General features: G+C 47.3%; 2 protein-coding genes and 1 pseudogene across 2 annotated transcripts; 1 reads left to right on the forward strand and 2 right to left on the reverse strand.

The window, feature by feature from the left end:
- Nucleotides 1-19,219: 19,219 nt before the first annotated feature.
- On the reverse strand, nt 19,220-33,813 carry LOC146194069 (uncharacterized; annotated as a pseudogene).
- An 11,937-nt stretch (nt 33,814-45,750) lies between these two features.
- On the forward strand, nt 45,751-62,248 carry LOC146194070 (uncharacterized). The gene is made up of 2 exons (XM_084602967.1): nt 45,751-45,913; nt 59,193-62,248. The coding sequence occupies exon 2, from the start codon at nt 59,367-59,369 to the stop codon at nt 60,309-60,311; it is 945 nt and encodes a 314-aa protein (XP_084459093.1). The 5' UTR covers nt 45,751-45,913; nt 59,193-59,366; the 3' UTR covers nt 60,312-62,248.
- Nucleotides 62,249-95,012: 32,764 nt separating this feature from the next.
- Nucleotides 95,013-139,199, reverse strand: LOC146194071 (uncharacterized). The gene is made up of 2 exons (XM_084602968.1): nt 138,804-139,199; nt 95,013-97,285 (listed from the first exon to the last, which is right to left on the reverse strand). The coding sequence occupies exons 1-2, from the start codon at nt 138,810-138,812 to the stop codon at nt 95,822-95,824; spliced, it is 1,473 nt and encodes a 490-aa protein (XP_084459094.1). The 5' UTR covers nt 138,813-139,199; the 3' UTR covers nt 95,013-95,821.
- Between the last annotated feature and the right edge of the window lie 4,980 nt (nt 139,200-144,179).

Here is a 144,179-nt window from a genome sequence, read left to right on the forward strand (position 1 = left end):
ACAATGAAATCCTTTCCGTTTTGTTTTCAAAAGCGTCGCTTGTCGGCTCCACCATGCTTCCGGAGAGCGCTCGGGCCACGCTGCTTGAGGTTGCAAGTCATAATGAGCGCGACTGTACATCCAAGTGTATGCCTTCAAACTGTGGTTTCGGCGATTACGGAGCCTAGATTCCGTGTGAAGCATAGCAATCTACATAGAATGCGCAGACATTCACTGAATGCATTACTAGCAGCCAGAACTTCCATACATGTCGAAAGCTTCACTTGAAAGACTTCATTGGCGAAACTATAATGCTTTGGAAATCATGCACAGAAGCAGTCTTTAGCGTTTCTACTGATCTTTCTTTTTTCTGGTAGCAAATTGTAGCCAACGGTACAGCTTTGACATCCTTAACATGGCGACAGACACTGGTGCTAGCGGGTAGTTTTAATTAGAGAACCATCCCGCGAGGTCTTTGTGCCACGACCGAGTCACCGCTGTCCTCTACGGCAGCTCCCATCCCGAGAAATATTAATCGTCTGTTCTTTAGGCAGTCCCCGTACCGAGAGATGGCGCTGCATCTCAAATACCGAGTAACAGATGGGCAGCTAAGGTATTTAAATACCTGTACCTAAAAAGCGTTGACTCACAATGGAGGAAAAGAACTAGGAAACTAACTAGTAAGTATGCTAGTAACAAGGACGGAGAAATAAAGAGTATTAAGCAACAGGTGAAAAACACAGAAGGTAAAAATTGGATAAATTCGATGAAAAAAAAAAACAGTGTGGAATTATAACGAAAGTGGAAAATGGAGATCAGGAAGGAAGATTTCTTTGATAACTCAAGAGGCAGTGCCCTACTTTTTGAAGCTAGATCAGGGTGCCTTAGAACACGCAGCTACAAAAAGAAGTTTAACAATGGAGATGACGCATGTGCTGTATGTGGAAACTCCAGTGAAACAATTGACCATATTATACTCGAATGCAATGGTATCCATCCGGAAGTTGATGCAGGCGCAATCACTGTTCCTGAAGCTCTGGGGTTTAGAGATAACAGTGGCCGGGTGAATAAACCGGCGGTGGAAACTAGCAAAAAACGGCTGGAAGATTGGTGGCTTAAAAGCAGAGAAGTGACATAATGTTAGTAATGTAGGAGCAAAATTTAATAAATAGAATGATGGTTTAGTTAACCATTCTAAATCAATAATTAAGATATATGGAGAAAAATGAGCATGATAGCTACTGCTACCACCCCGTTTCAAAGGGGACGCTCCTATAATCCATCCATCCATCCATCCATCCATCCATCCATCCATCCATCCATCCATCCATCCATCCATCCATCCATCCATCCATCCATCCATCCATCCATCCATCCATCCATCCATCCATCCATCCATCCATCCATCCATCCATCCATCCATCCATCCATCCATCCATCCATCCATCCATCCATCCATCCATCCATCCATCCATCCATCCATCCATCCATCCATCCATCCATCCATCCATCCATCCATCCATCCATCCATCCATCCATCCATCCATCCATCCATCCATCCATCCATCCATCCATCCATCCATCCATCCATCCATCCATCCATCCATCCATCCATCCATCCATCCATCCATCCATCCATCCATCCATCCATCCATCCATCCATCCATCCATCCATCCATCCATCCATCCATCCATCCATCCATCCATCCATCCATCCATCCATCCATCCATCCATCCATCCATCCATCCATCCATCCATCCATCCATCCATCCATCCATCCATCCATCCATCCATCCATCCATCCATCCATCCATCCATCCATCCATCCATCCATCCATCCATCCATCCATCCATCCATCCATCCATCCATCCATCCATCCATCCATCCATCCGATACACGAAGAGAGAGTTTTATGTTTGAGCAAGCTTTAAAATAATTATGCTTCTTATCCAGTAATCGCAAGTAGATGCAAGCATGAAATGGTTACCGGCGTAGCACACTGGTTGTAGATGTCTTGAAATGTATCTAGTGCACCACAACACGAGCTTTTCTTCTCGCCTTTCTCTTGTCGCGTCGCAGCGATCGCTTGCGGCCTTACGTGAGCAGTGGCGGTTTGTCGCCTTCGTGAACTGCCGCATAAGCATGGCGTTGTACGCAGGGGCTGTGGCGTATAACGTGCAATGCGATCGATTTCTTCAAAACGCTTATCATCAAATCGCTTATCTCTTTTCATCGGCCTACATTGCTCGGCTTAAGCGCTTATCACGGTGGCGGCACTGGAAAGCCGAACGATGCCGGCGCGTCTGGCCTCACAAGACCATAGGAGAAGCAGGGCATTGGAGTGCTCCCCGATCGTGTACACAACCGGCTGCAGAAGAAAGAAACGCCGTGAGCTGACGACACAACGCAGTGACAGACTCGATTCCAAATACCCGCACCTATATCGAGCTGCTGATTTCTCGACCACAGCATTTTTTTAGCGGGCCTTCTACGTGCGAGTGGATGGGCAGGTGGCGATATCCTGAGCGTGAATTATTCTTGTTACACCTCGTTCGGAGCCCGGATGTTGGCGCTTGGTTTTATTTGTACGTTCCCTAAATGTCGCCGAAAACGGGAGCTCAAAGCGTTTCATGCTTAATTACGGCTGTTCTCTGCATGCATAGAGAGAGTGTTCAATGTAGGTCCATGCTGATTTCTTGACAAGGAAACGTGGGAAAATGAGCCACAACCTCAAAAACAATTCTTCTTAACTGCTCTTAAAAAAGAACAGTATTTAAAAGAGTGTCAAGCAAACTGATCTAGTTCGTGGTTTACCAAGTAAATCGCTATTATGACAGTTGAAGTTGGGAAAAATAACGCATTTCATTCTTACTTTTCCGTAATTATTCAGTTACTTTTCTAAAGCCGTAATTGAGCGTCGTAACAAGTTAAATTTCTCTGAGAGTAATTGTGATTGTTTTGTTTACTAACCATGTTCAAGACTGGCTAAATTTATAACGCACCGCTGTGCAAAACCCAAACGCCTTCAGGATCACTGATTCCGGTCCTAACATTCTGAGGTCTTCCCGGACAGGAGACGTCTGCTTCGTCTATATGTTGCGCTGCTTCCTAAACTTGACTTTTACATCTGATGCAAATTTTTTGGTCGCTTAATATATGCAGGCTGCAATACAATAACTACTAGTCTCGTGACTCACCTTCGTACTTCGCGCGTGTCGTATACAGGAACAAAACGCGGACGGAGGCACGAACTGGTTTCAGCGGAAAGTTTGCCTTCAGGAACGGCTTCAAATAACGGCTGTCCTCTCGAAAATAAAATGAGAAGGAATGTCCAAAATATACTCGAAGCAAACGAAGCAGGCTTCTCGGCAACGTCCTTGAATATGTTTTTTTTTACTGTTCTTTTTTAACACGCTACAGCGGATATTTCTGGCACGCTTTCTCCTTCACAGTACAACCCAAGATTCCTTCGGAGCTGAACGCAGAGGCTGACACCGCACTGTAGTCATTACGCACGCTGTCGATCGGCGACCATCCTGGCAGAGAGGGGCGCGGCTAAAAGCGGTTCTATATTTACGCCGTCGGTACTGCTTGCTGTTCAGTGTCGCCCAAAGGTGTGAATCATCCGTCAAAGGGAGCTGCGGGGTGCACGTATACAGGGCGATTGGTGGCTTATGTGGCGCTATAGATGCGTCAAATACAAAAAGGCAGCTGAGATTCTCTCTCGCGCGGTTATTCTGGATGGTTATTCCGAGTTCTACGCACCGCGACCAGGGCAGGTACGCCGCGTGAGACATAGGCTGTGGCAAGGCCGAGGAAAGCGGTCGTGTCGACGTGGATGACGACCGACGCGGCCGCATACAGATTGGGCGACCCTTTGATTGGCATGCGCACGTCTGCTGCCGAGTGCCAGTCGATCCTACCTCCTTGTTCGGCTGTCGTTGAGGGGCCGCGCAGTTTCGTCGCTTTTCCTGCTCAACTTTTATTGGAAGGCCGCTATCGACGTCCGCGCAGGTCCGTACCCAGCGCTGCAGGGGCCACCAAGCTGCTGGGTGTCTCTCGTCGGTCCGCAAGGGGCTGCCGCTGCTACCGATTGGCAGGTGCCCCCTATGATCGGGCCTTTTTTTTTCATTTGTTTTGTTTAAGGAACGTCTTATACAGCAGCATCATGTATGAAGTGGAGGTCGCTTTATAGGCAAGCAAGCGCAAGCAAGCATTGTGCCTTTCAGTTCCTAGTAAGGAACTTTGGACGGAAGAGGCGTCGTCCGTTTGTTCAAGTCCAGGAAGTCGGTTGTTTAGTTCAGCTGAACTCTGTATGGCTGGCTGTGTGTATCTAAGAAAATACATAGTAAGAAAAGACCTGACTCATTTATTTCGATCTATAAGCGGCTTCGCGGTGTCCGTGGTTAATCAACCATTCAGACCACCTGCAGTCGTTCCAGCAACCGCCGATAGAAGGCCCGTGACTTTGATATAACTGTCAGGGCTGAATTGGGCAATAATTAAAATTGTGTTTATGCTTCCTTGCCTCCTATTTCTTGCTCATTACTTGCTTCTGCCTTTCTGGCTAACCTAATTCCACCTTTGTTACTACACAGGTTAACATAATTTTGTTTAACCTTCCTGCCTCTAATGGCAAAAGGTAAACGACTTGCGCAAAAAGTAGATGAAGAAAGAGACGTGACAACAAGACAGAGCGCTCTGTCTTGTTGTCACGCCTCTTTCTTCATCTACTTTTTGCGCAAGTCGTTTACCTTTTGCTAATATGAACCAACTCGCCCAGAAGAAAGTACTTATTGCCTCTAATGGTTGATTTCTTCCCCGAGTTTCACGTATTTATTTCCCATCGTCTGAAAGTACCGCACAGGACAAGGAAATGAACACTCCTTCACGCTACAGTCATTCTTTCGGTTTGATTTCTTCCTCCCTGGCACAATGAGAACTATTTGAGTGAAACGAGACAAGTACAAAACTAACGAAAAGAAAGCATCAGTTCGTTTTTTTTTTTTTTTTTTGCAGGAGATGCTCATGATGAAATCCACTTATCCATGCAACATGCTAGCACTTGCCAAATTCATCAATTTCTGCAAAATTTATGCCGTTCAGTGTCTCCTCCCACATTCTGAACCCTAACGCCTACGCATGCGGTAGCTTTGTCGGCTAAAGGACTGCTGTCAGTAGGCAGGAAGAGGATCGCCCTGATGTGCTACTCGAACAGTATATATTACATTCGAACACTGTTATTTGGCCTTAATTGCGACGCTTGTAGCACAATATTCCGCACTAAATTCCTATAAAAGTCGCTTGGTCACAAGACGGCACCGGATCATGTTTCTAATGCAGGCTTTTTCCGAAACAATAACTTCTAGTAGAAATCTGACTTAGAAACCATTTTTGCCGGCAATAATATTTTTTCGCCTTTTTTCGGATTTGTGTAAAGGAGCAGAACCTCAGGTATAACTGTCAGGCGTATTGCGTTAGCAGCACCAGATCACACACCATGGCATGCGGCTAACTTTACGCAGAAAAAAATACTTTCGCTGAGAGTAAGTTGTCGACGGCACGCTTTCCATACCGAAAGAGAACAAGAAACTTTTGATTAGAGGAAGGATGAGTAACTAGCGGTATAAAACGGGAAATAGATTAGCTTCCGCTAGGGAGGATGAGTCTCCCTGTGGCCTAACCCTTCACCTAATTGAAGCTTTCTTTTCTATATACCTTCACGTATAAAAAGCAGAGATATGGAGATGGCAATTACTAGAGACGCTGACAATGAGCTGCGCACGTGACCGCACTCAACACAGCCTTCCTCCTTGATATACACCGTGTTCAGGGCGTAATAAACTAGCGCACATTGTAAAACGTTCTCACATTTTTCACAGAATAGCAAGGCCGGTCTCGCCAGTGAATCTATCACCGCCTCCTCTACATACGGGTTTCGTCGATTTCCGCCCAGCAAGGTCTCGGACAAAGTCTGCGCGAAGCTGTCGATATCCAATGGCGTCGCTGGTGTGACAGTGACCTGTCAATGTCGCAAGGCTGACAGAGCGGGAGGTCAGGGGCGTTCCGCGAGGACGCTGCAGCGCTCTTGCGAATCAGGCGTTGCCAGCCGGCATTGCTTGTCTTCCGCCTCGGAGGAAGGGAAGTGGGACGTGCATCTGCCGGCTTCCTCCCGTCGCCTCTGCTCCAAGATAGGCCTCACGCCGACGGGCCCTCACGAGCGCTAGAAATGACGATCGCCCACGTACGAGCCACGCAGCTCGTGCCTACTAAGGCTCACGACTTTCTTCTTCTCTCTCTTCCTTTATCTATTTTTTGTCTCGTCTCCTTTCTGCAGCGTGAAACATGCTGCGAATGGGGAAGCGTGAAGAGAAGTGCCCGAATAGAAGGCATCGCGGAGCGTTGCGCTGAACGCAGATCGCAGTCGTGTCGTTTGTTCGTTCCCCTCTTGGAATTATGCTCCAAGTTTCCACTCCGTTGCTTGTTTGCCTGTACGCATGGTGGGCTTGCGCGGCGAGTAATCTGCATAGTCAATAAAAAGGAGACGCCAAGAGTGGAGTATGCGGCGTCCTCGAAATCTCTCTGTTGTCATCCACCGCGCAGTAGGAGCTCCGCTTGTATATGCGCTCGTGTCCCAGAAATATCAGCACACCAGCCTCACTTTTTTCCTTCTTTTTCTCGCGTGTATGGTTGAAACTCACTGTGTGTTTCAGACGATAGGGGTTCAGTGACGCAGCAGCGATATTTCTTGTTGGGGTCATGAGAGCCGCACATGCGTGCGCCTCTTGGAAAGCCTATGCGCTGTGGAACGAAAGTTGATATGGTCAAAAAGAGAGCGCAAGCCGAGACAACTCAAGTGACCACAAGTCCTAACTGAAAGAAAACCAAAACGACGAGAGCCAAGCAGACGAACAAGTGCATGCACCAATCTAAAGAGAAACGGAAAGAGAACGAAGAAGTTGTTTGTAGGTAAATTTGTTTTAACGCGACAGCATTAAAGGTTCATCGGCGAAAAATATGGCATCGGCGATGTATCAGGAAAATCTGGATTTCATTTCATTTATTTTACATTAAAAAGGGTAGGGGTCAATACAGTACAAAATATCAGAAATAACTCGCAAGAATGAACGATGCAAATGAAAAAAGAATGTAAAATATTGAACTACAAGTGATATTGATAAGCACGAAAAACCAAAGGACAAAGTGCACGATGGTAAGTTTACACATGTAATGAATAAGGAGTTCAACCGTTTTTATTATTATTATTTTTTGATCAAGAGTTGTGACCCGTGGAGCTGCAGCATTGCGACTGATTACAACATTCCATAAACTGCAATAATTACGTTGTAACGTGTCTTAGACGTCAATTCCGCGTGACGATGCATAAATTATTTTTATTTATCCTTCAAGGTAAGTAGGACGCTCTGATGGGCTGATTGGTTCATTTGAAGCGAACGAGTAAAACTGCTCGCAAGACGGGACTAAAAGAACAACCAGGCCTGTGTGTGTTCCTTCAGCCCCGTCTGTCGCCCAGTTTTACTCCTTCGCTTTAAGATAAATTTGGCCATCAAGTGGCGGAATCGAACCCCAACACTTGCATCAGGAGTCATCTACCGCTAGGCCGCCAAGGAGCATTAGTTGGCGCTTTGCAAATGGAGGCCTCGTGTTACTGTGTCAAAATATGTGGTCCGTTATGCATAGCGACCTGATAATTGCCAGTTTGCTAATGCCTTCCCCCAATTGTCTCGATGACTTTTAAAGGTCCACTAAGGGTCCCCTAAAAGGTTTTAGGGCGTCTTTGACGCTATCGCATTATGCTCCTTAACTTGCATGCCCCCAGGTATCTCCTTGCATACCAAATCAAACTTGTGGCGATGCGGGTGACATAGAGTGTCGTTGGTTCGCTTGAATTTACGTGTAGTAATAGCAATAGCAATAGTAATAGTAATAATGTTCGAGCTCATAATTTCTTTTTTTTTTCTTGCTCAGTTAAAAAAATGTTTTAAGGATGTCTCCGTAGTACGCCCGTGCAGAGGGCCTATGCATGGCAACTGCATTTCATTTTCAGCTCTTTATTAGGCATATAAGAGCTCCGTTTTTATTTGTAACTGAGCTATCCTCTTTATAATTAGAAAATTGTGATCTGTCAATCTGGATCCAGTTCACTATACTCTCAGCGTTCTTTTCACGCGCCGCGCAAGCATCAGCTTCATTTAAGTAATTGAAAGAGAAGAAATAACTAGGAAGGGTAACGAGGAAACATCGGCAACTGCATAGGGAGTAACACTGCGATGAGAGGAAGGAACGCTCCATTGACGTGTGCTACTTCCTCTGGACTCTTCACAGGGCCATTCGATCGTGACAGTTCGTGTATGATAAATCACATACAACGCAGCAGCGTCCGAAGGTTCGAGGAAAAGAGCAAGTGCCCCTTCCCCCATCATATTTTTATTTCTCCTCCCTGAGATATAGCGCACATTACACATCCCCGAACAATGCCCTGGGAACGCACGCGTGTCCGGCGAAACCCGGGTAACGGCGGAACAGGATACCGCAGACCAAGGGGAAATTTTATTCTCATGCGCGGAGGGTCGGTGCTGGCGGTGTGGAGAATAGCAGAAGAGGCGTACGCAAAGGAGAGAGGGAGACGCGTACATCTTGAAATCTCCAGCTTACACGGTGACTGACTCGTGTATACAGGAGAAACTGCTCTTAGAGTTGGAAATTTACTAAAACGCCTACCGTGGTTGTGTAGCATGACGATAACTATGATGACTCAATGTTGTTAATGTTATAAGCAACGTAATCGTAATAAAAGAATGGAACCATTTTAGCTAAACTGACCGAAAGCAAGCAAGCACGTTAGAGATCTAAAAGCACTATATTGCCAACGTTATGGTGGAATGAAATACTATGGAATATTTAGGCTTTTCAAATCAAAATCAAATCAATTCATTTTGTTTTGTTTCACATAACAGGTGAAAAGGGAGGATGGAGAAAAAGCTGTCTAATACAGCTTGATGACGCTCCAGCCCCCCCCCTTCCCTAAACCTTCAAACGACAACAGTACCAGCTCGCATGCTCTAGGCCTCAATGCGTAAATGTTCTCTGACACAAAAAAGTGAACTGATCGTCGCTCCTAGATATCAAGAAAACATAGACTACATTATCTACCATACCAAAACTAACTCCAAGAGATTTTTGAACACCGTACGAGGGAATACTAATAAGTCCGTAATATCACAACTCACAAGCTCAGGGGAAGCAGTGGCTGTCCATTTGTGTGCCACTATGCCTAACAATGCATTCACTCAATCATTCTCATCACCTAAGATCCCTGATCAGATGCCTACAATAACTTCCACCAACTATCATCTCATAAATCCCATCATATTCGATATAACCGGCATCAAGGCTATAATAAACAAACTAAAACATAAAACATTATGTGGTGCAGATGCAATAAATAATATTTTCTTACAGAATACTGTGGAATACTGTTCAGTTATGCTACAATGTATCTTTTCACAATCATATAACTAGGCTATTATACCACACGACTGGAAAACTGGCAAAGTAATACCAATTCACAAAACTGGACCAACACACAATCCCCATAACTACAGGCCCATTTCTCTCACATCATTACCATACAAAATTATGGAACATATAATATTCACAGACCTAGTTAATTTTTCTGAAAATAAGTTTTTACAGATGCGCAGCATGGATTTCGGAAACATTTGTCGTGTGACACCCAGCACATCTCATTTACTGATGGCTTGCATGCCAATTTGCACTCTGGTTTTCTAAGTGACTGCATATTGTTCGATTTTTCAAAAGCATTGGACAGGGTCAACCACGCACGCCTTCTTCGTAAACTGAGCGTTCTAAACATAGACAATGCCTTAAATTATTGGATCCGCGCTTTTCTAACGTCACGTGATCAGTTTGTTGCTAACTCACCTTCTGCCCCAGCTGACTCCGATGTTCCGCAAGGTTCAGTACTTGGTCCCTTACTATTCCTAATTAATATTAACGACTTACCCACTCATGTTTCGTCTGTTTGCTGACGACTGTGTAATATATCGTAAAATACATAATCACTCAGATATTACGGCCATTCAGGATGACCTTAATAACATTAACGAGTGGTGTCGCACATGGCGCAGGAAATTAAACATTAAAAAATGTAAGTGTAAGCGGATATCTCACTCCAACATGATGTGTCCATCATCATCATCATCATCATCATCATCATCATCATCATCATCATCATCATCATCATCATCATCATCATAATCATAATCAGCCTGACTATACCCATTGCAGGGCGAAGGCCTCTCCCACATTTCTCCAATTAACCCGGTTCTGTGCTAGCTGCATCCACTTGACCCCTGCGAACTTCTTAATCTCATCCGCCCACCTAACTTTCTGCCGTCCCCTGCTACGCTTTCCTTACCTTGGAATCCAGTTTGTTACCCTAAGCGACCATCGGTTATCCTCTCTTCGCACTACATGTCCTGCCCATGCCCATTTCTTCTCCTTAATTTCCACTAGAATGTCGGTAACTTGAGTTATTTCTCTGACCCACTCTGCACGCTTCCTATCTCTTAATGTTGCCCCTACCATTTTTCGTTCCATAGCAAGATAAATTCGACCGTATACAGGGACATGCGTCCCTGGTGTGGACAGAAACCAACAATTTATCACATCACATCCAGAGAATAGATGCAGTGGCGATAATTCACAACGCCACGCCGGAGCAGTGGGAGGCTGCGCTGTCCAGTTCGGTGTCGAAAGACCAGCTTTGGCTGATTGAATGGGCTAGCAGGGCAGCAAAGGCCGCGGGAGTCCTGGACTGAGGACCCAACCACGGGAGCTCTAGATTTTTTTTTTTTGCATTATATGAAGTTTTTTCTCTCTCTCTCTTTTCATAGCCCTCTGCGTTGTCATCAGCTTAAGAACATACTTGCTTAATAACAATCCATATTCATATTACTACTAATCTATCCTGGAAAACACATTTTGACCATATGACGTCTAATGCTAGTCGAACATTGGGATATATTCCTCGAAATTTAACACTGGCTCCGTCATCACTAAAACTATTATTATAAACAACCTACATTGGACCACAACTTGAATATGCGTCATCCGTTTGGGACCCCGGACATGCCAACCTCATAAGATCTCTAGAGGCAATTCAAAATCGCTCAGCCCGATTCATCCTAAACAATTACCAAAGGACTTCCAGCGTTATTAATATGAAATCATTCATACACCTCTTGTCGTTATTGATATGCAGAAAAAATATCGCGCCTATATCTTTTTCATAAAATATAATATAACAATTCATACTTAAGTCTTCTTTGAGTTCAACCACCACCATATATTTCATCTCGCCTAAATCACCGCCAAAAAGTGAATATTCCTCATAGTAACACCGTAAGCTATTCATATTCGTTTCCTCCGCAAACTAGCAAAGATTGGAGCAACTTACCTGCGTCACGCACAAGCATTACCAGCACTGATAACTTTAAAACTGCCGTCCAAGGTTTTATTTTGTAAACTAATGTAGCAAATGATTTAATTCGTGTAGTAACATTGTTTGCTTACTTATTTTGTATTCTGTACTGTTTTGCTCGTGCTACCCTGCGAAACTCGGGACAATAACAATATTTTCCTGTAAGCATTGATTTTTCTGTTTGCATTTTTTGTCTTTTGTATATTTATATTTTTGTTCTAGTTTTGTGTAATTGTCTCGTTTTTTGCCCCTCCCTTTATAATGTACAATGCACCTTGAGGGTATAATAAATAAATACATAGACTACATGCGGAAGAACGCACACACACTCCGACAATGCGTATTCGTCACAATTCGTCAAAACACAAACCTTCATCTGCAAACAGAAACAATAAAATAAACGCACAATTTCCATTTTCTTAATTTTACAACGCTTAATTAGGGATCAGGAATAGCTCCAAAATTCGGCAGTTTTTCAGTGTTTCTATATACATGTGTTCCGAGCGAAAACGATTTTGAGTGTCGGGTAATGTCACTATTGACCATAGTATGTGCTGTCACCTGATGGCGATGAGGGATGGCATAGTGCTCGCTCACTAAATTGGCGCGGTTTAAAAATAATGTATCTAGTTCTCACTGGATTTTTAATACTTTGTTTTGTTATAAAAGTTCTACAATGTGAGTCAGGTACGAAACATTTTCGATTGCTCGTATTGCTTTCTTTTTTATTTTTTATTTTGCGACAAGAATAAACTATCTAGGTTGTTTGAGGCCGTACTTTCACATCTGGATGAGCAATAATCAAGCTGCGAATGCATTATAAGAGCTGTAGTATTTTTTTTTTTTGACAGCAGATGGAAACGGATGGATTCAGCAGATGGATTCAAAATCCTACAACTTCTTGTAGATTTGGGCAAAAGCTCTTGACATAGCAACAAATAGAGAAGGTTTTGGTGGCCTCCGCTCGACTCGTACACCATGATTTTCGCACTTGTCACGTGATGTTCCGCACCTTTACATTGTACCGTTATCGGAAATTTCGTTGCGAAGTAACGCCTTATAAACTTATTATTGAGCGTTGGCCAATCCCGCTTTTTATTCGTCATTATTTAGAGATGCTAACAAAGTGCAAACAAAAAACACAATTTATATGGCAAAGCGTTAAATTTTCTCTGTGTAAGGCTATTTGTTATCCTTTCCGTTGGTTGCGTAACGATGAACACTATGTGAACACAAACGTATAATCCCCAGAGTTCTACTATCATGCTTTTCTGAACATGCCACTCGACTTTAGACGACGAACGAAAAGATGAACTGACTGTCGCCTGCGCTCGCCTGCAACAACGATTCAATTGTCCGTGAACGAAAAAAAAAAAAAAGAAGAAAACGAGCCACGAAATTCAAACCGAGCTATAAATAGAGCCCGGTCGCGCTTTCCCTTCCAAGGCGTGAGAGATTGTCCATAATTGTCCACCGCCTGCCGCGTCCCCTCGCGTGTCGCTCATGACGCAGCGTCGTCCGCCTGCAGCTCAGCCAGCGCAGGTTCAGTGATTTTGTGTGCGTTTTTGCTGCCTACGGAGAGGGAAGCATAGAATAATACGAGCGGGTAACTTTAGGTCGCTGAGCGCGCAAGTGCCCCTTATCATTGAACTCCGCTGCCCATACAAATGCGCGGGAATCCGAGAAGACGATGATTGAAGGGGAGCGGCTTCGCAGAGAAAAGACAAACTGGCGAAATGGATGGATGCGGAACGTCGCGCGAGTCATACTCAGAAGTGCTAAAATAAGGCGGGTTGAAAGAGGAGCGCCGGAGGGAAGCGACGAACACAGTTTTGTTTCGGAGCCGCTCTGCATGCACCGCTGCGCGAACAGCTGAGGCGTAGCCGAATCGCTATTAATAATTAGTTCACAAGAAAGAAAAAGCGCCGTATCTGTCACACTTGTTCTGTGAACACCTGACCCATGCCGTAGTGAAGAAGAAGAAATGGACATGGGCAGGACATGTAGTGCGAAGAGAGGATAACCGATGGTCGCTTAGGGCACGGCCGCTCAATGGAGGCGCACTTGGGTGCGGCCCGTCGCGTCGCCCAGAAGAGCCGTATTGCGCCTAGTTCTCATCGCCACCGCTGCGGCGCCAACACTCCGGGACGAATCCGGGCGGAGAGCTGCGCGCAGCGGCCGTGGCTGTGCTTTCGTTTCGGCGTCCGCGTGGTCGGCGCTTGCTCAAATTAGGATTATGAGCGGCGTTTCACACAGTATGTGATGCTATGCGCAAGTTTGCTATTGATAAGGTGATAGCGGCAAGTCATCATCACTAGGCTTTTCCAAGTCATTCGTGGTCTTCCGTTTACAACGAGGCAGTTGTGTGCTTCGCTGAGTGCGCACCCATTTAGTTGCGTTTCAACCACTGTAATAACGTATCAGATATTGCAATCTTGAAATCGGGACATGGCTTAGGGCCATTATTCTGCGTGCACTTTTCTGGAAACTTACAATTCAGGACGTAGCGTTCAACATTATTGTTCAGCCTGTTCCTCCATTTTCACTGGAAATAATATTCAAGTGGGTACCACCGCCAAAACATACTAGCGAACAAACTGTTGCAAAAGAAACAACACAAGGCAGCCAGTTCAACGACACGCCCGAAGGCTTAGGCAATTTTTTTCTCGTTTGATTATGAAGCCGCGTGATGCACAAAACACACGCAAGCTTATTTTACATGCGAAGAACTTTTCTCGAAAAAGGTTATGTGCAAGCGTGATTTTTTCCACTGTCTGATTGATGTTGCCTGTCCAGTTGGTCAGCAGTGGTCGCATTAGTTTGGTTAGGTCCTTAGTGTGACTGCGGTCTTCTCTCTTGCAAATCAACTCCGGAAATTGCACAAAATAGGGAAGACGGGAAAAAATTAACATGTTGCATAGCTTGCTGCTTCTTATGACCTGCGGGCACTTCATCACCTTGCTAACAAATGTGCATGGTGATTTTGAGATACCTTAGGCGTCCATCATAATCCATTTTTATAAGTCCAGGGTTTTGCAGGAATCACAAGGAACAAAGTTAATAAATGGATGGGGACTAATAAAATAAAATTATTGACACTCTAAAGTAAGCACTAGAAGTTATTTAAACTTTGGTAATACATAAATAATGAAAACACGGGCAGGCACTGAAAACAGAATAAATAAAAATGTTTCATGAGATTCTGTAAAACTATTCATACTTTCTCTTCAAATGGACGTGCAAGGTAACCAGCCAAGAATGCAATCAGTGCTAACTCTATCTCAGCTGCTGGTTCACACCACACATGAATGAATCCAAGCTGACTCGAAAACTCTCTCGCAGCAGACGTGATATGGCAGTTGGCAAGGTACGACTTTCATAATCACGAATGCCAAGTTTTATCGCTGCCTATTGTTGATAGGTGCATTTGCAGACTGATGCTTGCAAGTTGCTAACCTGCACAAAGCATGGCAAAATGTGTATAATCTCAGTCGATATATATTTTTTTTCGCTAGTGGTACCTTCAGTATTTTCTCCGAGGTGAAAACGGCAGCCCTTGCGTCAACTTTGTCGTTCCCGCCTTTGAATTGCTTAAGGCTGTTAAAAAGCGATACAATAGACCCGCTTTCAGAGCCTGCTTTAGGGCGTATCGGAAGCTGAAAATAAGATTCGGTTAAATGCAATGCACTAGTAAGGCACACAGAAGACATTGTTGTAAGATACTTGATGCGATCAAGAAGGTACTTAATTTGCGCCACTGTGGATCTGGTTGTCATGATTGTTGCTTCGTACGTTTGTTTGGTTAGCCTTTGCTTCGACGTGCCTCCTTGGACCTGAATGTCTTCGATATGGCAAAGTCCAACTCTAACCAAGAGAATCGCTCATCTGACAAATAGAGTGGTTCCTCTTGGTGTCTCCATGGCTTCACTTATGCGATGTTGGGCAAGGCATACCATTTTGATATCATCGTCATAAAAGTGATCGTGGCGCAGCTATCTTGAAACACACATGCTTCAGGATGACACGGGGGGTTGTCCAAGAGGAAATTAAGTGTAGCTATATCAAGTGGGGAAAATAAAGCTATTGACCTGCACACATTAATTTTTTCAAGGTTGTTTGGCTCAACATAAGCCCGCGTGAGTAACTTAACTTGTAATGTGGGCAGTTCGGGAACACGGAGGGGACGGCTGAAGGAAGCAGGATCTTCAGTTTTATGTTCTTCCTGTAATCGTCACCTGTGAAGTGCAGTGGAGTATACCAGCGACTTGTCACTCGGCTCCCATCGGCTTCCTTTTCCGTCCTAGTCCTCCCGAGATATGTTTTCAGCGCACGGGAACTCATGGTAACCGATCTTTTCTTGCTTTCGTGGTGCATAGCGGCACACAGCAGTTGCCTGGCATGGTGCTGCATACGCTTAGGACGCTGTTGACGCAGGCACCGATGACACGCATGCAGAACTATCAGAACCACGTGGTTATGCTGAGTAGTGAAAACGATAACACACGCCAACCCAGCCAGCGCGCTCCTTCCGCGTCATCTGCTTGTCCGTGCCGGCGGCGCCTTGTCCTGGAGTGGTGGCGCCACCGCGGAGAATGACGGCGGAAACTGTAACTTCTCCCAATACGCGCTTCCCCAGCCATTGAGGCGCGACGCGACGGGCCGCACCAAGTGCCCCTCCATTGAGCGGCCGTGCTTAGGGTAACAAACTGAATTCCAAGGGAAGGAAAACGTAGCAGGGGGCGGCAGAAAGTTAGGTGGGCGGATGAGGCTAAGTTCGCAGGGGTCAAGTGGATGCAGTATAGCACAGAACCGGGTTAATTGGAGGAATATGGGAGAGGCCCTCGCTCTGGTCAGGCTGATTATGATGATGAACCCTGCCGTAAGGGAAGGGAGGAACGTGGGAGAGAAAGCGGGAAGAGAGTAAGGGGTGAAGTAAGAGAGGGCTCCGCAATTTCGACCCCATGGGGATCTTAACTTGCACTGACATCGCACAGCACACGGACGCCACTTCGTTTCGCCTGCTTCGAAACGCAGCCGCCAGCGGTCGGGATTAAACCCGGGGGCTACGGCACAGTAGTCGAATCGCTATTGGATATAGAACTAGGAAGCGCAGCGAACATAACCGGAAACGTGTGTGGGTTATGTTAGCCTGCTGTGAGATCCATTAACAGAGCTGAAACCTGTATTATTTGTAGCGCGCTTGTTAACTGCACGTCGCTTCTTTATTTCTCTTCGTTCAATATGCAGTTTAGTGAGTGTTAAGATAACACTATAAGAGTGATCGGGGGTAGTAGGGTAGGATGGCATTGACGTCATCTGTAAAAGTGAAAATCTATTTTTTTTAGGAAATGGACAGTAGAGAGAGTGAAAAAAAAACTTTATTTACCGGCGTTAGATGGTTTTTGCCTTGAGTAGCATTCAGCTGCTCCAGGTGGCTGGCAGTTTAAGTCTGTCAGCGACCTCTTGCGCTCTTGCCGAGGCGCGGTACTGGACGTCTGATTCCCGGTAGGCGAGAACAGCTTCCCAGTGTTCCAGCGAGGGAGATGGTACAAGATCTGCCGGAGGCAGATCCTTTGCGCAGTCTCAGGTTATATGGTCTAAGGTGGCAGGCTCGCCGCACAGTTGGCAGTACGGATTTAGTATGTCGGGAAAGTAACTGTCTCACTTTTGGGGTACACTCGAAGCGTGCAGTGAAGTAAGGGAAAGACGATGAAGGAAGAAAGAGGCTGGTTGCTCCTGGTCCTACGAGGTTGGGACTGGTAGGTCCCCGCCTCTTGAGGCAGGGGCTAGCCTGCCACAGGTGGTTGCATCTGCTGAAGGCCGTCATTGCACTCGTCACCGCTTCGGTGGCGGATGACGGCTGTTGCGACGCGCGTCTTTCTCTCTCCCTCGTTTTCTTTCTTTCTCCTGTTCGCACGAGGTAGCGGAGGTGGCTCAGCTACAGAGCAGGCCTGTGCAGTTTCTTTCATTTCTTTCCACATTTGTAAGAACAACAATAGGATGAAAAGCAACGAAAGCATACTCAACAGGTGAAACGCTGCGAAAGCTACGCATTCGAAGGCAGCGCATACGGCATACCGACTGGCATGCCTTTCGTTCTCTCCTCTGCCTCCTTCACGTCCTATGAGGAGTGGACTAATGCCATTCTCCGAGCAACGTCGTCTTCTATTCGCACGGAGAGCGCTGCATATCCCACTTCTGACGCCGACCCTCATCTCATCAGGCTATGGAAGCATCGCAGAAAGCTTCTCCGAACAGCCAGACTGGAGACCCGCAATCTCCAATTGCATCCCTTTCAAAATTGCGAGAATATATCGTGGCATATTGTGCTACGCTTCAGGATTCTCGATGGAATACCCTATGTAACAATCTTTACACGGCGCTTCATAAAAACTTTATCCTAGAGCCTTTTTCGAACCCTCCTTCGTACCACCCCTGCAAAGCCCTGGCCACAGTCTCCTGAAAAGGTTTTCACAACCCTTGTAGACCTTCATCTCTCACCCGCTCTGTCCCCTTTTTACCCTGATTATGCAGGCTGTGCGAGTAATGACCCCGATGCCCCTTTTATACTTCGCGAGCTTGAAACTGCACTTCTTGCTAACGCCACTCTGTCGGCTCCCGGTGAAGATGAAATCACTCCGTTTTTCGCATCTTCCCGATAACGCAAAAGAGCACCTTCTCAACCTCTATAACACCGCCTGGAAAGAAGGTTCTCTGCCATCTTGCTGGACCTCCTCACTTGTTTCTCTCATTTCTAAACCTGGCAAGCCTCCAGCCCTTTCAATCTCAGGCCCAGTTTTTTGACCTGCATCGGCAAGACGATGGAAAAAATAGCGCTCACTAAGCTACAGCCGGCATTTGGAGGCTTCGAATTCGCTCCCTCATACCCTCATTGGTTTTCGCCCTCGCGTGTCGGCATAGGACCTTTTCCTCATCTCATACTTCAGCATACTTTCTTCACCTGTCGTATAGCTCTCAGCTTCACACCCTGCTCACAGTCAATGTCAGCAAGGCATTCGATTGTGTCGCCCATGACCATATTCTGACCGGCCTTTCCAGTACCGACTGCGGGTCCTGCATGTATAACTAAGTTCGAGCTTTTCTTTCTAATCGCGAGGCTCGTTTTCGATCATTGGACGTTACTTCTACAGCCCGCCGTCTCACCTGCGGTACTCCACAGGGTGCCGTTCTTTCACCTACCCTTTTTAATATCGCCATGGCTCCTCTCGCTGTTCTGTTATCGTCTATTGCTGTTCTTAAGCACTTTTTTTATACCGACGACATCACACTGTGGTGCTCGCGAGGATCTCCTGGCCATGTTCAAGGCCCCATTCAGCAGATATTGGATACCATTTCTTCGTTTCTTGACTATGCCGGCCTTTCTCACGCGCCCGGGAAGTCAGCACTCCTGATTTTAACTCACACCGCATATCAACGAGCTCGCAACTCACTGATCTCCCCAACCTTGGGCGGCTCCTCAATCCTTAAAGTTTCTCCATGTCGCGTTCCTGGCAAACCTTTGCATGCCACCAAGAATGCCTAGGCTCTCCATGTGGCTGTTTCTACTTGTCAGTCTATCACCCATTTACTTCGCCGAGTTGTGAAACGGTCCTCCGGCCGGAGGGAAGCTCACGCTTGTCGACTGGCTCTCACGCTGGCTCTTAAATAATTCCTTTACTTCACACCATATCCTTCATTCACCCAGAGCCAGCTAGACACGCTTGCAACGGCTTTTCACAGTCTTTATAAAGATGCTCTCCGTTTTTCCATAACCACTTCCACTGATGCCACCGGGCTCTTTCATCCTTTTCGCAGTCTCCTTTCCCTTCGCCGGGACAGACAGGTAGCTCGCCTCTTCGACACAGTCCATGGATGCTGGCTTCTTGACCAGGCTAATTTGGCAAGTGGCTGGAGGGTGAAATTCCGAGAATTTAATTACAATATGTCCGAAATCAGCTTTAGGTGCCCCACACAGGGTGCACTGTGGTGAGAACAGCACTGGAAGGTAAAAAGCTAAGAAAGGAGGGGATGGGAATGTGCGGGACTGAAGCTGGCGCCACGTTACCTGTTGTAGCTTAGTCAGAGATTTATGAGGAGGAGGTTAGATGGTTTGTTGATCACGGTAATGCAGAGAGATTTCGTGATCGATACCATGCGTCCGCGAGCATTTCTCCAGCGGTGACAGTCCCTGCTTGGCTGACGTATCCTCGAGCATAAGAGCGAGCACCCATATTAATTGAATAGAATGGTCGGGTGGGGGGAAAGAGGCGAGGAACCGGAAGGCTGGTCTAGAGATTCGACTACGGGCGAAGTTCCTCACGGCGGATTTAGAGTCGGTAAAAATAGTGGTAGCACGGGTAGTAGGTATGGCGAGGGCAATCGCAGCCTCCTCCGTCTCCAGGGAAGGGGAATGAAGACTAGTTCCGGCCGAGACCAGTTGCAGAGAGTTGGAGACAGCGTTGAGAGCGAACGCAGGGCGGAAGGGGTATGAGGCAGCGTCTGCGTAAAAGGTCTCTGGTTGGAAGCCATAGTGTTTGTGGAGAGCTTTTGCGCGTGCCTTGCGGCGAGCGACATGGTGCTCTGGATGCTTAGGTATAGGAGGGGAGGTGGTGAAGGGTGACAGTTCCTGGCTCTACAGGGCTGGGACGGTAGACCAACGCCGCTTGCGGCGGGGGCTAGCCAGCCACCAAATGTCTATTTGTTTTAGGCTGTCATTGCACCCGCCACTGCTTAGGTGGTGGACGACAGCTGTTGCTGCGGCGCGCATCTTTCTCTCCCTCTTCTTTTTCTTTCTTCTCTATAGTAGTGCAAGTAGTATTGCTTTCGCAATAAAATAGAGAAGAAAGAAAAAGAAGAGGGAGAGAAAGACGCGCGCCGCAGCAACAGCTGTCGTCCACCACCTAAGCAGTGGCGGGTGCAATGACAGCCTAAAACAAATAAACATTTGGTGGCTGGCTAGCCCCCGCCGCAAGCGGCGTTGGTCTACCGTCCCAGCCCTGTAGAGCCAGGCACTGTCACCCTTCACCACCTCCCCTCCTATTGCGAAAGCAATACTTCTTGCACTACTAGACGCAGCGGTTATACAGGCTCTGCCCTGATGGGGCTGGTGCAGATGGGTCACCGCTGCTTGCGGCGGGGGCTGGCCTGGCACCGAATTTTTATCTGTTGTAGGCCGTCATTGCACACGCCACCGCTGGTGGTGGACGACGGCTGTTGTTGCGGCGCGCGTCTTTCTTTCCCTCTTGCTTTTCTTTCTTCTCTATATTCTCTTCTATCTGCACGAGGCAGTGGAGGTGGCTCAGCTACAGAGCCAGTAGCAGGCCCGTGCATTTTCTTTTCCTTCGTCCTAAAGCCACAACTTGCCCTACTACTTGCACTTTCAAGTTACCGCGCCTTTCCCTTCCTATAAAGCAATCAGTTTTACTTGCACTTTCAAGCCTTCAGCGTAGCGAGGCGGTGCATACGCTTGACCTTTAGCTTCACCCCTGGTGTGACGTCATGCCATCTGCCGCAAAAACTGGGGGCCCAACGCGCGCCGTCTCGCATGCGAGGCGGTGCACACCAACGTGGCCTAACTCCCCCTCCTTCCGCGAGGAGCGCTACAGATGGAGTGACATCATGCCATCTGCCGCAAAAACCGGGGGCCCAACTCGCGCCGTCAGCCATGCGAGGTGGTGCACACCAACGGCGGCCTAACTCCCGCTCCTTCCGCAAGGAGCGCTACAGATAAAGTGACGTCATACAGTTGGATAAATCGGGCCCTGGCTCACGCCGTCAGCCTCACTAGTCAGAACCACCCTGCTAAGTCTCTGGCATTCACGTTACCCCTATAGGCCACTATGGTGCGTTTATACGGCTCGGTTAAAGCGGGGTTTTATATGTGGGCTGAGGAAGAAGAAAAGAGAAGAATGTTCGGTCCCCCGCAGCTGATGCTTTCGCTCGATATTTGGTTCAGCAGCGTTGAACTCTTGTAATTTTTCTCTTCTGTCCGCACGAGGCAGCGGAAGGTTCGCGCCGCCGGGGTGGTGCAGTGGTAAGACGCCCGACTACTGTGCCGGAGTACCCGGGTTCGAACCCGACCTCGGCGGCTGCGTTTCGATGGAGGCGAAACGAAGAGGCGTCCGTGTGCTGTGCGATGTCAGCGCACGTTAAAGATCCCCGGGTGGTCGAAATTACTCAGTAGCACTCCACTACGGCTCCTCTTTCTCTCTTTCCACTTTCACTCCCATCTTCCTCCCTTCCCTTACGGCGCGGTTGCGGTGTCCACAGAAAACAAGTGAGACAGTTACCGCTCCTTTCCCTTCCTATAAATCAATCAATCTCAGGGGGAAGTGTATGCTGTGTAGAGCAGTGACCGGAGGTTGAGATGGATGCGAGCAAAGACGTTGCCGCAAGAGAGGGTAGATGATGGATACCCATGTGAAGAAGGCATTCATTGGAGGTGTAACGGGGTTAGCAGAAGGCGGCCTTGTACGCCTTTCGGATGAGGGCGGTAACATTGCCTAGAGGCACGAAACTCTTGGTAATCGGTTATGGGGCCGTGCTCTAAGCAAGAGCAGCGCAGCGCGCCAGCAGATTTCAAGGGCGCGCGCTTCCCGGCATTCCCTGTAGACCTCCCCACTGTCCCTCTCCTCTCCCGTCGACGGGGAAGCCAGTCCCCGCTCGGACCCCATAAAACGAGGAGGGCCGGCGCTCGCTTCCTCTTCTCTCTTCTTCGCTTTCCGATTTCTTGCTGCCCGCTGCCTAGCTGCTCTCCCGACGACGACCCCCTGACCCCCGCATCTGCATGGACGGACCTGCCATCAGTCCTACCTCAGTGAGATGAAGATGTTTGTTTCACGGCTCGCTGCGTGTGTGTCTTGCGTTTTCTGCCATAAAGTCACAAAACAAAACTCCCTCGACAGTGACCCCCAATATACCCTCTCCTTCCTCCCCAAAGGATCAATCACTGAATGACGCTCCACTACCGAAACATAAAGCAGGGATGACCCTTAGTACGACGCCTTCCGTCTCGGAAATAGCAACGCTAAAAACCGCGTTCGCAAAACTCGGGCAACAAACGCAACTTCAGATACAACAAATACACCAGGAAGCGCAACAACGAACCCAACAAATCGTACAGCCCATTTTGTAGCAAATCCAGCAGCTATGCTCGCGGTACAGTGTTCTGCACGCGGCTAGATCGCCTCGAAAATAAGGTAACTGACCTCGAGCAACGATGATGATGATGATGAGAACGTTTATTGAAAGCCAAGGGAAGGCTGATCCGGTCCCTAGTCCGAGACACTGTTAGTAAAAGCCACTGCCCGTGCTTTCGACGAGGATTTGTTATTCCTTGAGGTCTGGGCTGGACAGGGCCGCCTCCCAGCCTTCCCACGTTGGCTGATTTATTATATCAATATTTTGTTGACAAGCCCATACTACATAAGTTTGCCTTCTGGCCACAAAATTTGCACTGCGCCGAAAAGGATTCGGACTCAATAGTGTGAAGTGTTGCTGGATTATTAAATGACATAGTTTGTAACCTTCGAAGGTGGCACTCTTCTGATTTACTAAAACCCTTAGCGGCCTTCGGGAATGAATGAATGAATGAATGAATGAATGAATGAATGAATGAAAAACTTTATTTACACAAAGGGAATTCTCCCGGCGTGGGTGGGGCCCTCAGTCCAGGGCCCCAGTGGCCTGTGCCGTCTTGCGCGCTCTGTCAATCAGCTTGAGCTGGTCGTCAGGCGTCGAGCAGGACAGCGCAGCCTCCCACTGCTCCGGTGTTGGTGTGGTGTTTATTGGTGCTACCTGTGTTTCTTGACAGGCCCATGTAACATGGTAGAGTCTAGGGGGTTCTCCGCATAGTGGGAATTTATTTTCATATGTAGTGGGGTGGATTTTACTGAGTAGACTCAGATTGGGGTATGTGTTAGTCTGTAGCTGTCTCCAGGCAACCGACTGCTCTCTATTGATGTATTCGTGGGGAGGTGGATAGATGATCTTTGATGTTCAAGGATGGCTCCATAGCGTCTAGTGACTGCGTCCTGTTCCCCGTCGTTGTGCGCCCCCCGGTTGGCGTATGCTCGGGCATTGGCGTCGGCACGTTGGTTACCTTTGACAGTCTCATGGCCTGGTGTCCACGTTATGAAGCATCTCGAAAAGCTGATTTTTCTTGCCTTGAGTATGCGGATGGCCACAGTGGATATGCGTCCGCTGCTATACCTTCTGCATGCTTCTTGCGAGTCCGTAATTATTTTTGTGGTAGCCTCCTCACCCTGGTGGGTGATAGCGAGAGCGATTGCCGCTTCCTCCGCCTCGAGAATGTTGTTGCTCTTGATCGAGGCGCAGTTGACTTTTTTAAGCTGGTGATCAACCACACTGGCTACCGCTCCGCGTTGTTCTTTGTATGTGGTCGCGTCGACGTACAATATGTTTTTTTCCCTGCGAGGCTTCTTTCGTGTGCCTCGGATCTTGCCTCTCTTCTGGCCTTGTATATTTTCGGATGCATGTTTTTCGGAATCGGGTTGACCTTAATGATCTCTCTTATCTCCTTCGGTATGCTCCCCGTGGTATTTATTTATGTGCAAGCATCTCTCATGCCCAGTATATTTAGCGTGTTCTTTCCCGTTTGCGTCTGCATGAGTCTTATTTTCTGCGCGAGAAGGTGGGCCTCGATGTGCTCTTGCACTGTGTTGTTTATGCCCAGTTTATTGAATTTTTCGGTCGAGGTGTTGACCGGTAGTCCGAGAGCGCATTTGTAGGATTTCCTCAGGATTGCCTCCAGTTGTTCTTTTTCCTGTTCGAGCGGAATTTGGTAGGGGACGCCATATACAATTCGGCTTACAACGAGGGCCTGTACTAGCCTACATGTGTCCTCCTCGGACATGCCTCGTCTTCTGTTGGAGATTCTTGCTATCATTCGCGTGATCTGCGTGGTGGTACTTGCTAGCTGCCTGATTGTTTGATCTAAACGGCAGTTGCTTTGTATCCGCATGCCTAGGATTTTTATTTGCGACACTTCCGGGATCTTCTTTTCCCTTATGTGGATGTCTATGGAGTTGTGCAGATCGTACCCTCTTCTGTGGACTCTGAGCACCTCAGATTTCTCCGGAGAACATTCAAGGCCGCAATGTCGAGCGTATGCGTTGACAGCGTCTGCTGCTCTCTGCAGACAGTCTTGCTTTTCTCCTAAGGATCCCCTGGTCACCCAGATCGTGATGTCATCAGCATAGATAGCATGTCTGGCTCCTTCAATTTCTTCGAGTTTTTTTGCTAAGCCGATCATAACAATGTTAAAGAGCATAGGGATATCACTGAGCCTTGCGGTGTTCCCTTTTTGGGGGTCGGGAAGGTGTCTGTTCTGATGCCGCCTATTCCAATGGTGGCGGTTCTGTTACTAAAATTGGTTCACAGGAAGGGAAAAGCGCAGTAACTGTCACACTTGCTCTGTGGACACCCGAACCGCGCCGTAAGGGAAGGGAGGAAGGTGGGAATGAAAGTGGACAGAGAGAAAGAGGAGCCGTAGTGGAGGGCTACGGAGTAATTTCGACCACCTGGGGATCTTTAACGTGCGCTGACATCGCACAGCACACGACGCCTCTTCGTTTCGCCTCCATCGAAACGCAGCCGCCGCGGTCGGGTTCGAACCCGGGAACTCCGGCACAGTAGTCGGGCGTCTTACCACTGCACCACCCCGGCGGGGCCGGTTCTGTTACTCAAGAAGGCTTTCACGTAGCTGTGTATTCTCTACCCGCAATCTAAGTTGCAGAGCCCGTCTAGCACTGCCCTGTGACTGACATTGTCGAATGCCGCTTTGAGGTCGAGCGCGAGCAAGATGTTTGCGTCGTGTGCTGTGCGATGTCAGCGCATGTTAAAGATCCCCAGGTGGTCGAAATTACTCCGTAGCCCTCCACTACGGCTCCTCTTTCTCTCTTTCCACTTTCATTCCCACCTTCCTCCCTTCCCTTACGGCGCGGTTCGGGTGTCCACAGAGCAAGTGTGACAGTTACTGCGCCTTTCCCTTCCTGTGAACCAATTTATCTTATCTTATCTTATTTCGGGACCGTGTTAAGCACCTCCTCCTTGATCTGCAGGAGGATGTTCTGTGTTGATAGATGTTTTCAGAATCCGAACATAGTGTGCGGCATGAGGTCATTGTCCTCCAGGTGGGTCTGCAACCTCTGAAGCACAATTCTTTCGTATACCTTTCCCAAACATGACGCCAATGAAATGGGTCGTAGATTTTCCAGGCTGGGAGTTTTTCCGGATTTAGGAATCATTACTATTTCTGCATGAGACCAGTCCTTCGGGATGGTCCCCTGCTCCCAGTGTGTGTTGATGAATTCAGTAAATCTGTGGATTGAATTCTCTTCCAAGTTCCTAATCATGGCGTTGGTAATGCCATCCTTGCCTGGGGTGGTGTTTTTTGTGGCAGACATAACAGCGTGTCTTTCTTCTATAGTAATGGGTTCGTCAAGAGTGGGATTTGCTTCTCCCGTGTATGGCGAGCTGTAGTCGGCGCCCGTTTCGTCACCGATGTATCGCTGCTTGATGTTCTCTAGCAGTTCCCGGTCTGTACCTTGGAATTGGTGCGCGATCCTTTGGATTGTCTTATGGCTTTCACATTTGGTCTTAGTTGGGTCTATGAGAGCCCTTAACAATGCCCACGTCTTGGCCAAACCTAGAGTCCCCTGTAGATCGTTGCATTTCTGGTCCCAGTCCCGTTTTTAGAGCTCCATCGCATATTCTTCGGCTTGTTTTGTGACCTCGGCGATCTTTAGTTTGAGCTTTCTGTTGTGCTTCTGCCTTTTCCATTTCTTTAGCAACCCCCGTCTAGCATCCCAGAGGTGTAAGAGATGTTTATCCACGTTGGGCGTTTTGTTGGTGAGAGTGACCTTCTTAGTGACTTTTTCCCAGTCGGATTTGATACCCTCTGCCCAATCCTTAATGTCCTTGATCTCTGTATCCTCGGACTCCGGCCTGGTCTTTCTATAGGCTTCCCACTGTGTGAGTCTAGCTTGGCCATAATTTTTCCATAATAATGATTTTGAAGTCTGCTTTCGGCAGTGGAGGTAGTTTGCCTTTGCGAATAAGATTTTCCTTTTGTTTGGGCTGGCTCGGTGGTGGTTTGCCTGCCGCTTCGATCCCGGTCTCCGGAACGGCAGTCAGCCTCGATTTGTGGTATTTTGCGACGAACCATCCTCCGCTGTCGAGTGTCTTCTGTGAGTCGTTGGTAGCGTTCTCTTCGTATTTTGTCTCTTAAGTCGGTGTCGTGGCTCCGGTCGATGCCGCTGCGTTGTCAGCAGCCATCCTTGGAGGCTCCCGCGTGAGCTTGAGCAGCGTTTCGTCGGGCCGATGGCCCGAAGCTGCCAGGCTTAGCGCGGCGTTCTCCGCTTCGGATCTGCGAACGGCCAGAAGATGGTGAAATCTGGACTTACAGATGAAACTCTGTTATCAGCAGATTCAGCTTGATTAGTGGAAGCCGATGGAATGTCTGCCTTTCAAGGCGCAAATGCTGTAATATCTCTGAATATGTTGTTACCAGAGAGGGGGACCCTAAATTAGCAAAGTGAGAACGTAGAAGGATTCCAGGGAACAAAAGCTTGGGCCAAAGCTTGTGCGTGCTCATTTCCTTCAACCTCCTGGTGACCTGGTACCCATATTAGCTCCTTCCGTGCTGCTGAAGTCCCACATTGACTCAGAATTTTGCTGGCTAGCGGCGTGATTCTGCCACGCATATAGAATCTGTAACTATGTATTTCGATGCGGAGTGTGTTGCGGCTAGGGCTATCGCAACTTCCTCCATAGTCTGCGTATCCCCGTTACGAACTGAAAGCCCGTCCACGACCTGCATTTGGTGCATCACTGATATTGTTTATATCCCCGCTGCAGGCCCCTCAGCGTCCACGAAGAAGGCTCCTTCTTCTCTTGAATAGGATTCGTCCATCTTGCGTCTCGCCACTCGTCTAGCATGATGATGTTCCGGGTGCATGTTTTTGGGGAGCGTAAGCGTAAGGAATTTGCTCTTCCCCTCTTGAGGTATATCTTGTCTCCCAGCCACTTGTCGTGGAGAGCAAATGTTCATATTTTCTACGACCCTGCGACCAGTCTTAGTTGTGGCCAGTCGCATTACCTGGCTTGTAAGATGGGCGCTAATCAGTTCATCAGCCGTATTCTATAACCCCCAGTTGTAACAGACGCTGCGTAGATGCTTTCATGGGTAGCCCGAGTGCCTTCTTATAAGCAGTTCGAATGACAACGTCCAGGGGGTTTAGACCGGAGGTATCTTCTTCTTGCATACTGTTCTTGGTTGTGATCTGTGGATGACCTATTCGCACACCGTTCGAAGCTTGGTGATCGCTGCGGCGTTCACACTCTTGTTGATAATAAGCAGCCCTAAAACCCGCATTGCCTCCAGGGCAGGTTCAGCGCACGCTCCCGTGATGGAAAATAGAACGAAGCCATACGACCGCCCGCCGGCCTCAGCTCCAGCGAAACCCCTCCTCATCCCCGCTAAATTACACTATGGCTCCCCGCCAAACCTATACGATCTGGCAATGGAACTGCAGGGGATACCGCCGGAAACGGGGGAATCTCCAACAGTTCATTCAAGAATCCTCCGCTCCTCCAGATATACTCGCCCTACAGGAGACGCATGGTGCCACAGAACTTCCAGGGTACCTGGCGCCGCAAATTTCAACACCACCCTCCTAATTCAACGCAATCTTACAGCGATCCAACATACAATCGAAAGTGTTTGCATAGACCACGTTCTCATAGAGCTTTTGCCACAAACAAGGACCATCCAAGCATTTTATCTTAAATTTATATAGCTCTCCACGAGAACGACGACACAAATTTGGGTCTCTCTTCTCGCACAGCACCACGGGTAATTATCGTAGGAGATTTTAAGGCACCCCACACAGCTTGGGCTATCGCAAGGACAGCGCCAAGGGCAAACATTTATGGCTACTTTTATAATAGCTGGGCTTCACGCTCGTTACTCACATACTCCGACCCAGTTGGGTAACAGTGTCTCAGTAGATACAACCCCCGACCTTACTTTCTGCCGAAATATACATGTAGAATAGCGGAACAATAAAGGGAAAAACCTCGGTAATGATTACTTCCTTATATCTACTACTGTTACCTCTGAATCTTACCGAAGAAAACGGCAATAACTCTCCTCACTGACTGGGACAGATTCGGCACCTTCCATGACCAAACAGCACCATCCACAATCGAGAACCTGGGCGAGTGGGTTGACGCCCTTCGAGAGGATATTACCCACCACACTTAGGTGACCCCAGAAGAAATAAACTAAACAACACCAAACACCTCCTGTACCTGTGGCAGGCCCGAAATTCAATCCAATCACGCTGGAAGTCTCAGAGGCACAACCGCGCTCTGAAATTGAAAATTGCGCAGCTTGACCAACGCTTTGAGGAGTACACCTTAAAGCTAGCCCACCAACAATGGGGACAGGTATGTGATAATGTAAGGGCTGTTAGGCCTTGCTCGCACTTGGAACTTACTGCGGTACCTTCCTGACCCAGCCAACTCCAAATCTACCCAATTAGGCAGCCTGGCAACCCTAATGCACAAATACCTGAGAACCGACGGAGATCTCCGAGACCTGCAAACCATACACATAAGCTCCCATCCCTCGGTCACCCTTCCAACGTATGCGAAGCCCGCAAATCCAGAACTTGACGCCACCATCACTGAGGCCGAAGTACGCTTCTTCAAACACAGCTTCGCGTAAACTCTGCCCCCGGTGCGGACGGTGTTACCAATCAATATCTACGAAACTTGGACGATGTGCCAATTACACAGCACTTACAAATTACACAGTGAATTCTAGATGGAAGGCCGAATTCCTGCAGCATGGAAGCATGCGAAGGTAATATTCATACCTAAACCGGGCAAACTGCTATCCCTTGAAAATCTCATGTCCATCGCTTTAAAATTATGTATAGGAAAACTATTAGAGCATGTTATCCTCAATCGCCTCCACACCTATGTCGAGGATCACCATCTCCTGCCACTCACAATGTTGGGCTCCCGTTCTCGACTCTCAGCACTAAATGTCATGTTGCAACTTTCCCATCACATAATAGAACTGTCCATTGGCTATCCTAGGTCTAGACGTAGCCAAGGCATTCGATAATGTAGCACATGCAGCTATACTTAACAACCTCCACTTAATAAATCCCGATCCGAGGACCTTCAACTGCGAAACAGAGTTTCTCCCTTAATCTAAGCCAATGTGGCTTTCAATACATGTTTTCATCATCATCCTCACAGGTCGAACAGCCGAAATAAATTTTGTAACCCTCCCCTAGGGAAAAATAGCTATGAGTCACAATAACCTCATACAGAGTTCTCATACTAAACTCGTACAAATTTCATATCATCTCGTACAAATATTCAACGTATGAGAAATATATGAGGTTTATGATATTTGTATGAGTTTAGTATGAGAAATCTCTATGAGGTTATTGTGACTCCTACAGTTTTTTCGCTAGGGTCAAATCTGACACTATATCACTTGGCAACCGCGGAACCCCACAGAGGTCCGTGTTGTCCCCATTCCTCTTTAACTTGTCCCTCTTATCACTCCCGGACGAAATGAACCGTATACCCAATCTGTCCCATACGTTATACGCCGACGACATAACGTTGTAGGTCACATCAGGAAATGACGCAGAAGTAGAAGAAACCCTACAACTAGCAGTGGACATCGTTACCGAATGCGTAGAGAAGGCGGGTCTGTCCTGCTCCCCAACAGAATCAGAACTTCTGCTCATGCGTGGTAAACCAGGCACAGGGGGCCATGCCCAAATCCGGGTACACGTTAAGGGACAACTTATACCGGAGGTGTCCATAATACGGGTTCCTGGAGTTTACATTCAGAACAACGGCCGAAACACGGAGCCCCTCTATCGCCTCAAGGCTAGCGTCTCTGAGACAGTGCACCTCATACGTCGAATCGCTAACCGGTATTCGCGTATGAAGGAAACTGTTCTCGTCCGCCTGGTCCAGGCATTTGTCACTAGTAGAATTACCTACACGCTACCCACGGCCGCTCAATGGGGAGGCGCACTTGGGTGCGGCCCGTCGCGTCTCCCGAAAGAGCCGTATTGCGCCTAGTTCTCATCGCCACCGCCGCGGCGCCACCGCTCCGGGACAAGTCCAGGCGGAGAGCTGCGCGCAGCGGCCGTGCCTGTGCTTTCGTTTAGGCGTCCGAGCGAGCGGCGCTGGATCATTTTAAGATTTATGAGCTGCGTTTCACACATTATGGTGATGCCACGTGCAAATTTGTTATTGATAAGGTGATAGCGGCATGTCACCATGAAAGCGCTTTTCCAAGTTAGACGTGGACCCGTTTACAACGAGAATCGAAGAAGCAGTGCGCCTCGCCGAGTGGGCACCCATTTAGTTACGGGCGTTTAAACCGCTGTAATAAAATATAACATATTGCAATCTTGAACTCATGACAAAGTTTGGGGCCATTTATTCAGCGTGCACTTTGTGGAAACTCGCAATTCAGGACGTAGCGTTCAGCATTATTGTTCAGCGTGTTCCTCCATTTTCGCTGGAAATAATATTGAAGTGAGAAGCACCACCTGAATATACTAGCTAACACAAACTTACAAAAGAAACAACACGAGACAACCAGTTCAACCAGACGCCCGAAGGTTAGGCAATTTTTTTTTTCTTTTTATTTTGAAGCCACATGACGCACAGAGGACACCCAAGCCTATTACAAACGAAGAACTTTCCTAGAAAGAGGTTTGTGTGCAATTATTATTTTTTCCACTGTCAGGTTTATATTTCCTGCCCAGTTGGTCAGCAGGGGTCGCATCAGTTTCGTTAAAAACGTTTTGCAGAGGTCCTTGGTGTGACTGCGGTCTCCTCTCTCGCAAATCAACTCCGGACATTGCACAAAATAGAGGAGAAGGGATAAAACCAACATGTTGCATAACTTGCTGCTTCTTCTGACCTCTGGGCACTTCATCACTTTGCTAACAAAGGTGCATGTAAGCTTGCACAAGGCAACTACCTCCATTTTTGGATACCTTAGGTGTCCATCGTCAAGATTCTTGATAATTCCATAAATTGCTTCAGTTGGCTTTGCTACCTGCAGCAGGGTTTTGCAGGAATCACAAGGCACCTGAAAACGAGCACAAACCTTTATCAAAGGATTGGGACAAATAAAAAAATAATGACACTCTAAAGTAAGCACTCGAATACTTTTAAACTTTTGTTAAATATAAATAATAAAGACCCCCCTCACCCCAGGGCAAGCACTGAAAACAACAACCAAATTAAAAAAAGAATGTTTCATGCAATTTTGTAAAAATGGTTTGGTTTGGTTTGGGGGGGTTTAACGTCCCAAAGCAACTCAGGCTATGAGAGACGCCGTAGTGGAGGACTCCGGAAATTTCGACCACCTGGGGTTCTTTAACGTGCACTGACATCGCACAGCACACGGGCGCCTTGCTTTTCGCCTCCATCGAAAAGCTGCCGCCGAGGCCGGGATTCGATCCCGCGTCCTTGGGAGCAGTAGTCGAGCGCCGTAACCACTGCGCCACCCCGGCGGGATTTTGTAAAAGTGTTCGTACCTTCTCTTCACATGCACGTGCAAGGTAACCAGCCAAGTATGCGATCGGTGCTGACTCTATGTCTGCTGCTGGTTCACACCACACATGAATGTATCCAAGCTCTCTCGAAAACTCTCTCGCAGCAGAGGTGATGGCAGCGGGCAAGGTACGACTTTCGTAATCTTTAATGCCAAATTTTATAGCTGCCTTCGCCTCAGAGTTAATAGGTGCATTTGCGGACTTTGATGCTTGCAAGATGCCAACCTGCACAAAGCATGGCAAAATTTGTATTATCTCCGTTGATTTTCGTTTGTCGCTAATGGTACCTTCAGTATTTTCTCCGAGGTGAAAACTGCAGCCCTTGCGTCAACTCTGTCGTTCCCGCCATTGAATTCCCTTAGGCTGCTAAAAAGCGATTCTACAGGATCGCTGTTCAGGGCCTGCGTTAGGACGTATCGGAAGCTGAAAATAGGAGATTCGGTCAGATGCAATGCACTAGTAAGGCGCACAGAAGACATTATTGTAAAGATACTTACTTGACGTGATCAAGCAGGTACTCAATTAGCGCCACTGTTGATCTAGTTGTCATGATTGTTGCTTCGTACGTTTCCTTGGTTAGTCTTTGCTTCGACGTGCCTCCTTGGACCTGAATGTCTTCGATATAGCAAACAAAGTCCAACTCTAACCAAGAGAGCCGCTCGTCATCTGACAGATAGAATGGCTCCTCTTGGTGCTTCCATGCCTTCACTGATGCAATGTTGTGCAAGGCATACCATTTCGATATCATTTGCATAAACGTGATTGTGGCGGAACTATCTTGAAACTCACACGCTTCAGGGACGGACTGAGGGTTGCTCTGGAGGAACTGAAGTGTGGCTATCACAGGTGGGGAAAATATATCTACTGCCCTGCGCACCTTCATTTTTTCAAGGTTGCTTGGCTCAACATGAGCCCGCGTGAGGAACTTTACAGGTTTAACTAGAAGTTGGGATTGTATGTCAAAAATCTTCTTCAAGTAATATCTACCTCGAATGGCCTGCCCCTCATCCATCATTTCTCTTTCCAGAAAGTTCATGCGGAGATTTTTTATCAAGTGGTTTGGGTCAAACGCCAAAAAAAAGGGGGTCACTTCTGAAAGGGTGAGGCACCGCATGTACAAGTGCACCTTCCTCTGAAAGGCTCTTGAAAAAGGCAACGTTAGTTTGATGGTTGTCCGCAACAATTCTTGCGATGCGAAAGCCAACCTCTTCGACTGACTGCATGACTTCCATGGCCATTGAATGAAGCTTATCATTCTTAAGGCAGCGGGTGAAAAAATAACCCACTGGTATGATGTAAGATGTTGATAAGCCTCTCAAAACAAAACACAACAGACGGTTTGCCACCTGAGGGATTGTTGTTGAGAGCTCTGCAGAGCCGATGTCTACGAGGCCGAACACTTTGTCGACTTGCCGGTCATATATGACCTTTTGAGCTATAGACATCTCATCAACAATTAATGAACAGTAGGCCTCTTGCGGCACACTCAAGTTTTCGTATTCCACACGAAGGCGTTCTTTGATGAGAGATGTCACACCAACTTCTCCTGTTGACTGACCAACATATTTCTGCAGAGTGGTACGGCACGGCAGCTTAAAAAGACCTCTTGATCGGACGTGCTCGTAGCCTTTGCTTGAGCATGCTTTCCAAAGTATGCACTCTCTCAGAACATGCTCACTGTAAACAGGTTTTTTCATGCAACAGTTGGTCACTTGATTTCTGATGAAGAGAGCTGTTTTTTCACCTGCTTCGGCTGATTTTAGTAACTTCATGAAGTCCTGAACCGCCTTGTTTTCTTCATAACCTTGCAAGCGCTCTTTCAATTTGTCGTGCTCGGCTTGCAGTTTTTGCAGCGCTTTTGCTTGGCGAGCGATTTTTGATTTCAGCCTGTTCTCGGCCTTCTTTGCACCGTCCAACACGCTCGCGAGATCGAATGCAGTCTGATAAGCCTCATCAACCAGCAGAGCATTTTTGCTACAGATTTCCAACGCAGACTGGCATGCATCCTCCACCAACACGTTACTTTTGATGTTCACTTGCGTGCTTACTTCAGGAGCAACATTGTGGTAGCAATCAGAAAGACGAGACCCACTCACATTTGGATCCTCTCTGGAACCATCACGCTCAGCTGGAGTTCTCCGAACTGTGCCATCAGCAGACCGGTCAACTCGAGGTCTCTTTGTTCTTTGCGAACTTGTTGGTTGCATGTAATGTGGGTAGTTCGCGAATACGGAGGGGACGGCTGATGGAAGCAGGATCTTCAGTTTTGTGTTCTTCCTGTAGTCGTCGTCTGTGAAGTGCAGTGAGCATACCAGTGACCTGTCATTCGGCTCCCACTGGCTTTCTTTTCCGGCCGAGCCCTCCCGAGATATGTTTTTCAGCCATGCTGCTCGACGTTGTAAATCGCACGGGAACTCGTGGTAACCGATCTTCGGATCTTTCCTTGAGTTCGTGGTGCATAGCGGCACACAGCAGTTGCGTGGCATAGTGACGCATGCGTTTAGGACGCTGTTGACACGGGCACCGATGACATGCACGCAGAACTAGCAGAACCACGCAGGCATGCTGAGCAGCAACAACTAAAACACGCGCCAAAACAGCGAGCGAAGTCCTTTCCGCGTCGTCTGGCCGTCCGTGCCGGCGGTAGCCGGCGGCGCCTCGTCCCGGAGTGGTGGCGCCCCCGCGGAGAATGACGGCGGAAACTGTAACTTCTCCCAATACGCGCTTCCCCAGCCATTGCGGCGCGACGCGACGGGCCGCACCAAGTGCGCCTCCATTGAGCGGCCGTGCGCTACCCTACCTCAAACATAACGTAGCAGAAACACAACGTGTTGATTGCCTTATAAGACGGGCGTTCAAGTCCGCACTTGGTCTCCCAATAAGCACGTCCACGGAGCGCTTCAATGCCCTCGGAGTCCACAACACTCTTAGCAAGCTGGTAGACGCCCACCTCCACGGCTATCCCACACACCGACCGGACGGTTTTTCCTTGATGCTCTCTCAATCGGTTGCCCCGCAACAAGACCTGACAAAGTGTCACTGCCAATAAGCCTGCAAACTCGCTTGAAATTCCTACCTCTCCCGAAGAATATGCACCCTGAATTTCATTCAGACAGGTGCGTAGAAAGAGCGAAAGCCCTACACAAGCAATACCAGTCCAATCAAGACGTCGTCTATGTCGATGCAGCCGAACACGCGGACCGTAATTCATTCAATTTCGCCCTCCTCATGACACAGAAATGGTACCTCCCGTCCTCGTGCACAGCGAGCCTGACAGCTGACTCTGGGACATCGAGCTCCTTTGCAATCATAAAATGTGCCGAACGTATGAATGACATCAAGAGACCAGCTGGTCTGGTCGACTTGGAAGGAGCTGCCAATGTGGACAGCTGCATGCTTATACATGGAATGGTGAAATGTAAAAAAAATTGGTTCACAGGAAAAAAAAAGGCGCACTATCTGTCACACGTTTTTCGTAGACACGTGTAAATTATCAGGGTCAACAACTCACGGCTGGTTCGGTCATTACCAACGACCCGGAGGAAGCGGAGGAGGCTGCGATCGCCCTTGCGATAAGCTCAACCTCAGCCCTTCATAAGGTCGGCGAGGTTTCCTATCCTATGGTTTCCTATCAAGAAATTGGACTACACTTACGTCAAACGCGTACCCTATACCCTCCCGGACACAAATCTCTTACAAAGGCACAGGAGGTCACCTGGAGAAAATTGCAGACGCATTCCTTCCCAAATCCCATGAATACCCTGCATTATACACACCGTACTGTAACTTATGCCACCTATCATGATATAACACTTCACTACCGAGAACAACGACTCTTACATGCTCCACCACATACTTCTCTTTCAAAACCCCATCAAATAATCTGGCGACAGCTACAAGCCAAAACTTTTCCCTCCCAAGTTTGGTTGGCGTTGGCACACCCGGGTCAGTACGACTCCACATGCTCTCTATGTGGCGCACCTAGAGCCACCTTCAATCACATAATGTTTTATGCGAAGATTTCAAGCCACCGCCCCTATGGGGCCTCACGGACCAAGAGGGTTGGGAGATCGCGGTCTCCAGCTCGGACCCAACAGCGCAAAAAATGCTGGTTGACTGGTCTGAAGCGGTCGCTGCCAGGCACGGTCTGACAGACACCAGCCGGGATCAGGAACCACCTCAATCCTTGTAATGTACCCTGGCTCCCTCAATAAATGTTTTGCAAGCACCACCTCAAATAATAAATGTTTATCCTCCTCTTCCTCCTTACGTCTCCCTCGGGTAGAGGAATCACCCACACGGTGGACACCTAGAATGGAGGTGGGAGTGATTGTGTACAGAGAGAAACGGGAACCGTAGTGGAGGGCTACGAAGTACTTTTGACCACCTGGGGATCTTTAACGTGCGACTCCCCTGATGGAGCTCGGGCAGGTAGGTCACCACCACTAGCGGCAGGGGCTAGCCTACTACCGAATTTTTATCTGTTGTAGGCCGTCATTACACCCGCCACCGCTTCGGTGGTGGACGACGGCTGTTGTTGCGGCGCGCGCGTGTTTCTTTCCCCTCTTCCTTTTCTTTCTTCTCTGTTTTCTCTTCTGTCTGCACGAGGCAGCGGAGGTGGCTCAGCTACAGAGCCAGTAGCAGGCCCGTGCATTTTCTTTTCCTTTTTCCTACAGCCACAACAACAACAACTGCACTAACATCGGACAGGACAGGGACGCCTGTCCGTTTTGCCTTTATCGAAACGCAGCCGCCGGCGGTCGGGATCCAACCCGGGAACTCCGGCACAGTAATCGTGCGTCTTGCCACTGTACCACCGCGGCGAGGAAACCGCAAACGTGCCTTCTGAGGAGACAGGTGCGGAAGAGGAAATGAGACGCGAGCGCGGTACGCCTTTCCTTCTATACATTATTTGCTTGCAGGAAGTAAAGAAAAAATTTAGTACTTGCATCAACTCTAGACGACGAGATTGACTGTGGTAACTAAAAAGACAACACCAAAATATATATTTTTACAAGTTAACACAGCGCAAAGAAACCGGACGAGAAGAAAACAGCACACGACAGGGCGAGCGCTGTGTTGTTTTCTTCTCGTTGTCCTTTTTTTTCTTGCGCCGTGTTAACTCGTAAAAAAAAATCTATGAACCAACTAGCTCAGACCAAGATCCCCATTGAACCAAAATATAATTTTGCAAATATCGATAGTTACGGCAAAATATTGGCGTTTTTTATCAAGCCGGTGGCAAACGAATTGTTTAATCGCGAAGGAAAACTATTAGCTATTTCTTGCTCACCTCTACAAACACGCTGTTTTGGTCGCGGGATCAGTCTATGGAAACGAGTATTGACGCGTTGCCCCTTACGTGGAATAGTGTTGAGCTCTGGTATTTTTTTTATCAAAATATAATTTTGCAAATATCGATAGTTACGGCAAAATATGAGCGTTTTTATTGCAAAAGCAATACTGCTAGCACTTCGAGCCTTTGGCGGGTCGTCGCGCTTCCATACATGACCTTTCACCTGACCGTGTGACGTCACGCCAGACCGAGAGACGGAGCCCCAGCTCGCGCCATGAGATGGTGGCGGCGAGTCCATACACGGCGCTGTGTCGCAGCCGAGAGAGGGCGCTCGCTGTTTGGGACGTCACGCTAGGAGAATAAATGGGGATGTGGCTCGGCTCCTCGCAGTAGTCGGGGCGCAGCTTTACGGTATGTCTGATGATGCGTATAAGGCGTATAAGGCCCATTTAAATGGGCAAACAAACAAGAAATGGATTAAGCTACTAGAAGCAACCAACAGCAGCATCCGTGCTTTCGCATTACTCCAATGTAGATTCTCCAGGGCTCTAATTATTTATCAAGCTGATGACAAACGAATAGTTTGATCGCGAAGGAAAACTATTAGCTATTTCTTACTCACCACTACAAACACACTGTTTTGGTCGCGGGATCAGCCTACGGAAACGAGTATTGGCGCGTTGCACCTTACGTGGAATAGTGTTGAGCTCTGGGATTTTTTTTTACCATTTGGGCATCTTTTACTTGTGCTGACTCCGCAATGATACACAATCCTCAAAAGACTTCAAGACTTCATCCGGACACTGCGACAGACGAAGTGAGTGGATTATTTTAAGCTGTGGTCGATACAAGGGTGTTTCACAAAACGCAAGAGCAAATTTACTATTTCCGCTTCTTTTTGTGTTCAAGCTGATGCTGCTAGATATGATGAAATCAAACACCCCGAAATATGGCCTGAAGGGTGCTTTTTCCGCCCCCTTTTGTAGTACTTACGAGATAGTATGCGGCTGGCATCGCCCGGTGAAAACAAATATAATGAAAATGAATGTCACAATACATTCAACCTCTACTGCCAAAACATCCGGGGTTTAAGGGGCAAAGCAAAAATGTCGGAAAATATCACGGTTTGCGATTGCGACGTTTACTGATTCGTCGCATAGCTATGCGCTCTGGTGGCGCGCGTGCTCACACGGCCCGCCAGCTTGTTCGCTCTGTCCTCCAGCCGCGGATAATCTACTAGGCACATTTTCAACGTCTCACCTGCATACAGTGGGACTCGCTTGAGGCTATCAATCGGGAGGCTGTGCGTGCCATAGCATGTCTCCCCCTTCTAACACCCATACCAGCACTTCAGGAGTACGCCCAACTAAATACGCTCAGTGGACTCATTCATCAGCGGTTGGAAAACAGAGCTCGCAAACAGTCTTTACAATTCCATAGTTTAAAGACACTACCTCCATGGTCGTACTGCCAGCTCACGGACAATCGCCCCATTTCTTCCCCGTCGGTACCACCCGCACATCTGCCTGAAGGGCGCATATTGTATACCGATGCCTGCAGAGCGAGGAGTTACTTCTGTGTATAGTCCCTCTCATCCGCATCTCAACACTCACGTGACATATGCCGCGGATACGTGCACCCCTCTGGCACTGGAACTTCAAAGCCATTTACAATGCCATTTATTCCCTTTCGCCCGTTCCTCATTCAATGCAGTTCATCTTTACACAGACTCTCTCACTGCCCTTAAACAGCTTAAGGCCGTTCGACACACATTCCAAATAACACAGTCCATTCATCTGCTCTGTTCAAAGTGTCCTGTGCGCATACACTGGATTTCGAGGCCATGCTCGCGATCCACATAATATTCAAGCGGATGCTATGACGCACAATTACACATCAGGCGACCCATCACCTTCCCCTCTTCCCCCAGATCCGTTCCTGTCCCACGTTTCCGATTCTCAAGTTTTGCGCCAACGAACACGCGCTCTCATTCCTCCGTGTTCGCACCCTCTCCCCCGTAGTCTTACTCGGCAGGAGGAGGTATCAGTGCGCCGGATTCGGGCAGGGGCGGCTAGGACCCCATCTGTACGTCATCGGTGGCGTGAAAAAGATCTGCTAGTGACTGACAAGTGCCCTCACTGTCTGTGAGATCTGTGATGTGCGTCACTTGTTGTGGACGCGCCCAGCAACGGCTGCAGTCTACTCATGAAGGTGGGCCTGCGGTGGAACCGCGATTGTGACTACGAGAAGTGGACAATGGAGAACCACTACACCGCCAATCTCTGCGACTACCTTAGTGAAACTAGACTTCACTCCTTGTTTTAACTTTATATCTCCTACATTCCATTCCCCCGTTCTGAACGTATGCCTTGCGACAAACTTTTCAAAAAAAAAAAAAAAAAAAAAACAACGAAAAAAAAACAGGCGTGGCTGAAGGCTGACATGCAAAGCGAGGAATATTTTATGTCTGGATTTGATGTTCATTGCAAAGACAGGCCTGATCCCAGCCCTGATCCCAGACTTGATCAGATCTACAGGGGCGGCGTTTTTGACGCCGTCCGTCGATCAATTCGGTCAGTCAGGAGGGCTGACCTCGGATACCAAGCCGAATGTGTCTGCATGGGCCGAAATTTTTGTTCACGGCGGATGTTTCTCATATGCATATCTTGTTAAAACTGGTGTACCGAAGGCGTCTAATCTATCGCATTTACTTTTCAATCTGTTTATTATTGGCGTTGTGGACTGCGTCATATATTCTGACATAGCACAGTTTGCTTATCACCTGAAGATTTTCGCTCTCCGGACGTAACGATAGACTGCAACGAGTTACAGGAAGATGACAGCTCAATATGCGACTGGTCCACACGAAAAGCTTCTACGTTCAACTGCAACAAAACGGTAGCTACTTCCTGCAGTAGAGGGAAGAAGTCAATATTGTATAACTACAGTGTAGATGGCAGTCTTGTACGTCATGCTGATGTTATCCGGGACTTGGGTGTATACCTGTACTCCCAGCTGACATTTAACGCCCAGGGTAACAAAGTAACATGCTCGGGTTTCCGGTCTTTAGGCATCATTACACGTGCTAAAAGAAATTTCAGGTCGAAAGACTGCTTCCTGCTCCTGTACAAATCGCTTGTACAGGACTGAATTTTCGCAGTGTAGTCTGTGTCACAAGCTGCCTCAGCTATACAGGGAAAGTTGCGGGATCTTCTGCCTCAGATATAGAGCGAAACTCACGGGATCTCGCTGCTCCTCTGAGCAGGCTTCGACATGACGGCGGGGCAGCGACCGCGCGTCCTTGACTCGGGCACTGCGTATAGCCATCCGAGAGTATAAAATGACAACGCAGTACACCCGCGGCTGTGCGCTCTGGGAAGATTCAGTCTTCCGGGCCTCTCTCGTCTTGTTTCAGCGAGCCCGCGATCAACGCATCGTTCTCATCACCTGTACGACCGCCGATCAACACAGCCTTCGACGCCTCAACTAACAAGAAAGCCGTGAGAATTCCTTTTTGTTGCAGACTTGTTTAATCGAACATTGTTTTCGCCTTTGTTAACCTTGATCTGTTTTCTATCTTGCTCATACCTATTATATCTGGAATACTTGCTTTGCTATACTTATATTCTTTTTATCGCAGTGGTTTGTTCTTTGTCGGGTTTTCCTTATTGTCATCTACCGAGTTGTTTTATCACATTCGTGTTGTGGCGTTTTATTTTTTTACTCGATTATTATGTGGGGTAATTTGGACTACTATCCATACATATTGTCACATAGCCGTTTAGGCCCGTAACCAGAAGGTTAGGTTTTAACAGGGGCTGACCTAGCAGGCACAGGAGAGCAGGTCTAGAGCACCGAGTGACAGCAGCCGACTCCAGCTTCTTCTAAAACGCCACGGGGCCGAGTCCGCGTACGAGACTCTCGATGAGCAGCCGCCTGGCGGCTGCTGTTGAACACGCTACAATATTCATTTGTTTGTAAAAGAAAGTGACCTTCTTGAACTTATTCCTCAATCACACACCGACACACATGCTTCACGGGTGGACCGGCCTATTTTTTATATTGTTCTCAAACCTCATAGAGAGACGACGGGTAAAGGGGATCCTGCGCCTCTGTTGACCGTAAAGGCGGGGGTTTGTAGCAGTCTGGAAATGGAAATCACGCACCGTGCTGCACTTGAAAGCGTACAAAAGCGCTTCATTCGGATTCTTTATGGCCGGCACTTAGATCGGCGATATTACTTTGACTACAACCGCCTGCTGTCGTCTCTGAAGTCTGTTCCACTCTCTACACGACGCGAGTTACGTGACGCTGTCTTCTTGTAGAAATGTTTGCATGGTGTATTTGACTGTCCCATGCTGACAACCGTGCTTTATTTGAATGTGCCCAGACTAAACGCCCGAAGCAGTCGGCCATTCTACATAGCCGGTGCAAACAATATATGCCCAATGATGCGCATTCAGCACGTGTTTAATAAGTCTGCCATGTGTGGACAAACCGCTGTAGACATTTTTATGAAAAATAGTTTTACACTGCGCAAGCTAGCCTCTATATTGTGATAGCCTTTTTTAGCCAATTTTTTTAGTTCTGTCCTGGCTGGGCGGTGAAACAAGCACATCTTCGCATGTCCCCATGTACCTTCTAACTTGACATGTGTGCAGAATGTGTAAGCTGACATACACGTGACATATGTGTCAAGTATCATAGTGCACCACTGTTCGGGAGAACTGATGGTTGTCGGAACTTGAAGTATTGAATAAAAAAAAATAAAATAAATGGACGGAGAGAGGAGTTGCTTGGGTAGTAATTAAGACTACTTGGCTGAGCATTAATAACGATAAGGTGAATAACAGAATGGCTGTACGTCCAAGCTCTTGTACTGAACATTGCGAAACTCATTATCGATAGATCCGTGGAAAAATATGCGCACAAACTTTTCACTTGTCTTATAGGTACAAAATGAAAACATCACATATTTATGCTCAGAAATGGAAGATACACAAGTTATCATGCTGGTCTAGATTCGTGACTAGTTTTTCGGATCATCTAAACCATGCCGCGCTCTCTTTATTGAACTAATTAAACCACACGCGAATATTGCGATGCTTAGACGAAAACTATATCATTCGAATGTAGTAAGGTTGACAAAACGGAGGCAGACTTTAGTTTAGCATCGCCACCACATTATTCTGCTAAGTAATTCCACTTCCTAATCAGCCCCCGAGTTATCTGCTCGAGCAGGTGAAAAAAAAAAAGGAAATTATTTCTTGTCTCACTTGCCTGCCGTTCCATATCGGACCGGAATGTACATTAGTGCTCTATATAGTCTCCAACGAAGTGGCGGTGATAGCCTCCTTCGTTTGGCTTCACAGCGGTGTAATGCGCTGTGATATGTGTAACGAACCAGGCTGCAATTCAAGTGCATTCTACTGAAGCACAATCAAGCGGCCACTGCACTTTTGAGTCACATCTAGGTCGCCATCTTATTGCCAGTGAATTGTACAAATTGTATCGACATGCAAGCAAGCACAAATTTCATCAACGCTAACTCTGATTGAAAAACATATACGTTTTCTTTTTGTTCAGTCTTTCTCTATATTTGAGTTTTAAGTGGGATATAAGTTTTCCTTTTTATACCTCGCACACATGTACATCATTTTCGGTTAAAATCGCTTATAACTCAGGAAGCGCAATGCCACATGCGTTCAGGCTTGGCGTAGGCGAGTTAATGGACAACTCGAAGGGTGAACGACAGCACCGCGGCCTCATCGGGCGTTGTCCCCTATAGCAGGGTCCGAATATCCCCAAAACTGCCGCGAAAGAGAACTGAACGGCAGATCGCGCGCACTTGTGCCGCTGCTTTCAGCGGCCATCGCGCGTGGCATCTGGCGGGAAAACAGTCGCGCTAACGTTGACACGCACGAGTGCCCGTCTTCACATGGCTGCCCATCACTCGAAGATAAGTCTGCAGTGGCATGTTCTTCTCACGGTCACGAGCCGAGCAATCGGGGGCCATCACCCTTTCGTGGTGCCGGGCCCGAACTGCGCAGCGCAATATGCAAGGCTGGCCGTTCTCCGTCGCGTGTGCCCACAGAACTTGTGCTACTCCAGGACACCCGCTTCGTCACCCCGCCAGGCATCATGTCACAAAGGAGGAGTTTTCTTCATGTTTCTCACATCAAGCTGGATTGCACAACGAAGATCAAAACTTCATGAACCTCGTGCTTAAATGAGCAGGATTTTCGTTTACGGCAGCTGCACAGTCGTTTAAGATTCCGGTCCGATAGGACAATCACGGGGCACTACTTTTGGTAGACAACTCAACAAAAATCTCTTACAAGGTGCAACAAGGGTAAAATGCTTCCATATTTAAGGGCATAGACACAATTTCGCAGGTTAAAAGCGTGCTTATACTCATCATATGAGCGGCGGTCACGTTTTAGGCGAATAGATTTAAAACATGAATTCAGGGATGATGTCTCGGGTCTTTCCCACTTACGAATCGTCTGTTTTAGTAGGAGAATATTGCGCCTTACTGTAACCGAGACATTAATTCTCAAGGATCTGAGGAAGTCTCATCCATGTTGGAGCGCTGTGGCAGACCGGCACGAATAAAATTATGAATGGATGCCACAAGAATTGAGGCACTTAAGCTGACCGAAGCTTCTCACGCATTATATGAGGAGGGTTGCTTTCAAGCGAAGGGGAAAGGGTCTTTCCAGTAGCAAAAAACAAAAACAAAAACAAAATAATGGAATCAAATATTGTCTGATTAAGACAGTAAAACTAAGAACAACGAAGTATATCGTGTTTAATAGTGCCCAGAACATAGAGTAACTCCTAAGATTATTGACGTCCTGGACTGCGCGACTATACTGTACCATCACTGAACAGGACCTCCTCTAATCTTTGATTTGATATGATTTATTTCCACAGACAAGGAAGTACAACAGCAGCAGGACAGAAATAAAAGTTGCCAAACAATCAATCAAACAAACCAATAAAATATACAAACGTAAAATACAAAATTCAGATAATTTTAAAATATTCATGCAAAAATGCATTAAGAAGAGTTAATGAAGGAAGTAAAATACAAAGTACAACCTGATGCAATCATAAGCACAAAAAAACTTCAAATTTCTTGCGGAGCAAGTTAGCACATCAATATTACAACTGGAAAGAGCATTTAGCAAACTGTGCATATGGTGGCACAACGTTTGCTGGCCATAATTAGTGAGCGTGTGAGGAGCACACCAAGTCTGCGGAGCTTGAGTTGCGTAAGGGACGGTGCGCTTTGTGAGGTTGGCAAGCGAGCTGAGAAGTCCAGTGATTTTTCCATCTCTTCTGTAAAATTACAACAAGCGACGTTTCACTAAGGCAGAAAGTTTTAGGGTGGTGAGCGCACTAAAAATAGGAGCGAGATGAAAGTCGTGAGGCTTATTGCATATGACACGAAGAAATATCTTTTGATTAACAAAATGCTTTTGAATGCTAGCATTCATGGTTTTCCCCCAAACGAGGCAGCAGTAATAAATGTGGCGTAGAAAGAGTATATTATAAATTATCAGTGTTTTGCTTCAAAAATGGACGAAGCGCTAACAAGACATTCACAAGAAAGGGGACACGGACAAGCGCTCACTGACAGCTGATCCTTTATTTAAGGGAAACACACAATATATAGGCGCAGCTTGGCGGCGCTTATCAGAGGCAGCAAACGCCACAAGGCACTAAGTGTAAATGCATGCCTCGCTCTAAAGAAACTACTTTACTGGATAGAAGTCGAGACAATGTAGCTCGTGAGTTAAAAAAAAGCCGTCTTCCTAAAAACATATAAAGGAAAAGTCTAGATTGTGTTAGCGAATCGTCCAAAGTGCTACATCAGAGTGAGCTCTCTTTTTCAAAAGGGCGCAGTTGAATTTTGTGCATGAATTTAGAACCGCAAAAAGTTGCGCATGTCTCATGAGTTGAAAACCACTATCTCTCTTTTGCTAAGGTGCTTGAAGTATTTTTCTTTTTAGTGGTTTGTCTGATAAGTTTTTGTGATTGTCAGTTTTTTTTTATCAATTTTTCGCGATCGTCTTCATGTTCATCTGGCCCTATACACCACGTGCCATATATCAGTTTATTTTCCGAACCATCGTTTTTAGCCTGTTCATTCGATCGTAAATGTTTTTTATCTGTTTTATGCCTGTTTTCTTTTATCGATTTTACGGCCTTTTCGCCTTGTGGCGTTTGCTGCCTCTGATTAGTGCCGCCACGGTGTGCCTATATATTGTATGTTTCCCTTCAATAAAGGATCAGTTGTCAGTGAGCGCTTGTCCGTGTCCCCTTTCTTGTGAATGTCTTGTTAGCGCTTCGTCCATTTTTGAAATGTTGCACCAACTAGCCCAGCAAAACGTTCTTCTTGAGCAGTGTTATGAATTGGGGCAGGTACCTGGGGAAATAGACAACACGTAACATCTTTGGCAGCTTACCGGTGAGTAAATGTATATGCCAGTGCCGGGAAATATCATCAACGATGTGGGCGCCCAAACATTTGATTGATCGTACCATTTCGATAGTAAAGTTCTTCAGCAGTATATCTCTAGGTAATACGACAATCACAGTTTTAGATGAAACAGCAAGGCTTTGCTTTTTTCAGTATTAATTATTAGATAATTTTGTAGACCCAATGATGTAATTCATAAAGCACGCTGCTAGCATGTAAGGACAGGTCATCTGGCGATCTGGGTGAAAGGAAAAGCGTGGTATCATCGGTATAAATCCTATGCGGGGCGTCCGAATCAATATTAAAAAGATCATTGACGAAAATCTTAAACAAAAGGGGACCCAAGATGCTTACCTGAGAGCTTCCTGCATAACTGGAAGGAGATTAGAGGGCAAGCCGTTAACATCCACAAATTGCATTCTCTGACTTAAGTATGGTTCAAGAAAGTTTTCGAAGCAAATGTTTATGATCAATGGAACTGATATCTTTAGACAAGTGGACAAAACACCTAAGATTAACAAACACGACCGAGGTTTGTTTTTTTGCGATTAGTTTTTTCTGCCGAAGGAGCGTAGGTTCAGTAGACATGCATTTGCGGAAGGCAGGCCGGTGGGTTGTTAATAACTTATTCTTGTTAAGAAAGCGGTATATACTGCAAAAAATTATGTTCAAGTCCTTCAGAAAAAATGGGGAGTATGGAAATGGGTCCGTATTTCGAAATTTATGTTTCGTCGCGTTTTTTGAAAGAGTAAACATTTTCACCATCTACATAATTTTCGGAAACTGGTCACACTTTAGGAACATTTTCGAAAGAGTGAATTAAGATCGTTGTGTATATCGTAATCTAACAGCGCTGCCAGATGAAGCGAGCTTTGTAAATCTAGTGATTCTGACTAAATCTGCTGTAATAACAAAAAAATACATATAAAAGTATTCGGATGCACCAAGGGAACTTAAGTGCTCCGTCTTCTCTCTCCATTTCTCTTGCTGAGTAGATCAATAATTTGAGGACTTGTTATTAAATTCGGTTATTCAAGTATTTGCACACCCCTGCCTAGAAGCCTTGTTGGCATATGTTATTGTATTTAATGAGTGGAGCTTTCATTTTTTCATTCAGACGCTTTTTTTGTGTGTGTGGATTTGACATTATATCACTATGGTGAAAGTCCGAGCGCATTCTGCGTGCCTGATGAGTCGGGTATTGGCCACTGGATATAAGAGAGCGACTCTACCAACCTCTTTGGTTTGGAGAAACAGTCGGAAAAAGCTTTGCCCTACCTACAGAGGAGTGTCCTTTAGTGCTTTCCAGCGCCATTTGCAGGGGGCCGGGGTGGCTGCTCGCCATTTACTGACGGCCCCAGCGATCTACGGAAAGGGGGGCGTGCCTTCGCGAGGGCGTTCCACCACAACAGTCTGCGCCATAAAGAGAAGCACGGGACCAAGATGGGAAAAAATCAAAACGACGAGAACGCGAGGGGAGCATCGAGGGAGGCTCTTTTACAAGGGTTCTGAGATACTTAACTGGGATGTTTTCTGCGGCGTCGCACATAACGAATCGAAGGGCTTGAAACAGCGCTCCCGTCATCAAGTGGACACACCGCGCCCGCACTCTGTTATTTTAAATTGAGACATTTGTTCAGTGAAACGGGCACGAGAGGTGGTTCGAAGCGAGAGTGGTCGCTCGTTTCGCGTGCCGGCAGGCACACTTGGGTATCGTCGGCCGTGCGTGTGTGACGATCGCAGGAGCGCGCGCGGATGGTCCCGGCGAGGGTCCGGCCGAACTGGGACGGACAATCGACGGCGGGGAAGGGTAGGCAGGCCCCTGACCCAGATGAGCCGGCGGCCGCTCCCGGCTGACGCGTATAAAGAGCTCCGTACGCGCCCGGCCAGCCCCCAAAAGCGCGCCAAGACGAGCGCAGGCCGGGCTGCGTATTGTGCGCTCTCTCGTCTTCTCGTGGACACCTCGCGCAGCGACAGCATGGGCCACGTGAGTATGAACGCACTGCACCAATGCGCTCGATCGCGCTGGATTTTCGATCGCGTTTTGAAGGATAGCCCCAAAAAGGCACGTGTTCTCGCTACTCCTTGAAGCGCAGAGGAAGGCATGAGCTAGAGAAGACGCTTTCCTGATGGAAGGGTCGTGAGTATGCGACACGCTCATGGAATATTCTTCGCCTCGCGATCCTACTACGTCCACTCCACATGTCGGGGTAGAGACATGTCAAGTCGTCCACAAAATGCGTTCCGCCATTGCTCTGATTACGCGTAAGCAGACTTCCTCGTCAACTTCCAGCCACAGTTAAACGGGCTTTTGATGCGCTTCATTATGAGGGAAGTTCGCACGATGCGCTCTATCGAGAGCGCATGAATTTGCTGTCGACCGAACAAAAAAAGTGAAAATGAAAATACGCTTGAGCTTCGTTTTAGCACAACAGCGCCACTTACACCACATTTTCATACCAAGAAATGTTCGCTCTAAGAGAGTGGCACATACAGGATGGTTAAGCGTGTTTAGTCAATTGTAAATCGCTCTATAAGAAAGGAAAGGCGCCGTATCTGTCGCAGTTCGGTGCGCGCCTAAAACTCCCAATGAACAGCATGCAACCGCAGTCGTCGGTTCGGATCCCTACCGTAAATTAGCAGCAGATGAAATCTGAAGCTAAATGGTATGACACCACAAAGAATTGCTGTGTCACAAATTTGATACGAAATCACGTGCTTATGTTTTTACGACACGTTTTTCTCAGTTTTGAGTTTTAGGAGACGGCGACGTCTTTTCGATCGAACGAGCTGCATACGCTATCGCCTAAAATAACGGGGAAGAATGCCGAGAAAAGAAAACCAATCCAGTGCCAGCAACTTCATAAGACTTCGTGAATAGTGGATGATTTCGAAGACCTGAAGGTCCATCGCAGTCTGGGGATCAGTGACTTCACATTCCACCTTCATGGCGACACCCTATCCTCAGGACGCACAAGTCGAACTGGCGACTTTGCGCTCAAAAGTAGAACCTTCAGAGCGCTTTGCTGCTATTTTATAATAAGCTGTTTTCGGAGAGTCTGTCATGCTTCAAGTGGATGCTTCTTTCTCTATGCCGCCTTCTTGCCGTGAATGCTCGGCGCTTGCCCAGAAGGCACGTGAACGGTCAGTGGAGGGAGCTTTTGATTGAAGGAGATGGCTCTTCGACAGGCCGCAGATAAGAAGGCCAATCATTGTTGTTAGCTGAACGTGCACTATACGAGACGATAGCTGGCTCACCAAGCGTGTACGGCGTAGACGGATCTCTCAACGCGAAGCTCCGATGAAGCACGGCCGGCGCTTCGTCCACCCGCCACGGGTGAACGCGTCCGACGCTCTCGTTTTCAGCGGCAAGTGGACCTGTTTAATCCGCTTTGGCCGAAATGGGAATGATGCCAGCGCCTTCATTTTTCTATTTCATAATCTTTCTGTTTCCGTTTTATTCGCTGGATTCTCTATGTACGTTTACTGCTATTCTCTCGTCGTATAATTCTCTAGCATGTTTACTATAAAGGGCAAGGGGCGAAAAACAAAACTTGGAAGTTGTCAAAAACAGAAATCTCCTGAAATGCGAATATGCCGATGCGTCCAGTATGCTGGCCACAATGAAAACACAACTCTATGCAAACAACCAGCTACATAAAATAATCACATATATGAGAAAGCTGAACGTCAGTAGGCTTAATATTAAGAGTGCACGTCGCTCCAACCTCTAAACGTACGGGGAACCGACTCCTAAGCCCCCATCAAGAGACAACGCAGTCAGTCGCGATCGCCTGCGCACGGGTCACGGCATAGCAAGGATATTTTACAGCTCAGCACAAGATGATGCCGTAAATTCTCCTTCGCAGTTTGAATGAAGCGAACGATATATGACCAAAGAAGAAAAAAAAAAACATCTTGCGTACTTGGTATTTCATTGCACGTTGAAGAACAACAGGCAATCATTCCGCAATGTTCCGCAGATACTTGCCTCGCGACTTTATTGAGCCTTTTACTGATTGATAATAGTTTGGCCTTCCTTTTTAAAATTTTGCCCCACCGCAATGGTTAAGACCTTGCTGAGTCCGAGCACCCGGCTCCAAATCACCCGTGGCGGCTGCGTTTTGAGGTGAAACGCTTGGTGCTGCATGTACTCTAAGACTCAGTGCACGATAGAGAACCCCAGGTGGTCCACTACGACGTATCCCTTAACCCGTGGTCACTTTGGGACGTCAAACCCGGGTTGACTGTGAATCATAACAAAGGCCAACTAAAAAGACCGACAGGGAAAGCAACTGTCGGTATAGTAGCCATGGCGGTAACCCTAAAAAAGAAAGGACCCACTCTGCGATGGTCGGGTGATAAGCAATCCGTTCAATGCTTCGGCAAGCCCTCGTTCTCGCTGGCGTCAGTCATGCGCGCACGGCGTCCTCGCTCTCACCAGCAGCTGATTATTCTGGATGGACGGCCTCTCCTGTCGGCTCCCCGTCTCGAAAAGGAAAATCAGCCGACGACGCTACTGTATAGCAAGGCGAGACGAGGGACTTGTGGTGCACGCGCGCACCGCGCGTGACGCTTTCGCCTTCTCTTTTCGTGCGCTCTCGCTTTCCGCGCCTTGCCTATCGGGTGCCCGGCTACGCGCGGCGTCCAGCTCGTCTTCCGTGCTGCCTATGGACGACCGCGCTGCGCATCCTTACTGAATTCCCGTCGTTAGCATTTGACGTGCGCACTGCACGCCCACACTCTTTAGTCATCCGGACTAGGCGTCTTTTCAGGATGTCCCCGCGTCCTCACTGGAGGTCTCCTCTTGATGTTCTGAAGGAGATATATTCACTGAGGAATCCCCTTGTGTGGTCTTCACGAGGCATTATCATTGGGCCTTTTCACTTGTCCACGAGGAGTCAACACTCTAGACTGGTGGAGCGCAATTAACTGCGACGATGCTTTTTTTCAAGCCAGCCATTTTCCTGAGCTTTGTGAGACAAACACACAGAAATATCCACAGGGGGAAAGCGGCGCCTGCTGAGTTATTGCTATGATTGTTGTATTTTTTACTTTTATTCATCTCAGTGAAGAGTATTGTTACAGGTGACGTCTTGCAAGCAGTGTCAGACCTGCAGTTGGTGCAACGCAAGAAGGAAATAGGCTGAATAATCATTACTCACTACAAATCATGGGAGCACACATACCTATAAACTGAACGATTCCCAGGTTTAAAACGTCTTGGTGTAATTCAGAATTCCTACCAAGTGAGCTTGGTATGAACCGTGGAAAGTTATGGTAGTTACTTCTGCAAATCGTCGTTAAGACGATCTTGTGAAGAGTCAGAATCTGGGTCTATCTAAAGACGTGAATGGTTGTGTAAGGGACAATGTTCTACACGTATACGTTGCCCAGCTCGCCAGAAAATCCGTCGTTGGTGTTGTGAGCGAACAATCACGAGCATGGCGCTGGAAAAAAGCTGACATGGCTGTGCACAGATTGGACATGACTGCCTGAAGTCACGTTTTGACAACTCGGGCCTCTCGTTCCATATGGTCGGCCGATATCGGAATCAGGCTGCTATGGCCATTGAATTCTGAGCTAGACACGTTACCCCTATGCCACTAAGGCTAAAGCGGGGCTTTATATGTGGGCTGGTCGCCTACTCGCTATCGTGTCATGCGTACCCTTACAGGCGGAGCTTAAGTGTCCCCCATATCTATTATTATTCGCGCTTATTTATTTTGCGCTTGCTTTAACGTAAAACACAGAGTGTATTTTGGCACTAAACCACAAAGTAGCAGCCGAAGTAACTCATGTCGAAATTCGGAAGTGGCCTCCCTTTTGAGTCTTGCATCTCCAGGCCAAGTATAGAGTCTACAAATCCCGGAATACTGAGGCAGATATTTACTATCTACTGCAAGTTTGCCCTCCGGTGAAGCCGACCAGTGTCCAGTACCTATCTCTCGTCGTATATTGCTTGGACACAAAGTTGGCATCATCATCGCTTACTCCTCGGCTTCATTGCTTCGACTAAGCATTTTCTTATTTATTCGAACCTTCTTTTATTTCATGCATAATTTGTGCATTTTTTATGCCATGAGGGAATGACATCGCATTAGACTGATGCGGATATCCACCTAATTAGCGGGCGAAGTTACAAAATCTTTTCTCACTGTAAGCACGACGCTCAACGACAATAGGCTGTAGTAGAACAGGCAAAGCATCAACAAAATGCAAACTGCGCGCGAGAAGATTTAGTGGCTAATTCTGCCACTGGTCATAGGTCTATATACATTGGCAGCAAAAAGCGCGGTGGTCTTCTGAGCTCTTGTTAGTATAGATGTTTCGAAGCGGACTAAGCGGAATATTTAGTGCGACGCGCAGGCAGTTTCGGCGCGGTATGAAATGAACCTCAAATCGACCTTGGTATCTCTATGGCTAGCCCCCCCCCCCCCCCCCCCCCTCCCTCCCTTCGTTTTTCCCCTAGGCTATTTTCCTGGCGGATATGCTTGACCGCCACGTGCTGCTTTTATACCCCTTCTACAACTACTTCAACCGAGGTCTGTTCGGCTTCGAGGAAAACTTCACCGCAGAAACGTTACGAGCGCTGTAAGCAGCTTTTACGCGACTGCACTGCGAAGCTGCCACGCCTACGTGGGTGGTGCCGCTCTCACCGAGCGTCTCGTGATCGGGGCTATAAGGAAGTGTATAGCAGCGGGCTGCTGACCCGTCGGGTGAACGGGGTTCGCGGACCGGTCTCGACGTGAACCAAATGGGGTTGCATGCACGTTTACTTCAAGAAAACATTCGCGTTTTGAGTGATAGTGGAGAAAAAACAATCAATCAAATCACAGTGTCGTTCTGGCATGATTCCGTTCCCTCAGCGGTAGTGTTCTCCTGATCATCGTTACGAATAGGGGAAATACTTTTGAAACGAGTGAGGGCGGATTTAAATCTCGGTATTGCCGTCGCATCTGAGGCGCAATAGAATAACGCTATAGTATATAACAACGCCGGGACATCTTTTCGAGTACACTTCTTAAGACTTTCTTTCTGAAATCTTTGTCTTTTACAATTCACAACATGCGTATAAGTTACCAACATATTCTCTGGGGTGGGTTACCCTTTCCAATACATTATGTAATGTTATTAATTTCTTATTGACTCCAAGTAGCCGTGAAACCAAACGCAAACAGAGCCGGAAGTCGACATCGAACGACAGGGTATGGCAACGCTTACACTAAATGTTTCACCGGAATCGCTTCCTGCCTTCAGTGAGTGTGTCCTACCTTTAAGTTGCGTGCAAAGACAGCAGCAATCACCGTTAAACTCGCTGGCAGACAACGACTGAGGAGAAGCAAGAAATTGCGAGACCCTACCGTTGAGAGATAGGAATTACGCGTCCTTATGACATTTGCTACTGCAGTCTAAACGGTACTGCTCTGCCCTGCAGAAAAGACTGAACGTATGCTGTGCTTTTGCGAGAATTATATCATTTTCTCTGATTTATTGTATTCAGCCGAAAGCCTTTATTGGCTCATAATGTCGGCGTTCGTCCGGTCCCACTATAGCTGTCTATCAAATGACGTCATGATGAAGTCATAATAAAAATAAGATTCCTGTCTCCACCGAGAATCGAACCGCCATCCCTCGGATCCCCAACCGAATGCTTCAAACAACTACGCCACGGCCGGGATTTATTTTTCAGACATATTTATTACACGCGGTTAGGTACAGAATGCGCTATGTAAACAGACCATTTACAAAGCATTCCGTTGCTGAGCTGTACAACAGAAAACCCAACTAAAAAGCAGGCAAAGATAAACACCACGCCCGGGATCGTGAAAACCATATCATACTTCTGCTTGTCTGCCTTGAGGATGATAGTAGTGATGACATTGGCGCTGTAATTGGTGATAATGACAATGATGACAGTAGCGATGATAATGACGGTGCATTTAGTTGATAATGATAATAAGAACAAAAATAGGGACTTAAGCTGAATAAATATTCAATCGTTAGGTAATTAAAAAGGTAATCATTAGGTAGGTAAATATTAGTAAATTATTACGCAATAATGAATTACTTAATTAGTAATCAACTCATAAAATTTGATTACTTAATTAAAAATTGATCATTGATTCACATAGGGCCAATAAGGCCTTCAGTAGAGTTAGTTGTTGGGCTAGTTGGTATTCTAGATTTAAGGACATAGTTTTCAGCGCAAGGCACGCGGCCAAAGGAAAGAAGAAGAAGGAAGATCATAGGGACGAACACACAAATAAACAGTTGTGAGTCAGCGCTATGTTCGTCCCTATAGTCTTCCTTCTTCTTCTTTCCTTTGGCCGCGTGCCTTTGCGCTGAAAACTATGTCCTTAAATATAAGGCCTGCATTCGTGCATACTGCGGTGGTGCTCTGTGATTGGTCGAGACATCTATGACGTCATCTCGCTTCGGCCAATCGGAGCCGCGCAAAAGCGGGACACGTTTTGTCCACAGCAGCATGAGCCATTAAAGGCTTTCGCCCTAAAACTGATGCACTCAGTGCAGCAGCAACGCTCAAGCTTTCGCATTTCTGCAGTGTAGATTCAAAAGTGCTCTCGGAATTTTTACTGGTACCAGACAAAGAATGAAGACGAGCACTATTTATATGCGAAAACATGGGAGAATGTTTCAGTCCAGACAGTATTTCTATTTTGTTTTCTTTGTTTTTTTTTTAAGGGAGGGGGGGGGGATTTAAGGTTGATTTTAACCGTTCCGATTGGGACTTCTATTGTTTTCAGCGTGGACTATATACCAAACCGGAACTTCGGTTTGATCGCCAAGTTGGGAAAGCGGCCCGACTTGAGCTTCGAAATTCCCCGTTTTCGTGATGGTTAGTTTGGTTTGTGAAGTTTAACGTCCCAAAGCGACTCAGGCTATGAGAGACGTCGTAGCGGAGGGCTCCGCAAATTTCGACCACCTAAGGTTTTTTAACGTGCGTTGACATCGCACAGCACACGGGCGCCTAGCTTTTCGGCTCCATCGAAAAGCGGCCACTACACTACCACGGCGGATTTTCGTGATGGTATGGGGCGTCACCACGGAGAACCCTTAAATATGATCCTAAACAGTGACTGGCCCGGTAGGACAGCCAATTTTTTCAGGAGTGCCAAGGGGCCTTTTCGAATTTAGTGCTGGTTCCTGATTGATCCCCACAATTTGGCTTCACCAATCTGAAGGTTCGATAGTAGAGTACCGTTTCCGAAAACCTGCTTGCAGTCTAGGTTGTCCTGATTCTATTAGCAATTACCTTAGTAAATATCTTATACGTAACAGACAGTAAGCTGATTGGTCTGTAATTTTTAAGGTCCTTAGAGTCCCCTTTCTTATGAATGAGGATAATGTTGACATTCTTCCATGGTTCCGGTACCGTCGATGACGCCAGGCACTGCGTATACAGGGTGGCCAGCTTTTCTAGCACGATATGCCCCCCCCCCCCCCCCCCCCCCTCCTTCAACAAATCTGTAGTTATCTGATCCTCTCCAGCTGATTTCCCCTTTTTCATAGTTTCTAATGCTTTCTTGACCTCGTCCTTCGTCACTGGTGGAACGTAATGTTCCACCAGGTAATGTTGAAGAGCCTCGGGAAGGAACAGCAGTTTACATTAGGTAGCGAAGTACTGGAAGTATTGGCGAATATGTCTACTTAGGACAGGTAGTAACCGCAGATCCGGAGCATGAAAAGGAAATAACAAGAATAATAAGATTGGGATGGAGCGTATTTGGCAAGCACTCGCAGATTATGACTAGCAGCTTACCGGTATCGCTCAAGAGGAAAGTATACAACAGTTGCATCTTGCCTGTACTCACCTATGGGGCTGAAACGTGGAGGCTAACCAAGAGAGTTCTACTTAAGTTGAGGACAACCCAGAGGGCTATGGAACGAAAAATGGTAGGGGTAACATTAAGAGATAGGAAGCGTGCAGAGTGGGTCAGAGAAATAACTCAGTTACCGACATTCTAGCGGAAATGAAGAAGAAGAAATTGGCATGGGCAGGACATGTAGTGCGAAGAGAGGATAACCGATGGTCGCTTAGGGTAACAAACTGGATTCCAAGGGAAGGAAAGCGTAGCAGGGGGCGGCAGAAAGTTAGGTGGGGGGATGAAGTTAAGAAGTTCGCAGGGGTCAACTGGATGCAGCTAGCACGAACCGGATTAATTGGAGAAATATGGGAGAGGCCTTCGCCCTGCAGTGAGTATAGTCAGGCTGATGATGATGATGAATCTGAAGGTTTTGGTGCCACTTTTTTTTTATGATGGGCACTGCCGAATCATTTTCTTGACGATGTGACACAATTTCTTAGCATCCTAATAGTAACAAAAACATCAAAAGGTAGGCGTTACAGAAGTTATACTAACGCATACAAAATTAACTCTTTCCGTAATACCATCACTGATTATTGTTAGCCAGATTACCATAGATATGAAGGTCTTTCGCGCCATTCTCAAACGTTCTTGGCCTGCCTGATCTGAGTGATTTAATCAGCTTTCACTCTTTATAGTTCATCCTCGGTAAATATTTTTTTTTCTCTTGCGGCACTGATTTTTGATCCACTTATCAAAATACCGAAATCTAAAAATTTATGAAAGTTGTGAAAAAGTTGTGTTGGTCTTTGAAAGCGTGGCACGCCTATTAACTGAAACGCGGGAAATCTCGTGATTTAGCCTCGCGGACGCTTGATTTCTGCAACCATCTAGGTAATACTTACATCATCCCCTTCAGAGTCACCACGATAGCGACTCTGAAGATGATGCTTCATAAACCGCCGCATTTAGATAAGATTGCAAATGAGACCAGAGGAACCAGCTCAGAAAAACGGTGGCCGTGCCTCGGTTATTTATGCATTCGGTCCCGCTTTGCTTCGCTCGGCGGCCGTTTAAAACCCGTATTGCGCCGAGATCTGTGTCATCTGCCTCATTTGTGCGGTTTACGAATAATTTAGATTGGCTTTGATAGCGCCAGCAATGTGGAGGGTTGGCTTACTTCTTCTGATAATGGCGTGCCCTATACTGAGTGTTTTATTGAGAAGGTCCAACATTTTAAGAAAATACAGCAGGTTTTAGATTTATTTCAGTCCTGGGACCGTATCGGTGGCTACGGCGAGCACCATGTAAGAGGCAGACTGCTTCAATTAATGCGCTAATTAACTACAGACGTCGAGTAATTTTTTTTTTACATTTTAGGGGGTATGTTTTATTTACAGAATTGAAGTTCTTGTCCTCTGTGTGTAGCCGAAAAAAATATTTGTCTTAAAAATTGTAGCGCGCGTTACAAGGCCACAGATCTCTGCCTGATAGACGGCTTCACGCATAAACATAGCGTCTAATAAGGGGATGATTACTTATTGGCATCCACTCGAGCGCAGCCATACGGTTACAAAGGAAAGCTACGCAACCTCTTCAGAAACTTCGTAGTTAAAAAAAGAATTCATCCTGGTCCGGGGATCGAACCCGGGACCACGGCCTCTACGGTGCAGTCGCTCTATTAGCTGAGCTATTTTTTTTTCGTTATTGCCAAATTTATAATCAAATTTTACACATAAAGAACATACTCCACAAACACACAAAATGGGTTAAAAACCACGCGATTTCGGGCTGCATGATCCATTAAAAATCAGGCATCTGCAGTAACACTACCATTCTCGGAACCATCTCAGGCACTTGGTCTTGTGTCTTGAAAACATCAGTAACACTCGAAACGGCTTCTCGAAAATATTCAGGGGGAGCAAAAATTTTCTGTTTCAAACTCCATAACATTACACTAGAAGCTAAACCCTATTTAGAAATTACGGGTTTTTTTCGTTCCTTGGGGAATTCCCTGCTTCATATCCCGCAAGCCAGAAACTATCGAACACGTTTTCTCAGTTCATACTTAACCAGCCTTAACCAACCTTGTTGAATTACGTTTTCTCAGACTGTTGGGAAGCCTTTTTATTCTGGGACATTTTACAACGAACGATTAAAAAAGTCCTACCCGTGGATGCATTCGGAATTCGATTCTTACCAATTGAAGATGATGATGGGCTACCGCTGGACACGGGCCTGCACAGCATCTGGCGTACCAGCTGAGCTAACCAGAGCTGTCAGCAGATGAGATGGCGAGATCGAATTGATCAAAAACTCAAAGTGTGAATGGTGTTGTGACTCCCCCATAGGTTTCGTTACTATGCCGGCAACACCTGACGTTCGCGCGACGATTCATTGTCGCTTCGCTGATAGCGTCGATTTCGATGCGTACAGTCGTTTCGCTGGCCTCAAAGCGCGCATCGGCGGTTACCTAGGCCGGTCGCGCTCGTCAAGTAGCATATGTGGGTCTTGTAATGTCTGCTAATATTTTTAAACAAGTTTTTCTTGCCTATATTATGTGGAGCACGAGCTCCAATTCTGCAATGACATCAGATCTCTTAAAATAAAAAGAGAGTTACTAACGACTTCATCTCATTAATGATCTGATTGAGGTATCTGCCTTTTACCTGGTGTCGACCGTAGCCCCAGAACTAAAATAATTTTAAAGGCAGATACCTTTTTAAAACAAAATCTGCCTTCAAAAACAACATCCGGTATACTACAGCTCCTAAAACGAGTGCTTAAATTACATTTCTTGCATTTCTTTCCGCAAGTATGCTTAGTTTTCAATGTGTCGATGCTTCCTTACTAGAAGTTGGCTACTGTCTTCCTGACCACTGCTTTGTCCAAGCAAACTAAACATTTTCTAGCGACAGACAAGGAAATAAGCTTCCCGCTGCTCCGAACATACTCGACCTATTATAATTTCGCTAATGACTTCAGTGCCTACCCTTTTCGTGTGGATTACTGGAGCTCTGCATGCATTTCAGTTTGAGTAGACATATGTTCGGGAGTTCTGTATGCTGGCGCCCCTGATAATACAGATTAATACGGCGAACTATTAGAAAATGAATTTCTCTGGAATTAGACGTCTTTTTTTTTCTTCGACGACTCATTTTAAGGCATGTTATGTTTTAATCGGTCGGTAATCATGTCATCAGTGTTCTTAGTTATTTTACAAAAGTTTTTACAACAAAGGTTAAGCATACATTTCTTAATCACCTTTATTTAGTCTGCCACTACAATGAACGTAAATTATAAGTACTGCCTGCTTTCCCATCAGCCGCAAACAGCATTCAGCGCACAGCCGTCATTTGTGTTGTCTTTGCTCCCGTACTGTCTGCACTGCTGACTTTCTGTCTTTGTTGCCTTTTCATTTTGCATGCACCTAACAGAAGAACATCTCTCTTCTTGGGCTCATCTGCGCATGCTGCCTGGTCAGAGCGAACGACTTCACCTGGGTGACCCACGAACCTTTCGCCACGGAAAACTTGGTGTCCATCGCCCCGTCGGGCCCGCAGCAGATCACTGCCGTAACCCCGTGGTCTCAACAGTGGCACCAGCCCCCCATGCCACAGCAAGTGCAGCAACAGCAGCAGCACTTTCAGCCGGGGCGGATGATGTTTCATTCATCCGTACCATGGAATAACAATGGTGGGGGAGGAGGAGGAGGTGCGAACGACCTCGCTACTGTTCACCTCCAAGGCCGGGGTCCCGGTACCTGGCAAGGGGGTGGTGCCCCATGGCAGACAAACAGCGTCGCCCTGCCTTGGCAGATGCAGCAGCAGCAGCAGCAACACCATCAACAACAACAGCACCACCAGAACCACCACCAAAACCAGGGACCTCCAGCAGACATCTCGGTTCCCTGGTCAACCCAGCAGCCGGGCCACATCGCCACGTTTACGTCCCTACCAAGTCCTCCCGTCAACAATCCGCCCAACCCATGGCACAACATGGGGCCGACAGGCGGCGGTGCGCCTTGGCAGTACCACCAGCACCAGAACCAAAACAACAACCAGAACAATCATAATGCTTTGCAGCAGCAACACCAGCAGCATCCACACCAACACCAGCAGAATACGAACCAGCAGCAGCAACATCCGCACCTGCAGCAGCAACCACCGCCGTCCGAGCCACAGTTGCCTAGAACACAAGTGAAGCTCATCTATGTTCCAATACCGATCGTGAGGTCTGTCACCCAGCAGGCATTGCCTCAGGGACAATGGCAACAGCAGGGAGGAGGGAATGCCGGCGGTGCCTCAGTACAGGTTTTATGGCCGCAGCAACAGCAGCAGCAACAGCAGAGCAGCTCGCAAGGCGGCTGGCAGCCGGGAGTCAAGGCCCGAGCTTTCTCGGTGCCGGCCAAGACGATGGGCAGCGCGGGCGCTGTCATACCCATCGTTATATCGCTCCAGACGACAGGGTCACGTGGCTCGTCTGCTGCCAAGACCGAATTCTCGCCCAGGGCGGCTACATCTCGTGTGGATACTCCCAGTAGAACTTGGTGGTGAACTCTGCCCCCTTTTTCACGGTGTGGTGCAAGTCCAGTTGATGGTTTTTGAGAAGCCTTGAACCGAAGACAGCGGATAGATGGTGGTCGACTTACTGAATGCCGGTGTTTGTACCTTGAAACGTGCCAAAGGGTGGAATCCTTTGGCAGTGAAGTACCTGTGGGTCGCATTGCGGTGCTGAATGTTTAGGAAGCACTGTGCACTGAAGTTGCAAACGTACATGGCTTTGTAGATATACTAGAAGATTTCTAAGCAAACTATGATGCAAACACCTGTGACATTAAAGTCCTAATAAGCAATAATAATAACAAATGATAGCCACCATGAAGGTCAGAATAGCAACTATGTTTTGTTTGTTTTGCAAGCTGAGTTAATCCTGTACATAGTGCACCTTGCTGGAACTAAGCCCTCCGAAGTTGTTGGGAAAGATTATTCTTCAGTTGGATTTCTTCCCTGAGCCTATATAATTCACGGCGTGCCAGGAGTGAAATAATGTAACCGGAGTGAGTCTTTAAATTTCCAATGGAGAATGCAGAACTAGCTTTATCGCACCATCGCAGTATGGCAGAAATATATAGTCTCCTGCTTCAAAGGCAGCCGCTACTCTTACAACTTAAGAAATTCTCGCCTTCAATTAGTATCAGAATATGAGCAGTCAGTACTAGTCAACGCTGGAATTTCGGGGTAAGCCTTCAGCAGAGCGTAACCAGATTTCAGTTTCATGGTAGCCATCGAATAAACTTGAGCATCACTGCTACTGATATATTCCTTTCGATGCTATTGGGGTGTCTTGAAATGTCGCCAAAGGTTACGTCGAGTTAGGACCTACAATTCCTTTGGGGACTCGATGTTCGCGACTGCTAAGGCCACCTACTTGAGTCTGGCTCTGAGTTTCTGACAGAGTTTCAATGGCGGATCAAATAGCATTCCCACTGTGGCCAGTCGATTTAAGTTACACTTATCGAGCACGTGCCGGTGTGATTCATACATGCAAAGGCCACATCGTCCACATCTTTTATTTTCCAGCGACATTCGCCTCGGCCAGGCACACTTGCGTCATACGCAGTAGTTGACACTCTTCTTTTAAAAGCAAATTTTTCTTTGAACTTGGTGCACGCGGACAATGAGTCTAAACTATGTCAAGCTCATCGTTTGTGGTAAAAACATTATGCCATTTTTTAGACCATCTGAGCATCGCATTATATTAGAAAAAATATTTTTGCTTGCATCATTGCTTCATTATATAATCTTGACCACATTAATACGAAACACGTCTCGGCAATAAAAGTTTTTGTCACACGTAACCTAGCGAATATGAGGATAGCTACGTTAGCGCATGCCGTTAGGGCGCTCGCGTATGAACCCAAGTAACCATTATGCATTCTTCACGGGACGCGTGAGAAATTTTCAAAAACGAGAAGCATGCTTCGTGATATTTTAGTCGTACGTCTACTCTTCATGTTGTCGTGTACATTACATCATAATATTATTTCTCACAATTCGTAACTAGAGTTTTATTTCAACATGACGTTATTGTCGAAGCTCGATATCGCCTTTTGTTAAGTCAAACAAACAAAAAATGCACGTTGATGCTACTCCTTAATTTGTATGAAAACAGGGCGAGAGTTTTGCATATACTAGATTGTGCTTTCAAAAAGTTGCCAATAATAAAAAAGTTACTTATTCTATGTCCACCAGGGAACATGAATTTACGGCATGTCTTCATACAACCTAGCTGCCCCTCATATTACGTTAGCTAATTTTCAAGCCAACGAATGAGTCGAAGCGCTAGCTTTGTCGATTTGAGGAAAAAAATCAATTGACGAAGTTATCTGCAGTTTTACAAAGAAGCTTTTGACGTCAAGATCTTGTATAAATAAGTTGTGAGTATGTAAAGCGAAACTTATTAAGCAATAAAGCTAGCAGTTTTTTCAAGCACTTCCACCTGAATGCACATTTCTTTCTTGTCGCAGATATGAGTACCTGCATGCCACACACAAAGGTACGTGCAGCAGCTTACCACATCAGGAAGAGGAGCCCTATGAAACGTACCGCTTACTTGAAATGCATTTACGATAAGGAAAGTTTTGTCCCAGATATGATTTTGGAAAAGTGCAGGCAAAAACCTCATTTCACTGACCTTTTCTTTATGTTAACCTTGTTTTGTTTTCTTTTGCGCATGCGTCTCATCAATTTCGGTACTTCCAATCTCTGTCAGCCCAAGTTCAGAAAAAACAAGGATAGATGCTCACAAGTAGCAAACATTGTTCTTAGCTCTTCTAACGTAAGCGCCTTTGTAAAGTCGTCGTTAATGGTGTAGATCTCAGTTGTTGCTTATATATTGTTTTACACTATACTGTTAACGGGGTAGCTCAGCCGCACGTATTCAAAGCTAGCTGCTAATCAAAATTTCGGTTGGGTTTGTGGAGTTTAACGTCCCAAAGCGACTGAGGCTATTAGAGACGCCATAATGGAGGACTGAAAATTTCTACCACCTGGGGTTCTTTAACGTGCACTGACATTGCCCAGAACACGGGCGCCTTACTTTTCGTCTCCACTAAAACGCCGCGGCCGGGATTTGGTCCCGCATCCTTGGGCACAGTAGTCGAGCGCCTTTACCACTGCGCCACCACGGCGGGGCTGCTCGTCGACAATTGAGCACACACAGTCCAGTTTTGAAATGCTGTGATAATGGCCATTGTTCGTTTTTTTGACAGAAGTCATGCACCGCCAGGATGACTCGCTACACCATATTTTTGTCAAAAAGTTACTGATACATCACTTAGTTCGCCTATAGCCTGCGTGCGCAGAATCAAATCGCATTCACGGCGGCAGCGTTTCCACGGAGGCGATAGGCGTGTTTCTGCATTGCTCTATCAGTATACGATAAGGAACCACAGGTGTTTGAATTTTGTCCTCTGTGCCTCACGCAAAGTGGGTAGAGATCGTCAGAATGACGTGCCTTTCAACGTTGCCAGACTGCTCAATTTGCTGTAAAATACTGCGGTACGAAACTGAGAAATGCATAAGCCAACGATAATTCCCTGGATAGGGTCACGACTGTATGGTGGTTTAGTTTGGTTTGGTTTATGGTGCTTATCGTCCCAAAGCTACTAAGGCTATGAAGGACGCCGTAGTGGAGCACTCCGGAAATTACGACCGCTTGGGGTTTTTTAACGTGCGCTTACATCGCACAGCACACGGGCGCCTCTCTTTTCGCTTACATCGAAAAGCGGTCGCCGTGATTCTATCCTTCATCCTTACGTTCAGCAGCTGAGCGCCCTAATAACACAACTCTATGAAAAAAAATATTGATATTTCCCAACTTCGGCGTCTCTGAGGAGCAGCGCAGAATTGAGGTAACAAACAGCAATAAATACTCAGATCTTTTTTCTCTTAGTCTTGAAGACGGGTTGCACGAAGGGAGCAGCATGAAAATAATTAATGTCAAGACAAAAGAACAACAGAGAAAGCAAACGGGTAAGTGCGGGGTTTACGATTACCTAAGTTCGGTTAAGGTGACGCTTTCTTAGCATTTTGCACAAATGTGGCTTAGATGTGATGTTTCACTTGCTTCATAGGTGAGTGCACAACTGCATAATACTCAGTTTGCATTACTTTGTCACCATAGGTGAAGGAATGTTAGTAACCACAGTAAGTAGCGGCATATAGTAGGTCCAATATGCACGTGAAATGCAGGTTATGGAATATATGTAGGCTTTTTTTCTTGTGGTGTATGAATACAGCATTACTGTTGTTATTGTTATTATTATTGTCGTTGTTAGTTTTAGGGTTTTATATTTTGTTTAAGTTAGGGTGGGGGAGGGGGAGGTAAAAATCAGGATGTATTTTTCAACTTGATTGTAAGGGCTAAATTGGGTTTTCCGAAATTCAGGTTCTCTCGTGTTTAATTTAAACGCTTTTAGAATTTATCCGCGATATTTTAATCGGAGGGCACCAATAAGGGCTATGTTTCAGGCTTCAGGCTGGGAAGCGGGGAAACCTTGGAGTTCTTAAGAAATTATTTCAAAATTTCTTTGGTAAATCTGTAATAATTTCTTCTGGTATAATTTTGAGTTTCTTTAGTATTTCTCCGTCTATCGGCAGTCTATAGTCTTCGTCCAGATAGGGAAGAGTGTATAGCTCCGTGGGCACAGGTTTTCCAGAAATTGGGAGAAAATGCAATTTTGCCCGCCTTCTTTTAGAAACATGTAAAGATCGCATAAATTTTGATTTTTATAATATTTCTGGAAAAACGGAGCCCACAGAACTACACATGCCCCAGTTTGTGCGCGGGCGAGAGGCGGCCGACTGACGGAGAATTACAAATTATCTTATGTCTTGTGGGATTCGGGCTTGCTACGGCTGCCCTTTGGGCGGCCGCCGCCCGCTCCCCAGTTGTTCTCGTTCCCTTTCTCCCGCCTGAGGCGGCTGAGAGAGGCTCGGACGACTTGTCACTGTCGTTCGGGCAACAGCTCCGCCCTGGCGTCACAGTGGCTGTTCCCATTGGCGCCTTTTGGCGGGAACATGGCACCTCTTCGACGGCCGCGCTCGCGCGACCCTCCGAGCGGGGCCCAAGGAGAGACCCCTCCGAGACATCGTAAGGTGCGTACGCAACTGTTCTTGTCTGCCGGCCTTTGTCCGCGCAGACCAGTGTGTACTCGAGTTCGCCTGCTCCGGGTCGTACCTGAGAGCGCAGCTCGAGCCTGTCGATCGTGATCCAACGATCCGCGACAGGCGTACCTTGCGGTGGTTGCCCACTCTCTCTCAAATGAACCCTTTGGTCACTGCGAGAGAGAGAGATCACAGCACGCCCTTCCGTGCTTGCGGCGCGCACTCCATGTCACTTCGTGCGCGCAGGGGAGCCTTGCTCCTCGCGCGCTCCCGGGACATGGTGACTGAGTATGTGTGTGTATGTGCGTTTGTATATATGTGTATGTGCGCGCGCGCGCGCGCGCGCGTGTGTGTGTGTGTGTGTGTCGCTGGAGGATGGCGTTTCAATAAACGTCTCCTTTGTGAACTTGGAGGTTTGTGTCCTTGCAGCGAAGTGCTCTCCTCCCGGTGGAGGTTGAGTGCGCGCTGCGGTGTTTCAGTGTGCGCGTGGTGACGGCTGATCGGGGCTTCGGCTCGCGCGACGCTCGAACCCGCGGTGGTTGGTGGCCTATGTCCACGTAGAAACCACAGTCTCTGAAATTTGTTTGGGTGCTAAGATCGAATAAAATCAAGTTTACCCGAAAGCGATAAACCCTAAATATACGAAAGGGCGGCCCACGCCATAAGAAGGACTTCCAGAGCTGCTTGGCCTTAACATATCCTGCGCTGTTTCGGTATTCTGAGACCTTAAGTCCACTCCCACCCAGCGACGGTCACTTCCGTCACTGCTGTTGTGCATTGCTTGTTCAACAAACGCCTTTATGACTGCAGACGCGTTCTCAACGAAGATCAGTAATGGTGCGCAGCGTACGTTCGGGTCAACAGTCGGAAGCGGCGTAACACTTCTTTTTTTCCGAGCAAACAACACACGCTTGAGGAAACATAAATAATAAATAAAAATACTAGCGCAAATAACACAGACAGGAAGACAGGACGAGAGCTAAACATCAGCTGAGGATTTACTTGCAATAAAGGGATCATAAAAGCACTTGGTGGCACATGCGCACTCTAGTCAAAACCAACGATCAAAAACTAATCAAAAGGGGGCAAACTGTTCCTTAGGTACACTTTTTCTTTTTCTGAAAGGATGATTGAAGGCGCACTGACACACTTATCACCTTCCCTGCTAATGTGATATGTTTCACATATCTCACGCCCTAACCTTGTGCCTCCCTACCAAGCACACATGTGGCATCAAACGCCGGCACGCACCCGCAACGCTTACAATGATTAGTCAAATGTCCGCCCCCCGCCAATGAATCCACCAGCGAACAGTGCTCTGGTAATCGATCATTAAGGCAGCGACCAGACTGCCCCACGTAGCATCTACCGCAGGAGAGAGGTATGCGGTAAACGACGCCGGCAATGCAGGATACAAACTTGCGCTCGTGTTTTTTGATGCAGACTGGCTTCCTGTCCTCATTAACGGCTTTGCACATGCGCACCAGCTTTTCGGGGGCGGTGAACAAAACGTCCACACCGCACTTCTCTCCAACCGTTTTCAGCCAGTGCGATAACTGATGCACGTAAGGAATGGCTGCATGCCTCAGCGTTTTGAGCCTTTTGTTGCCTGCCATGACAAGACGACCACCTGCCCTGACTTCTTTCAGGAGGCATTCCGCCACAGCCGTCACTGCATCCTCAGAAAAACCGGCCTTCTGCAACCGGTACACTTGCGTCTGTAAACTGCCCTCAATTCTATGCTCACATGACCTTTTAAGAGCACCACGCAGAAACTTTTTGCAATACTCTGTTTAACCAATTTGGAATGTGCAGAATTATAGGCCCAAATTTTCTTTTTTGTGCGTGGGTGGTACGACCAGCAGATATGCCCCGTGTCAAAGTAGAAACAGTTCGAGGAACTGGAGGCACCCATTCATAGGAATTTCATTTGTGAACCTAAGTTTGTCTGAACATCGACTGAAAATATCTAATACCCGTTTTACAACTTGTGGTTTTTCGCACTCATTACCAATGTTCACAAACATAATAAAATCATCAGCATACCTAAAACACCTGACAACACATTTTTTTTTCCAAGAACGCTGCGACACGCTTGTCAAATTGACCTAAAACAATTTCACTAAGCATGGGAGCTGTGCACGAGCCTATACAAATACCATCCTTCTGCACGAACAACTCATCGTTAAAACAAATGCAGGTGGATGCAAGGTAAGATTTAACTAAGACTACAAAGTCATTTATTGAAACACCGCTACTATTTGGAAATTTGACAGCATCCCCACTTTCAATCGGCTCTTTTACTGCGTCTAACAGCTTTGCTTGATGAATAGAATAAAATAGCTCCTCAACATCGACTGAGAAGGCAAAGTTAGCTCCTAAGGCACCATCCTGCTCCTCCAAAAACTCGATCACATGCTTCGAATTGCTCACGCGAAACGGGTCCTCCACGTCTAGTTGGCTTATATGCCTTTTTAAATGCCTGGTATCTAAATGTTTAAAAATGCATTTAAGCCAACGGATTGGCAAAAGGAGAGATAATTGAGCAGAACAGTGCGTCTGAGACCTCGTGTGTAGCAGGGCCACTTAGTGCGGCTATCCCGTGGCAACCATTCTCTAAGCAGCAGGATACAAGGCGTCAAGGGAAGGTCGAAGGGAGAAATGGTGCAAGAAGGCAAAGATGGCAAAGATTTCAACAACCTTGTACGCAAATTAGCGGAACACTGAAAAGAAAATTACAACCATAATAAAAATGCAATATTAGAGGAATGTCATGATCATTACTTTCCGAACACGAAAATCAGGAAAACAAAAATACCAACAAGAACTTCGCGAATATATGAATGAAAACAGTGTACAAACGCCAAATTCGAAAGAGATTTGTTTGTAATTCGTTTGTTACGAACATTCCATCAGAATTATGTGTCTAATAGATTTAGACAAAAACGGTTCACAAATGAATACATGAGAATGAAAGAATTTTTTGGCTTGTTATTGTATTTTATTCAGCGTTGAAGGTAGGGCATATGATAGCCTTTGGAAGCTGTAGTTAGTCCGTGGACGTGCAACGCCAACGCTCTTGATGGCGGGTCGTAAATTGCACTGTATTAGTTAATAATTTGGCAGTGTCGGAAAGAAAAGAGCTGTTAGCATGATTCTGTCACTTATAAGGTTAGAATTCGGTACTCATATATGTTGATACTTTTTATTGTTATGTGAAAAATAGGTTTGTCGACGGCGATCTTCTAAGGACAGCTTTCAATACTCGTTTCTGCAGTGCGAAAAACCTGTTTTCATTGGTCCCCCAAAATAGGCGACAGTAGTTAGGTACCGAAGAAACCAAACCCTTGTAGATCAGAAGCTTGGTTCTAGTTGGTAATAAACATTAAAATGTTTTAAGAATGCCTAGCACCCAAGAAAACTTTTCTTCTGCATAACTAGGTGGTGATCCCAGAAGATAAATTAATTAAAATCTACTTTTTTCCCCTTATGGTTAAGCTCAGATCGAGGCTATATTTCATATTTTCTTGCTCTAAATAGAACATAGTAGGTTTTCAGAGCTGACCAATAAAGCATTTCTCCGAGACCATGCATATATGCATATATGCATGCATGCCTGTACAGCACATCGTTTCCTTTCCTAATCATAGAGTTAGCCTATGTTCCTGAAAGAAATGAAGCAATGTCATCTGCATATATAGTATATTCGACTTCCTTCTATATTTTGATTAAGTCGCTGATATAAATATTTAATAAAATGGGCCCAAGTACCCTACCCTGCGGCACCTCATGTTTGATTGATGGGTATTCGAACTGATAGCTCCCTATATGAACAAATTGTGCATGGTCACTTAGGTAACTTGTCATGAGCTTAAGTGATGCGTCACGGACACCATATAGTGATAATTTGTGTGTCAGGGTCAGATTATTTATCCTCCCAAACGCTTTAAAGAAGTCTATAACAAAGCTTTAGTTTTTTCTCTTCGGTACTGTTAATTATTTCCTTTTGCTTGAGTAATACCAACTCTGCTGAGGATTTTTGGCGAAAATAATATTGTTTATCAGTGACGATATTTTATGACTATCAAAAAAAAAAGGTATAGTATCTTTTATACAGAACTTTTTCTAAACCCTTAGAGGAAACTGGGAGAACAGACACTGACCTGCAATTGGCGAGAATATTCCTGGGACCGCTTCTGTGAATCACGACCAGTTTAGCTTACTTCATTGCCGTCGGAAAATTTCCAGAACTTACCGAGAAATTTAATACGTAGGTTAGAACGTCGAGAACGGTAAGAACAGAATTTAGTTTGAGACCAAATGCATCTTCACTCTTTCTTAACGACCCAGAAAATAGCAGTACTACTTTTCCATCACAAAGAGTCAGGAAAATGCTAGTAACAGTAGAACTTGACATGCTTTCAGTTGCAGTCAGGTCATGCGCATTGTCTACATGCGTTACAAAGTACTCATTGCACTTGCTAATCATTACAGACCATATACTGCTATAAATCCTCGCACGCGGAGCAGTTTTCGCAGTTAAACTTTCTTGGTGAGTACTGCCTCCAGTTCGACGTGATAATGATCATAGAAACGTGGTATCGTTTGGACAGTGACGTGCTGTCTATTTACGGGTAGTCATTAATTTGTAAACAGGAGCGAAATAGAGACGTTGCGATGCACGTCAAGCGCGACATATCCTGCGACATTTTGAAACCATTTACGCGGATCACCGGGGGTTATGAATCGTTGTGCAGACGAATTACTGTGGTATATCAGCCGCCAAATGGCCGCCATAACATCTTATTTGAGTTCGTTGAAGAAATAGTATAATATGCTGCAGATAAATATTATCGCGAAGTTGCTACTGGGCGGTGACTCCAATGTAAACATGGGCAGTGATAACGCTCATCCTTTCCACCTAAATAATATAGAGACTTCATGCGGTTTCAAAAATGTGATTTCGGCGCCAACTCAAGTTTCGCTGACCGGGCAACCATTGCTTGATCATTGTAACGGCAGGCACACCTGTGGAAACTGCGGGCACTGTAAGCTATGGCCTAAGTGATCAAAATTCCATCTTTGTACCGTATTCAAGCAATCTCCCCCAAAATAAAATGCTTGGGCCAGCCGTAACCGATCGTATCGTGTACTGACAACAAACAGGGATTCTTTACGCGCGTGTGTTTCATGTAGTACCTGGTCTCTTGTACCGTCTGTTGCAGAAGTTTGCAGCCCAACGCGCCGGGCGGAGGAGCAGTATCGCTCCCGAGAGGCGGAGCTGCACCCGCCGGCGCTGCCTGGTGACGCAGCTATAAAGAGAGAGGAGGCTTGTCTCTTCCCCTCATCCTGCGGCTGAGAGCAAAGATGTGCGATATCAACCGCTGGATGAGGGGAAGAGAACAAGCATCCTCACTCTTTAAAGCTACGTCACCAGGCAGCGCCGGCGGGTGCAGCGCCGCCTCTCGGGAGCGATACTGCTCCTCCGCCCGGCGCGTTGGGCTGCAAACTTCTGCAACAGACGGTACATGAAAAAACAGATGCGAACGATGCCTGTAATGCATTCCTGTTTATTTTTCGCCGTTACTTCGACACCTGCTTTCCATATAGAAGTGTGAAATTAAAGATCAGTGCATGAAAGTGCTCGGTTGTGCCTGAACGCTTGAAAATAATAAAGAAGAACAAACGTTTTCAAAAGATTCCTAAACACCAGAAAGACATCTGCTTTTTATCATTCAAGAAATAGAGGAGCTAAGAAAAGCAAGGGAATTGTATCACAATAACCTTTCTACAGGTACGTTAAAACGTCGCCCTCTTAAAGCATGGAATGCTATAAACATGGTGCTGAAGGGTCGAAATTCAAGGCTTTTAGCGCCAATATTACCTCTCAGGTGTTTTCTTAGCGGAGCACTTTAACACTCATTTTGTCAACATGGCAAATACGCAAGATAGTCTGGAAGAAGATTTCACCTTTCCATCTCGCTGCACTGACACAATGTTTCTTCGGCCAACGGATGAGGCAGAAATTTGTTCCACATTTTTTAACGTAAATAACAGTAACGCGGAAGACGCTGACGACTTGCAGATAAAGCCCTTTAAATACGTAGTCGACATCACCGTGGCCTGTTTATCGTGTTTATTTAACTTAGTACTTGAATCAGGCTGTTTTCCGACTGCTATGAAGGAGGTCTCATTCGTACATAAAGGAGGCGAAAAGAATGATGCTAACAATTATCGACCGATGTCTATACTTACTGTGTTTTCTAAAGGAATGATATTCTTGAAGCATAGCTTACTAACCGAGTGCCAGCATGGCTTCGGCAGAGGCAAGTCTACTGAAACAGCTTTATTCACAATGAAAGAACTCATAGTAACCAGGAGAACAACAACCTTAAATATGCCAATATTTATAGACTACAGCAAGGCGAGATCGCTCAAATCATACGATAATATTACACAAACTGTTTGTATACGGCTTATATGCCATTCGTTGCTTCAATCTTACCCATATGTGACCGTCAGCAGTGCGTTTGTGTTATATTCAATTAAATTAAATTTATTTCGCCAAATTGTTGACAATGTATGCTCTTTCCAAACAGCTACCTCTGGCTTACCACAAGGTAGCGTTATTGAACTGGTTTTCTTTGATGTTTATATTAATCACGCTGCTGGATATAGAAATACAGCATCACTCGTGCTTTATGCTGATGATATGGGCATGTTTGTTTCTTGCAAAAATATCAGTGGGTTAAGCCGGAACTCAATCTGAATTGCTGAGAATTCGGGTTTGGTCTAATATTAATGGAGTAAAAATTATACGACTAAAAATAAAGGCGTACTGTTCAAAGCCAAAACCAAACATTCAGACATACACCACCCCCCTCTTGTACTGGAGGGATATAAATAGTTGATAAACTTAAAATATTGGATGTGATCTACTCAGCTATGACATATGGATCGGTCATATTGAATCATTATAAAAGCACCTATCAGCAGCAGCAGCAGGTGCAATATCACGATGCCGGCAGCTCCTACCAGTAAGTAATGCCGAAAGTTGGGCGAGTTGGTTAACATTCATGATGGAAAATAGCTCGAAAGTACGCGAAGGACGGAAGGTAGTAATACACGGACAAGCGCTACCAGTAAACGCCAAACTACAAATTTACCACGCTCGTTTTGCATCTCGAATTAGTTACTGTACACTTGTGTGGGTTACAACTATTGTTAAGAATCTGCACACTATTCATCGTATGCAAAATAAAGCGTTGCTTTAGATTAGTAATTTACCACGGCTGACGCAACTTGCCAGTTATTTACATATTCTGGCATTATCAATGTGATGAATGTCTTTGAATTCCGCTTAGTGTACTCATATTCTTTTCAAATGAAAATTTTAAAATATTTTTAATCACGTTTTGTTGCTTAACTAGTCAGAGAAGTGATTCTCGAACCCGTGCTTCAAAAAGGTGGTTCTTACCGCATCGTAGTACGGGATACTCACTGCAGTGCTTACACACCAGGTTCCCTTTGTGCTGAATAAACATGAAAATCCGTGTGCTGATTTTGCTGCATTTACTCGGAGGCAACGTCGCGAGTATTTTGCGAAATTTTGAAACTTTCCGTTTTGCTGTTTTGATGGCATCTCTGCGGTAATACCGTGAACTTGCGTAGTCATTCGGCAAAACCATTTTTCTTTCGTGCTGCTCATCTCTGTAATGCCTGCGATGTTTATGCCTGTGTTTATGACTATAATGTGTTTCATGTAAAGTAGCTTCCTGCTGAAGTGTCGCCTGCTGATGTATGCTGAGGTCCTGGAACTCTCAAGCAGTGTGCGACTGCTTTTTCGCAGTCCCCACTGCTTGAATTGTAAGCGAATGTCACAAATGGCAGCGTTATGTCCCAGTCGCGGTGGTCATCAGAAACGTACATAGACAGCATGTCAATTAATGTCCGGTTAAGGCGTTCGGTAAGCACGTTCGTCTGTGGGTGGTAGGCAGTCGTGAACAGAGGTGGGCAAATGCCCTCATTTTGGTCTTTCCTCCCTCGCCCTCAATTTACAATCGGCAGCCCTCCCTCACCCTCACCCTCACTTAAAAAAATTATTCGCCCTCCCTCGCCCTCACCCTCACTTAAAAAAATATTGCTGGTCCTCACTCACCCTCACCCTCACCTCATTTGCCCTCCCTCACCCTCAACCTCATGCTCAGCAGTTTGAATATTTTAGTTATTTTACATTATTTTCGATCTATGACAACGTTACAGCGAGTCAAAGTAGGCGCAAACTATTCTTATCTGCGTCTGTTTTCGGCAGTGTCAAGCCGCGTTGATCATTTACCAATCCGAATTTTTCGAAGCTAACAATGCACCTAAATAAATGACGGGGCTGCGTTCATGCTGTACCGTATCACTGGCAAGAGCCATCTGGTAGTTGTTCCGACAGTTGCTGAGATTAAGATATGCACTGCACATGGAAACCAGAGGCTGTGAAAAGTGCAAAGAACAATTCTTGCAGTGCCCTAAGCATGCCAATGAAAGGCGAAACTTCGAGGAGGAAGGAAAATAACCACTGCCATAGTTTACCGGGCAAACCTGCCCATCGGTTCACACGCCATGTGTTTGAAGGAGATAGAGTGATCAAATACATTTACACAGCGCATGAGGAAGGAGGAGGTTCTCACTTCTAACCAGCCGCAGACGGAAGGCATGAGGCATATACGGCATATTAGACAACAGAACTATGTAATCTAATTCAAGTAACAGAAAAACGCTATCACACAGAAGCGTAAATTTCGAGGGGGTCAGGGGGTCATGACCCTCGATCGCTTCGCAGAGGGGTTTGGGATGGGGGGACATAGCATGCGAGCCCGGGGCCGTGCGCGATAATTCCAGACATGTACATGTAGTGTCATTTGGGAAACGCCGCGTAAAAATGCGGTTTTTAGGACACGGCGCCGTATCGCATCCCGCTTTCGTCCAAGAACAAACCGAAAACGCAAAGTGAAACACGTACCTCTGTTGCGCTTCTGGTTTTCACGAACGCCACCTCAGTATTGCGTAAAATCTTTTTTTTTTTCAATTTATATTAAAGCTATGCGAGAATAGGACCAGACAGCGCCTAACTAGAACAGTACGATGTGCAAAGTGAACAGGCAAGAATTTCATGCATAAGGTTTGATTATGCTTCCTGAATAGTGTGCTTAAATCGAGGATCACTTATGAAAAAAGCAGTGCTTATAGAACGGGAACGGAAGAGCAACACATATGCGCCAACTAGCCGAAATCAGCACTCTGCATTAATTCGCCTAAGTTCACATCTCCATAGCTGATCTGCTTCATTCCGGACAAACCCGCATATGCAAAAGCCGGGAAATGGATTGTCTGCACTGTGAAGGCAAGAGCGGCAAAAAAAATAAAACTCACCCGGAACCTGCATGACGTCCTACACACCTTTCACTTGGACCGCGCATTTCCCAATAATATCCGAGGACACTGTCACGATGGAAACTTATTGGCGCACATAGTACACAGACGTCCTTGAGCACATAGAATTTGCAACAGCGCACCAAAGTGTTGTTTCAACAAGCGTCAATAACTTGAGTGATCCGATCGAAAGGACACAGCAACACAAACTGAAGGGCTTCCCCAGCCATTCCTGCAGTTCGCTGTTTCTTTTCTTTTTTTTATCTTTTTTTTGGGGGGGGGGGGGGGACTCAGCTCAAGGAAGACCCTTTCTTTGGACAGAGAGCGGGAAAGGACCGCGCGGTGGTGGACGCATGTGTATCCTTCCGAGAGAAATGCTGCCACGTCCATCCATGTCTCCACCCAGTGCTCAGGGAGATCTGATAAGACCAGCCACAGCCGCCTTTTGAGCCCAGCCGTGGACCAGCGTGCATGGTCTGCCCACCGCTCTGATATTTTTTTTCTTTTTTTAACAGCTTTCCTAATGACAGCTGCCCTCGCTATGGCAGGGGGGGGGGGGGAGTCAAGCGCCTGTCGTCGGCGCATTGCCACAAGGTGCAAAGCTAGGCTCACACTGATTGTTTTGTGCGTTATCTGTCGGCCTCCCAAGAGGTCTTCAAACGAAGCGCCGCTAACCAAACCTCTCGGGCATGCAGGCTGAGGTGCACCCCAGCTAACAACGTTCCGGCTTACAGCCTTGTAGAACACTGTAGCCCGCCGAATGGAACATCTTCCCGCGGCCTAGTACGAGCAGTGGCGTTCGTTGCTTCGTTCACACTTCATACTGCTTCGAACCCATTCTCGAACCCGTTCACTGCTTCACACGAGAAGCAATCAACCGCTTGCACAACAACATGGGAAATCCGCGGAAGAGAGGAGGCCTCTTTTCTTCCACAGAAATGGCTAAGCACAATCAGGTGCACAAAAATCAGGGCTGCCATAGTTTCAACCTGCCAGATGGAGATCCTAGGACATACCACGACTACGTGGAATTGGGCTTACTTTTATCTCAGCTGTCTGGTTTATTAATATTGAGTCCGTCTTAGAGTGAATGTGGGGCGCTGAAGATGAGAGGTAGTGTTGAGCGTTCGAGAGCAGGTATCACGCAAACCCTCGAAGCCTTCTTCCCTAAAGTCTTCCTCTTCTTCCGACCTGGGAGACGTTTTAACAGTATGCGAGACAGGTGCTCTCTGGTGCGACTTTAGCCTTAGCGGCATGTATCTCAGCTGGTCATCTTTTTGTTAAGAAAATGTAGGGACACTTATTAAAACGTTCTCATAAAGTCCGAAGCTTTGGCTTTGAGGCAGTGGGTCTTACTCGAGGTCTAAGCGTCCTGGAGGGCTGGAATTCGACGTCACCCTCTCATCGCATAGGTCAAAAGCACTCAGTGCGGACCTCTATAACCAAATGTGAATTGATGTTTAGTAGCTTTCCTGAAATCTAAAACCCTGCTTTACGTCAGTTAAAAATTCCAGTTCAGCGGTTGCCCTATTCTGAAGCATTGAGCCTACATCACTTTTTAGCTTTATATCGTGACGTACCAAGCACAGCAAATCATGCTTTGGATAAGAAGGTGCTGAAAGCCGACATAAACGTGGTCCACCCCTAGAGTGAAGCTGATCTTGGCAAATTAAGTAATGGCAAAATAAGAACACTGGCACGTCGCCGTACGTGCGACTCCTTAAGTTATCGGATAAGGCGACGGAGGCTTCAATTGCTAACACAAGTGGTGAATTCCATCTTAATGTATAGTATGCTTCGTATACTTTTCTGTCTGTTTCGAACGCGAACTTCTTCAAGATTGTCGTTTCGCAGAATGGAGGTGCACGTTTTTGGAACAGAACCACGACACTGACGACATAGACGGCCAGTTCCCCACCACCCCGCCAGTGCGTCTAATCCTGCGTGGAGCCCAGAAGTGCGACGTTTCTGCAACATCCAATTTGTTCTGTGTAGCTTCTGACGCGGGAGATTGGTATATGGTAAATGACGGCACTCTCCCTCGGCACGAACCTGCCTAAGTGTTTGATACTGCATCCTTAGCTGCTTGTGCTTTCCTTGCACTATATTGCACAAGCTAGCCAGTTTTTCGTGTACAGTGATGACTACCAATACGTCACCTTTCTGAGACATGTTTTTTAAGCGGTGGGAAATTTGATAGTTATATGGAATGACAACGGATCTTGTACCTTGCGCTTCTTCAGCGCAGCGGTGCTGCTCTACATCCCTAGCATCCCTGGCAAGGTCCTCTAAAACAAAGGTGACCACCTCAGAGGCAAATCTTGCACTGAGCAGTGTTTGCAGCCAGACATCCACGCTTATATGTGCCATTCCCCGTAGGCAGGATTTGTCAAGAGCGGCATACAGGTAGTTTTTAGCAATGCTCTTCTTAGGAACCTTTGAATGAGCTAACTGCTGGCTTAAAATACCTTCCTCTTTTTATAGCGAGGCTGATACCTCAAGCATGGTTTGATTTTGCGAACAGCAACACATGTATCTAAGAACTGCAAGCACCCTTGCGCACCCAACCCGAAAGCGCATTCGGCAAAGAATTAAACCTGGTACAGTATTGTCATATCCCCGTCATGCGTGAGTCTATGACAGCATTCAGACTTACGATCGTCGGGCATTCCGATGCATTAAACTTATTCTGAATACAGAACAGATGCTAAAATCAAAGAATATTAAAGAACCTTCTCCGGTGCAGGACTTCAACAGGTTAGCACGAAATGAGAACACTCTATAGACTTTGGATACTGGAAATGAAACAACTCTTTCGCAAAATTGTGCTCCATGCTCACACGCTGTAGTTATTACTTTCAAATCGATGCTATGTTAACACCCATTTCAAGAAAACTGTCTTAAGAAAATAGAAAAAGTAAAACTTAATGCTATTGAAACTGCGGAAAAAAACAATGCGCTGTAATTACGAGCCACACATATTAATGAACGATTTGGCAATTTTGATAATTCACAACAAGGAGAAAATCGATAAAATAAATAAGAAAATAGTTCTTGTTCCTGCAAACACATGACAAAGATTGCAACGGATATGGAACTGCGGTTTATTTTATTGCAGCTATTATCAGCACAAATTCAATGCTGTTTGTTTATTTCCGTTGGTTTTGTTGCGAATTGTAATTTACACAACTTATGAATTTTTTATGTAAAACCTTGCTAACCAAACAGTCAAGTAACACTGTCAAGAAACATTTCGCATGCGTCGGCTACTCATGCAAGCTATCTGGACGAGAAAAAAAACATGTGGCAGGGTCCCAGCAGATAAGATCACCCCACCTCGGTCTTTTGTGTTCAACGTTTCTCTGCGCGTCCCCTCTATTTTAGACGCGTTTTTTTTTCTGGGTGTGTTTTTTCCTAAATGGCAAAGAAACGTGAGCAGTTAGAAACGGGGGTCCTGTGTATTTTGCCGGTCCTGTCGTGTTCTGTGAGGCTGGAAAAGGCGACATCGTTCTCGGTGACTTCCTGGAGCTTCCTAGGGTCGTTTTTAGACTTTTCTTCACCACGAGCGCCGGGGCAATTTTGTGGTTTTCGTTCCGGCATCTTCTATAGCTGCAGCGCCTGTGCCCCGTTCCATTACATCTGTTTTCTATACAACACATGCTCAGTGGAGGAGAAAGTGCGTTGTCCCTCATGTCTTTCGGGTTGCCGCGTGTTATTTCTTACTGCAGAAACTACGCCTTTCGTGGAGCATTTGCCCTCGCCCCTCAAACTCTTTATCTTTCCCTCCCTCACCCTCCCCTAACCGCCTCTGCCCTCCCTCACCCTCGTCCTCACGAATTTTTCAGCGCCGATCCTCCCTCGCCCTCACCTCACCGAGTCAGATCCTCACGAGGTGAGGGTGAGGACGACCTCATGAGGGTTCACCCTCGTGAGGATGCCCATGTCTGGTCGTGAAAGAATGACGAACGTTGCACAATCGTAGGATCTCGTCGACTATACGGACAAGAAAGCAAAGGCCACGGTCGGTGAGCAGTTGGCGGGGAACTCCATGGACGAGTATAACGTCGTTGAGGAGGAAAGCAGCGACATCAGTTGCACAACTGGTTGGTATTGCTCGTGTGACCGTGTAGCGTGTGGCCGCCGCAATCAGTGGCCGCCGCAATCCATTTGTTCCCCGATGCGTACAGTGGAAAAGGCCCTAGACGATCCAGACACATTCGAGGAAATGGGTCTATGGGGATGTGGATCGGCTTCAGAAGTCCAGCTGTTAAAACTGATGGGTTTTTCCGGCGTTGACAGCTGTCACAAGCAGCCACGTAGCGGCGGACTGCGCGATATGGGCCTGGACAAAAGAACCGACGGCGCACATTGTCGTATGTGCGAGAGACGCCTAGATGACCCGCTGTGGGAACGTCGTGAAGGTGTTCAAGGACGGCTGTGCGTAGGTGCTGAGGGATTACTAGTAAGAGGTCGGGGCCATCAGGTCGCATATGTGCCGGCATAAGGTGCCGTCGTTGAGCACAAACGATGGGAAGGGTCATGGCGATCGGCGCTGAGGCGATTGACAATTTCGCGAAACTGAGGGTCCTGGCGTTGCTCACGGCGAATGTTGGAAAAGTCCAAAATAGAGAGCACGCAAGCGTCATTTTCACATTCAGATTGGCTTGGCGGCTCGACTGGATGACGGGACAGGCAATCGGCGTCTTGATGTAACTGGCCAGACTTACAAACTACTGAAAAATCGTACTCCTGAAGGCGCAAGGCCCAGCGTCCAAGGTGGCCAGTCGGGTCTTTGAGTGTGGAAAGTCAGCACAATGCGTGATGGTCAGTGACTACTGTGAATGGCCTCCCATACAAGTAAGGGCGGAACCTCGTAATGGCCCAAACTAGGGCTAAGTACTCACGTTCAGTGAGGGAATAATTCTGTTCGGCCGCAGAGCGGAGTCGGCTGGCATAGGTGATGACGCGAGGGGAACCGAGCTGACGTTGTGCGAGAACGGCACCAATTTCATAACCACTTGCGTCGGTGCGTACTTCTGTGGGCGCTGACGGATTGAAGTGAGCCAACACTGGCGGACCGGTGAGGTGGGCAATAAGAGCGACGAAGCGGTTGATTGTTCGTATCCCCAGGAAAAGGAGACCGCTTTTTTCAGAAGCTGCGTGAGTGGACGGGCGAGTTTCGCGAAGTTTGGTACAAATCGCCGGAAATATAAGTAAAGTCCGAGGAAGCAACGCTCGTCGCTGCTAGATTTTGGTATGGGAAAATCACTTACAGCGCGAAATTTGTCGGGGTGCGGCCGCATGTCATGGGTGTTGACCAAGTGTCTTAGGACCTTGAGTTCCCGGCGACCAAAGCTACACTGCTTGGATTTCAACTGAAGGCTAGCTCGTCGGAAGATGCCAAGAATAGCCGAAACATGATGGAGGTGGCCCTCAAAGGTGGATGAAAATATGATGACGTCATCGACGTAGCACAGACATGTGGTCCATCATTTGAACCCGCGTAGTAAGCAGTCCATCATGCGCTCAAAGGTCGCATGGGACATTACATAAGCCGAAAGGAATCACCTTGAATTGGTAGAGGCCATCCGGGGTGACAAAAGCCGTCTTTTCACGATCACTTTCGTCAACAGAGATCTTCCAATATCCAGAACGGAGATCGATGGAGGAGAAATAGTTGGCACCATGCAGGCAGTCGAGGGCATCATCGATCCTTGGAAATGGGTACACGTCTTTCTTTTTTATCTTGTTTAGGTGTCGATAATCTACGCAAAACCTCCAGCTGTTGTCTTTCTTTTTGACAAGTACTATCGGAGACGCCCAGGGGCTGTTCGACGGCTCAATAATGTTGCTGGCCAACATTTTCTCCACCTCTTCCTGAACGATCCGGCGTTCGGTAAGAACCCAGTAAGGCCGTCGGTGAATAGGGCGGGCAGCTCCAGTATAGATGCGATGTATGACGACGGACGTTTGGCCAAGGATCCGTGACCGAAATCAAGAATGTCGCTGTATGACCGCAAAAGGCCGGCAAGGGCGCTGGCATATTCGGGACGCAGGTCATAGGCCACCATGGCTGAGATGCGGTCCTCCGGACTATATGACGGGACAGGTTGTGCAGGTACCTCGGCGTGATGGTCGGACAGCACTGCAGGAATAGTAAAGCTTGACAAAGGTGACAGCTCGGCAAGGAAAATGCCCTCCAGGAGAACTTGCGAAGACATGCTGAAGTTAAGTACGAGAATGTAGGTGAGGTTATTCTCGACGTGTAGAATGTTATGAGATAAGACGATGTTTCGCGGTAGAGTGTCGTCGGTGATGGGGTTGACAACGTAGTCGCCGTCAGGAAGGGAGGAGAAAGGTGACCTGGGCACGTATAATGCCGCCTCGGCAGGTAGGCGAGTAAATGTAGCGGAGCGGAGGCGAGGCTGGGAGTGGTCAGCACTAAGGTCATGAACACAATGGTGCAGGGCTAGGCGCAAAAGTCCGGAGGAACAGTCAATGAGAGCGGAATGGGCTGTTAAAACGTCTAGGCCAAAAATCACGTCTTGAGGACAAGTAGTTAGGACGGCGAAGAGCACAGGGTCGTAGTGGCAGGCGATGCTGACGCACGCAGTGCACATTCCGATGATGGTAGCAGTGTTTCCATCAGCAACACGAATTGTAGATGTGTTAGGGGGCGTAAGAACTTTTTTGGGCGCTGGCGGAACGACAAACTAAGGACTGAGATATGGGCTCCAGTGTCAATAAGGGCAGAAACGGAGACTCCGTCCACAAGATTGCCAATGAGGTTACGTCTGGGTTTGGGGCCAGTTTCGAGTTGACAGTCCGGGTCGGTAATGCAGCGTCACTCTCGGGCGCTGCACTCGCTAGTTTCCCGAGTAGGTGCCGGCGTATGATGGGGAGGAGCTGCGACTAGGTACCGGTGAACGGGACCGACGAGCCCGGGGAGATGGAGATTGGCTAGAGCGGCGGGCATGGGGACGTTTTCGTTGCGAGGCTGATCTGTTTGAGGAAGATAACGTCCAGGTCCGTCATAGGCGGGGCGGGGCTCCTCTAGTTGGGCAGGGAAGCGTCGAGGTCCATTGTAGTATCGACGGTCGGTGTTGTAATAAGAGTGAAGGGCGAAGAAGGTACGCTTACGGCCATAACCCGATGTGTGACCTGCGCGACAGCCAATGAAGCAAATTGGCCTGTCATCTGAGGTGCGCCACTCCACAGGATTGCGGCTAAGGTAGCGACGTGGGGGAGCCTGGCTGACGGTAGTAGCAGCCACTACAAGAACAGGGGGCATTGGTGACGGTGGCGGCACGGGGCTGTAGGAGAGGCCGACGTTGGCAAGTTCCTGGCGAACAACGGCCTGTATCATGGCCATGGTGTCGGGCAGCGGATATGTCAGTGGTGCAGGAGCCAAGGCCTCGAGTTCTCTCCGGATGATCCAAGTGACGTTCTCTAGATGAGAAGGCTGTCGCAAAGGCGCCATGTCAGCGCAGGATGATGTAGCCTTCGTGTTCGGAAGGCGCTCAAAGCGATGTACGAGACGTCGTTGTTTAGCCTGTTCGAATTTTCGACAGACTTGAAGTACCGAGTCGACGGTAGAGCAATCCGAGCAAAAGAGGATGTTGAACGCATCCTCCGCTATACCCTTGAGGATATGCCCTATCTTGTCACTTTCTGGCATGGAGCTGTTCACCTTGCGGCACAACGAAAGCACGTCTTGAATATAGGCAAGCCCGCGGACTCCGGGGGGATTGGGTGCGAGTAGAAAGTTCTGTTTTTGCAGCGAGAGCCCGCCCAATCGGCTTCGACTTCCCAGGTCACTAGCTCTTGCTCGCGATTTTGGAACCACGTCCGAGCTGTTCCCGCCAAATAGAAAATTATGTTCGCCAGCCTAATGGTCGCGTCCCAGTGGTTGTTTCTGTTGCAGCGCTCGTACTCATCTAGTCAGTCGTCAGCGTCCGGCTTGTCTTCGCCATTAAAGATGGGAGGGTGGCAGATCTTCGTGAGTACCACTGGCTGAGCCTATGTTGCTGCCATGGTAGGGGCTCCCTCGAATGTCATAGTGGCCGTTGCTGATGTCGTTGTGAGCCCAGGTAGGTAGCGGCCACTGCGTAAATCCACCTTTTTCTGTGATATTTTGCTTTTCTATTCTATTCTGTGCGCACGGGGATCTTTAGTCACCTCCATAAAGATGATACGTGGCAAGGTAAGGCCAAGAGATTAGTCCAAGATGACACAGCACAAAGCACACAGAAGCCCAGCAGCGTCAACCGGGCACCAACCGACACTGATCGAACGTCGTCTTCTCCAGAGCTCATGAGATTCTTCTTCCTTCCTTGTGCGCATATCAGTGCATGCACCGCCTAATGTAACAATATTAATGCAATAACTATTTCTGGTGTTTCTAAGGATATAATTTTCTTTATTAAACTTACATTTGAAAGCAACATGAACGTCTAGGCAACGTGTTTTTAGCAATTTTTCGTACAGTCTGTATTTTTCAGAACTCATGTTGAAGATAGCTGGTGTGATAAAAGGTTTTTCGAGCCTTCTTGGATGGTTTGACAACCTTATATGGAAAATTGCTTTTGTAAATGGGCGTAATTATGCATAAAAACAATTAAATGGTTCGTCCCCACTACTACATGCAAACGCTTGCTCCCAGTTTTCAGACATGATTTGTGTTCGAAATGAATTTAGTCTCATTGGAGGAATACACTGAATAGAGCGTTTTTTATGTTTTTTTTATGAGTAGACGTAAAGTCCAGATTGCAAGTTACATAAACCTCAAGCTGGTCACTTAGTTGCATACTCGGCCCTCCCACAGATAAATATTGAGAAGAAACAATAGTTATAATTCGTTCGAGGGCTGAATGCGAAGCGGAAGTAACACGAGTGGGCTCAATAACTACATTGACGTTTCATATATGATTCGAGAAGGACCACAAGGCTATTTTTAACGGGAGAATTTTGTTGCATGTCTATATTAAAGTCACCACCTAAAAGAAACGCAATTCTTTTTGTATTTGCAAACTGCAAAAGATTTTTTTATATTACCAAAAAATTGTTGAAAGCATCCATTTGGTGGATGATATAGAATAGCAAAAATAAAGGTATCATTACATACAGCACTTCGTAGTGATCAGTAATAACACTTAGCTCATCTGTATATTAGCAAAAACATTTATCGCTCACACAAAGACACATACCACCACCTTGTTTTTTCTTTGCGGTTCAAGAAGAAAGGTATATAGTTTTGCGATAAACACAGTCACAAACATTATTTACGCATTTATCAGAAAGCATAATTACAGTAAACTCTAATGTAAAGTTCTGCAGAAGAGAGAACAAGATATCCTGTGCATCAATGACATACAGCTGGGCGAGTTTTGTATGAAGATATTTACTTCATCTGAAGTTTTGTAATGGAAAGCCATTTCAGATAGTGGTAGCAAGACTAAAATATGAACACTCCATTCATTTACTCAGCTTCAACTTACTAATGTGTCACATGTCAATCATCCAGAGGGCGTCATAAAAAAAAAAAACGATGTCTCCTTCGGGAATCGAATCTGTATCCCTTATTAGGTTTGTGGCACGCGTGCTCATCCCACCGCTGCCACCAGTTATTAGGTTTGGGTCTCGCGCCGGGTATCGTACCGCTGCCACCAGTTATTAGAAAGTTTTAGCTTACCGTGATCCGCGATCCGCTACTGGGATCCGCCACCGCGCGTTCCACTGCGCATGCCCAGACCCCCCTTGACGCCGACAGATGGCGCCACATACTGGATGTCGGAACACAGACCTGCCGTGTCGGGACCAATCAGCTTGACCGCCCCGCCCACGCGCGGTAGAGAGCCATGGTGGCGGATCGCGGATCACGGTAAGCTAAATCTCTCTATTAGAAATATTTAGCTTACCGTGATCCTCGATCTGCTACTGGGATCCGCCACCGCGCGTTCCGCTGCGCATGCCCAGATCCCCCTTGACGCCGACAGATGGCGCCACATACTGGATGTCGGAACACAGTCCTGCAGTGTCGGGACCAATCAGCTTGATCGCCCCTCCCACGCGCGGTAGAGAGCCACGGTGGCGGATCGCGGATCACGGTAAACTAAATCTCTCTATTACGTGCGGCGCGCGGCCCCTCGGTAGCATTTGCCTGGCGGCTCCGTGGACGGCGGACGGCATCAACGGTCCCAGCAAAGACGAGGTGTCTTCTAACGAAACAACATTTACTACAACATCATGAAGGAACGGGCAGAGAAGCTGACCTGGAGAGAATACAGACACTCTCACACAGCTGGTGTCTAGCTTCGTGTCAACGGCGCGTCAAAGTAGTCTGTCGCAGCGGAGTCTGCCGCTGCTTTTTATAGGCTTGCCAGTTCACAGGGAAAGGGAAAGCCCTCACAGGAAAGGGAGAGCCAAACACGTTTGGACACGACGGGATGACTCAACCGCAGGTGGTCCGACCGCATCTCCTCCACCTCCTGCAGACGGGCGAGGGCGACGCACTCTCCCTCGAGCTCCAGGCTTGGCCAGCTTTTGCACACACACGCACGCACACACATTTGGCGCGTGGCAGGATCACGTCGAGACTTGCCAGCGGGAGGAAGCGTTGGGCGGCCGATGAACGGCGCCGAAATATCCGATCCGCTAGCGGTTTTGCCTGTTGCTATGCGGTGGCCGCGTCAGCTGTCGCATTTGTCGGGGGAGAAACGTAGCAGACTGCCCCGCCGGGGAAGGGAGGTCCCGAAGGGAAGTGGACTGCATCCGCTGTTCGGAGGGATCGGGATGTTGCTGCTAGCCGGGGTCGTCCGAATCTGTTTCTCTTGAGCCAGACAGCCTGAAGAAGTCCTTGGCAAGTCCGGGTTTCCAAGGCACTCTGCAACTTGTCTTCAGGAGAGATTTCTGACAACCCACAACGTCACAAACCAAGCTAAAGACTCAACCGTTCGGCTAGCAAGCACGGCACAAACTTCACTAAGTTATGCCAGACTATTTCCCTCTTATGCCCCCTTCTATATTAAAGGGCAGCTCAGCAGCACTTGGAACGCGTCCACAAGTTTGAAAAAAAAAAAAACGCATTTTCAAAACATCACTTCAAACAAAGATAATACAATGCAACATGTTCAAAATCCTATGTCAGGAAAAAAACCACCAAGAAGTGAAAACTGAGGCTTCTTCTCACGTCATGGGCTTCGAATTAGGCCATCGGCGTTACCGTTGAGATCACCCTTTTCAATAAAGCTTCGGATGATCGTTTCACGGAACAACCTTACATTCCTGTTTCTATGCAAAGAAACACATGAGCATGAATCACTCACTTTTCTGAACAACCTATCCCTCTCCTTACATGTGGCGCACCAATCACGCATTTTATTTGCACGGGCGCATTTGGGATAGTCGCTTTCTTTTTCGCGATATCTTCAACTTGCTCCATTCTTTCTCGTGCCTGCCTTTCCTCTTTTTTCTGCGGCAGCACTGGAACACATTCTTCATCTTTCTTTTCGCAACCGTATGAGTTTGCTCTCCTTACGATGGCAGCATTCTTTCCCGCGCCTGCCCTTTCGCGTCTTTCGTCGGCAGCACTGGAATACTAGCCTTCTGCTTTCTTTCTGGGCCATATCTGACAAGCTAGCGGTAAATGCTCTAGCGGTAACCGGAGCTAGTAGGGCAGCGGTGTCGTCAAAGTGGTCAAAGTGCGGCGCCGCGTCTGCATCCCATGACTTACTTTCAGTCAAATCCGAACAGCAACGGCTTACGTCAGTTGCGTCAGTCCCCCTTCTAGGCATTTGCTCTGGCGGCTCGCCACTCAGTGCGTCACCTCGCTCAGAGCTAGCCGGAGCACTATCAAGCTCCTTCGACAGCTGGGGCACTTCGGATTGTGTGAGAGCCATGTGTGCCACGTCCGCGTTCGCACGGGGGTTGCTTTCGCGAATACAACCTAGCGTGGTATCGGGGCACGATCGATTCTGACTCTGCTCTGGTCGCTCGCTGTCGCCTTCGCAAGTCTCGCTCTTTACAGCGTACGCGCACTCCTCGTCGGTCTGCCCTGGCTGATCACAACTCGCGGGCTGCGCAGTTTCCCTGATCGGCACTTCGTTTTTCTGCGTGCCTTGCTCTACGACACAGCTGATTTCGGAAACTGAAAGTTTCTCCACTCCCAGCTCATTTCCATCTCCGTCACGCTCTACACAAGCTTCTGCATTTAACTCGAGAGGCGGTTCAGTTACTACCAGTTCCCCACACTCATTTGATGGAACTGTATCTCCTACAGCTACTAGGGCCGGCATGCAATTCACCTCGCTTAACGGCGTCACTTCGGACTTCTCGCCGATTAAGCCTGTGCTAACCATCTCAGCTAGTGGCTCGACCAAGGTAACACGATGCTCTTCTGTTCGAGGCTCGGTCGGCTCGCTACTGCGGTCACATTTCTCGGCCGCTTCCCCAAGCTGTTTCTCACACTCCGGTGCAAGTTCGATTTGCTCCGAAACTTCCGCACTGTCTAGCCATTCGCTTACAGCGGCTTTCAACTGATACGCCAAATCAAAGTAAGACTCGGCACAATGTTTCTCGCTCTCATACCTCTTCCGAAGATCATGAGGCGTTATCTGATATCGTATCAGCAATGACTCTTTTAGTTCGTAATTTTTCAAGCGGTCGCCAACCAAGCGCTTGATTTCTTCCGACGCTTCAGCGGAGAGAAGAGCTACCAACTTCTGCGCCCAACTATCTCGCTCGAAGCGTTTACTTCTACAGACATTCTGAAAGTCTGCCAAATGCTCGGCCACATTCTCGGCGATGAGGAACGTTGACGGACCGTCTCGCGGTATTGAACCGTTACACTGAATGGCATTGAAAGCTTTAATCCTTTCCGCGCTCATTCTATGTGCTGAAATCTCCAGCTGCATCAGTTTCATTACACGGGAGTCCTCTTTCTCGTGACGTTGCCTGCGTTCACGCATCTCTTTTTCGTGCCGTTCTCTACCGTCACGATCCTCTTTCTCGTGACGTTCTCTACGTTCACGTTCTTCCTTCTCGTGACGTTCTCTACGTGGTGGTGGTGGTTGATTTATTTTTTTTATAATAATCAAAAAGAAGGAAAAGAGTATTGCCGGCCGCGGCAACTGCTATCTAAAAAACTGAAGCACTTGAGCTGCGGCCGGCGGGCACGAAAAAGGGGATAGGGAGAGGATAGCGAGGGGACGTAGAAAGGGGAGCGATAGGAAGAAAGGACAGGGGGAGCTTTGTACATTATTTACAAAGTGTTCCTCTTTCTCGTGACGTTCTCTACGTTCACGTTCCTGTTGACGTTCGTCAATGATCTCAAGGCATTCCGAAAGCTCGTCATCTTCAGCTTCCAACGCAAGAATAGCCTTTAACACTTCTGGTTTTCTGAGTTTGTCTGACAAATCCAGACTCAACGCCTTCGCAAGCTCCAGCAATTTCGGTTTGCGCAACGGCTTCAAATCCAAATCCATGGCTGTTCCGAGTGCTGCCTTCTCTACTGCCCACTATTGCCTTGCTGCAATTAACCCAGCAACAACGACACCACAATTACCAGCTCTGTTCTATACTTAACAAAAGCCTGGCAAAACTCGGTAGAAGAAAGTCCCGCACTCACCAAACCTCGCAGCTAAGAATCCAAAGCAGTCGTTCCGCTGCAGGCAACCATGTTATCACACAGGGCTCGTTGCACTGCTCCCGGCTTTCCGCTGAGCTGCTTGTTTCACGGGTCACGCCTGAGACATCTCCGCTCTTCCCACCAGATGTTGCACCTCGATCAAGTCTGGCTCGCTTCACCAACCACGGTCACTGCTTGGTCGTCCTCGTCCTTCCGCTGTTCACCAGTTGTTGGACGATGGTATTGCCTACCTCATCTGACTCGTCCCTCCGCCTACGGTTACGGCTTGGTCGTCGTCGTCCCACCGCTGCCTACCAGTTATTACATTTGGGTCGCGTGCGCCTGGGTATCGCACCGCTGCCACCAGTTGTTACATGCGACACGCGGCCCCTCGGTAGCGTTGGCCTGGCGGCTCCGTGGACGGCGGACGGCATCAACGGTCCCAGCAAAGACGAGGCGTCTTCTAACGAAACAACCTTTACTGCAACATCATGAAGAAACGGGCAGAGAAGCTGACCAGGAGAGAATACAGACACTCTCACACAGCTGGTGTCTAGCGTCGTGTCAACGGCGCGTCAAAGTAGTCTGTCGCAGCGGAGTCTGCCGCTGCTTTTTATAGGCTTTCCAGTTCACAGGGAAAGGGAAAGCCCTCACAGGAAATTGAGAGCCAAACACGTTTGGACACTACGGGATGACTCAATCGCAGGTGGTCCGACCGCATCTCCTCCACCTCCTGCAGACGGGCGAGGGCGACGCACTCTCCCTCGAGCTCCAGGCTTGGCCAGCTTTTGCACACACACGCACGCACACACATTTGGCGCGTGACAGGATCACGTCGAGACTTGCCCGCGGGAGAAAGCGTTAGGCGGCCGATGAACGGCGCCGAAACGGCCGATCCGCTCGCGGTTCTGCCTGTTGCTATGCGGTGGCCGCGTCAGCTGTCACACTTGTCGGGGGAGAAACGTAACACCCCCGTATTCCTAGCCGAGCGCTTTAGCAAACTCGACACGCCCAGGATCATAATTCTTCTAGCCTAGCGTGAGGTTGACAGTAGCAATAGCAATCACGCTGCAATTAGTGACAATGCCCCGCCGGGGTGGCGCAGTGGTTACGGCGCTCGACTACTGTTCCCAAGGACGCGGGATCGAATCCCGGCCTCGGCGGCAGCTTTTCGATGGAGGCGAAAAGCAAGGCGCCCGTGTGCTGTGCGATTTCAGTGCACGTTAAAGAACCCCAGGTGGTCGAAATTTCCGGAGTCCTCCACTACGGCGTCTCTCATAGCCTGAGTTGCTTTGGGACGTTAAACCCCACAAACCAACCAACCAACCATTAGTGACAATGATAATGAAGACTAATAATGACGTGCATTTATTTCATAGTTAGAGGGAGCATGACGCACCGTGTGCAGCAGCAACCACTCTGGCTTTCGCAATTCTGTAGATTCCACAGTGCTCTCTTAATTTTTTTAAATTCATTTTTTTACGGGGGGGGGGCATGAATGCACTCGGTAAATTTCCCTGATAAACAAACAATGTTAAGTAACTCATTATAGTCTGTATCTGTTCTTAGGTGCGGCGAGGATTTAAAATAATGTGTCATCATATTCAACAACGCCGTATCTCGGCTTGGGGTCGGCGGCTTTCATCAGCCTCCTCCATCCTGGACGATTCAGATAATTCGGTGTTGTGACCGCTAGTCCGATGGCGGCCAGGTCGCGTTTCACAGCATCCAGCCAGCGTATCTTCTGGCGGCCAATCAGGCGTTTGCCGTCTGCCTTAAGGCCGGAATACATAGAGCGTTTTTGCCGCGTCAAACCGGCGTTTTTCGCCCGACGACGCGCAGATATTTGACGCGCGGGCGTCGCTGCGTCCTCTCGAACCGGAAGCTACTGCCGACGCGAGCCAATAGGAGCGCGAAAAGCTGGCATTTCCGGTTTGAGCGGCCGCTGCCAACATGGCCGCCATAGCTGACGAGGTATGCGGCAGCATAGCAGTTGGGCCGCAGAAATGTGATTATCGTAAAAATAAGCGCTTAATCAAACACGGAATGTCGCTTTTTTGTGAGTATACGGCCTACTCTCGGATCGTAATGTATTTGTTTTCTTTCTGAAGCCAAATTTTTTAAAGAAAAAGAAAAAAGAACCGTGCCGCTGGTATCCGAGCGGGCATTCCGAGGTATCTTCGTTCATTCGAGCGAGCCAAATCCTTGCGCCCCTATGTACGCTTTCTACATTTAGCACAGTAGCATTAGAATGAGCACTTTCGGGATTTTACCACAAGGGACAGCGTCGCTTCTCTCACGTACGTCGCTCTGCGGTTATATCTGCTCGCTGATGCATTTGCTTTCGCATCGAGGGGTCAGCGGTGGCGCTCGCGCCGCTTCGTCGTTCTATGTATCTCGAGCTGGGCGTCGCGTCGGCGCGGCAGTTTTCGACGCGCGAAAATCGTGGAAAAAAACGCTGCATGTATTCCGTCCTTTAAAGTTGAAGCCAGTTACTGCCATGGATTCATCGCTCGCGCGGCGGACGTGTCCGTACCAGCGCAGACGACGTTCCCGAATTTTATCAGCGATCGGCGCAATACCCCATCGACGTCGAATGTCCTCGTTGCGTTGCCGATCCATCAGGGTGGAGCCATCCATCTAGCGGAGAATTTTCACCTCCGCAGTCCGCAGCTTGTTCTCGACGGCCACGGTGGATGGCCAGCATTCCGTGGAGTATAAAGCTACTGGACGTACAACTATTTTGAAAATCTTCGATCGTAGTAGTCGAAGAAAGCTACGATCATAACACAGCCACGCTCCGCTGATACGCATTCTGCGTCGCAGTCCGCGGATTCATCGATATGCTAGTGGGATCCAAGGTATCAGAAGTAAGAAATCTTTGGCAGTGAGCAACTATTGAAGTAGATGGTGCCTGTGTGTGTGTGAAAAACTTTATTGTAAGGAGGAAGCTTGAGGTAACCTGGGCAAACTTTTGCAATCACTAGGTGCCTGGCTTCGGGCTCCTTTCCAGGTGCACAGTCTTCTTGAGATTTAATCTCTGCCCATATATAGTCGGTCACACCAAGCTTGCGTCCACTCCAGCAGGTCTTGCCGCGTACATGACGTGAGCATCACGTCGTCCGCTTATAGCAATGTCCATGGTATGTCCCTCTGTAGGTCACAAGTCATGGTGTCCACCAGGGAAAATAGCAGAGGGGATAGCGGAGAGCTCATGTGGACGCCAACAGTGATCGGGAAGCTGTATGAGAGTCCAGCTGGGCATCTCTCGTGACCACCAGTGGTATCCTACATTACCATAACAAGGCGCACGAGTGACTCTGGGACACCATAAAGGCGCAGTGCTAGTCGAATCAGCCTGTGGGGAACGCTTTTTCAAGAAGGAAGGATATGTGAAGGGGCTTGCGTTTCAATTCCAGGTGTCGTTCCATCAGCTGAATATGATGCTGTTTATTAAAGAAATCTGCTCTGCTGAATAGAACACGAAAAAAAAAAAAACTAATATTTGACTATGCATATTTAGTCATTCACAGGAAAGTACAGTACAGCTTTTGAAAATAATTGTATCTGTCTAACATTCTCGACTATAATAATCTTCGTATAATATTTTAGGAGCCTCGATGGGAATCTTAAATTAAAAGCGTTTTTTCTAGGGCAGTGAACTTACTACTCTTTCTTAGAACTCACCTGAATCTCACGCCACCTACAACCAAACTACTCACTCATGTTCAAAAGATCATTGGCTGGTTGGTTGGTTGGTTGGTTGGTTGGTTGGTTGGTAGGTTTGTGAGGTTTAACGTCCCGAAGCGACTCAGGCTATGAGCGACGCCTAGTGGAGGACTCCGGAAATTTCGACCACGTGGTGTTTTTTAACGTGCACTGACATCTCACAGCACACAGGCACCTTGCTTTTCGCCTCCATCGAAAAGTGGCCGCTGAGGCCGGGATGCGATCCCGCTCCTTGGACACAGCAGTCGAGCGCTGTAACCACTGCGCTACCCAGGCGGGGTAAAAGATCATTGGCATACAGTACCCTAAAATTTGTTTTTGTTCCATCACTGTAAACACTTATGAGCAGGCAGAATGGATACAGCGTTGTTATATACACGCCTTGACGCAAACATGAAAGAATGAAAACTACAAAACTGAGTTAAACTAGCGCTATTGAAATATCGGCTTTGAAAGTTAGCGGTCTGTAATCTCTCCATTTTCCTCTTATTTTTCGCCAACCACTTATTTTCCGCTAGCATGGATGAAGTGGAATAAGCAGTTATTTGTTGACCAATTTCACAGCGCCGATAATTGGTAACAATATTGGTTTACAAGGAAGGATGATGTAGTGTCTTCGAACAACCACGGATGGTTACGCTGAACAACCTTCAACTTCAAAATAAAGATAAAAATTGCTGTTTTGGGCTAATTTCAAAGAAATATAGTCGAAGTCACGAGGGAAACACCTTTAAGATGCCGCCCGAAATTCAGGTTTCTTGAAAACCACTTCAGCATCCTACTATAGTCTGGTATCTTAACCACTGCATTCACAGTGGTTAAGATGCCCGACTACTGTATCGGAGTACCCAATTTCGAACGCGACCGCCGGCGGCTGCGTTTCGACGGAGGCGAAATGGAGAGGCGTCCGTGTGCTGTGCGATGTCAGTGTTGCTGTTGGTGTTGCGACTGTAGGAAGAATGAAAAGAAATATTGACCGTGGCTTAGCTCAGCTAGGCCAGGATATACGTAGCGAAAGCATGTGTGCCTGGCACTGGGCTGCCTACCCCTCTCCGATTCAATCTAATCTCACCCAATTTAGTGTAATCCAATCTTGTCTAATCAAATCCAGTCCAATCAAGTACAGTTCATTCCAGTGAAATACAATCCAACCAAAACTGTTCAATTCAGTCCAAATCCGTCCAATCCAAACCAGTCCAATCGAGTCCAATCCAATCCAGTCCAATCTAATCTGCTGTCCAGCCCACTGATCCCCTAGTGGAGATCAGTGGTCCAGCCTTGTCCTGTCCTCCTCTTTGTTGTGCCTCCTCTTTTGGCTGGTTAAGTATGAACCCATACCAAGGTGCCCAGTCGTCAACTTTGTTAATCTACTGCAATTCATTCCTGTCCAATGCTGAGTAGACGCTCGCCCTAAGTGCGCCGCTCATTAGCCTATCATCATCAATACTATCATCATCACGCTAGAGAAGGAAAATTAAGACGAGACATTTCTTCTGGTTGCTTCTTGATTGCCAGATGGCGCGGGGAACGCTCGGCGTCCGCCAGCTGATGCGGTTGCTAGGCAACGGCTATGTGCCCCCCGCCACTCGAAACTCCTCGTTTGCGGCTAATGTAGCTTTCGCTGCAAAATGCACGGGCCTGGTGCCTACCATTCCCAGCCCCGCAAGGCCAGGAGTAGCCACCCTCCCCCACCGAGCCATGCCATAGTTCCCCCAAGTGCTCGAAATTGCTTCGCTGCCCTCCATTGCGGCCAACGGCACCTCTTCCCCTCTTCCTACTTTTACTTCCACCTTCTTCCCTTCCTTTCTGTGTCCACAGAAAACTGCGCCTGTGCAGTGGTAAGACGCCCGACTACTGTGCCGGAGTTCCCGGGTTCGAACCCGACCGCGGCGGCTGCGTTTCGATGGAGGCGAAACGAAGTGGCGTCCGTGTGCTGTGCGATGTCAGCGCACGTTAAGATCCCCAAATTACTCCGTAGCCCTCCACTACGGCTCCTCTTTCTCTCTATCCACTTTCACTCCCACCTTCCTCCCGTCCCTTACGGCGCGGTTCAGGTGTCCACAGAGCAAGTGTGACAGATACTGCGCCTTTCCCTTCCTGTGAACCATTCAACAACAACAACAACATTTCTTGTGTTTGTTTGGCCCGCCGTGGCGGTGCAGTGGTAAGACACCCGACTACTGTGCCGGTGTACCCGGATTTGATCCCGACCGCCGGCGGCTGCGTTTCGATGGAGGCGAAATGAAGAGAGACGTCCATGTGCTGTGCCAACACCACCTGGTGGTGCTAGCTGCGCGATGTCAGCGCACGTTAAAGGTCCCCGGGTGATCGAAATTACTCCTTAGTCGAGCCCTCCACTACGGCTCCTCTATCCACTTTCACTCCCACCTTCCTCCCTTTCCTTACGGCGCGGTTCAAGAGTTTACAGAAACAAGTTTGACAGACATGGCGCCTTTTCCTTCTTGTGAACAAATTGTAGCGAAAGCTACATTGCGCTACGTTTTTCAAGCCGTCGGCTTGGCACCATGGCACTGTGTGCTGTATGCCCTGTTGCCTAGCAACTGTCACGTGGTATAGACCGAGAGCTGGGCCAGGAGTTGGAGGAGGAGAGAAAAAGAGCGAAAAGAAGAAGAGAAAGAAAAAGAAGCAAAAGAAGAAGACAGAGAACTCGTTAGTTGGCAGCGGCGAACGACAACGGCGAGTTGCTAGGACAGAAGGTTCGTTCGAACGTTGTTACGGCGGCACATTAAATCCAGGTGTCCGCAGACACATTCGCCGTAACACTGACAGCTTTCGCTGACTGACGAAAAGACCGTATTAAAGGCGATATCGCAGTGTCCCCTCATTCGAAACACCAATCCGTGCACAACTTTCCTAGGGCACTCAAAACCTTGCTTAACAGAGCTTTCGCTTAAAACATCCCCATATTTTTTCAGTGCTTTTATTATTTCTGAACGATATGTCCCTGTTGCCAGCATCCGGAACTTAACTTCATGGCCGTCATTTATGTCCGGGCATTCTACTTAGCATAACAGCTTCTCCAGAAACACAAGCGTCACGCAGAGAAAAAGGTCACAGAGGTTTAAACCTGCTGTCTCTGAAGAGCTCCATGAAAGGTTTTTCTATGTTAGCTTTATCTTTGTCGCGTGCTGGTTTGCGCTAGTTGAATAAGTATCAGCGTAAACGTGATGACAATATTTACCTTTTTCTATGTAGCATCATCCAGCCAAATGTCTGGATTAAAGCTGGTAAACAGCCAACTCATGGTTTCTTTCTTTCCTTTAAATTGAGGAAATGAAATGCCACAGAGAGAAACATGTTGAAAACTTTATTTGTCGAGGGTTTCTTCGCTACAGAAGGGGTGCATATGGCGTCGCTATTTAATATTTTGGTATTTCTTCACATGCACATCAGGAGATATCCACATTTTTGCTCCTGTTAGAAACTTCGTGTACCTGAGATTCCGATGCCCACTAATGAGTAAATGAACACCCAAAATTTGCTCGTTTCGGGTAGATATACGAGAAAACGAATGATGTGGACGTCGTAATTTTTGTTGTTCAATTTTCTGAGGATATCCTTTCACAAATTTGACACCACGAACTAAGTTCTCACGTTGCTCGATTTATTAAATAAAATAACCGTAGAATGCCTCAAGAACACGTGTGCGGTGCGTAATACAAGTGCAAAAACCAAAAGCTATGGATTATATTTCATTAGGTCTATAGAGTTCATGAGTGGTCCTGCGAGCCAAGAACAAATGTTTGATAAAGATTAGTTGCTATGGTATCTCAAATGCATTTTCTAGCCATATTTGCCTTCTACGCAACAGTAATGTGTCCTATGCAGGAGCGGCAGATAAGTTAAACAAGCGATGTGTATCCGACACATGCTTTCTATGCGACCAGTGTTCGGCCCTCCAAGTTGAGTATCAGTATATATATCCATTTCTCGCTGCCTCCATTCCTTTGTGCCCCACCCTCTCCCCTCTTGGCAATTTCAGTCATTTCTTCGTGCGCACAAAAACAATTGCCAACACGAGGCATTTACGTATTAAATGATTCACATAGTTGGCTTCGTGGTGTGGGACAATAAGCGTGCTGGCGTGGCTGGGAGTGGCCTCCTATCTCCACGGGCTCCATGCCGTGGGTCCCCGCACCGGAGGCGGCGCTGCGGGAACACTGTAGCTTCCCGACTGATGCTGATGGTGTGAGTGCTGCTGACGACCCGTCGTCTGCTGTAGCGTCTTCTGAATTATGATGACTGGGATGACGGCACCGGTTCCTCCGTGCGCACTGCGGTGTGGCGTATCATGGTTATGGTCGGGCCCACGCTGGCCAACCACCGGTTGCTGATGCTGCAGGTTCTGGTGCTGTTGCTGTTGTTGTTGTTGCTGCTGAGCAACTTGCTGGTGGTGCTGCTGCTGATGAATATGCTGGTCCTGGAGGTTCTGGTTCTGCTGGTTCCGCTGCTGTTGGCGCTGATGGTGATCTTGATGAGCCCGTGGCTGATGGTGCTGCGTCTGTGTTGGTCCCCTACTGCCGAGATCGTAAGTCTGCTTTGAGAAGTCTCCTGCTGCTGCCGAGCTTCCCTGCTGGCTCTGGGGCCCCTGCGGCGTCGGTGCTGGGAAAGAGGCTGGCTGCCCGCTCCTCACGCCGGAGTGGTGCTCCTTCTGAATGATGATTATGGGTATCGTAGCATGACCACCACTCGTGTGGCTATGAACTTTACCCGTTCCCGTTGGCTTTGCTCCATAAGATCCAATGCTGGTACCGTAAGACGAGGGTTTAGACACTTCTTGCTGAGATGGTCCCGATTGTCCGCTGCCCGTAAAGTAGGAGTTGGTGCTGTCCTTCCCGTGCGGATGCTCTCCGGTAAGCTTACTTAGACTGGACGCTTTGATGCTTGTAGAAACTACTGGGACGTACACTACCTTCACGCTTGCCGGCTGAATGGATACTTGTGGCGTGTCGGGAGCACGCGGGGACAAGGAAGGGGAGAACTGGTTGCGAAAGCCCACTGGTCCTCCAGGGCCTTCCTGGAAACCTCGCTGAGAGGCAGGAAAACTTCCCTGTCCGCCGAATCCACTTTGGCCCTGAAGGTTACCGTTTTGGCCGTGGAAATTGGATTGCCCTTGGAATCCAGTGGGCCCCTGAAAGTGTCCGTGGTTTTGGAAATTCCCCGACCCTTGGAAGTTTCCTGACCCCTGGAAGCCTCTTGGTGCTTGGAAGTTTTCAGTGTGCCTGGCGAAGTTTCCATTACCTTGAAAACCTCCCGATCCACCGAAGTTACCATTATTTCCATCTTGGTTGCTTCCAGAACCATGGAATCCTCCTTGACTTCCCTGGAAGGGCACCGGTCCAGGAAAGGGTCCAGAGGGCATCGGGAAGGGCGCGGAGACTTGATAAGGGCCGGACACCCGGAATCCCCCGCCTTCTTGCAGTGCTTCCATCAGACTATGCGGAGGCGAGTTCTGGCCGCCGAGCTGGTTACCATTGTTTCCACGGTCTGCGCCTCCGCTCAGGAACCCTTGCTGGCTTTGGGGGACCAGGGCTCCGAGTAAGATTACCATATTCACCCGTAAAAACTGCAGAAAGAGCACAAAGTATGCGTCAGAGGTTTTGCGTTTAGCTCCTTACACGTGCTGTTAGTTGAATTACATGTTTATTTTGTTTGATTACAGCCTCGATACATCAGATTTTCTGTGGCAGAGGTCGAGAAAGAACAAAACGAAAATTAGTGCAAAACGTGGCAGATGAAAATAAATACTGAAAAACCCGTATCAACGATCGACACATGCACGCAAAAGGGAACCCTTCACTTTCCACATTCCTGAACGGAAACGTTTTGGAATACGTCGACTCTTACCAATATTTGGGTGTTAACTTCCGACGTCAGGTGGAATGAGCAAACGGAGTACGTTGAAAAGAAGGCCACGTAAAAACTTAGTTATTTGAGTCAGTCCAATCAGTCTATAAAGCTTTTAGCTTACAAAACTTGTACAACAATAATTCTTATAAATGAAATGTATATGCTAAGAAAAATATTGACAAACTCGGAAGCACCCAGAAAAAAATCAGCTATATTTGTAAATAGCTCATACAGCTGCATAACCTCAGCAAAAATACTTGTGCAATAGGCTACGTTAGATATTCAACAGTAGCGATGCTATCATGAAAGACTCAGTGCTTGCATCTTTTTTATCACAGTACGCTTCGCATTAACAAAAATCTTTATATCGAACCCATTGATCGGCGGACCACGAGCAGAAACCATTAAAAAACTGAAAAATACAGCCACAATGGCCCACCGCGCTAGTGCAGTGGTTAAGATGCCCGACCACTGTGCCGGGTTACCCGGCTTCGAACCCGACCGCTGGCGTCTGGCGAGGCGTCCGTGTGCTGCGCAATGTTAAAGATGCCCAAATGGTCGAAATTACTCCGTGCCCTCCACTACGGCACCTCTTTATTTCTCTCCACTTTCACTCCCATCTTCCTCCCTTCCCTTACGGCGCGGTGCAGGTGTCCACAGAACAAGCGTGACAGATACTGTGCTTTTCCTTTCCTGGGAGGAGGAGGAGGAAGAACATTTATTTCCGCCGAATATGGTGCAGCAGCCACCTACGAGTCCGCACGCAGGCGTCCGGGGAGGCAGTCTGTCACACCGCGGCCAGAGGACACCCGGCCTCGTCTAGGAGAAGAGGTCTTCAGCCTCGGCCGCCAGGCGGACGGCGAATCGCTGTGTTTTTTCGTCGGAGCTTCTTAGCGTGGTCTCCCATTCATCGCTAGTTTTAATCGCGTTGCGCCCTGGGGCACGAACGCATCTCCATATTATATGATCTAATGTTGCCACGTGACCGCAAAATTTACAAATTTCGGTTACGACGCTCGACTACTGTTCCCAAGGACGCGGGATCGAATCCCGGCCTCGGCGGCAGCTTTTCGGTGGAGGCGAAAAGCAAGGCGTCCGTGTGCTGTGCGATGTCAGTGCACGTTAAAGAACCCCAGGTGGTCGAAATTTCCGGAGTCCTCCACTACGGCGTCTCTCATAGCCTGAGTTGCTTTGGGACGTTAAACCCCACAAACCAACCAACCAACCGTGCCCTCCACTACGGCACCTCTTTATTTCTCTCCACTTTCACTCCCATCTTCCTCCCTTCCCTTACGGCGCGGTGCAGGTGTCCACAGAACAAGCGTGACAGATACTGTGCTTTTCCTTTCCTGGGAGGAGGAGGAGGAAGAACATTTATTTCCGCCGAATATGGTGCAGCAGCCACCTACGAGTCCGCACGCAGGCGTCCGGGGAGGCAGTCTGTCACACCGCGGCCAGAGGACACCCGGCCTCGTCTAGGAGAAGAGGTCTTCAGCCTCGGCCGCCAGGCGGACGGCGAATCGCTGTGTTTTTTCGTCGGAGCTTCTTAGCGTGGTCTCCCATTCATCGCTAGTTTTAATCGCGTTGCGCCCTGGGGCACGAACGCATCTCCATATTATATGATCTAATGTTGCCACGTGGCCGCAAAATTTACAAATTTCGGTTTCTGCACCGTCCCTCTTCAGCCCTCTGGCGCCCGTCCAACTCCTCCACAGGGGCGAAAAGAAATTTCGAGCTTGGAGTCTTCTCCAGTCATACGATTCCTTTTTGCTCAGGGATCTAACCGGTGGCGGATATATCCTCCGGTCTTTCTTCAAGTTGTCCGTTACATCCCTAAAGGTACCTATACATTCTTTGGTTTTAGATGTTGTGGAGGCGTCCGCAGCACCCCGAGGTAGCGAGGAGCGGGCGAGCATGTGGGCAGCCTCGTTGCCGGCGAGACCGGCGTGTGCTGGGGTCCAGATTATGGTCACGCTTTCGGCGAGAGACGACTCGTTCAGAAGTTTTGCAGCACGATTGCTGACTCTACCCTTGCTAAAATTTCTAACCGCCGCTTTGCTATCGCTGATGACGTGTTTCACGCCTGGTCGTGCAATGGCAATGGCTATTGCAATCTCCTCCGCCTCTACCGGCGGTAGATCTCGATTTCTTTCTATTCCTATGGCGATCCCAGTGTCCAATAGGGCGACCGAGGTTACGTCGCCTTCTTTCCCGATCGCTGCATCGGTGTAGGCGACCGATCCCGGCGGGAGTTTGTCCAATTTGTTAGCGAGGTGCTTAGCTCTGCTTTTCCTCCTCCCCTCGTCGTGTACGGGGTGCATGTTCTTCGGTATGGGCGAGACGTATAGATGCTTTCTGATTTCTCGATCTATGCTTTCTCTGACACTTTCGCCTTCCCCGGGCGCTAGTAGGTTTACCCAATCGAGGATTTGCCTACCCGCCGCCGTTCCTGCGAGTCGCTCTCTCTGGGACAGCCTGACCGCCGCAGCCAGCTCTTTCCACTCATTATGCAACCCCATTTTCTCTAGAATGTCGTTAGAAGTAGTTATGGGGAGTCCTAGAGCGCACTTCGTGCATCTCCTAATTATGGTGTTTAATTTGTGTTCTTCGGTCTTGTTGATATTTAGGAATGGAGTCGCGTAGCACATTCTGCTCGTGACAAAAGCTTGTACGAGTCTGAGTCTACTAGCCTCCGTGAGACCACTCCTTCTGTTGGACGTCTTCTTAAATACTCTGACTACGAGCTCCGCCTGATCTTTTAATTTCTTCATCAGGCTTTTGTTACTACCCCTGCGGTTGATAATCATACCTAATATTCTAATTTCATCTACTTTCCGGACTTCGTTTCCGTTGACTTTAATTTTGATATCTGGAGTTATCTTCCCACTACTGCTGGTCATTACCAGAAGCTCCGATTTTTCTGGCGAACAGCATAGACCTACGTCTTCTGCGTGATAGCTGATTATATTTGCTGCCTCTTGGAGCCTGGATGTGATGTACGAGTCGTTCCCTTCGCACATCCAGACGGTCACATCGTCCGCGTAGATGCTTAGTTTTAAGTCATCGAGATGGCCAAGCTTACTGGGGAGCTTCCTCATTACGATGTTAAAAAGGAAAGGTGAGAGCACAGCCCCCTGCGGAGTGCCTCTGTTACCCAGCGGGAACTCCTCCGAACATAAGCCCTGAAAGCTGATGATCGCCGTCCTGTCTCGCAGGAATGATCTAATATAGTTGTAGGTTCTTTCGCCTACTCTAAGCTCAGCGAGCCCGTCGAGAATGGCGTCGTGACTGACGTTGTCAAAAGCTTTCTTAAGGTCTAAGCCTCGAATAGCTTTCGTATTTTTTTTCCTGAAGTCTCTGACAACATCGTTATGTAGTCTGAGCATGGTATCTTGCGTACAAAGGCCGGGCCTGAATCCGACCAATTCAGCCGGCCACGCATCATTCTCTTCGGTGTATTTGGTTAGCCTCCTCTGAATAACTTTCTCAAGTAGTTTGCCTACGCAGGATGTTAGCGATATTGGGCGGAGATTCTCCAAGCCCGGTGGTTTTCCCTGCTTGTGGATTAGGGTGATCTTAGCCCTCTTCCACTCTTGGGGTACTTGACCACTCTCCCACACCTGATTTAAATATTTGGTTAGGGCATTGATCGATTCGTCGTCCAGATTTGCGAGCATCTTGTTATTAACGAGGTCCGGCCCGGGGGCCGAGCGTCTTTTTAGGCCGTGCAGCTCCGCTCTGACTTCTGCCACTGTTATGGACGCGTCAAGCTCGCTGTTCGCCGGTCCGTTGTAATCTCTGTAATGCGCTGTGGCGGGGGGAGCTACGTACATGGACTTGAGCTTGTCAATGAGCTGTTTGTCCGTACCCTTAAAGTTATACCTCGCCTTGACCTGTTCTATATTGGCGACCGTTTTGGACTTAGTCGGGTCTATCAGGAACCTGAGCAGTTGCCACAATTAATTATATACAGCTGCAAAGCTGTTACCTTTAAAAACTCCTTTTCCTCCCAGGACAGTTAGCGAGGGTTGAAAACACTTGCTGCCGAAACTGCGAATGCCCGACTACGAGACCTTTGTAAGCAACTCGAAATAAGATTCGTCACTGGCGCGAGATACTACTCGTTGATCCTGTAGAGTGATTTGAGTATGGGTGTTTCACATATCTGCTTTTCTTCTCTTTTTTTTTTATTGTTTCACAGGAAGGGAAAGGCGCAGTATCTGCCACACTTGCGCCTGTGGACACCTGAACCGCGCCGTAAGGGAAGGAAGGAAGGTGGGAGTGAAAGTGGAAAGAGAGAAAGAGGAGCCGTAGTGGAGTGCTACGGAGTAATTTCGACCACCTGGGGATCTTTAACGTGCGCTGACATCGCACAGCACACGGACGCCTCTTCGTTTCACCTCCATTGAAACGCAGCCGCCGAGGTCGGGTTCGAACCCGGGATTTCCGGCAGTAGTCGGTCGTCTTACCACTGTACGACGCCCGACTAGTGTCCGGAATTCCCGGGTTCGAACCCGACCTCGGCGGCTGCGTTTCTCTGACAGTGCGCGCGCATTCAGCCTAGTATTTGGCTGTATGCTGTATGTACATGCGGTATGTCGTATTGCATGTATGATTCGCGTCTTGTGACACGTTTTTCCGCTGTGTCTGTTTTTCTTTTATACTATATGTCTCACTCCTGCCTAAGGCCGTCTTGAAAGATGGCCGTAACTGAAATAAATAAATAAACAAAAAATAAACAAATAAAAGCGATTATCAAGTATTTGTCCCCGTTAAAACCGTGCACGTGCCTGAATGTGAGGGCCTAGCCCGGCCCGAGCCTTTAATGTAAAACTCTCAAGGTATAACAAATAAATAAATGTAAGCCGGAGCATGATACCCATAGCCCCAGCCCGGCTCAGGGCAGTACCGTAAAGCTTGGGCCCGCTAATTATTGCTCTATACTGAGCCCGGCCCGGCCCGCAATGACCAGGCTGAAGCCCTGCCCGAGCCCGTTCTTACCGTAAGGCTTTACCGTAAGGTAAACTGTTCGGTTCGCTTTGAGGAAGTTTACTCCTACCACCCTAAGAAAAATGTGGCCCACAAGGAAGATCAAATTACAGTCATGCCAAAAGAATCATTTTTGACACAAAAGGAAGTGATGATAAGGAGTATTCTATTGGTGGACTTTCTGAACGGAGGTTTCGTGAATTTTCAGAGATAGCATGAGATGAGCTCGAAGTTCCAAGGGTAAAATGAAAAGGGTTGCACGCTCACGTAATTAACTGCTTCCAATTCCCTCAAGACGTAGTCCAGCATGTCTCACGGTCTACGATGTCTCCCTACGGGGCTGGGACTGGTATACGTCAACGCCACCTCCGGCAGGGGCTAGCCTTTCATCAAATTTCTCTCTGTGGTAGGCTGTCATTGCACCCGCCCCCGCTTACGTGGTGGACGACGGCTGTTGCGGCGCGCGTCTTTCTCTCCCTCTTCATTTTCTTTCTTTAAATATTAAAGCGTCATCGCAGCCCCTGGAGTGACATTCCTTTTATTAAAATGAACAAGTCTTCACGGGTTGGATTCATGGCCGGACTGTTCGCCTTTCAATAGACACGAAAAGCAAAGCGCACGTCCCTAGGGGACTCATGGTATGAGGTACGCCATAGCGAAGGAGTTCGAGCAATTTCGACCACCTGGATTCTTTCACGTGCACTGACATCGCTCAGCACACGTGTTATGCTCTGCTTCAATTGAAACGCGGTCACTGTGGCCAGAATCAAACACGGTTATGCCGACTTAAAAGTCGAGTGCCTGCAGCAGTGAGCCATCGGAATGGTATAATAAATAAATAAGCCAACAAAGCTTAACTTTTCATGGCGTGCAACATTTATATCATTCATGTCGATTCATGCATTCATTGGAGCATCCATGCCCCAAGTGTAGTTCGCTCTATATTAGTCAATCAAAAACTCGAATTTTTTGTATGGTCGCATAACACGGGTTCGTCCCGCAACATTTAAGTCTGAGCATGGTCCGGGCCTTAAACTTCAAGCCCAGGGTCAAGCTTCGCCCTAGCTTTGGTATCGGCCTGAGGCAGTGCAGTTATCTAGTCCCCATACCTGTTCACGAGATTGAACGCGCCATTTGGTCCAGCTGAATGTACTGAACTATTGGATTATAGGCCGAGGTTCCTGCAGCTTATTTATTAATCGCGACTTTGCTGGGGTGCCTCACGGTAATCGCTTTTCAACAAGAAAAATAGCAAGTGTATCCATGTTTTCTGCCAAGGTGAATCCAACTCTGCGTAATGTGGGGAAGGCGATTCCACATTTCATTCGATCGAGCTGTATCATTCACGTTTAGGCATCGGACCTGCCATCGCACAAGCAGTAATCAAGAAATTCGAAGTGAATTTCCAGTTACTTCACATTTACATTTCTCAGTGCGCACAAAAATCTATATTTTTGTATTTATTGCCAGGCTTTAACAGACATCAAAATATATTGCGGAAAAAACTAATTAAAACCCGCCAACTCCTACGAGTACGACTTTATGACTTTGAGGCAGTGAAGTTATCTAAACGCTACCAAGGGCTCTAACGTTAATGTGCGATATCTTGAGTACTTCAATTTCACTAAATCTCGGTGGCCGGACGCAAGAATAATTGGGAATATGGCGTTCAGCAATACAATCAATCATTGCGGTAGTCCGGCTCTTTTGGTGTCAGTCGCGGAAGATAGGAAACTCACTTCCCGTACGGGCTTTGCGCACACAACGGCTTTGAATCTAAGCTGGAACAATTTTACCGCAGCAAAAGCGTATGGCATAAAACCATTAAAGCCAAACTTGAAGGTTCTTCTTTTTCTTAGCCATCAAAGAAGTGAGCATTGTTTTTTTTTTTCGGATTTAAAAGTTAAAAAGGAGGGCTGATGCAGTTCATTCCTCTGGCTTGGTTAATTGCTCTCCCGTAAGCAAGGTTCGCGAGAACTGCGCGATGATTTCAACATTATCTGAGAGCTTTTCATAGTCTTTCCGCCTTTCTACCAAGAGCAGCACGGAAAAGTTGCTTTTGGGTTTGCACACAGTGACTTACTTTTCGAATATTTAATTGCGTCACATTAATCCAAAGCAGCTTTTTCAGCTTCTGCCTAAATATATAGGCACTGCAAACATTCCACGCTGGTGGGTGCAAGCGTGGCAGCGTGCTCCCTTCGAGGCTTTCTGAAAGCCGGGACTCGTAAATATCTCGAGTTATTTTCGATCGAGACGGACGACGCGTCGGCTGTTCGCTCTACCTTCTCGAAAAGCGCGGGACCTCGAAGGCTGCAGAAGGGTCTTGCTCTGGCACGCATTTCTTCCTGGGCCAACAGCGCGTAGCTGACCGCGTGGATGATCGGAGCACTCCGGGTTGCCTCGCTTTTTCATTCTAAATAAAGACGAGGCGGCCATTTCCTCCGTTCCTTCCTCCAGCCTCTGCTGCGCACCTCATTCCGGCAACAACGCTGCAGTTTTCCTGCCTTATACTTTCGTTTTCTCTGACGATGTATTTGTCAGCACCTCGGATGCGGCACTCAATATCTGCGCAGGGAAAGTTTGTGTGTACACAGAGTCGCCGGCATTCCTCGTGAATACCACTAAGCGTTTCACTGAAGCTTGGCGCGAGGGGCCGAGAATAGGAGGCGGATGTAGTGTATTTAATAGATCGAGGAGCGCAGAGGAACGTGTTTTATTGTACGTGCTTTTCTGGGAAGAGAGAAGAACGAAAATTCATTATCGATTATTCGCTACACACAGAGCCCATATATGCGCAGCTGAAGCCAGATCGGGCCGATGAAATTAAAATACCACGAGCCAATTTCATGCCAGGGAGAAATACGGCCCTGAAAAGCACTGTCACCAGAAAATACCGTCCAACTGCTATTAAGGAATTGTTAGCCCATGGGGCCCTCAAAAGAGCATACGTGACACAGCCGTCTAGGCTCCTCGCCTGCACACATGGCATATGCCTCCATCGTTATTGTAGCGAAAGGTACATTGGCCACGAACGGGGAGTTTCGCGTGGCGGGAGGCACAGAGGCGTTGCCTAGCAACCGCCGCAGCTGGCGGACACCGCGTGCTCGCCGCACCATCTGGCAATGGAGATGTAACCAGAAGAACATGATCTCTTGTCTTTAAAACAACAAAATAGCTAAACATAGACAAGCAGTAGAAAATATTCAGGCCGTAGAGCCGAACACATCTTTTAGCTCAAATGGCGACGTTGCCAAGCTGACAACTGAAATCAGAACGCTCACGGAAAAGTGCGAAGATGCGGAAAGTCGTCTGCGTCGATCAAATTTGCTGTTCTTTGGAATTAAAAATTCCAACACGGAAACATGGGCTCAATTTGAAACACATATCGTTACTCTTTTATCACAGAAACTAAATATCGCCATAAAAGCCGAACAAATTGAAAGAGCACACAGGTTGGGCCGCTTTCAGGCATCCAAGAATCGTTCCATTATCGTAAAAGTTCTGCGTTTCAAAGATAAATCTAAAATCCTTGCCGCATCATCAAAACTGAAGGACGCGCCTTTCTCTATTAGAGGTGACTTATCAGCACGAGTGCGTCTAGCTAGGAAAAAACTTTACTTATGTGTATCCCAATATGAATCCAAGTTTAAGATCCGGTATGATAAACTAGTCATGGATAATAAACAGTTCATCTACAAAGCCGAGTCCGATTCAGTCGTCGAACTATCATAGCCATGAAAATGCGAACGTGCTACATTGGTTTCACATGCACCTCATCTCAGCCTTTACCCTCCAAAAGCACCAACTGTTAACACAGTGTCTATCATGCTCTCAAACGTTCGCAGTTACATGTGCAAGAAGGAAGCCCTGGAAACCTTTCTCGCAGATAACGATACTGACATCGCTATAATAACTGAATCATGTCTTAGCCTGGAAATTCAGGACCACGAACTTCTCAGTAATATCGTCACCTACATCATTCATAGGCATGACCGCATAGGGCGTCGAGGAGGTATTTATGAATCCCAGACTCATTTCAGTGCATAGCAATTAACTGTCATCATGAAATTCTTTGCCTCCACGTTTCATCCCCGGCGAACAAGCTAATAATTATTTCTTGCTACCGCGCACCTGACAGCGATAATTATTTGTCGATCAAATTCACTATAATTTTAAACTTGCTCTCCCGCTTCCCTCGTGCCACCTTCTTACTGCCCGGTGACTTCAATTTCCCTGATATAGACTGGAATAATTTCACTGCTAAATCCACCCTATCAAATACCTTTGTCGACCTTGCTCTCACGTTCAGTTTCACTCAGATGGTCACTATGCCAACCCGTGGTCCCAACATTCTGGATTTGGTCCTCGTCTCTAATCCTGAGTTAAGTCTGTTCAAAGCATAAACGGAGTAAGCGATCACAACATTCTCTTATTCGACCTCTCCTTTACGTTACAAAATCGTCAACCTCAAACAAAGTACAATCAAGGACTACAACAAAGCTAATTTTGACAAGATAAATAGAGAACTTGATAACTTTCTGCAACATTTTAGTCCTGTCGCTCATTATAGAACAGTTGAACAAAATTGGTCTTCTCGATGAGAAAAAGTATTTTGTGTTTGTATAAAACACAAAATACTTTTTCTCATCGAGAGGTACGTCCCCCTAGTGCGCATTCGGGGGGATGTCAGCAAGCCTTGGTTCTCTAATTCATTGCGCGAACTAGCCAGAAGAAAAAAACGTAATTTTCGATAATCTAAGAAAGCAAATTTCCTCCGGAAGTGGTCTTCCTACTTCAAAACACTACATGAATACACGGGCCAATTGAAGCGCTCCAAACGAAAGTTTTTTCACCAAGACCTTCTAACTATTCTTCGCGATAAACCGCAAAACGTTTAGAGCTTATTAACCCCGAAACGCTGCCCGCAACACATGACATTGACCAATCCTGAAGGCTCGCGTGTGCGGGGTAACCAGTGCGCTGAGTTCATGAACGCGTATTTCGCTTCTGTGTTCACTCATCAACTCCCTTCCGACATTCCCTTCCAACCATGTTTTAATTTCTCTGAAGTGCAGCCAGTCACAATCACATCCGAAGGCATAGCGAAACTAATAGACAACCTTAAGGTCTGTACAGTCCAGGGCCAGACAATATTTCGCCTAAAATTCAAAAGGCACCAAACTGATTTCCCGTTCGATTTTACAGATAATTTTCAGTCTATCGCCACATCATCAATTCCAAGTGACTGGAAAAATAGCACCGTAATCCCTGTACACAATTGGTGCATAGCGCTAAAAAGACAAGGACACAGCGAGACACACAGGACGGGCGCTAACTTACAACTGAATTTTTATTGCAAGACCAGGCAATATAAGCACTTTCTTGACAAAGAAGAGGGGGAGACATAAAAGCGTTAAAATATAGGAAGTAATCAAACAGCGTTATCGTCAAACACGTTCACAGATTAGCAGACAGGTATTGCATTTCTTTGTCAGATAAAAACACTGAGGCAGCACTGATGCACATATCTTTTTGCAATGAAATATTGAACGCCTCTATGATTTCCCTTGTAAGCTGATCTTTGTGGCAATCAATGACGTCCGACCTTTTAAATTCGGGATAACAACTGGGACATTTCTTGGTTTTTCCATCTATTTCTTTTTCATTAATGTGGCAAGCAAGATGCCCTTTGACACCATTCCTGACATCATTGTTATGTTCGCGTAACCTGCCATTAAGGCATCTGCCGGTCTGCCCTATATATTTCCGGCCGCATTTCAGTGGTATAGAATAAATTACATTATTTTTACAGGAGACATATTGGTTCTTATGATTCTTTCCACATTTTTTGGCTTTATTAGCACGAGGGTTCACGCGGTTACATAGGTTTGATAATTTGTCAGGAGCGGAGAACACCACCCGCACTTTGGCTCGGCTCATTGTCCTCTTTAGATTGTGGGAAAGGGTGTGGCAATATGGGATAACTGTGACTTTGGAAAGAATGTGAAAGAATCATAAGAACCAATATGTCTCCTGTAAAAATAATGTAATTTATTCTATACCACTGAAATGCGGCCGGAAATATATAGGGCAGACCGGCAGATGCCTTAATGACAGGTTACGCGAACATAACAGTGATGCCAGGAATGGTGCCAAAGGGCATCTTGCTTGCCACATTAATGAAAAAGAAATAGATGGAAAAACCAAGAAATGTCCCAGTTGTTATCCCGAATTTAAAAGGTCGGACGTCATTGATTGCCACAAAGATCAGCTTACAAGGGAAATCATAGAGGCGTTCAATATTTCATTGCAAAAAGATATGTGCATCAGTGCTGCCTCAGTGTTTTTATCTGACAAAGAAATGCAATACCTGTCTGCTAATCTGTGAACGTGTTTGACGATAACGCTGTTTGATTACTTCCTATATTTTAACGCTTTTATGTCTCCCCCTCTTCTTTGTCAAGAAAGTGCTTATATTGCCTGGTCTTGCAATAAAAATTCAGTTGTAAGTTAGCGCCCGTCCTGTGTGTCTCGCTGTGTCCTTGTCTTTTTAGCGCTATGCACCAATCGAACCATCACCAACTCGCCCACGCTTCCACCCCTGTACACAAGTCTGGCAGTCGGTCTGACCCCTTGAATTACCGCCCTGTCTCTTTGACGTGCATCTCCTGCAAACTGCTAGAGCATATGCTGTACTCAGCCATTGCATCATACCTTGATGTCAATTCTTTTTACTTTCCGAAACAGCATGGTTTTCGTCGAGGCCTTTCATACGAAACACAGCTATTCGAATTCACAACAGACCTTCACCTTAATCTTGACTCTGGCTTTCAAACTGACGTCATTTATCTGGACTTTTCCAAAGCATTTGACTGCGTACCCCATCATCGCCTCCGTCTTGACCCCATGGTTTTATCGTGGATCCACTGTTTCCTTTCTAACCGTTCGCAACGCACTTTAATAGACAACCACCATTCCTCAGTAACAAACGTCATTTCGGGTGTTCCTCAAGGCTCTGTGCTCGGTCCTCTTCTTTATTTGGTATTCATTAACGACCTTCCCTGCAACATCTCACCATCAATTCGCCTTTTTGCAAACGACTGCGTTCTGTATCGATGCGTATCATCGAACAGCGACCAACACCTCCTTCAAAATGACCTCAACGAAATAATTGGTGCACCCAGTGGCTGATGACACTAAACGTTTCAAAATGCAAGTTCATGACAGTATCACGTAAACGCAATAGCTTAAATTATCAGTATTCTTTAAGGTCAATTCCCCTAACACAAGTCGAGTCCTACCGGTGCTTAGTAGTAACAATCACTAGCAAACATTCATGGTCCGAGCACATCTTAAACGTAGTAGCTGAAAGTTCGAAATCGCTAAACCGACTGCGAAGGTTGCTAGCCGCGTCCCCTCCATTTATCCGCAAACTTGCTTACGAAACTTTCATTCGCACTAAACTTGAATATGCCTCACCCATTTGGAATCCACACCAGACATAACTGACGCATAAGAATCAGTACAGAGTCGCGTAGCCCGATTTATTACTTCATGTTACGACCGTAGGAGCAGTGTTTCTGGCATAAAATCATCGCTTGACATACCGCCACTGTCTTCTCGCCGTACAATTGCCACACTCTGCCTTTTCCACAAGTTATATTACTGTTTTCCTCACTCGCACTGCGCACTCCTACACTCAATAGAACATCGTGTCGCCTTTTTAACAGTCTGATCCTACAACGTCTACATGGTTCCACCAATGCATTTCACAAATCCTTCTTGCCATCTGCCATCTGCCATTGAACAGTGGAATGGTCTACATGTGGCGATTGTAAATGAGAGTGACCCAAATAAATTCAAAACCCTGCTTTTATCTTATCTTTTTCCTTAGTCGCACTTTTGAGTACCGCCTCTGCACGTGTTGTATTTTTTTTAAATATTGTTGAAACTTTGTATGCAAAAGAGTGTTTACATTTTCCTCTTCTTCATATAGCGCGATGGCCTGAATGCATCTATGATTGTTCACTCTTCCGTTTTATAATGCTCTTTAACAATTATGTTTGCCTTCGTCACTGCTATATTCCTAATGTTCCTTTTGTTTGTGATTTCGTTTATTTTTGCTCCCCCCCTTATATAATGCTCTGCCTAGGAATCCTTAAGGGAAAATAAATTATGATGATGATGGTGAGTAGCGCACCTTGATTCTCCTTCTCTAGCATGAGGATGATAGTAGAGGTGATGATAGGGTAGTCAGCGGCGCATTTCGGGCGAGCGTGTTCTCAGCATTGGACAAGATTGCATTGGACTCGATTGGACTGGCTTAGATTGGACAAGTTTGGATTGAATTGGACAGGATTGGTTGGATTGTATTCATTAGGCGACTGGGTTGATATGGAGGATTAGATTAGACTGGATTGGATTAGATAAAATTGGAGAGGAGTAGGCAGCCCAGCGCCAGGCACACATGTTTTCCATACGTATATACTGGCCTAGCTGAGCTAAGACAAGGCCAAGTTTTAATTTCAATATTTTAAAGAAATGCTTTAATGTTACCATTTCTGTAATATATTATCCCATTTTTTTACCTGGAAAGTGTTTGAATAGACACAGGGTAGACCTGAACCGGAAGATAAATGTACAAAGGATGATATTTTTTGTAATTAATTAACTGACTACATTGCAATATCGATTACTGCTCAGAGCAATACATTACATTAATATTACTTAAAAGTGATGTAGTTACTTTTAAATTACTGTGTATTATTTTGCACACGAAGAATCAAAGAAATCCGTACAATAGGCACCGAAATTCTTTCCGGACATAACACTAATTCTTTGGTTTTCCCGCCTAATTCCGCCTCCAGCAAGCTATTCCCCTTTCCGCTTCTTTGCTCTATCACGACTATTACAAAAGGCAACACCAACCGAACAAAACAGTGAAAGCATAACCATGGCCATACATTCGAACTTTAGTGCGCTGAAGAGTGAAACGAGTGTCGAAAGCAATGCCTTGCAGCCTGAAGCCGTCTCTGCCGTGCGAAGGCCGTGAAGCAGCTGATTTATCGCTTACCAAGTGTCAGGAATGGAATCCAGAAGCCTACACTCGAGCATGTTCATGTCCATTTCCTACTGCTTCCGCGCGCCCTGAGTGCGAAGTAAAGCGTTGCAAGGAATTGATTACTTTTGCCACATATATTTTCCTGCCAATTTGTGGTTACTCGAATACTTTGCTGAAGAAGGAACTTTTCATGAATTTAATTATTTTTTCCTGTTATTGATTCCTGTAATCAGTTACATAATAAAAATTGTAACCAAAGGTATAAGAGAACGTTCATGCCCAACTTTCGGCAGTACAAGAGAACCTCAACTTGGTGTCAAACATTGCTGTTAGATTAGCTGTTTCCTTCGTGACAGAACGACAACTTGAGGATAACAGCGCGGAACACAGGACGGGAGCACAAGATTAGAGGACGACACAACGAGCGCTCGTTGTGTCGTCCTCTAATCTTGTGCTCCCGTCCTGTGTTCCGCGCTGTTATCCTCAAGATGCATAACCAACATGCCCAAGCTGCTATTCTAGAGAACGACAACGAAAGGGCTGATTAAAAACATCGCACGCTGTCGTGTTAGGTCGGCCTAACACGACCGCATGCGAGCTGGGTCACCACCGCCGCTTATACTGCACTTCCAGTCCCAAGAAATACTACGCCAGCCTTATGTAGGGACCATTCGTCCTTTCTTATGGCGTAGTAGCTTTCCTCCCAGAATACATTTAGTACCTAGTACGCAGTATTGAAGTTTGGAATACTTTGAGCTTCCATTGACGGCGGCCTTGAGGTACTGTCGAGCCAAAACCGAGGCCTGGTATTCAAGCATCGATCCCCAGACACCTAGTAACCGATTTCCATCCTCCGGGTACCGAAACAGGAATATCCGGGCACCCAACGAGATTTAACGAGTCGAGTTCTTGCTCTCCTGTCTTCGTACAGGACTGGCATGGTCCCAGAAAGTGTTTATCCGCAAAGCCAAAATTTGGCCCTCTGGACCTTCGAAATTTCACCACGTCCAAATTGGTGCCCATCTAATTTGAGTATGACCAATTCAGTGGTGACCTTCAAATTAAGGTGGGTCCTCATTAAAATCTGTCCTCTGCAACCCCGAAGTTTGCCTTTGTCCGAATTTGACCGATACTGGCACACAATTTGATTTCATTATGGCCCATTAAGTGCACACCTCCAAGGTTAAGTGGGCCACGTAACATAGAAATTTGTCCTCTTGATCCCCGAAATTTAACCTCATCCAAAATTTACCAGATTGGTGCGCAACTTCAATAGAATATTATCAATGCAGTGGTGGCTTCCAAATTTAGTGTGGCCACCCCCAAAATTTCTTCTCTTCACTTCTGAAATTTGACATCGTCCGAATTTAACCAATATTGGTGTCCAACCTCCACACAGTATGGTCAGTTCAGTGGTGACCCTCCTCCGACTTTGACTGTGTCCAACCCAATTGGAGTATACCCAATTCACTGGTTACCTCCGACCTCAGGGGGGCTACGCCCACAATTTGCTATCTGGACCCTCGAAACATGACCTTGTGCTACACTGACCGATATTGATGTTGAAGGTAATTTGAGTATGGCCAACTAAGTGGAGACCTGTAAGCGTAGGTGGGCCACCCCCAAGATTTGCCTAGACACCAGAAATTCGACGTTGCCCAAACTCGACCAAAATTGGTGTCCAACCTGAATTGAGCATGATAAATTTAGTGGTGACTTGAAACATTTAGGGGGACCACCAACCAAATTTGTCCTCTTGACGACGAAATTTTATTTCTTCCGAGTTTTACCAAAACTGTTATCCAAACTAATTTGAGTACGGCAAGTCCAAGTTTAGGTGGGACACGGCCAAAATTTATCCTATCCTCTGGTTCCCGAAAACTTGATCTCGTGCGATTTTGACCGATATTGGTTTGAAATGTTATTTGAGGATGTCCAATGAAGTGCAGACCTCAAAACCTATGTGGGTCATTCCCAAAATGTATCCTCTAGAGCAGCGCAATTTGACCTATAGTCCACATTTGACCAAAATTGGTTTCTATCTGAATTGGGTACTAATAAATTCAGTTGGTACTTCTAAATTTTGGTGGGCCTCCCAATATTCTGGCGCACCAGAACCCTATGATCTAGCTTTGTCTGAATTTGACCGAAATGAGTGTCCAACCTAATTTGATTACAGCCAACTCTGTGGTGTCTTCCAAATTAATGTGGGCCACGCCGAAAATTTGGCATGCTCACGCATTTTCCGCTCGTGGAAGCAACGGAGCGTGATGAGAGAAGAGGTAGGAAGCAGAATGCGAAATTCTGCTGGCGTCGGTTGCATTGCTCTATTTAGGCCTAAATGGAAGGGTGAAAGCCGAAGCTCCACCAACATTTGGGCGATGGACTGAACCACCCATCTTATGGTTGCGCACATAGGTCGTAGGCAATGCCCAAAAAATGCACCTGTACAGGATGTTTTCATTTTCTTGACCGCAGCGCTGAGGCGCTTCAATGAATACTTGAAGAACAGCATGGAAGCATTGCGCAGTTGGCACGCAAAGTGTTCACGTGGTTCTTGCTTACAGAGCATGCATTAAAATTGTTTAACGTTGGTATTTTAACGAGGAAACGCAAAAAACTTCCCTTCTTGACGATTAACAATGTATGACAAAACGTCATGAAAGCTCATGTGGTAGGAGTAAATTCTTACCATAACAGGGAGTAAAATAGCTGAAGAGCAATTGTTCTCTCACTTTTCATAGGTTCGGGATTACCACTTCAGTCAGTTGTATTTCAGGCGGAGTTAGCTGCAATTGCGATTTATTACCTATTTCTGTAATTTAGTGGCTGAAGTGGCCAACGTAACCTTGGCAATGCCTGACTATGCCTCGTTCGAGCTCCGATCTGCGCCTCTTCGGCGCCACAAGCACAGTCTGATTTTGATGTTTGGGGAACACTCGAGACCCGCGGAGACCCGACAACTGATGACGGTCTCGGAGGCACGTTTTCGCTCAGTTTCTTTGCATCGCGGGCGGTTTCTGATTTTTGTTGCCCGCAGAAACAGCCGCGACGCATTTTAGAAAAGTAACTTGATTAATCAGTTTTAGCCCCTAAAAACTACCTCGTATAATTTCAATGCATTACTAAATTGTTTCCAAAAGTAATAAGGTTGCTGTAGTTTATTGGCAAGCGTGTCCGATGTGAAACAATTTGCATGACAGTGAATGGGAGATCTCAGTACCTGAGTTCATTATCTGGCTCTCTTACCCGAGCTAAATAAACATAAAAATATTTTAATGCAGAAGAATCACTGCTCACATCGCGAGATTTCTCCGCAGTTTGTATGAAGCCTCTGAGCGACCGAGCATAACCCATAACTGGAACAATGCATCATCATCAGTCAGATTATGTCCACTGCAGGGCGAAGACCTCTCTCATTCTCCTCTAATTAACCCGGTCCTTTGCTAGCTGCGTCCACTTGACCCTAGCGTACTTCTTAATCTCATCCACCCAAATAATTTTCTGCTGCCCCCTGCTACGCTTGCATTCCCTTGGAATCCAGTTTGTTACCCTAAGCGACCATCGGTTTTCCTCTCTTCGAACTACATGCCCTGCCAATGCCCATTTCTTCTTCTTAATTTCGACTAAAATAACAGTTATTTCTCAGACCCAGTCTACAAGCTTCCTATTTTTAAAGTTACACCTAATATTTTCCGTTTCATAGCTCTTTGCGTTGTCCTGAACTTAAGTATAGAACCCGTTTCGTTAACCTCCATGTTTCAGCTGCGTAGGTCGGTGCCGGTAGGATGCAACTGTTATACGTTTTCCTCTTGAGTGATACCGGTAAGCTGCTAGTCATAATGCGTGAGTACCTTCCAAACGTGCTCCATACCAATACTATTCTCCTAGTAATTTGCCTTTTGTGGTCCGGATCTGCTGTTACTACGTGTCCTAAGTAGACCTATTCGCCTAACACTTCCAGCGCTTCGCTACCTGTCTTAAAGTGCTGCTCCTTTGCCAGGCTGTTCAACATTACCTTAGTCCATATTATCCTTTAGGCCTACCTTTCTGCTTCCCCTGTCTAGATCACTTATCATTAGTTGCAGTTGGTCCCCTGAGTTACTTAAGAAGGCAATGTCATTAGCGAATCGCACATTACTGAGATATTCTCCGTAGACCCTAATGCTCAACTGCTCCCATTCCATGCCTTTGAACACACTCTCAATCAAAGCTGTAAACAGCACTGGGGAGATCGTGTCTCCTTGCCTAAATACCTTTCTTAATTGGAATTTTATCACTTTCTTTATTCAGACCTATAGTTGCTGTGCATCCACTATAGATACCTTCCAGTACTTTCACATATGGCTCACTTACACCCTGATCTCGCAAAGCCTGCATGACTGCTGAGGTTTCGACCTAATCCAACGTTTTCTCATAGTCAATGAGTGCTATGTATAGGGGCTGGTTATACTCTGAGCACTTTTATATTACCTGGTCTATAGTGTCGATATGTTTGATAGTACTTTCCGAAATCCTGCTTGATCATTTGGTGGATTAAAGTCTAAAGTTATCCTGACCCTATTAGCGATTACCTTAGTACATACCTTGTACGAAACGGATAGTAAACTGTTTGATCAGTAATTTTTCAAGTCTTTAGCGTCCCTTTTTGTATGAATTAAATAATGTTAGAGTACTACTTCCATGATTCTGGTACTTTCAATGTCATCAGGCATGGCGTATACAGAGAGGCCAGTTTTTATAGCACGATATCCTCTCCGCCTTTCAACAAATCTGTAGTTACCTGATCCTCCCCAGCTCATTTCCTACTTTTCATAGCTTCCAAGGCTTTCTTAACCTCGTCATTTGTTACAGGCGGAACGTCTGATTGCTTTTCACTACAGCCAATCTCATTTTTGTCATGACTACTTTGGCTACTATAGAGGTCCGTATAAAACTCCTCGGCTATGTTGATTATATTGTTACGGGGAAGATATTCAGTCCGATAGCTGTCCACCCAGCTAACGTTAAAGGCAGCAGCGATCTCACCACACTCAGCGTCGTCATCTTCGAGTCTGTCTCACTTCATCATCCTCAGCACGAGCAGCGAATACCGCCAAGTAACACTACCCCCCCCCCCCCCCCCCCCTTTGAAAAGCACAGTCCCGGTGCGTTCTACGTTAGCTAAATAGAACGTGCATAAAAGGGCTACGTGCAGCGGTGGCGTAGCGGTAGAACATCCGCCTCGCATGCAAGAGGACCAGGGTTCAAATTACAGTGCCGCGCAATTCTCCACCGGATGAAAAGAAAAAAAAATCCGCGTGTCGATGGAATTGCATAAACAGGTTTAAAGTGCGACCTGATGCCGGTGAACACCTCCGGCAACGCACTCCCTCACCAGAACAGGAGTTGGCCACCCTGGTGCAGTAATTGGCCACAACCTCCTATGATAAGCTCCATAAAACCCCGGCCCTCAGTCACCAGCGGCTGCGGAACAACTGACCACGGCGGCGGTCAGACCTGTGACGCAGCAGGGGTGCTAAGAAGGCCTGGCTCCGCTGGACAGGCCGCCATTGGAAACTGACCTTGGCAACGTTTAATGCTAGAGAAGCTAGCTTAGCAGTGCTGTTAGAGAAACTAGAGGGCATGAAATGGGATGTCACAGGGCTTAGTGAGGTTAGGAGGCTGAATGAGGCATATACTATACTGAAGGATGGGCATGTACTGTGTTATCGAGGCTTACCAGAGAGGCGACAACTAGGAGTGGGTTTCCTTGTCAATAAGTGAGGTAATATGGATGAATTCTCTAGTATTAATGAGAGGGTTGCAGGCATCGTAATTAGGCTTAATAAGCGGTATAAACTGAAGGTTGTACAGGCCTATGCACCTACATGTAGTTATGATGACCAGGCAGTTGAGAGCTTCTATGAAGATGTGGAATCGGCAATGCGAAAAGTAAAGACGCAGTATACTGTACTAATGGGCGATTTCAATGCCAAGGTAGGAAAAAAACAGGCAGGAGACAAGGCAGTAGGTGAATATGGCATTGGTTCTAGGAATAGCAGGGGGGAGTTACTAGTTGAGTTTGCAGAGCGCAGTAACTTACGAGTCATGAATACCTTCTTCAGCAAACGGAAGAACCGGTAATGGACATGGAAAAGTCCTAACGGGCAGACTAAAAATGAAATCGACTTCATAATGGGTTCAACCCCCCCCCCCCCCCATTATGCAAGATGTAGAGGTAGTCGGGAAAGTGCGATGCAGTGACCACAGGATGGTGAGGTCCCGAATTAGCCTAAATCTGAGGAAGGAACGCAACAGATTAGTAAGAAAGAAACCCTTCAACGAATTAGCGGTGAGGGGGATGGCAGAAGAGTTCAGGATCTCGCTACAGAATAGGTTTTCAGCTCGAACTGAGGATGGCAACATTACCCTAGAGGTAAGAAACAATAATTTCAGAGATGTCATTACTGAGTGCGCGGTAGAAGTAGGCGGTAGGATAGTTAGAGAGGATACCGGTAAGCTGTCTAAGGAGACGAAAGATTTGATCAAGAAACGCCAGAGTATGAAAGCTTCCAATCCAACAGACCAGATCGAATTGGCCGAGATATCAAAGCTAATCAATAAGCGCAAGGTGGCCGATATAAGGAAGTATAACATGGCGAAAATTGAGCATGCTGTCAAGAACGGGGGAAGCATTAAAGCGGTAAAGAAGAAATTGGGCATAGGCAAAGACCAGATGTATGCGATAAGGGACAAGGCGGGCAACGTCATCACTAATATGGAAAAGATAATAAAAGTAGCCGAGGAGTTCTATACAGCTCTCTACAGTAGCCAAAGTAGTCAGGACCGTAATGAGATTGGCGGTAGGGAAAAACAATCAGACGTTCCACCAGTGACGAAGGACGAGGTCAAGAAAGCACTATGAAAAGGGGGAAATCAGCTGGAGAGGATGAGATAACAACAGATTTGCTGAAGGCCGGGGGGGATATCGTGCTAGAAAAACTGGCCACCCTGTATACGCAGTGCCTGGTGTCATCGACGGTACCGGAACCATGGAAGAATGCAAAAATTATCCTCATTCACAAGAAAGGGGACTCTAAGGACCTTAAAAATTACAGACCAATCAGCTTACTGTCTGTTACGTATAAGGTATTTACTAAGGTAATCGCTAATAGAATCAGGACCACCTTAGACTGCAATCAAACAAAGGATCAAGCAGGGTTTCGGAAACGCTACTCTACTATCGATCATATCCATACCATCAATCAGGTGATAGAAAAATGCTCGGAATATAACCAGCCCTTATACATAGCATTCATTGATTACAAAAAAGCATTTGACTCAGTTGAAACCTCGGCGGTGATGCAGGCATTGCGAAATCAGGGGGTAGACGAGCCGTACGTGAAAGTGCTGGAAGATATATATAGTGGCTGCACAGCAACCATAGTTCTGCATAAAGAAAGTAACAAAATTCCCATAAAGAAAGGTGTTAGGCAAGGAGACACAATCTCCCCAGTACTATTCACAGCTTGTTTAGAGGAAGTATTCAGAGACTTGGAATGGGAGCAGTTAGGGATAAGGGTAGATGGAGAATACCTCAGTAATCTGCGATTTGCTGATGACATTGCCTTGCTAAGCAACTCAGTGGATGAACTGCAAATAATGATTGATGACCTAGACAAGAAAAGTGGAAAGGTAGGCTTGAAAATCAATATGCAGAAGACTAAGGTAATGTTCAACAGCCTCGGGAAGGAACAGCAGTTCACATTAGGTAGCGAAGCACTGGAAGTAGTAGGCGAATATGTCTACTTAGGACATGTAGTAACCGCAGATCCGGACCACGAAAAGGAAATAACAAGAAGAATACGATTAGGATGGAGCGCATTTGGCAAGCACTCGCAGATTATGACTAGCAGCTTACCGGTATCGCTCAAGAGGAAAGTATACAACAGTTGCATCTTGCCTGTACTCACCTATGGGGCTGAAACGTGGAGGCTAACCAAGAGAGTTCTACTTAAGTTGAGGACAACCCAGAGGGCTATGGAAAGGAAAATGGTAGGAGTAACATGAAGAGATAGGAAGCGTGCGGAGTGGGTCAGAGAAATAACTCAAGTTACCGACATTCTAGTAGAAATTAAGAAGAAGAAATGGACATGGGCAGGACATGTAGTGCGAAGAGAGGATAACCGATGGTCGCTGAGGGTAACAAACTGGATTCCAAGGGAAGGAAAGCGTAGCAGGGGTCGGCAGAAAGTTAGGTGGGCGGATGAGATTAAGAAGTTCGCAGGGGTCAAGTGGATGCAGCTAGCACAGAACCGGGTTAAGTGGAGAAATATGGGAGAGGCCTTCGCCCTGCAGTGGGCATGATCAGGCTGCTGCTGCTGATGATGATGATGGTGAAAAGGGCTTCAGACGGAAACATGCACTATTTCGGAGGATGGCGCTGTGGACGAGGACTTCGGATAAACAGATTCAACTTCGTATGTGACGTCAGTCACGGGGCGCAAAACACGGTAAGGGCCTGTGTAACGGGGTAAAAGTTTTTCACACAATCCAACTCGTCGGCATGGGAGCCACAGCAAGACGACAGATCCCGGAGTATAGTGGACATCACGTTGGTGACTTTCGTATCGGAACTTTTGAGAGTCTTGGGATGCAGAGAGCCTGGCACGATCTATCCGGCGGGCATCATGAGCGCGGGCGACGGCATCACTGGCGTAAGTACTGGTGGCGTCTGCCGCGGGTAGTGAGGTGTCGAAGGGCAGTAACGGGTGTCGGCCAAATAACAAATAAAATGGAGAGTATCCACCTGTAGAATGGACAGATGAATTTTAGGCGAATGTCACAAAGGATAGATGAACGTCCCAATCCCGGTGGTCGTCAAACCCACGAGGGTACGGCTTAGACGTTCCGTGAGGCCGTTGGTCTGGGGGTGATAGGCGGTGGTGAATTTGTGGCGGACGGAGCACGAACGGAGAATTTCGTCAACCACTCGCGACAGGAAGGAGCGGCCACGGTCAGTTAGTAGTTCTCGAGGGGCACCATGATGGAGAACGATGTTTTCTAGAAGGAAATCAGCGATGTCTGTGGAGCAGCTGGTCGGGATGGCTACGATACCGCGTAGCGTATCGGTGGCGACGGCTATCCATTTGTTCCCCGAGGCGAAATCTGAGAAGGGGCCAAGAAGGTCAACGCCTACACGGGAAAACGGGTCAGTCGGTATGGGGATCGGCTGCAAACGACCTGAAGGCAAAATTATGGGCTTCTTCCGACGCTGACACAGTTCACATGGGGCAACGTACTGCTGGACGGAGCGGTAGAGCCCCGGCCAATAGAAACGTCGGCGCAGACGGTCATATGTGCGAGAGACACCTAGGTGGCCATCAGTAGGAGCATTATGGAACTGTTCAAGGATGGTGGAACGCAGGTGTTGGGAAAGATGAGCAAAAGGTATGTGCCATCTGGTCGCATATTACGTCGGTATAGGGAGTTATCGTCGAGTACAAATAAGGCGAGAGATGGATCAGGGCGTTCGCAGGTAAGACGGCGGATAATGGAATGCAGCGAAGGATCCAAGCGCTGTTCGTCGGCAATGTTAGAAAAGGCCGAGACAGCAAAAATACATGCGTCATCGCCAGAGTCGGTGGAAAACAATATTTTACATGTTAGTAATGGTATTGCCTGCCTTGTCCCTCAGTTCATACATCTGATTTTTGCCTATGCCTAATTTCCCCTTTACCGCTTTCAGGGTGCGACCGTTCTTTAGAGCCCGCTCAATTTTCCCCATGTTATACTGCTTACCTTTTTTTCACGTTCCATACATCAACTGGATCCGCAGGCTACGCTTTTTCATATTCGCATCGTATTCGGTTTTGTTATCTTTACTGTCATGCTAGTTCGTTGCTTACTTCGTTGCATAAGTTTGCATAAGTTGCATAAGTTTCGTTGCATACTTGTCTGCGGCAGCAATAAACATCAACCTTTAGGCGTCTATCATTTATTTTCTCAACAGCCTGACTGTTCAGTACCCAATCCTGTCAGCAGAAAATGTAGTTCAGGCATAGCCAAAATAATGCAGCTTATGGTCGCTTTATTTTTGCGATGAATGATTTTTTAAAGTCGATTACTCTTATTGCGGATTTAAAATTTTCACAAAACAGCATCTCTAGTTTATGATGACCTCAAATTAACCATTTCTGTAGGTTCACAAGCATAGTTTAATAATCAGTAGAGATCGCAGATCGCCAGAAGAGTCGAGCAACCGCTGCATATGTCCATGGTGCAAGCGAACTCGACATGCGAGCAAGTTCATGGACTTCCGGCGAATGGGCGCCCAGGAGGCAAACGAAACGAGTGAAAATCTTGCTTAATCATGTATGCTACCAACAACAACTAGAGAAGTCGGTTTTCGAGGGTGCCGAGAAAACAAAAGTGCTGTCGCAACGCTAGTATACTGAAGTTCACGCATCATTAGTATATACCAGCGTCTGCCTGTAAACAGAGGTGAGTGCTCCTTGTAAGCAAAATACGGCCAAACAATTCGCATTTTCACTTCGAAATATTAGAAAGAGAACGACATCAGTTTCTGCGAGCTAGTAAAAGAGAAACAGTCCGCTGAAAGAAAGCAAATCCAACCGCAGGGAGCGAGCGGCTGACGCGCATCTGTCAACAAAACCACGGATAAAAAAAAAAAAAGGCTATGAGGAAAACAATAAGATGATTTCTTCAACCCGCACAAGGCAGCAGAGCATGCTGGCGAAAGGATCTGTTAAATACTAACAGGTTTTCCAATCCTATACAGCCGCACAAGCTCGTCGGCTTGAGGCCGTAAAATTAAGTCGTACAATTACGTATTCGACAATCCGAGGTGCAAAATGGCTATTGAGATTGAAATTCCACGCACTGAAATTCCACTGATGAAAAAGACAATTGAACTCAAAGCACTCTGAAGCGGCGAAATCAAGAACGGCGCCATTACGCATGCTAGCGCGGCGGATCTCGTGTGCTTCAATATGGCGGCGTCGGCGAGGTTGTCTCCACCCTGGACGGCGGCGCTGATATCGAGGCACCCTATTACAGTGAACTAGAAAAATATTCTAGTTCACTGTAACCCTATGCCCACCAAGCCCGGCTCGCCCCCATCGTCACGTGCCTCCCTGACGTCACATTGTTTGCAAACAGGGAGAGCTCTATTATGGAGCTAAGTATAGGCGAATTGGCAACAGATCAACGAGAGTTATTTGAAAGGTGCTTACATTAGGTGTATGAGTTGCAAGAAGCATGCGTGACTGATTTATTGTTCTTCCACTAGTCTGCAAAAGAAGGTTCTTTTGCCTGCTGATATGGCTCGTTCAGTTTCTAGGGGCTATCGCTAAAACAAAATGCGCTAAAGTCACGGCGTAAATTTTGAACAAATAAAGAAAAAATGGTGCATGCAGGGATAGAGTCCGCTAAACGACAGTGTAAAAGCACTTACCGTGTAGTTCAACAATATCCAAATTTTTGTGCGCAGTCATGCGGGCTTATTGTCTCGCAGCTCATGGCGTAGATCTGAGATGTTATAGCATATATACTGAGCAAAAATCAGGCGGTTGACCTGATATTCCATGAAATGCTTTTTTATGAAACGGTCATGCTAATTCAAAAACAAAATAAGTGCTGCAAGGTCAAAGGTCATCTTAGTACTCTCGCGCCCACACATAAATGCGAGGCCTAACAGGGATATATAGAAATATTAAATGATCTGAAACAGTGGACCACACGAGTGTGAATTGTGTTGCTGCTTTCATTGCGAAAAGGCCTATTCTAATATTTGTGATACGCAGCACCTATAACGTGGGCCTACTGAAATATATAAAACACCCAAATTCGGTGAAAAATGGCAAGGAGTTCATACGTCACAGGACAAGAGCCTGACAACCATCCGCTGCGTGGCTCATCCAAGAGACGTCGACGCCATGCGTGCTGAGTTGAAGAAAGCCAGAGAAGTCTTCGACTCCCCATCAGTGCATCATATTCGTAGATGCTGCTTTTTCTGGTTTATAGGGTTTCATCATCATCATCATCATCATCATCATCATCAGCCGGATTGTACCCACTGCAAGGAGAATGCCTCTCCCATATTGTTCTGACTAACCCGGTCCTGTGCTAGCTGCGTCCACTTGACCCCTGCGAACTTCTTAACCTCAACCGCCCACCTAACTTTCTGCCGCCCCCTGCTACGCTTTCCTTCCCTTGGAATCCAGTTTGTTACCCTCAGCGACCATCGGTTATCCTCTCTTCGCACTACATGTCCTGCCCATGCCCATTTCTTCTTCTTAATTTCCACTGGAATGTCGGTAACTCGAGTTATTTCTCTGACCCACTCTGAACGCTTCCTATCTCTTAAGGCTGTTTCATGTTTGGTCCGCAGTATGTGATAAATAAAATAAATAAACATGGAAGCGAAAACGCTAGCGATTTCTGCCGCGGCGACGCAATAACTCGCGGGGGCTCGAGATGCGAGAGCGACGCAGTTCCAAAATTTTGCTCTTATCGCTGTCGCTCGCCGCTCAGTTCGCTCAATCGCTTTCATGTGAACCATGCCTGTAACGTTACACCTGCTGTTCTTCGTTTTATATCCCTCTGCTTTGTACCTAACATAAGCAGAAGCTTTTCGTTAGCCTCCACGTTTCAGCCCCATAGGTGAGTACAGGTAAGGTGCAACTGTATATTTTCCTCTTGAGCGATACCAGTAAGCTGCTAGTCATAACCTCGAATACTTGCCAATTGCGCTACATCCTATTCTTGGTGTCCTGGTTATATTCTTTTCATGGTACATATCTGCGGTTACTACCTGTCTTAAGTAGGCATGTTCTCCTACCACTTCCAGTGCTTAGCTACCTAATGTGAACAGGTGTTCGTTTCCGAGACTGTTGAACATTACCTTAGTCTTCTGCATATTAATATTTAAGCCTACCATTCTGCGCTCCATTTATAGGGTTTACCGTCCGAAAATGAAGGAGGGTTTGAGGGGCGCCGTAGTGGAAGCCACCATAGATTTATACTACCAGGGGTTCTTAAGGGGCACTCCTATAGCACTGGCGTTTTGCCTTTCACCTCCACCGAAAATCTTTCATGGCGGCCGGGATCGAATCTGACTCCTTGGTATCACCGCTCTAGCGTCCTATCTGTTGAGCCACCGCGGCGGGGTCCGTTCTTAAATGAGGAATGCAAAAAGAATGTTAAATTCAGTAGTTGGCCCTAGTCGAGCACTTCTACCAAGAGCAATAGCAACCATGAGCGTCCTGGAATAGATCGTGGAAGTGTGAACTCTTATTACCGAGGCGAAGTATTTTTAAAACACCGCGAAACCTATCGGGGTGCGAGTTGAGAGGGCGACCCATAGAAATGCACGTAAACACAACTTACCGCAACGTTTTGCTCGGTTCAGCAGCGTAGAACCCTTTTCATATTTTGGTGAACGTCTTATACGACGTCCCGACGTCATGTTGCATGACATACTGCATTCTCTTGCAAGTAATGCAAGTCTGACGTCTTGCGGTGCAGTTCACAGCACGATAAACTGACCGCGCACAGTTGCAGACGACCATGCACCACTCGCTGTTGCTAGCAGACGCTCCGGAGCTGGAGGCGGCGCGGTGGGTATTGCCAGCTACGCTGCCGTCTGCTGCAATATGCGCGAATCTCGTTCGATTCATATTGTCGTATGGCGTTTGACACCTGTTTTTTAAATGTAATTCTGTCTAGCACGTATCACTGGAGCGACAGTATTATCAAGCTTATTTACCCTATGCGGCAGCAAGCAAAACTGCGCGATTCGCTACACCCAGCTTGCCTTTTGGCGGTGTCTGGATTCATAACACAGGTTATTCGGGGAGTTTTAAAAGTAGACTGCCTCCGTAATGACGCACCATACTTTATTACACACTTCTTCAAAGCGCTGGTTAACGTTTAACGACCGGCCACCACTTCTGATGCTCTGCGAAATGAGAAAAATGTTCCGGTAAGTTGTGTTTACATGTATTTCTACAGTTCGCCCTCCCAACTCGCACCCCAATATGTTTCGCGGTGTTTTAAAAATACTTCGCCTCGGTAATGAGATTTGATTTGACGATCTGTTCTAGGATGTTCACGGTTACTCTGCACCGAATACGGACATCATAGCTGTCTCGCAAAATTAAAAAAACTACTTAGAAATATTTCGGTTCCATGTATGCCTATGGGCGCCAACCCTATTTTTCACCCCCAGTCGACTGCGACGCTGCGAGCGCCCCCTTTGTTTGTAAACATGGTGTTGGTCTATAGAGCCACGGCCGGTCTCGAGGGAGAGCGCGCTTCTCTTCGAAAGAGCGCGTGCTCTCCCTCGAGACCGGCCGTGATAGAGCTAGAAGCGCGCGGCCAGACTCGACCAACTATGGTGAAAGAGAGCCCGGCCGCTGCTCAGCACGTAGCCTAAGCTATCCTAAGCGTAGTCATGCAGCTGTTGCTTTCGCAGCTCAACTAGGTTTAACCGAAGCTAAACCACTGCCATTTTTTCGTGATGTTCTGGCATCCTGCGTATTTAATGGCTGTTATCTTCACCTGTGATCTTTCCGTATGGATACCTAAATGCCTTAGCTGCTACTCGGCACATCTAATGTCAATATTGTCTTCTTAAATATGCAAACGGAGCTGTAGCCCACGCACGGTACGAGATTTTCAACTACATCACGGTTTTTTCTACGCTGCATGCAAAGATTTCTATAGAGGGAGGGGGGTATATCGAACAGCGATTTTTTTTTCCTGGGGAATAATAATAAATTTTATCCGTCACTCATATGCACCATGTTTCAGTTCATTTCTTTGAGCTCTGACTACACGTGGTTTCGACCACTAACGTGTACTTTCGCGTTCGTTACTCGGCCGACCATCCCCGCACTGGTGGGCCGGACGAGTTTCTCTCCGTTGGGGCGAAAGGCCGGGCGAAGCTATTTCCTATACTTCTTTAGGCAACCGCACGGCGGTTCCTGCTGCGGGTCTTTTCAATAGCCCCGCAAATAGACTACGCGCCTCGGTCGAGCCCGCATAGCTAATAAAGCACGCCGGAGGCGCCTCTGCCGTCAGAGCGTCCGCGCTTTCTCCTGAAAAGAAGCGGGCTTTCGGTCGAGCCGCCGACGGGGAGATTGTCCCCGCGTTTACATACGCTGCACTGCCGACTTCCCCGTCCGTGTCACGGGAGGCGCGAGAAGAGAGGACAGAGGAAGTGCGTCACCCTCTTCGCGCACTACTAACACCGTCGGAGCAGGCACCGGGAGAGCAAACTGTTCATCGCCCTCGCTTCCTCGGCGCCAAAGAAAGAGAGAAGCGAGGGAGCTTGCCGATCGGAGTGCACCGCAGTAAGGCCTCCTTTCTTCTACCGTTCCTGCGTGTGTGTGCTCATGCGAGCGCTCACCACGCTAAAATGTCCAGGAACGCAGATACACGGTTTGTCGAGAACGACGAGCGAAGCTGCAGACAATGGCCTGGACAGGTAGACTCCTCCCCGAAATAGCGCCCGTATACGCGCGCCTGCGTGTGCGGCCGTGTGCGTGCGTGTGGGCCAGCCAGCCACCGTCGTAGACGGGCGCGCGAGTGGCGAGACGCTGCGACCTTTGCAGATGACCCTGAGTGAAGAAGCGTCCGTGGCGGCGTCGAGCGCTTGTCCAGAGAGCGAACAGAACCATCCCCGTCATGTTTCGTCGGCACTATGGAGCCGGCTTCTTCTTTTGAGCTGCGGCCACTGCGGCGACGAATGAAGCAGGGCGAGGTTTGCTATAGTTTTTCTTTCTTGCTGTTGTTCTTTCATTACGCTCTGCTGGCGCCCCCTCTCGTCATCCGCATTCCGTGCTGTGATCTCGCCTCATCGCTATTTCGGTCGTTGCAGTGGGGTACCCGCACCGCAGCTGCTCACAGTATCACAGTATGTTTCAATAAATCCATCTATCTCACAGTATAGATTAATATCTGTTTATATCTTATAGACTGATTACTTTAATTGTTCCAGTTTCGTCGTCCCACGTAGTTATTACCCGTGCACTGGGCTATTCGTTGCAGCATCGCCAGGCGCGTCGAGGGCCCCGCAAGAGCGTAAACGTCTTTCTGCTCCTCTTTCGCCGCTCTTACGCTTCCCTATAGGTCGTCTCTCGACCTGGACGTACGCTAGTTTTCCTTTACGGTTAGCCCATACGGTGCTTATACCTTCAGGAAAATCACCAACAGCTGGCCGCTCTTCCTCCTTCCAGATTTTACTCTAAGCCCCGTTTTTCTCTACCTTTCGCAGACGTTTAATCATTCCGTCCCCCTCGATGCTTTTCTCCCTTGGAACTTCTTTGTAAACTTCTTTGTATCACGTTGGTTGGTTGGTTCATAGGAAGGGAAAGGCGCAGTATCTGTCACACTTGCTCTGTGGACACCTGAACCGCGCCGTAAGGGAAGGGATGAAGGTGGAAGTGAAAGTGGATAGAGAGAAAGGGGAGCCGTAGTGGAGGGCTGCGGAGTAATTTCGACCACCTGGGGATCTTTAACGTGCGCTGACACGCTGACTGCTCATTGGAGGGTCAAATTCTAAAGTTAAAGCTCAGCTACTTTGGTCATCTGATGAGAAGAGAGGAGTCGCTGGAGAAAGATTTGATGTTGGGAAAGGTTGAGGGTCGCCGGAGAAGGGGTAGGCAGCGAACGCGATGGTTAGATGGCATCCTTGAGGCACTGCAGATGAAGTTATGTGATGTTAGGAAGATAGTGAGAGACCGGAAAGCGTGGCGTGACATGGTCCATAGGGTCACGAAGAGTCGGACACGACTGAACGACTGAACTGAACTGACACGTTAAAGATCTCCAGGTGGTCGAAATTACTCCGTTGCCGTGCACATTTTCACAAATGCGATGCCAAGCTATCTACGTGAACAATTCTTTTACCGCAGGCGCCCTCTGTGCGTCGTTCTGGACGTTAGGAACAAACAGCTTCCTTCGATGGTCGCGCCCAGAGAATGCCGGTGGGAAAGTGTGCCGGCCAACGTGAGAACACGGGCGTCAATGGACTCGCCTTCCTGTAAATACGCATGCATTCAATTACGACGGCGGCCAACATGCGCTGCAAGGCGGAACAAGGAGTCGTTAGCAGGAGAGGGGCAGAAGCGAAAGGGGCGGACGCTGTGCGCTCTTTGTTTCGCGGACGCGTCGAGAACAGCTCGATTGGTGTGTGCTTGCGTGCGCGCGCGCGCACAAGGGCTAGCTCCACGACGATGCGAAGATGGTGGGGAGTAGTCAGCAGTATTGTACGCTACGCAGCTTTGATTCGGTGTCGACGTGATCATGCCTTGAGGAAGTACTGTGCGCTGTAGTGCAGTTATGGGGCCCGCCGTGCCTCTTATTTGCTGCTCTGCATACGAACGATTACTGCTTCTATTAATGCGTCCAGGTGGGGACTCCGTTGGCTGTTTCGGATGCACACTAATGGGCGACAAAGTGCGACGGGTACCGTGGTGCGTTATAATGGTAGAGTGCGACGAAGCGAGGCGAATGAAGTGCCTCGAGGGCGGTACGATTTTGTGCACGGTGTTGGCGGCGTTGTTTGTCGATTGCGTTACACATTTGTACTGCCTGGTGTAAATATGCACGTTGGTAGGAGCGTTAACGATCCTGCGAAATGGTTTACGCTACTACTGTGCGAAAAGAGAGGTTGCCATCGCTGGCATATTTGATGGCGACTCAGGGGGACACTCGTTTCTTAGCGGTGCGCGGGTCTTTCACTCTTTCGTAAAATAGGAAGCGTAGGGGAGAGAATAAAAAAGTTGCTTTTTCGCAGACTCGGGAATTCTTTCTCCTGGTGACGGCTTCAAATGTGTGTTGTGTGAACGCACGTAGTTAAATTTATCCCGAGGCTCTGTAGCATCTCATCGAAAGAGTAGTTTTGTGCTAGTTCTTGCTCTGACATCATGGTACAAAATGACCGTCCTTTGGCAAAATGCTTTTACAACGTTTACCAGAGCTGCTAGTCAGCACGGTCGTGTTGTCCGTTCTCTCGTATCTCCCTCGTGTCCACACTCGAGTCCTAATGATATGTCATGTTCTCCATATCACAAGAACATGATATACCAACATCACGAGATGTATAAAATTTGCACCATATCACGGCCGGTCATTTTCCTGGAAGTATAGAATAACAGCACAAAGGTGTAGTCACGCTAATTCATAATAATGATAAATAAAACTGGCCTGAACCACTTCTCATTCTTCTATAAAAGAACGCGCACGTGGCAGAAGTCTAGGCTCCCAAGCCTCTGCTTCCGGCATGCGCGCCGATCAATACAGGAAAGTCTTCAAAGGCAGCCAGAAAGATCGGCCGAATCATCTGATCTGGCAACAAAATGAAGCGTATCGAATGATGCGCTTCTCTGCTGCGAGTCGTGACGTAAACGGGGAGCGCCTTTCGGCTCTCCTCAGTCTCGCGGCGAGGGCTCGTTTTGTTCCGAAAATAAGCAGAGCTCAGTGTACATCCTATATGCGAAGATCTTTCTCCCCCCCCCCCCCCCTGGTCGTTTCCAGAGCAGCCTTTCACAACATCGACCGGCTCCCCTCTTTCCTCGGTGGACCTTCAGAAAGAGCATCTCACTTGCTCGAGCCCATCTGCATAGCCTTTGTTGTGGCGGCTGTTGCTGCTGTTATTGTTCTCGATTGCAGTATTCGTCTCTGGACCTTTGAACAATGCCTGCTGACCCGCTGAACTGGCTCTGCTGTTAATAATAGGCGGCGTAGAGACAGACCCGCATTAGCCTATTTCTCTTCCTGTTAAATGGGAGTCGACAGGAAGAAGCAACAACGCCAAATTAGGCTGACATGGCGCACAATAATCTTAGGTAAAAAAGAGTCACTCCTCAAGTGGTAACTCAAGACAATAACAACAACGGCAACAATGTTGAGGAGGCAGAAATGCGTACAACAAGTGAAGCAGGCAAATGCCGGCCGAACGCCTGTTTTTCCTCCGTCCCCTTTATGCTGTTGTGGAATATGTCGGCGAAATAGCGCTGCGAAGCTGGCAAGTCTTAACGCGCTATACTGTCCATGCCAGCGTTACATTCCAGCTCATCGTGAAGCGTTTATTAACATTGTGGCAATATTTCTGGCCATGTGGTTACGACTTAATGACAACAGCTCTCCACAAACGGGCAGCAGCAACGCTCAAAGTTTCGCATTTATCTACACTGAGACACGTGATCGGAGGCTGAAAGGCGAAATCGGAACTCGGCTGGCGGCCATCTTGCTCCCTATTACGCACTTAATTGGCTCTAAATAATTACCTATTTAACCCACATCAACGATTTTGTTGCATGCACACCTTTCCTTCGCTCTATCCGATGGTATGATTCCTTTTCTAACGTAGCAACCTGTTTTTCTACTGCTCCGACAAGGTCCCAGCCATGCGAAACCCGCCTACGTAGCCATACAATGCTTACGCATTGATAATTAAGTGGCTCGAACAGGACGATGTATAAATGACCACTTAAGAGAAAATGTTAGTACTATTAAAATGGGATATGGCTCTACGCTGACGAAGCGTGTTTCTGCGTGCAAGTGCATTCCGCACTTTACTCAATGCCAGGTTTTGAGTACAGTCATCAGCACAAGCGAGCGCTTTATGAAGTCTTCGCTATAGACAACAAAGTTGCGACGTGCGTAAGCACACCGTCGACGCTACTAACGAGAAAAGATAATGAATATATGGACACACATCAGAGCAATATGTAAAAACAGCATTCGCTGCTTTCTCTTTGCTTCAACAGAAGAGAAACACTTATCACCAACCAAACTATTTATTAGAACTCGACGTTTCGGGACCAACTCGGTCCCTTCCTCAGGGACGACTACAGTTCGAGGCCCGCAGTAGCAGACAGCGGCCTATGCTTTCCTTTCCCAACACGTGGCGAAGTCTAATTGTGTACGCGGAGGGTAGCGTCCCCGGATTCCTGTTCATTGCTGCAGCTGTCAGCCGGATGAACCACAACTCCACGTGGCGTTTTTTGAAAGGGTTGATCTCCACATCAAGTACGCTCACCTCCTAAAATGCGATTTTCTGGTCGGCGCGTTCGCAGTGCTCGGCGAGGGGGTTTCTTTCCGAGTTAATTTGCCGGACGTCATTTTTGTGCTGTAAAATCCGCCGACGGAGATTTTTCGTTTTGCCGATATACGCCTGGTTGTTTTTCTCTGGGGATACGGTCTTTTGGTAGTGGTAGAAAACAGCCGACTGTTGAGGCAGGTTTGTGCGACACACAGACGTGTTTGCGTAATATGCGTGCAAGCACCTCACTGGTGCCCGTCATGTATGGGAGTACAATGCGAGGGCGCTTCGTCGTCTCCGTGCTGACGGACCCTCTTGTCCTGCTAGCTCGACGGCAGGAAGCACGTTGAATAAAGGCGCGTGTGTAGGCATTCTTTTTCAGATCGGCGAAAACGGTGGCCTCTTCCGCTTTTCTCTCCGCCTCGGAAGAGCAAAGGTACTCAGCTCTCCTCAGAAGAGAGGAGACGACGGAGGCCTTGTGCGCAGCGGGGTGGCTTGAATTGAAATTTAAGTAGCGGCCGGTATGAGTGGGATTCCTGTACACACTGACGTTTTGGTCTCCCCCTTGGCATTCCAGCTGAGTTGCTTCAAAACCTCAACCATGACGACGCTGTTAACATTCTGTATACATTATGTCAGCAAATTTGGACAACCATCCAGTGGCCACAAGATTGGAGGAGGTCAGTTTACATCCCCATTCCGAAGAAAGGCAGCGCCAAAGATTGTTCCAACTACCGCACGATCGCGCTTATTTCGCATGCTAGCAAGGTGATGTTGAAAATCCTCCAAGGTAGGCTGCAGCAGTATGTGGATCGGGAGCTTCCGGACGTGCAAGCTGGGTTTCGCAAGGGTAGAGGAACTAGAGACCAGATTGCCAACCTTCGCTGGATCATGGAAAAAGCGAGAGTTCCAGAAACCCATCTACTTCTGCTTTATTGATTATGCGAAAGAAAGCGTTTGAGTGCGTAGGTCACAGCAGATTGTGGCAAGCTTTCCAAGAGATGGGAATTCCAATTCACCTCATCTGCCGCCTCAGGAACCTGTATGAAGGGCAAGAGGCCACAGTCAGAACTGGGCATGATCTTACTGATTCGTTTCCGATTGAGAAAGGAGTGAGACAAGGCTGCATACTGTCGCCCTGCCTATTTTAACCTATATGCTGAGTGCATCATGAGGAAGGCCGGTCTGGACGAGTCTTCAGCTGGAGTGAAGATTGCTGGGAAACGTATCAACAACCTTAGGTATGCGGATGATACCACTTTAATGGCAGACAGTGAAGTGGAACTCAAGAGACTTCTGATGCGCGTACAAGAAGAGAATGAGACGTTTGGGCTTAAACTGAACATTAAAAAGACAAAGATCATGGCGTCTTGCCCTATCAAGTCCTGGAGCATCAAGGGACAAGAAGTGGAAGCTGTGACCGATTTTCTCTTCTTGGGCTTCAAGATTACCCCGGAAGGAGACTGCAGCCATGAAATTATGAGACGCCTGCTTCTGGGAAACAGAGGCATGGCTAGCCTTGACCGCCTAGTAAAGAGCAGGGACATTACACTGCCAACCAAGATCCGTATAACTCGTGCTATGGTATTTCCAGTTGGGATGTATCGATGTGAGAGTTGGACTGTGAAAAAGGCTGACCGCCGAAGAATTGACGCGGTTGAATTGTAGTGCTGGCGGAGACTCTTGAGAGTTCCTTGGACAGCCAGAATATCTAATCAGTCGATGTTGTCGACCATAAACCCTGACTGCTCATTGGAGGGTCAAATTCTAAAGTTAAAGCTCAGCTACTTTGGTCATCTGATGAGAAGAGAGGAGTCGCTGAAAACATTTGATGTTGGGAAGGGTTGAGTGTCACCAGAGAAGGGGTAGGCAGCGAACCTGATGGTTAGATGGCATCCTCGAGGCGCTGCAGATGAAGTTATGTGATGTTAGGAAGATAGTGAGAGACCGGAAAGCGTGGCGTGATATGGTCCATAGGGTCACGAAGAGTCGGACAGGACTGAACGACTGAACTGAACTGAACTTGTCTTGAAATTAGGACGGCAAGGAATAGTAACTGATTACCCTTTTCCCGTTCCAAAGTGAACTGGATAGAGGGCTCAACCGCGTCCAGGTGCGCAAGGAAGTTTTCAGCTTCTGATTTTTTTATGATGCAAAAGCAATCGTCGACGTTCCGAATAAAAACGTTTGGCTTCTCTTTTGAGGTTGATTTTGTTTTTATGGGTTCCTATTCTTCGTTCTTTTGCTTTGCTTTCTTTGTTCTGATTTTCCTTTCTTCTTGGTGTTATTTTGTTTCTTTCCCGTTTTTTTTTTTAAAGTCTTCTCGTTTCTTCTTCTCCCGAATGAGGAGCAAGAAGATGCAGTAAGGCCATCAGTTGCTTGTCAGCGCCATGTTTGTGTGTACGTGTCTTCTGTTCTTTGCCCGTTTATTCAGAGCTGTTGTATTTAGGTTTATAAGCAGCTTCGAGGCATTCACGAGAACAAGTAGCGCTATAAATAAGAGCTACAAACTGTTGTTGGTTGATTTTCGTTTCTCCCCGCCCTTTATCTTCTCCTGCCTCCGGCTTTACTCGAAGACTCGCATGACAGTGCTGCTGACTGCTGGAAAGCGTAACAAAGGTTAAGAGCTATGTGCAGACAACGCAATCATTGCACATGATCTTCTTGCGTGGATCATATACGATGTAGTTTAGAATCATATACGGTGGCGCCTTTTTATCTAAAATTAATTATTTTTCAGTGTGCAGCTGAAATGCCACTGAAATCGTGTTGCTCCACATGATCCAGGGTTGAAAAATAATGAATGATGCATGTTGGGTATACAAGAAGGATAACTTTCTCTACTCTGATCCTGAAATCAAATCCCACTCGTCAAGGGGAAATATCTCGCGCACCCGCTGTTTCAAGAGCGCCAGACACTTCGATCCTCATGACCTATAGTAAAATTATAATTGTCAAGTGGCCTAAGGTTACAAAGAACGTACGACGTCTACACATTTTTTCCCAATGGATGTATCTTATTCACCAATCAACCTGAAACGTCCAAAAGCGTATAGGGTTGATATCGAGAGCCATGTCTCGAAGATGTATGGAGGGCTGCGCTACGTCCTCCTCTGTCGTCATTTAGCTGGTCCATATATCTACCTGCATTTGCTTTCCAAAATATTGTACTGAGAGCGACAGGTAAGCCTGGTCCGTGCATCAGCATTACATCGGTACGGAATAACTTTGCAGGAAAAAAACTACATAAGAGCAGCTGTCACTGACAGTTTATGAATATCTCAGCAACAAAATTTTGCGTTGTAATGTTTGTAAGGCTGAAATTACAGCGAAGCTCTTCTACGCAGAGGCAGTTAGAAGTGTTTTGCCTTGCAGAATGAAAAAAAAAAAAAAGAAAACAAGAAAGAAACGCAAGGAATCACGTATAACGCAGTTTTGGTGAGCTGCTAGCGCAGGTGGTAAGCTGGAAGCTGCGATGAGAGTAGCGAGGAAGAAGAATCGGCACGGTCTCATGCATATACGTACTGCCTTTACTAGAACAGCGCCTCGCGCATTTAAGACGCCGGTCCTTCGTTGCATGCAGTGGCATTTGTGCCACATTCGTAACAGATCTTTAAATCGTAAGCAACGCTTTCATCTTGAGGGTTCCGAATTGACAAACAACACGGCATGCCAGTTTTGAACATACAATCTACAAATGCTTTTGTCTCTTTTGAAGCGGGCTGCCTGAGTTGTATTTTGTTTTATCTTGGCTATATTCTTTGTCGTCAGCAAACGATCAATCAACGCGCCATTTCGCTGAACTAGTCACGAGGCGACTATGCCCAACCGGAGCTCAGATGGACGTGCTATACAGTTGGGATGAACTGCATCTCGTTCGACCATATGCTTGACAGCCAGGTTTGGTCAGCTCTATATACTGAAAGGTCTAACATGGGAAAACGAAATCCCGCAGCGCTCTCCAGTGCAGGAGACGAGGAAGGAATAAACCTCAGCGGTCGCAAACGCGAGATAGAAGACACCAGTGTTGCATTTTCCTCTCTTGGAATAAACCCACGAGAGCCCTGTCAAAGCCAGGGGTCGGTATATTCCTTATCGGCATCCTGAGCGCATTACACTACGGGAGGTGTATAAAGCCGTGAAGAATACTGCTTAGACGCTGTCCACCACGATGCTATTTTCGAGCACGGTTTCGTTTAATATATATATATATATATATATATATATATATATATATATATATATATATATATATATATATATATATATATATATATATATATATATATATATATATATATATACAGAGAGTGAGAAATACAGCCGCCGCCTTTAAAATATTGACCCTAACGTATCGAGGGTAGAAGCTTAAACTGCAGTATGAAACAAACTGGAAATTCAGCCAAAATATTAAAATAAATTCACAAAATGGCATTCGTACTAACTTCTTTTGCGCGCATTAACGTGCGCACTGCGTACCACATTCAGATGGCGGCCGCTAATGGTAGAACTGCACTGAAAATAAAATATTTGAGGCTAATTCATGTTAAGTCAACAATATCACAGACAGCTTATAGCTCTGAAGATGTGACTATAAGAGGAAGGGGGGGTTAAGGGAAGGCAAATGATAGGTCTGCAATAGCAAGGTTTGGATGCGCTAGCAAGCGTTTTGCAAACGGCTGGTTGGCTATTTCTCAATCCATCGCAAACACCTCTTGTTGGACACTGCAAACACCCTCTATTATTCCCTCCTAACTGCTGCCTTCGCGCTTTGTTCACACTGCATCCTTCACTGTGGTTGTCATTAAACCTGCACGTGCGATCGTCACCGATTAGATGTATTATGTTCTATTCGGTAGAGGATATATATTACCTTCGTATCACGTGTTGTCGCCTCTCTATCACACAAAAAAGGTACAATCACCTCCATTCGTGGCTGTGAGGTTCTGCATTCGCTTCCCACAAGTATTTCCTGTATACGAAACTGCTCCGACCAAGTGTCCTTTTTTTCGTGGATTTTTTTTCCTGCTTCTTTGATACATGAGGACCACAGAAACATCACTGAAATTCCTCACTGGTGCGTTAAAATTCCCGTTGAACAAGCGGAAAGACTAAATTCCAGCACAACATGAAACCACAGCGCAAATGCATCTTTTGTTTGAGAAAGAAGCCGACCTAGGCTGATATAAATGATATGCGACGGCACTGGAGTGGTTGCAGGCTTGTCTTATGATAAGGTGAAGCAAAACGTGCAACGTTTTGCAAGTAGGTAAGTATGCTGAAGAAGCTAAGATAACGCAAAATCACTCAGTCTCTTTTACATGTTTTTGGGGGATTCTGCTTCAATTTAGCCCCGAGCGAGGTAGAGTTGGTCGTGCAGCTTTAGCCGTATAAGCAACAGAAGCTGGTATTGAGGTCTGAAAAGGAGAATTATGTAGGCCGTCGACCACCACAATGTATAAAGTCATAAACGTGCCAACTTTCATTGCTGTAAGTAGATTGCAGTGCCTATAAATATCCCAACGATGCGAAGGCCTCAGACAGAGCCATCGCTTTTCAGTAATGTGCATGTCTCGATAGACAATAACTGACAGAACAATAGAAGAGAAAATTGCGGTGAAGTTCCTGTTAAAGTAATTTGCACATTTTGAAGGTCGCATACACTCTAAGCCGTTGCACTTATACTAGAATAAGCCCCACATCGAATATAACATTGGTCTAAATTAGAAACAAGGGACCGATATAGGACCGAGAGCTATACGAACATTTCTCTATAGTGCATTAAAAATGTCAACACTTGGAAAGCGGCTGTATATCTGCATCGCGGATGAAATTCTGATCTAAATGCCGCGCCCTACATGGAAGACTTTGCTGACTCACCAGAGATGTCATGATCCTCAACGATCGATCGCAACTGAAATTGCATCCAGTGGATCACGAAGTAGAATGCGGGGACCATTTATGGAGAGTCATTTCATTCGGATCACCTTGTATATATAGGGTTGCTCCTATACCCCCCCAGCCATCCATTTCCTCGTCACGTCACCTTGCTCGAGGCGGCTCCGAAAGGAGCTCTGCACACATGCTCTTCACGCAGCTTAACATCAACGCACGAGCGAGTTGTTAAGGGGTTATTTGATTACGGCGCTAAAAGGATGCATCAGCTCGTTGGCACCGAATGTCTCACCGCAGCGGTGTGCAGAATCAAGAGATAACCCCGATAACAACTTCGGTAGAGCTTTTCTACTTCACTTCTGTAAACGCGGTCTTAAGGGTTCAATTGCATAGAAGAGTTCAAAGTTTATGAATACTTAAACTGGACAATTTTATGGGCAAAAATCGTCAAAACCAGGAACCTTTCTTCCATTTACTTAGGTTCACGAGAAGCACGTGGTGACTTAGAATTCTTCCCTTGAAATAGTGCCACGATGTCTTCCTTTGCCTGTCTCTCATTGTATTCTTCCTTAATTGGTATCAAAGAGCGCTAAAATTCATCTATTTCCATGACGTTAAGATATCTTCTTAACTATAGGAGACGGGAAAAATAAAACTGGCCTTGAGCCGCCAATTCAAACAAAGCCTCAACCAGCGCAATGCTATATTATGGAACTTTATATATTTGCGTGTCGAACGCTTAGCCGTCACCTAATTATTTCGTCTTACCATCTCCGCCCCATTACCTCGGAGGCATCATTAATTTGCCGATCCCTTCTCGGCGAAAGACCGCAGCTACTCCAGGCGCGCTGAAGGAAAGAAACCGAAAACATTTCATGAGGTCCGGACGATAATCACGGCTGCTTACGGCTCGGTAGCAAATTTCTCCTCGCGGCTGACCTCACTTGCATAGGGTTATCGGCCTGTGGAACATGCGCCGATGAAGACTCGTTTCTCCTACGGACACTTTTAATCCATCACGCCTGTTGGGATGTCCATAGCAAGGCATGCCCTTCAGCTCCGTTAGCCCAAGAAATGAAGGGTCAAAGGTCAACCGGTATAACTATCCAACTTTCCTTGTCGCCCGCTCCAACCAACCGCTGTCACGGTGTGCGCAATCGTGGGTCGCACAGTTCAGTAATCCTGGTCTCCCATCTCTTCCTTTGGATTGTGCTGCCCTCCAGGACTCACCTGAGCCATGGCGGTGCGACACAGGGAGGTCCTGGGAGTCACGTCCAGTTCGGTGAGGACTTGTGCCGGTGGTCGGCGACGCGCCAGCCTCTTATGGCGACGAGCTCGGCGGAGGCGGAGCCCTTCCCCGCCGGCGTCTTCGAACGCACGCCTCACCTACGTGCCCCCCTCCCTCTTCCTTTCACGTCTTGGCGGTCGGCAAGGGTTTGCTCTTGAACCGAAGGGTCGCGTAGAACGATGACCTCCGGCCGCTGGATTGAGGTCGGTCAAGAAAGAGGGACGTATTCACACACGCGGGCACACTGAGCGCCGTCGCTGTCGCTGTCAGAGCGCGAATCGCTTCGTTTCTCTCCCCGTGCCTCCGCCGTTGCCTCCAAGAGAGTGAGCGCGCGCAAGCATCTTCCGCTTCCCGCGTCCGCCGCCAATTATCACCCGCGCGATACCGCAGCGGCTGCTCTGCCTGGATTGAGCATTGCGGAGAGGAAGAAGGGGTGCGAGCGCGTTGCGAAGTGATGTGCATCATCGCACGGACGTGTTCATCCCCCCCCCCCCTCCCTCCCTCCTCCTCTCGGTGAAAGTCGCGCCCTTCGGAAGCATCGAGAGTGAAGTGCAAGGCCTGAGGAGGCTCGCTTTCGTAATTTTAGTCGTGCTGCATGGAGCAGGAAGAGCGTGCGAATGATGCATATGCCGTGGTTGGCTGGTTGTGCGCGCTTCTATGCACACCTGATTCACAGCAAGGAGAAGCGTGGGAAAACAAGTCTGTTTTTAACAACCTCCGCTAGTTGGAAGCTTCACAAAGTTTTTGTTGAGCGAGCGTTGTTTGGTAAACATGTTTTCAGCTGAGCACGGTCCAATAAAGCCTGCTGGGTGTCAAGCTTGTTAGGCAAGGCGGAAACGTAAGGTTGTTTGCAAAACTTTCACGCCGCACTTAACGTTATGTGCGTGCAATAAAGGCTGAGGGAAAGAGAAAAAACTTTTTTTCAAAAAGATAGGAAAAAGAAGAGCGAAAAGAAAAAGGGCGGGGGTGCAGTGAGTGGAGTCTTCATTTCAATACCCCAGTGGCCTGGACTGCCGCTCTTGCCTGAGTTACTAGCCAACGCTGGGCCGCTAGGTCAGAGCATAGCAGAGTGGCCTACCACTGCGCTTACGAATGGTGTGTGTTTATGTCTGCAAGTTTGGGGCCCCTGCACCCCCATGTGATGTAGTAGGCGGTGGGCTGGCCGTTGCACCAAGGGCATATGTCTGTGTAGTGTTCTGGGTGAATGATACTATATTGATGTAGGTTGGGGAGAGTGTTGGTTTGGAGCTGTCTTCATTCCCGCGTTTACTGTGCATTTAGCCCCTTGTGCGGAGGGGGGTAAATCCGACGTTGTTCGCGTAAATACTCAAGTCGCGCGCCATAAGTCACGGGGACAGAAATGCTAGTTGTGAGATCGGGGATGGTGGCCGCTCGGTTTGTGAGACCTCGAGCTAGCCTGTCCGCGACCTCATTACCTTCCAACCCGGAGCGCCCCGGGTCTCAAGTGATCTGATGATAAAGGCTGAGGTAGGCCTACTGAGTATTTATGCAAGTTACAGCGCTAACCAAATGAAAATTTCCAGGAAAGTTAAATGCAGATGTCGCTGTACAAATAATTATAGTAGTGGCAACAGTCGATATATAGCGCGCAGGTGTCAAGAAATACTTCCCCGTGACATCTTTGGAGGAGGTTGTGGGTTCGACCCGACTATACGCTGGATCTAATCAGCGGCCGTGCCCTCGGAACCGTCGCGATAACTACCGACGCGACACCATCTACGTCTGCAACGCCAACTGTTTTTGTGGCCCATACTTCTGACCCTGGCTTATTCTGCGATACAGATGAGGTGGATGTCGGGGACTGGATTTCGCTTTATGAGCGTGTTAGCCAGCACAACAGGTGGGACTTCACGCTTATACCCCAGTCTACTGTGATAATGTCCTAGTCGCGGTGCCCGTCGGATACAGACATGCTCTCGATGTATGTCACGGTCACCGCGGCTGAGACATTAGCCTGCCATTTGTCACCAGTCAACTCTTCGCGCCATAATACTGCTGGGTACTTTCCATTCTACGTTCTATCCGGAAGAGACCCCTTACTGCCCTTTGACAGATTGCTTCCCGCGGCCGGCCCCGTCACTACTAATGCCCATGATACCATCGGCCCTCGTCACAACCTCTCCGCCTCCCAAGAAGTTCAAAAACGCCGCTATGACGCTTACCATTCTGATGTTCACTATCTTCCCGGATGTCTCTTGCTCCCACTCTGCCGTGTAGGGTTGCGCGAAACATTTCTGTCGCGTTTCACAAGTCCTTATCGTGTATTACGCCCAGTGACCGACATAACCTATGAGATTGCGTCGCTCCACCCAGTGTCTCCGTCCGCTACAGCCCCTTCCGAAATAGTGCATATGGCCCGCCTTATGCCATATTATTCTCACTCCACATCGCACGCCTAACACGCACTGGCCAGTTGCCTTTGTCAAGGGGGACAGTGTTACCGGGGAACACGTCACCACTCTCGAAGACCACGGCGCTGACAGTGTGGACGCTGGACCGTCATTGAAGTCTCGATATCATGCTAAACACTTGAAGAATAACGAATTATCATGACCATGCTTGTCAGGCCTGGTATTGTCCTTTTGAGAGTAGCTGAAGGTTGATGACATTTTCAGAGAACGGTTTTGGGTAGGCATGGAACTGCATCGCAAGTGGAAGTAATGTTTGAGCCGTTTACAACTATACATCCTGTGCATGCTTGCTGGTGGCACCATATACATGGAATAACAGAGCAGATATATAACAGGGTTAGTAGAACTAAGCGGGAACAAGCTTCGCGTGACCCCGCCATTGTATACCTATCCCGCACACAAATCAGTGCTGAGTGCGCACGAGAATAGGTGCCTGGAAGTTGTGCTTCGCGTTGTCTGCAAACTGCAGTAGTTTCCTAAGTGTGATCCACCCTTTACATCTTGCAACCAAATGTGAACTGATCAATGGAAACGTACAGAGCTTTGAAGTGATGAAAGAATGAATGTAACTGTATTGTTGAGCGGTGGCGTAGCGGTAGAACATCCGCCTCGCATGCAAGAGGACCGGGGTTCAAATCCCGGTGCCGCGCAATTCTCCACCGGATGACAAAAAAAAAAAAAAAAAAAAAATCCGCGTGTCGATGGAATTGCATATATAGGTTTGGGGTGCGACCTGATGCCGGTGAACACCTCCGGCAACGCACTCCCTCACCAGAACAGGAGTTGGCCACCCTGGTGCAGTAATTGGCCACAACCTCCTATGATAAGCTCCATAAAACCCCGGCCCTCAGTCACCAGCGGCTGCGGAACAACTGACCACGGCGGCGGTCAGACCTGTGACGCAGCAGGGGGTGCTAAGAAAGCCTGGCTCCGCTGGACAGGCCGCCATTGGAAACTGACCCTGGCAACGTTTAATGCTAGAACCCTAGCTAGTGAAGCTAGTTTAGCAGTGCTGTTAGAGGAACTAGAGGGCATGAAATGGGATGTCATAGGGCTTAGTGAGGTTAGGAGGCCGAATGAGGCATATACTGTACTGAAGGATGGGCATGTACTGTGTTATCGAGGTTTACCAGAGAGGCGACAACTAGGAGTAGGTTTCCTTGTCAATAAGTATATAGCGGGTAATATAGATGAATTCTATAGTATTAATGAGAGGGTTGCAGGCATCGTAATTAGGCTTAATAAGCGGTATAAACTGAAGGTTGTACAGGCCTATGCACCTACATGTAGTTATGATGACCAGGCAGTTGAAAGCTTCTATGAAGATGTAGAATCGGCAATGCGAAAAGTAAAGACGCAGTATACTGTACTAATGGGCGACTTCAATGCCAAGGTAGGGAAAAAAACAGGCAGGAGGCAAGGCAGTAGGTGACTATGGCATTGGTTCTAGGAATAGCAGGGGGGAGTTACTAGTTGAGTTTGCAGAGCGCAATAACTTACGAATCATGAATACCTTCTTCAGCAAACGGAAGAACCGAAAATGGACATGGAAAAGTCCTAACGGAGAGACTAAAAATGAAATCGACTTCATAATGTGTTCAACCCCCGCCATTGTGCAGGATGTAGAGGTAATCGGGAAAGTTCGATGTAGTGACCACAGGATGGTGAGGTCCCGAATTAGCCTAAATCTGAAGAAGGAACGCAATAGATTAGTAAGAAAGAAACCCATCCACGAATTAGCGGTGAGGGGGAGGGCAGAAGAGTTCAGGATCTCGCTACAGAATAGGTATTCAATTCTAACTGAGGATGGAGACATTACCCTAGAGGCAAGGAACAATAATTTCAGAGATATCATTACTGAGTGCGCGGTAGAAGTAGGCGGTAGGATAGTTAGAGAGGATACCGGTAAGCTGTCTAAGGAGACGAAAGATTTGATTAAGAAACGGCAGAGTATGAAAGCTTCCAATCCAACAGACCAGATCGAATTGGCCGAGATATCAAAGCTAATCAATAAGCGCAAGGTGGCCGATATAAGGAAGTATAACATGGAGAAAATTGAGCATGCTGTAAAGAACGGGGGAAGCCTTAAAGCGGTAAAGAAGAAATTGGGCATAGGCAAAAACCAGATGTATGCGATAAGGGACAAGGCGGGCAACGTCATCACTAATATGGACAAGATAGTCAAAGTAGCCGAGGAGTTCTATACAGATCTCTACAGTAGCCAAAGTAGTCAGGACCGTAATGAGATTGGCGGTAGGGAAAAACAGTCAGACGTTCCACCAGTGACGAAGGACGAGGTCAAGAAAGCACTAGAAACTATGAAAAGGGGGAAATCAGCTGGAGAGGATCAGATAACTACAGATTTGCTGAAGGACGGGGGGGATATCGTGCTAGAAAAACTGGCCACCCTGTATACGCAGTGCCTGGTGTCATCGACGGTACCGGAAGCATGTAAGAATGCAAACATTATCCTCATTCACAAGAAAGGGGACTCTAAGGACCTTAAAAATTACAGACCAATCATCTTACTGTCTGTTACGTATAAGGTATTTACTAAGGTAATCACTAATAGAATCAGGACAACCTTAGACTGCAATCAAGCAAAGGATCAAGCAGGGTTTCGGAAACGGTACTCTACTATCGATCATATCCATGCCATCAATCAGGTGATAGAAAAATGCGCGGAATATAACCAGCCCTTATACATAGCATTCATTGATTACGAAAAAGCATTTGACTCAGTTGAAACCTCGGCGGTGATGCACGCATTGCGAAATCAGGGGGTAGACGAGCCGTACGTGAAAGTGCTGGAAGATATATATAGTGGCTGCACAGCAACCATAGTTCTGCATAAAGAAAGTAACAAAATTCCCATAAAGAAAGGTG

The sequence above is a fragment of the Amblyomma maculatum genome, chromosome 4 (assembly GCF_055883805.1).
Source record: "Amblyomma maculatum isolate TAMU_Amacu chromosome 4, ASM5588380v1, whole genome shotgun sequence".
Lineage (NCBI taxonomy): Eukaryota > Metazoa > Arthropoda > Arachnida > Ixodida > Ixodidae > Amblyomma > Amblyomma maculatum.

Excerpts from the sequence above, each read along its gene's own strand:
- LOC146194070 (XM_084602967.1), top strand. The coding sequence starts at position 59,367 with ATGCCACAGCAAGTGCAGCAACAGCAGCAGCACTTTCAGCCGGGGCGG.